The 116,908-nt window shown below is 33.8% G+C and overlaps 6 protein-coding genes, 1 long non-coding RNA gene and 3 pseudogenes across 8 annotated transcripts; 5 read left to right on the forward strand and 5 right to left on the reverse strand.

The window, feature by feature from the left end:
* The first annotated feature begins 347 nt into the window (after positions 1 to 347).
* On the forward strand, positions 348 to 3,807 carry LOC114737582 (G-type lectin S-receptor-like serine/threonine-protein kinase RKS1; annotated as a pseudogene).
* Positions 3,808 to 14,856: 11,049 nt separating this feature from the next.
* Positions 14,857 to 15,619, forward strand: LOC114737583 (putative cysteine-rich receptor-like protein kinase 20). The gene is made up of 2 exons (XM_028925529.1): positions 14,857 to 15,040; positions 15,117 to 15,619. Exons 1-2 carry the CDS (start codon positions 14,857 to 14,859, stop codon positions 15,617 to 15,619), a joined length of 687 nt encoding a protein of 228 aa, XP_028781362.1.
* Positions 15,620 to 22,925: 7,306 nt separating this feature from the next.
* On the forward strand, positions 22,926 to 46,163 carry LOC114737574 (cysteine-rich receptor-like protein kinase 10). Of its 2 annotated transcripts, XM_028925525.1 has the most exons (7): positions 41,537 to 42,413; positions 43,808 to 43,930; positions 44,013 to 44,134; positions 44,230 to 44,440; positions 44,565 to 44,802; positions 45,008 to 45,158; positions 45,661 to 46,163. In XM_028925525.1, the coding sequence occupies exons 1-7, from the start codon at positions 41,555 to 41,557 to the stop codon at positions 45,964 to 45,966; spliced, it is 2,010 nt and encodes a 669-aa protein (XP_028781358.1). In that variant the 5' UTR covers positions 41,537 to 41,554; the 3' UTR covers positions 45,967 to 46,163. The 2 variants fall into 2 exon arrangements, 1 of the variants encoding a protein (XP_028781358.1); XR_003739446.1 differs by lacking the exons at positions 41,537 to 42,413; positions 43,808 to 43,930; positions 44,013 to 44,134; ... (1 more) ...; positions 44,565 to 44,802; positions 45,008 to 45,158 and adding an exon at positions 22,926 to 23,027 and having other exon boundaries at positions 45,661 to 45,727.
* Positions 24,211 to 25,983, reverse strand: LOC114737576 (pathogenesis-related protein 1-like; annotated as a pseudogene).
* Positions 46,164 to 69,826: 23,663 nt separating the features above from the next.
* On the forward strand, positions 69,827 to 70,898 carry LOC114737584 (uncharacterized). The gene is made up of 2 exons (XM_028925530.1): positions 69,827 to 70,685; positions 70,780 to 70,898. Exons 1-2 carry the CDS (start codon positions 69,827 to 69,829, stop codon positions 70,896 to 70,898), a joined length of 978 nt encoding a protein of 325 aa, XP_028781363.1.
* A 6,141-nt stretch (positions 70,899 to 77,039) lies between these two features.
* Positions 77,040 to 77,675, reverse strand: LOC114737585 (pathogenesis-related protein 1-like). The gene has a single exon (XM_028925532.1). It carries the CDS (start codon positions 77,662 to 77,664, stop codon positions 77,185 to 77,187), a length of 480 nt encoding a protein of 159 aa, XP_028781365.1. The 5' UTR covers positions 77,665 to 77,675; the 3' UTR covers positions 77,040 to 77,184.
* Positions 77,676 to 98,220: 20,545 nt separating this feature from the next.
* LOC114737578 (sulfite exporter TauE/SafE family protein 5) lies at positions 98,221 to 102,939 on the forward strand. Its single transcript, XM_028925526.1, has 4 exons — positions 98,221 to 99,159; positions 99,510 to 99,644; positions 99,755 to 99,901; positions 100,877 to 102,939. Exons 1-4 carry the CDS (start codon positions 98,383 to 98,385, stop codon positions 101,201 to 101,203), a joined length of 1,386 nt encoding a protein of 461 aa, XP_028781359.1. The 5' UTR covers positions 98,221 to 98,382; the 3' UTR covers positions 101,204 to 102,939.
* Positions 98,835 to 99,632, reverse strand: LOC114737581 (uncharacterized). The gene is made up of 3 exons (XR_003739447.1): positions 99,571 to 99,632; positions 99,040 to 99,234; positions 98,835 to 98,921 (listed from the first exon to the last, which is right to left on the reverse strand). It is a non-coding gene; the product is annotated as an uncharacterized LOC114737581 (long non-coding RNA).
* A 453-nt stretch (positions 102,940 to 103,392) lies between the features above and the next one.
* On the reverse strand, positions 103,393 to 105,565 carry LOC114737580 (thioredoxin-like protein CXXS1). The gene is made up of 3 exons (XM_028925527.1): positions 105,280 to 105,565; positions 104,562 to 104,684; positions 103,393 to 103,823 (listed from the first exon to the last, which is right to left on the reverse strand). Exons 1-3 carry the CDS (start codon positions 105,376 to 105,378, stop codon positions 103,671 to 103,673), a joined length of 375 nt encoding a protein of 124 aa, XP_028781360.1. The 5' UTR covers positions 105,379 to 105,565; the 3' UTR covers positions 103,393 to 103,670.
* A 2,051-nt stretch (positions 105,566 to 107,616) lies between these two features.
* Positions 107,617 to 115,373, reverse strand: LOC114737577 (kinesin-like protein KIN-14C; annotated as a pseudogene).
* Positions 115,374 to 116,908: the final 1,535 nt, after the last annotated feature.

Genomic DNA, 116,908 nt, shown 5'->3' on the forward strand with positions numbered 1-116,908 from the left:
TTTTCTCTATCAACATCCATGGAAACCTGGTTTCTTAACCATACCAATCGAAACCTCCTCAACCCCATTTGGTCTACCCATGTTTTCGTCTCATCATCGCCCCTTGATAGCTTTGCTAAACTTTTAGACACTGGCAATTTGGTTCTAAGAGATAGAGGAGGAAGGCAAAAGGTTCTATGGCAGAGTTTTGATTATCCCTGCGACACTTTGCTTCCGTTCGCGAAACTTGGTTTGGGACCGAAAAGCCGGTTTGGACCGGATCTTGACGTCTTGGAAATCCCCTGATAATCCATCACTTGGAAGTGTAACCATGAGGATAGACCCGACAGGATATCCTCAAGCTTTCCATGTATAAAAACGGAGTTCCATTCTGGCGGGTGGGGTCATGGCAGGTCAAAGATGGAGCGGTTTGTCGTGATGAAACCGACCACCCCGTCTTGTATGTGGTCTTTATTAACAATGCCAATGAAGTTACTGTAATGAATGGCGTCAAAATGCTCGATGACCCTTCTATCTTCATAAGAATTGTGCTCGAGGAAACGGGTCGGATAACAAGAACCATTTGGCTAGCTCAAGAAAATAGATGGCTCGAAGTCTGGTATGATCCCACAGAAGAATGTGATAGATTTAGAAAATGTGGATCAAATAGTATTTGTGATCCTTATAATAGTAAAAAGTTTCAATGTTTGTGTCTGCCTGGATTCGACAAGAACCTAAGAAATGGATCAGCAAGCGGATGTGTGAGGAAGAAAAATGTGTCCACGTGTCGAAGTGGGGAAGGGTTTGTGAAGGTGGCAAGGTTGAAGGTGCCAGAGACGTCGAAGGCACTTGTGGATAACAATGTGAACATGAGCTTGAATGGTTGCAAAGAGAAATGCTTGAAGGATTGTTCATGTAAAGCATATACAAGTGTGAATGAAATTACGCAGAGAGGTTGTTTGACATGGCACAATGACATGGAAGATATTAGAAAATTTAATGGTGGGGGACAAGACTTATACGTGCGTGTGGATGCAGTTGAGTTAGGTATGTATTCTTATTCACAACTTTATTTCTATTTTTATTAGTTCAATATATTCTTGTTTGAGTCATTGGGGACATAAATGCAAAAACATATCGGCATGGTATTAAAATAGAACCCAAATTGGCTAAATGATTTGGTCTGGAGTTTTGGGCAAGTCGACCATGTTGGATTTTATATTTGTTTCTCACATTGTAAAATACAAAATGATGCTGTTTTGAGTTAAGAAAATAATAGTCCATCATATTTACGTTTAGTAATTCTGTTTTGTTTGATTATATCTGGTTTATACATGAATTATCCTTTTCCTTGTGCATTAATGCATTTTTTTTATTTGAATATTACTCTTTTGATGGTCGTATATGAATTTTTTTATGGGATATATATGAATATTATTGCATACTTTATTTAAATTACAATATTTTAATCATAACTGGGCTGACCAATTGGACCACTAATCTTAAAACTAGAGTCTCAGTTAGTTTAATAACCAATCTGACTTTTAGCACATTGGAGTATAGATTCTCTCCGTCAGGTCTCCTAGACATCCTAGTCCTCTCTTCACTTAGGTGGTCCAGGACAAAAATCGAATTCTCTCCCTATGTATAATTTTTTTTGTAATGCTACGCACTTACCATAATAAAGCATGCAAATTACCAGTATTATCCATGTACTGTATAATGTACTTTAAACTTTGATGGATATACACTTGCGGATTGCCCATGAAAACTTATTATTTGCAGCCAAATATGAAAGGAAGCCCTACGGTTCTCTTGGCAAGAAGGGGTTGGTGACAATCATAGTTCTCTCTACTTTGTTGTTTATACTTGTGACGACCTCTTTCTTGTACTGGTTTGCAAAGAAACGGAGGCATGGTAAGCTAATTAACTCAATTGTATACGTATTGAAGTATATTATATATATATATATAATTTCCCTCTCTTCCCTACAACATACTTATTCTCTTACTTGAGGATGATTGAATGGATCACAACTCATCTGTTATTATCTCTTGATCCAGCGGCGAAAGGAACACATACCAACTATGTGCTTGATAGAGAACACAATTCAAATTTATTATTATTCAATCTAAGTGACATAATTGAAGCAACAAACAATTTCTCTGTCGCTAACATGATTGGAAAAGGCGGTTTTGGATTTGTTTACAAGGTAAGAATTCTTCTGTAACTAGTTTCAAACTTCATTAATTTTGACCAAGGCATACATACATACATACATACATACATACATACATACATACATACATACATACATACATATTTTCCTGCTTTATAGAAAGACAAACAGGGCCCAAAAGGGACAGTTTTCACAGTTATAGTTTATTGCAATAAATTAAAGGAACATGTGTGCATACAGTTGTATACATGACTATATATGGATTTTGATTCCAGGGCATACTCCGTGATGGAATGGAGATAGCAGTAAAGAAGTTGTCAAAGTATTCTGATCAAAGCATTGAAGAATTCAAAAATGAGGTTGCTATAATGACAAAGCTCCAACATAAGAATCTTGTAAGGATCTTAGGTTGCTGCATACAAGGAGAAGATAACATGTTGATCTATGAATATTTACCAAACAAAGCTTGGACTCTTTCATTTTTGGTATGTTCTTTTCATTTTGTCATGTGAAGTTTTCATCTTTGATAAAAAAAAAAAGTAAATTGATCAATTCTCATTCATAATTATTTGAAAATTTTTATTCAGATCAAGCAAAAAAATTACAACTAGATTGGAGGATGCGATTTGATATCATTTGTGGGATTGCAAGAGGGATCTTGTACCTTCATCAAGATTCAAGATTAAAAATAATTCATAGAGACTTAAAGGCTAGCAATATCTTGTTAGACCATGCATTGAATCCAAAAATTACTGATTTTGGTATGGCTCGAATATTTGGTGAAGATCAAATTGAAGCAAGCACAAATCGCGTTGTGGGAACTTAGTAAGTATTCTATAATGCAAAACATCACTTCTTTTGTCTTGTTATGTTATGTAGGATTATACTTTTTACAATTTTAAATGAATGAAAAAATTTAATTAATTGTTGAGTTGCAAGGATCTCGGACGTTATCAATATATCTAAGTATAGCGTACATTTTGACCAATATGTTAGAAATTACAATAAAATTATTTAGTACTTGCACTTAACAATTTTAAGTATTTTAAATTGAAGTTGTTTTGATAAGTTTCAATAATTTTTTTTTAATATAGTGGCTATATGTCTCCTGAATATGCAATGGAAGGATTATTTTCAATAAAGTCTGATGTATATGGCTTTGGAGTTCTACTTCTTGAAATTATTACCAGCAGAAAGAATGGTGGCCATTATGATGATATTACTTCTACTTTGGTTAAACATGTAAGTACTATCCATAAGGATCAACCACTCTAATATTTGATGTTCCGTTCAATCTATAATAATCTACTAATGTCTTTCAACCAATTCAGATTTGGGACTTATGGAGAGAGAATAGAGCCATGGAGATCATAGATCCATCTTTAAAATATGAGACATGCCTTGAATATGATGATGAAGTTCTAAAATGCATTCAGATTGGATTGTTATGCGTGCAAGAGTATGCGTCAGATAGGCCAACTATGCTAGAAATCGTTTCGATGTTGGAGAATGACTCCACTCTTCCTCCTCCCAAACAACCAGCATTCGTTTTCAAGGAAACTACTCGTGATCGTTCAAATCAATCAATTGGCGAAGAAGCAAATAATTCTTTATGTGGAATGAGTACTTCTGTGATTGAAGCTCGCTGAAGGCCATAACTCTTGAAAGTATACAAGATATTTGAATGCTGCTGTTACATATAGTGATACTGTTTTGTGAAGGGAATGGTTCCAAGACTTCCCTAAAATTGTGAATCATAATGACTCTTATATATGTACGCACACATGTAACTATTTGAAGTCACTTTATGCGAATGATGCCTGTATTTTTTAGTATAGATTGAAATTACAAAATGAAATTGAGTGTGAAATTTGCTGGATCATAATTATGATTTGCATTAGTTATTAATTAATTGGCAAATTCATCTAGCATTCTAAGTCCATATTTTAGCAAATAGAATAGAATGGAAGAAATACGGATAGAGACCTAAGGCATCGCATTTAAAGAGAGCTAGTTAATTCGGCATGTTCTATCAGTTGTAAATTAGGCGATTTCTTAGTGGTACCGCATGATATGGCATCCTGAGCCAATATAAGCATCAAAGTTTATTTAAAATAAACGATAAGATTCTCATGTCAAATTTCATCTAACATCTATTTTTATCTATTACCTATATATCTAAAAAATTTATAATTTATAATTTATAATTACTATTTCCTCCTGAAATGCCATAATGAATATTTTTTTAATTTCTTTTTTGGTAATTTCTTAAGCTTTGACATGATTTCTGATGAACACGGCTGGATTGGGTGAATTGTTAATGATGTAGGACAGCCGAGGAGGAGCAACGCGAGACAAAGGAGAGGAAGTGAAAGGAAATTCAATACTCAATTTAAATTCGTAAAAAAAAAATTGTATTTATAAGTTTCAACCTAATATTAGAAGTATCTTGGTAAAAAAACTAATGTTAGAAATAAGGGAAGACTGAATAATCCAAATTCCTATTTGGTCACTAAATTTCTGAAAATCCTAGTCATGTCACATGACTCAAAATTTTTTTTAAATGTAATAAAAAGACAATGATGTCCCTCTAGATTTAAGTTCTATGTTGTTAACAAGTCTGAATTCTAAATTAACAGATCTCTAGTGCCATAATACCTGCAATAAGTATTGACTGAACTTGATCACATTATAACTTTGGAAATTAACAAGTTTCATTATGCTGTTAATAAGTTTGAATTTAAATTAACAAATTTTTCTGTAATACACACTTGCAATAAGCATTGACTAAACCTTAATATCACAATACAGCATTAAAAGTTAACAAGTTATGTTATGTAATTAACAAATTTGAATTCTAAATTAACAACTTTTCTATATCCATAGCACACTTGCAATAAGTATTGACTAAAAATGGATTACACCTTTAAAAATTAACAAGTTTCATTACACTATTAACAAGTTTGAATTCTAAATTAACAACTTTTCTTTTTTCATAACAAGTTTGTTATGAGTATGGACTAAAATTTAATCACAATACAATCTTAAAAATTAGTAAATTTCATTATGTTGTTAACAAGTTTAAATTCTAAATTAACAATTTTCTTTCTAACATCTTAAATTTTATTTTAGTATTATTCCCAAAAAATTATTATTTCATAATATTAAATAATTAAAATTAAAGAAATAAATAATATAAATATAATATTTCATTATTATATTATAAAAAATAAAAAGTAAAAAAAAGTAACTTTTCCACTGAAAGTTAAGTGGAAAAGAAGAAGGAAATTTATAGAGGGGAAGCTTCCCTAATAATGTGTGAGGTATTAAATATACCCCTCAATTTACTTCTTTATTTTGTCCCACAAGAGAGGAAAAGAGAAAAGACAGCGAGGAGCAGGGAATAGCATTTCAATTAGTCATTCTTGAAGGAAGGACAAGTTTTGGGAATGATTTAGGTACATAAAATTACCTCTTTTTATCAAACTTTTTTATTGAATTTATATATATTTTAAGCTTTCTAATGGCAGTAGTATTATAGTGATTAGAGAAATTTTGGGAGTTAGGTATAGAATAAGTATTGAGTTTTGACAATAGATAACCATAGAGGTAAATGATGAGTTAATTTTAATCTATTTAAATTTGTCTATTTGTTGCTTTTAATATTTAAAATTAAATTTTGGTTGAAGATATGTTATTTATGATATCTATATATATACTTGTACAGATTAAAATTAAGTTAAATAATTATTTATTTGTTGTTTTATATATTATTGAGATTTTAATTAGTTTAGAATGTGGAATAGGTTGAGGATATACTATTGAAAAATTTTGAAGCTGGAAACTTAAATTGTAAATTGAGAATTTTATACAATTAATAAAATCAATATTTATTTATAATTTGAATGAGTTATTTGGGGGAGGAAAAAATGTTAATTGAAGTTAGAATTTTTGGGTAGTAAATATACGTGTGCATAAGAAAAGCAACAACAACAACAATAAATTTAATATTTATTTGTTTGTATATTAAATACTATTTATTTGTAGATAATTTTGTACTTCAGAGTTTGTAATTTGTGCTCTTATTTCTCAAGCTTGTGAGGTTAAGTTTGAAGTAAAAATAACCCAGGTTAATTTATTTGATATGCCTGATAAGGATCGTAAGGTTTTCTTAATCTTCTCTATTTAGCTAAATTATGAAGTATGTGTTTATTATTAAAATATGTATTTTCATATATTGTATTTGGTGAAGTGGAAAGTATGTTAACTATTATATTATAGACTTGTATTGGTTTAATGTTTGTAACACGTTATATAGCAAAGTTGATGTTATGTTGTGAATTGTGAGATATATACTCTTTATTGCTAATTAAGATTGTTATATTGTTATTTTGCACTGGGGTCATAAATAAATATTAGGATTTTGTTATGTGGAGGATAACTGTTCTTGAAGCTCGCATGGCATGCCAGTACTACCAATCATAATGGTTGGCCTTATCATTAGGCTCTTGTAGTTCTTCCTTTTTCTCAGCTTGAAATTGAGAACGGGCTCTTGGGTAACAACTTTTACACTATAGTCCATTATTAAGCGATGTAGGTGTAAGAGGGGGCCCATTAACTTGATATGAGTAGGGTGACCTTTGGACAGGTTACTCAATAGAAAAGGTCTAGGTCCTTGTCATGGAGTTATAACTATAAAGAGGAGTATGATGGATAGGATGGGCATTTATATTATTATGTTATTTGTTGTATATGTAGTTGATATTTTACCACTTAAAAATTTATGTATAAGCACCCCTTCACCAACTTACGATCTTGCTTGCATATGTTATAAATTGATTGCTGGTTACTGAGACTTAATTGTCTGAACCCTTTATTAATACTTTCTAGGAGAGCTATCTAGTTTGGCTAAGTGCGAAGGGAAGGCGAGCATAGCCTATTAGTCCTCTATTGGTCTGGGCTTGTAATATTATGTACAGTGCCATCTTAAGGCCCATATTTTTGTTAACATATACTTACTTTTGTTTGATTGTTAGATGACTGTATCTGATGGAGTGTTATTAGAATGGTCGAAGGCCACAGGACATTATTCATGTGTTTCTCTTATGGATTGAATATGTGTATGCTCATTAGGCTGAGCTAAGCACCTTCTGTTTCTTGTGCCCTAAGTCTTTTGTGGGATGAATGTTTATGATAAGCTTGTGGGTGATTACTGTGTCCTGAGTTCTTATTATACTATTATACTAGTTGTTAAACTTATGGGTGTTTTGTGTATCCTAGGTCTCTTAAGATGTTTTCAAAATAATATAAAGTCTTTATAATCATGATGGCGTTTTAAAACACTCTAATCTATTTTTTTTCTATCATGTTTACTCTCTTAAAATTATTTTATATTTTTGTATTAAGAAAAGGTCTTTTCACTTTCTATCAGGCATATTCTCAAAAAATACATAAAAGAATTTAAGCACAAAATAGCCTTGAAAATTACCAATTTTCATTATGCAATTAACAACTTTCAATTTGCAATTCACCAATTTCCAATTGTTTTATTGAATGATAGAAAATCATCATCTTTTTTTCATTTCTAATAATAGGGGCATTGAAATAATGTCATCAAATTTTAAAATCCCTTTATGTGTCATGTCGCCTGATGAGGGATTCTAGAAATTCAGTGACTGATCCTCATGTCGCTTTGGGGGTCAAATTAATTTTGATTTAGAATGCAATATAGTGATGCAAATAGGACCTGAGTTAACTAAAATCAAAACTATTATTAAAAAGGTGTTTTTGTTGATTTTTCAAATTTAAAATCTATTTTATGAATAAATTGAAAACAATTCTAAATACTTCTTTTTGGATTTTCTTTTTATAAAGAGGAGTGAAAGGATTAAACTAAAACAATTTAGATGAATTCTCCTTTAGAGTTTTAAACCGTGTCTTACTTGTTTTAAAAGATTTATAGAGTTTTAATTTCCAATCAATCAATTAGCTTAAGCAACTACTTAGATTAATTAACCTGTAACAAAAACCCTTTAGCTGAAAGAGTTCAATACAGAATTAACAACCCTCACTAAATTCTACTGGAAGAGATTAATAACGGTGTACAATCAAAATTCAACAATCTTAACACTGAACAGCAATTAAGTCAAAAGATTAACGTTAAATTAACTCAATTCAATGTCAAACAACCAAGTCAAGCATTAAATAATTCAAACCAGTACACAATTATCAATATCAACATTCAAATCTCATTAAAACTGCACTGCAAACGTATGTAACAACTCCATAATCATAATTCAATCATCTAACTAAGATAATCAAAATATAAAACTGAAATTACAGATATAAAATTTAATTAAGAACTTCCTAATTGATGCTCCAAGATCTGACAGAGTCTTTGCTCAAAGAGGATTTCAGATTCAGCCACTCGTGGGGATTTGGATTGCTCCACCGACCTCCTCCAACACTTCAATCATCCTTGCAGCAGCTGAGAACTGGAAGGAGGGAGGTGGGTTGAGAGACTGAAGCAAGAGGAACAGAAGACGGAGGCCCCGATCCTGATGAAGAGGCGGAGCAGGTCGCTCGCGATGATGGAGGAAGAATGAGGTCTGCGATTCACGACGATGGAAGGTGGTCAATTGAGAAGCAGAAGACGATGTTGATGATGATGGACGTTGAATAGCTAATTTGGTTTTAAATCTTGATTATTATATTTACTTTGTTTAAGCACTTTTGGAAGGGTTTGGTTCATTCTGAGGCTTCGTGTCCGTTAGTGATTTTATTTGACTTATCTATGATATCATATATCAAGTTATCCTGTTTTTCTTTCAAAGTTGGACGCATATTTTAGCTGCTGGTGTGTGGATTTTTTGGGCTCTTTACATATTCGGCTGATAAATATACCTATTATTCTGCGTAATATGTGAAGGAAGAAAAGCAAGCGAAGCAAGTGTAATTAAGTTTCTTGCTTCTTTTTTCTTTTTTATTTAATTTCTAATGGATATATGAATTAAATGAACTAGTTTGTGATCTTGGGTATGTACGTAGTTTTCCTTCTGACTGTTTATGCTTTATTCATTTTGGATACGTGATCCCTCCTTATATTCAATCTTTGTTCATTATTGATTCCTTAGTTTGTATATATAATGAGGGATAGAATTGTTATTGTTGATGTTGAATTGTGATAAATCAACATGTTTCCTGCAATCCATTTGAAAACTTATGCGTACACTACTACAAAAAAGAGTATTCATTCACGACGCTAATTTACGGCAGTTATTAGCAAAAACGTTGTAAAAAATATGACGGTGGCATTTCTGTAATTATAGGCGGACTTTTAAAGGCGGTTATTTAAAAAACCGCCGTAAAAAATACTTTTAACGGCGGTTTTTTAAATAACCCCGTAAAAAAAATACTTTTAACGGCGGTTTTTTTTGCCGTTTTTTAAAAAACCGCCGTAAAAAGGGTATCAGAATTTTAAAATCCATCGCGCGATAGTTTTCACTTTTCAGATTCAGAGCTCATAGTCCCCCATACCACATCCTCACTCGATTTTCGCCCTCCTCCTATATTTGTCGACGTTTATCCCATTGCCTTCTATCATTTCCGCCATGTTCTTCCATCACTATCGCTATTGCCTGTTGCTGTCACCATCGCCTCATCCTCTTCATTCTTATTTGTGAGTTTTTCACCTTCATTCTTTTTGTGGATTTGCAGTTTTTGTGGTTTGATATGATTATTTTCTTTAGTTAAAAAATAAGATGCTTAATCTGAGTTTAAAGAGATCTGATTTTTAGCAGATCTGAGTTTTTGATTTTATCAGATCTGGTCTTTGATTTTACCTTTATTAAATCTTAATTGCTTCGATCTGGTAGCCGAAGGTGAAGCTAAGTGACGCTATGAAGGCAGGAAAGAATCTATATTTACTCCATCAAAATGCTTTTAACTGGCGAGAGATTTCCTTTGAGGCTTTGTTCTCCCTCCCGTTCCCTCCTGATCAGTAAGATGAAACGTAGCTTAAAGGAATAAAATTTTTTCACGGCGGTTATTTATATAACCGCCGTGAAAAGTCACATATCACGGCGGTTCTTAAACCCGCCGTGAAATCCTCTACATTTTACGTCGATGGCATAGACGTCGGTCTCAAAACCGCCGTAAAAAGCTTATTTTAACCGCCGTTAAATGTATTTTTTTGTAGTAGTGGTACTTGTGTTTAATTAAGGTTTAACCAGACTCCATTTTCATGTTTTTTTCCCTTATGTGACCTGAATTCATATATCATGAATTCTTTGTATCTTCCCAAATAAAATGTTTATTAAAAAAATTTTGACCTGTCAAAAATTATCTTCAAGATACTTGCTTATCTCTCAATATTGGAACTCTTCGTTATACACAGAAGTTCTCGATCATTTAAACGTTACTAGAAAAAAAAAATCCCAATGATATATCAAATTTAAATTCAAGCTTACATTTTTAACAACATACAAATTTTTTTTATCTAAATCAATCAAATAAAGCATCTAAAACTAACAAGAAATATTTGTTAATAACCATCGTCCTTACTTATTGAAAAATAAGTCGCTTTACTCTTCACCTTAACTCAGTTAAAATTAAATTAATAGCAGTCAATTTTGAAAGACTGATAGATCTCAACAATTAATATACTACCTCTGATTCTAACTATAAGAGCTAGTTTACTGATTTAAATAGATTAAAGAAACAAATTAAGTTAGTTATTTATAAAAAATATTTGTTGCCTTTTCTAAAATATGCTTGCTAATCAAGTTTTTGTTGTTTAGAACTATCATTATTCTACTGCTCTATTTATTATATTTGATTTGTGGCAAATTAATTCTGAAACTGGCATACCACTAAGATAATAGTTGTCTTCACAAAAGTTCACAATACAAGTATTGATGTAAACCTTAGGTTTTAGATTCCTCATGCCAGTTTGTAAAAGAAGATCATGGAAATAAACAGGAGATCGTAAGTTCTTTGGTCAGTGACAATATTCTAATTATTATCGTCAATTTTATATCATCGCTGTGTATTATACATAAAGTGCAACTTACTAGATACACACCACTAATCTGGATTTGGAAGTTTTCGAAAAGGTAGTTTTATGGTAAACCACTTTGTATTTTCCCCTCTTCTGCGCCTTCTTCTCCCAGTAATCTGAAGCTCTCTCACTTGCCTAATATCCAAAACTAACCGTCTGTGTTTATTTTTAATATATTTAAATTTTATTTCTGTACCTGTATTATATACTAATACAAGTATGTAATATAATTTTATTTAATTATTATATTATTGGTTTGACTGTTAAGCTACAAACACACTTCTCTTAAAAGTGTGTTTTTGCTTCTATATTATTTGAATCATAAAACTAAATATATAATTAGAAAAACCCGGCCCACACTCTCTCTCCAGTTGTGTGTGACGTGTCTCTATCAGGATCACATGCAAGTTTATTTTATTGAGACCGCAATGTTAATTTGTCATTGACAACGAAACGTTTCAGCTGGGTGTTTCTTCATGACCACTTGGACCTATTGACTCTATATATGTTATTCCTTGCCCTGGTTTTCTTATTTTTAGAGACATTTCTAATGCTACTTTTTGATTTTTAATATAAGAACTAATTGACTAATTTGAATAGATTAAGAAAACTATCTTTCATAAAATTTCTTGCTAACAAATATTATTGATTAGAACTACTACCTTCGGTCCTAATATAAAGACCTTGTTTGACTTTTATTTTCGTTCTAAATATAAAACTCCAATCCACTTTGTCTCTCATATTTATGTATTTTTTCCAAGACAATCTTTCTAACAATGATAGTTCTAATCAATATATTTGATTAGTAAAGATATTTTAGGAAAGACAACATCTATTTATTACAATAACTAATTTAACGTCTTTCCTTAATCTCCTCAAATTAGTCAACTAACTCTTATAACTAGGATCGGAGATAGTACCATTATTACAAGGACTATCTTGGAAATAAATAAATAAATAAATATGAGAGAAAAATGAATTGAATTCTTATATTTAGAACTAAAATAAAAGTCAAATGAACTCCTATATTAAGGACTGGAGGTAGTATGTTTTGCACATTAAAAAAAATCATAAACTATATCAATTCTTCCTTAAAATATACAATTTTTTCGAGTTTATCCATATTTCTATATAAACCTTTAAAAAAATAACTATCTACGTCATAATACATAAATGTCAAAATAGTACATTTATGTAACTACTAAGAAAAATTTTCTTTATTTGCCTATAAATAGAACCAAAGGAGTAAGTTACAACCCATGAAATCAGTTACAACTAATCAAATCAGCTACGTCAAAATGTTGGCTAATTAAAATTAGTTTAAAAACAATAAATATGCAAGAAATGAATCATTTTGTCAAAGATATACCTTATTTGTGAAAGAAGTGAGAGAGATGTGAGTGGAAAAATTGAGTCTATAGTTTATTAAATAAGAGAAAATGAGTAATAGTTAATACACGGTCGTACATTTAATAGGAATAAAAATAAAAAAAGACATAAAATTTTCAGCCAAAAAATAAATCATAGAAAGTCCTATGCCTAAGAACGTAACTTTCATACACACACAGACACACGTATATGTATATGTCTACATATATCTATAGGTAGGAGGGAGTGTATTATACTTTTATTTAGGGGTGTGCATGAAGCCCAAAGCCCGCTAAGCCCGCCCAAGCCCGAAGAAAAATTGCCCAGCCCAGCCCGAAAAAAAGGAGCCCGAAAAAAATAGGCATCTTTGGGCTGGGCATTTCATGGGCAGGGCTGGCATCGGGCAGGACATGCTGCCCTGCCCATTTGGCCCTGCCCAAATTATATTTATATATATTATAATTTATAAAATAATATTAATATATTACATTTCTTTACCCCAAAAAAAAGTTATTCCCTCCTCTTTGTAATTTAATTTATTATTGTACATGTCTGTTAGTTTTCCATCTTAGGGATCTAATTTTTCTAAAAAAAACAATAGTATCTTGCTTTTATTGTTCTTCATGAGCTTTATTGAGTACATCCTATTGTGTGTTGCTATTGTAATGTTGGCTATTTATAAGCCCGTCTTCCCTTATATGTCATTAACAACTTTCTCTGTTGAGAATAGATTTCATACATTACATATTTGTATAAAAATAACAATTTTAAATATTTATACAAGATAGAATCCAAGATTGGGGTAGGAGCAGAGAAAGAAAATTAGGGTTTAATTATCTGGATTATATGTTTTATTTTTTTATTTAATTTATATTTAGTTATTTTGTATTAATTTTTTATGAACAAATCATATGATGGAAAGAAGTCGTTTAGTTGTACGGACTACTAACTGCATTGTATTACATAATAAGTGTTTGCATATTAAAAGTGGTTATATTAAATTATTATAAGATTTGAAGTTTTTTTATTTATCTTTTTACAATTATTTCACCATATTTTTATATGGTCTATATGATTCCTTTTAACCCATTACTTCAGTTTTAATATCTTTTTATAATCCTTTAGGTAACATTTAATTTTTGCCACTTGAATGGATAATCAAGCTTCTATTACATTGCCATCTCCAACCCTCAATAGAATATCTCAATGTGCTTCAACCCCTCTTCAATTTTTTCAAATGTTTTATTATTTTCTCAACTTTATGGAGATTGACGCAAACAGTTTGAATTTCAAGGTTTTAATTACAATCTTGAGAGTTGTTTTGTTCTAAATAGATTATGAATATTATTTATTTAGATATTTGCTAAGACTTGTTTTAAATTATTTTTGGATAATTTCAATGTGCAAAAATGTAAAATTATGAAATGTAATTTTCAGTTATGGACAAAAGTTTTTTTACATGTGATATCGACAGGTCATCATTATTTGGGCAACAAAGCCCGTCCTGCCCAGCCCACCCATGCCCAGCCCAAAACAGTTAGGGCTTCTATGGGCAGGGCCAGGCAGCGGGCTGCAAAATGCAGCCCATTCATATTTCGGGCCGGGCATCGGGCAGGGGTCCTGCCCTGCCCAGCCCTGCCCATGTGCACCCCTACTTTTATTGATGTCATTATCTTCTGTGTGATAACCCCAATCCATGCAGAAGAAGGAACCAACGACTTTCAAAGAACCCACCGTAACCTTTTCATACGTTTGTTCATGTGTCTCAATCACACGTGTATGTCCACTTCCGCCATCTTTGTTAGTTGTTTGACAATTGAAGTTTTGGTAGAGAAATTAACAAACCTCTAAACACCCTCACTGGTCTTCATCGATCACCACCATGAAGCCTCTTGAAAACGGCGACGTTTTGGTCTCCGACGGAACAACCTTTGCCCTTGGTTTCTTCATGCCCGACAAAAATTCCAAAAACAGCTTCGTCGGAATCTGGTACAACCAAGTTTCAGAGCGAACCCTTGTCTGGGTTGCCAACAGAGACAACCCTCTTAATAATACTTTTGGAATTCTCTCAATCGACATCCATGGGAACATCGTTCGATCTTGTTGCCAACCATACGAATCCAAATCCCATTTGGTCTTCCAATGTTTCACTCTCGTTGTCATCATATCCCACTAAGACCTTCGCGAAGGTTCTAGACACAGGAAACTTGGTTTTGATCGAAAATAATGGCACAAGGTTCTTTGGCAGAGTTTTTACTATCCCTGCGACACCATGCTTCCGCTTATGAAATATGGATTGGATAAGAAGACCGGATTGAAAAGATTCCTTGCCTCATGGAAATCCCATGACGACCCGAGACCCGGAAGCATGAGCTATAAGATCGACCCGAGAGGCTATCCTCAGTTCCTCGTCTACAAAAACGAGGACCCAATCGATGGGGTTGGGTCTTTGATGGGTCAAAGATTTAAAATATTTGTTTATAATTTTGATTTGACTGTTATCATTTTTATTAATTTTAATTTATGTAATAGAAACTCCACAAACTACGAAAGTCTTCGCCTCATCTCATCAAACACCAATTAAGAACAAACCCTTCTTCAACCTCGCCATGATTACTCACAGATACTTCTTACTCTTCTTATTTATCGCTAGCTTCCTCTGTTCTCCTACCATTGAAGCAGTACGACCTACTTATCTTTACCACAACTGCTCCACCGCCGGAAAAAGCTTCTCTGCTAATAGTACCTTCCAATCCCACCGGACCACCCTCCTCTCCTCCTTAGCTTCAGCCAATGCCGCTTCCTACAACACCACCATTCCCGGAGGCAGTGAAGCCATCTACGGCCTCTTCATGTGCCGAGGCGACGTCTCCCTCCAAGTCTGCCGTGAATGCGTCGCTAACGCAACCCAACTGCTACCTTTTGAGTGCCGGATTTCGAAGGAGGCCGTAATTTGGTACGACGAGTGCATGCTTCGCTATTCCAACACCTCTTTCTTCTCCACCATTGATAAATGGCCAACCTCGTCATATTGAACCCGTACAATATCTCCAACTCGTACCAGGCAAGATTTAAGAGTTTCTTGCTGGATTTTATGAATCAGACGGCAAGTATGGTGGCGGTGGCGAAATCTGCGTCGGAGAAAAAGGCGTATGCGAAGAACCAAGGTAATTTTCAGTCTCAAACTGTGGAGAAGATTGCAGAAGTTGTTTGAGCGGTGTGATTGGGAACATTCCGCTGTGTAGTGAGGGGAAGATCGGAGGAAGAGCTGTGAATCCCAGCTGTAAAGAACCAGAAGAACCAGAGAGAAACTGAATAACTCGTTTATTACTCACAAAGGCCACGCGGCCAAGATGATACAACAACATACACCGAAGGACCTGTTTCACTTACTTATACGGAACAGGCCCTAGACTAACTACCTTAGGCCCAATATAGGCCCAGATACAATCACCTGAATTTAATCCTCTTAACACTCCCCCTCAAGTTTGGGGTGCATAGAGGTTTACAGCCCCTAACTTGCTCAAGATCCTGTCATGATCTTGTTTTCCTAATCCCTTGGTGAATATGTCACCCTGTTGTTCCTTACTCCTTACATGCTCAAGACTTATGACTCCCTGTTGTAATTTTTTCCTAACAAAATGACAATCTATTTCTATGTGTTTAGTCCTTTCATGATATACAGGATTATTTGCTATACAAATTGCAGATTTACTGTCACAAAACAGTTGCACAGGTTTTAACTTAGTAAACCCAAGATCCTCCAGCAACCTTTTGATCCACACGATCTCTGAAACAGCACTGCTTAATGCTCTGTACTCTGCCTCTGTGGATGATTTGGAGACCATGTTCTGCTTCTTTGACTTCTAGGATATCGGTGATCCTCCAAATTTCACTACATATCCTGGTACAGACCTTCTAGTATCTGGACATGTTCCCTAATCTGCATCTACATAACATTCCAGTTGAGCATCCTTATTTGCTGCGATCTTGATCCTAAGTCCTGGACAGCCCTTGAGGTATCTCACCACTCTCACTGCTGCCCTATAATGCGACCTCCTTGGAGCATTCATGAACTGGCTAAGTGCCTGCACAGCAAAGCTTATATCAGGCTTAGTTACAGTGAGATATGATAACTTACCTATCAACTGCCTGTATGCACTTGGGTCAGATATTAGACAGTCATCTTCCTCACTGTTTGGTCTGTTGCTAAGTCTTATATTTTGCTTAAGAGGTATACCAAGAGGTTTTGCTGCAATCAAGCCCATATCAGTCAAAATATCTAGAGTATACTTCCTCTGATTAAGTATAATTCCATGTTTTGACCTAGCCACTTCTATTCCCAGAAAATATTTAAGCTGACCCAAGTCTTTAATCTTGAATCTATTATGCAGAAAATTCTTTACCTCATTAATCTTTTCAGTCAAATTTCCTGTGATAACCAGGTCATCTACATAAACTAGAACCATAGTCATTTCAGATTCAGTTTTCCTTATAAACAGTGAATAATCATACAAACTTTGCCTAAAACCACACTGAATAAGAGCCTCACTAAGTTTAGCATTCCATTGTCTGGATGCTTGTTTCAAACCATACAAAGATTTGGTCAATTTGCAAACTTTATTGTTTCCATACCGTCCAAATCCTTGTGGAACTCTCATATACACCTCCTCCTTCAAATCACCTTGAAGAAAAGCATTGTGAACATCCATTTGAAACAAATTCCAGCCATTCATTACAGCAATACTAAGAACAATTCTAACTGTAACCATTTTAACTACAGGTGAAAAGGTCTCAAAATAGTCAATTCCTTCTTGCTGACTATACCCCTTGGCAACCAATCTTGCCTTAAATCTATCTACCTCACCTTTTGAATTATACTTCACCTTATAGACCCATTTATAGCCTATGGGTCTCTTTCCTTTGGGCAACTCCATGATTTTCCAGGTCCCATTGTCCTCCAAAGCTCTTATCTCTGCCTTCATTGCATCAACCCACCTGGGATCTTTGGCTGCTTGCTCAAAAGTGGTTGGTTCTGTAATGCTGTCAAGACTTGACAATACACATTTATAGTCTTGTGAAATATGAGAATAAGATAAATAAGACTGCATTGGATACCTTACCATTCTTTTATTTGTTGTCGGTATTTGATCATTATCCATAATGCAAGCATAGCCTACCATTGATCTAAAAGCAGTGTCAACATGACATACATAATCTTTCATCCAGGCTGGTTTCCTTGTTTCTCGGTCTGTTCTCCTAGAACATTGGGGAATCTCGGTAGGTACTTGATCTCCAGCATCCCCCATCTCTGGTTTATGACTATTATGTTCTTTAACTAAAGATGGTAGTGCTAAATCAGTTTCATAGATCCTATAGTCATTGCTAAAGGGATCAATCATTTGTTGGCTACAATCTCCCCCTTGATTGGGACCTATTGCATCTTTAAAAGGGAATCGAGATTCCTCAAAGGTGACATGTCGACTAACATGCAAGGTTTGGGACTGAATATTATACAATAGATAGCCCTTTTGATTATTGGGGTACCTAAGGAAAACACAAGGAGTAGAGCGACTGTGAAACTTATCATGAGTGTGCAAAACTGTAGCAAAGGCTAAACAACCAAAAACTCTCAAAAATGACAGGTCTGGAGGGTGATTATACAGAATTTTGTACGGAGTTTTATGACCTAAAATGGAAGAGGGTGTTCTGTTAATCAAGAAAGTGGCTGTCCGAATGGCTTCCCCCCAAAATTTCAAGGGAACATGAGACTAAAACAGAAGACTCCTAGCAACTTCTAATAAGTGGCAATGTTTGCGCTCTACAACCCCATTTTGTTGTGGTGTATAAGGACATGAGGTTTCATGAATTATACCTTTACTGGTAAAGTGAGTGTTCAATTCTGTATTAACAAATTCTAAACCGTTATCCGTTCTAACTTTCTTTACAGCAGAAGCAAACTGAGTAGAAACATAAAGCAGAAAATTTTTGAGATGATGAACTGCCTCATTCTTATTAATCATGAGAAAGGTCCAAGTACAGTGAGAGAAATCATCAACGATAGTCAAAAAATATCGGTATCCTTTATAACTGGGAACCCTATAGGGCCCCCAAACATCTACATGAATCAATTCAAAATAGCAATGGGTAACAGAATGACTAGAGGGGAAAGGTAAACGGGTTTGTTTAGCACGAGAACACACAATACATTTCTCATCAGTAAGGGCAGGAACTTCTTTCCTAATCAGTTCAAAATAGCGAAGCTTATTCACAGGAACATGCCCTAGTCTGTTATGCCAAATAGTCTGTTTAGTAGAAACATGCAACACACTATCCATGTTGTTAATTCGTTCTATGAGGTAAAGGCCCCCATAGAGTCTACCAATCCTCTTTGTTCTCCCAGTTGAGATGTCCTGCAGTGTGCAATAATCAGAGTAAAAGGAAGCCACAAACTTCTTGCTGGCGGTTAACTTAGATATTGAAATTAGATTATAACAACAACCAACAGCATAATAGACATCGGTTAAAACAATGTCATCAAGAATTTTAACAGTTCCCACATGAGTTATTAACATTTTATCACCATTGGGCACCTTAATTACTCTAATTGGTCCTGCATACTTGTCTACCGTGGCAAACATATTTAAACTATTGACAACATGGCATGTGGCACCCGAGTCAAGTATCCAGTTTGATTCATAAAATGATTTTGGGACAGTTAAAACGATACCTGAAATGGTTTCTTCCAGATAGTTAGTTGTGCCCACTGCAATATCATCTTGGTCTTTTCGCAGAAGCTTCAATATTTGATCATATTGTTCTTGAGTAATGGGCATTTGATTCGGTGCAGGGGAGGTAGAGGAGGAAACGTTGCCGACATGACTGGTATTTGTGGTCTGGACAGGCTTTCCTCGAAGGTTAGTGGGAAAGCCAACCAACTCATAACAATTCTCTCTTTTATGGCCCTTTCTATGACAATGTGAGAACTCTTCAAATGATCTACCACGTCCTCTTCCACGGCCCCTTCCTTGTCTTCCACCACGAGCAGCCATGGTGCCATTGTCATACGGTGAATTATGGGTTCGTGATGAGATGTACTGCTGTGATTCATCTTGACAAATTAGAGAACATGCCTGGCTGACAGTGGGCAATGGCGACTGAAGTAAGAGCTGTGTGCGAGCTTGATGGAAATTATCATTCAGGCCGGTCAAGAACTGAAATAGCCGCTGTTGTTGAATGGTCTTGGTATACTGCTGTGTAGTATCACATTTACACATGGGGAGCGGCATGATGGCGTCGAACTCGTCCCAGAGATCTTTTAGTTTAGTGTAATATTTGGAGACATTCATAGTGCCTTGGATGATTAAGTTAATCATCTTACGCAGAGTAAAAATACGCATGCCGTCAGCCTTATGAAATCGATCCTTTAAATCGAGCCAGACGAGTCTAGCGCTATTCGAAAACACAATACTGGTGGCTATCTGCTTGTCGACCGAGTTGATTAACCAGGATAGGATAATCGCGTTACACCTATCCCAGAGATCACGGAGGTGGGGATCTTGATCTTCTCTGGTACATGTGCCGTCGATAATCCCCATTTTGTTTTTGGCCAGCAGAGCAAGTGTGATTGACCGGCTCCAAATCTCATAGTTTTCAGCTCCTCGCAATACTTGGGATACCAATGTCACCGACTGAGTGTCGGACGGATGAAGATATAGAGGATGCGTAAAATCCACAACAGTCTGGGTGCTGGATGCCGTACCGTCTTCCTTGCCCATGTCGAATGAAGATCAGAAGCAAGAAGGGGGCAAGAAACAGGGGGTTCGCAGAAAAGAGGAAAAGAAGACAGAAAAGAATACAAAAAACGAAATTGTAAGACTAATTCTTTACCGATAACTGTTGCTGGAGATGTGGACGATGACGGGTAGGAAGCTCTCTGATGGTGAAAAGAGAGAGAAAGGGACTTTGGAAACTGAAATCAAACACAAACTAGGGCTTCAAATGAAGCCGGACAGAGTACAGGGACGACAGAATCACAACGACGCCGTTGGATGGATTGGGCTTCAACCGGTTGACTGAATGATTAGGACTTTGATTCGTGTGAGCCCAAGCGAATCGACCTGGCTCCTAGATACCATGTAAAGAACCAGAAGAACCAGAGAGAAACTGAATAACTTGTTTATTACTCACAAAGGCCACGCGGCCAAGATGATACAACAACATACACTGAAGGACCTGTTTCACTTACTTATACGGAACAGGCCCTATACTAACTACCTCAGGCCCAATATAGGCCCAGATACAATCACCTGAATTTAATCCTCTTAACACCAGCTGCAACATTCGCTATGAAATGTCGCCGCCAGAGGCACCGGCACCAGCGCCGGAAGTGTCCCTGGCTCCGACGCCTCCATTTTTCCCTGGAACCAATACTTCACGTCATCCTCAACCTCCAGGTAAAGAGTCAAACACAAATGCTTCTTCTGTTTTTTTCCCCAAACATATTAAACTATATATAAGAAAAATTGCATACTTCCGTTTGGAAAAATATAGTTGTTATGTCTAAACTTTTGTCACCTTATTGATCAAGTCTTAATTAATTAGCTCAAAACAACTCAATTCCTATAATTTCTTGACTTGGTAGTAAGTTGGTACCTTTAGCTGCTTAACCCAATAAGCTGTAAGATTGAGCTTTTTAGTCAGAGTTCAGGAATTATTAGGACTAAATCTTTTTGTGTTATTATAATTTTTATATCTATATGTTTCTATATGCAAATTGAATGATTGGTAAATGAGGTTGACTTTAGGGACATATATAGTGGCTAACTTATGGAACTAGTTTTAGTATTCGTTATAATAATGATGTTGATCACTGTGGTCGGATTTGTTTTGTCCAAACATAGTATCAGTAGTTCAAATTTAAAACTTCTAGGTGAGATTCTTAAATAAAAACATATTTTCTAAGAAGTTGACAGTTAAAAAGTTATCTTTATTTTATATTATCTACACACTAAAATATTAATTGTTAAAAATATAAAAATAAAATTACATAAATTTTGGATTGCCTAATTTTGATATGGTTAGGCGTTAAATGTAAGGCTTACGCTTGGGAAAAAAATAAAAGAAAGACGACCTCGTAGTGGCAATTATGTTATTATGTCTTGCATTTACAATGGTTATAACCACATCGAAGAAGATGGGTAGCGGTTTGGAAAGTCACTCCTAAGGGCATGACAACTAATTAACGGTTTTATAAACATTAATTGCTAACTAATTTCATAATATAATTACATATTAGTATTTAATTACTACTTCAAATATTATTTCAACTAATTATCAATTACATTAAAAATTAATTCCTGATTAATTACTTAATAAATATCAAAATTAATTACAAATGCATAACAAAATAGAAATTAGTTTAACTAAACGCAAAATAATTATCAAACAGGTATTCATCATTACCATGCTAAACATTATTACCAGACTTAAGAACTCCTCGTCTTGACTATCATTACAAGCCTGCGATAGGATTGAATCAAATGGGTCCTAATATTTCTTCCCTTTTCTTTTTAATTTTTTTTATTTCAAACCTGATGGAAAAATAAAGCGAGGTGGTGCCATGTGGGCATGCCACATGGGCATATAGTTGGGTAAACTAATTGTCAACTCTTTGTATTTATCAAAACTAGGTAACATTGCAGTGTTGTTAGAACATTGTGTGAATATTACGCCTTTAAATAACTAAAAGCATAAATTGCATTCTATTCTTCTGTATTCAAAACTCTCTGAAACTCGTTTCTCTGGCTCCTTGACAATCAGCAAGGACAATACTCATAGTTGTGGCTTCTGCTGTGTTGGAGGAATAATTTTTTATTCGGCTTACTATCTCTTAAAGATTCGAATGAAGAAGAGCCATAGGGCTTTTCTCAGACAAAAATACTGAGAGTAATTTTTCATTCTATCCATTTACTAATACAGTTTTTGGCCAGTTGGAAGATTCGTTGTTGCTTATTTATCTAGTTGGAACGCAAAGCACTACTTTAGAGCATCTGCAATTTAATGTAGCTACGATTGAGGCTGGGACAAAAAGGTTCTCTAACGAAAATAGTTTAGGGAGAGGTGGATTTGGACAAGTTTTTAAGGTAACAAATTGCCATCGATATAAATTTTTTTTAATACGTGTGTGTGGACACGCATATATTTGTTTTCCCTTTTTTTAATCAAGCTAACATTTATTCTAGGGTATTCTTTTAAAAGGCCAAGAAATAGCTGCGAAGAGACTTTCAAAGGGATCTGGCCAAGGTAAGAACGAGGTTTTATTAATAGCCAGACTCCAGCAGAGAAATTTGGTGGCGTTGTTAGGATTTTGTATTGAAGAGCAAGAGAAAATACTAGTTTATGAATATGTTCTTAATAGAAGCCTTGATTACTTTTTACTTGGTATGAATCTTCTAAACTCATTTAAACTTCTAATTGGAATTTTATAGCTCATTTATTTCATGCATTTATTATTTATTTGGTGCCTCTTGTTATGTTTTGAAGTTTGTTACTCAAACTAAAATTATTTTCATTCATTTTGTCACTTTACTTACAACAAATTTATGTAGGTTCCCAAAACAGCAGGGCATTAGATTGGATGGAGCATAGTAAAATCATCATAAGAGTTGCTTGCGGAATTCTTTTTCTACATGAATATTTTCGTCTAAAAATCATACATTGAGATCTCAAACCTAGCAATATTTTGTTGGATGATGAAATGAATCCGAAATTTCAGATTTTGGCCTAACTAAGATGGTTGCTATTAGTGAAAACGAAGGAAGGACAAATCAAATTGTTAGAATATAGTAAGTTCTGCCTTTCTTCTTTTAACCTTGATGTGTACACATGCACGCATATAAAAATAATACAATTTAATTAAAATACATAAAAATATTTATATATTACTTAAAAGAGTATGATTTAAATAAAAATACATTAATCCCCAAATAATGGAATACTCATGTATAAGCTATATATAATCCAGCCAACAAAATAAAGTCACTAAAACACATATATGACGAATTATTATTTTAACTTTTTTTAGAAAAAAAAACTCAAAAGGATGTCGATTTAAGCACAGTAAAGGGAGAAAAGTTATAAAATTAAACTCAATCAAACCATCCAAAACACTTACTAAATTAGAAGGCGTTTGATTTGCCGGTTACTATTCTTTGTGTCTTTTTCAATTCAAAATGATATCATTTTAGGAGAGAAAAAAAATTTAACCCAACCATCTTGTCCAAAACTCTTGACCGCACTAATCCCGAATTGATTTACTAGTTCTTTAGTTTGACTAACTTACTTGAACTGAATTTTAGCGTCATATTTTTTTAGTGAGTGTGAAGTAAGAACATTTGTCTCATAAAAAGGAACCAAATAAGTTTATTTATAGATTATATGTTTATCAAAATCATATACTTGTAAATCCCATTAAAATCAAACACACAGGCATCCTTACGCTATTAATTAGCTGACAGACAATAAGCTCAAATGCATATTCAAACCACAGATACAATACTTCATAACCTCGCTCATAGCTAGCAAGGTTTTATGTTGTTTCATTTATTTTTTGTCATTGTAAATTATTTCCTTTCATGGATCGATCAATAAGGTCTTTGTGCCTCGTAGTTGCCAGGAGGATCATAGTTGCAGCCAATGAAAGTGCCTCCATTGTTACACCTCACTTTAGCGCAACCAATGAAACATCCCACCTTTAACCTTTTAGAGTACACATTTGGAAACGTTATAGTTCAAGTTCTTTGTGACCTCAGGTCGCAACCTGGGAAGTTGAGCTCATGACCTGGACTGAAAGTTTGGGGAAAAACTTCAATTTGGCTGCAAATTTTTCAATCTACGGGCTTGTTTTGTGAAAAATGAAACATCCTTCCTTTAACCCCTCAAAGTATACATTTGAAAGCATTATAGTTCAAGCAATTCACGAACCAAACCTATAGATTGAACTTTGTGATTAGTTCTTGGGTTACTGTTTACTGGTTAAATTTTAGATTTTCAGTCCAACTTTAAGCAATCATAACTCTTAGCACATACATCTGTTTTAAGTGATCTACCACTTGTTTTAAAGTTTAGGATGTGTACTTTAATATCTCAAATTTCATGCCTTAAATCATTCATTTGATAGGTCAAATTGAAGCTAGAAACTGACTGTTTTAGGACCTATGTTTTATCCATCAAACAATTCTTACTCTAATTCTCCCTTCATTCGAACATGCAACAACTAGCCTTATGGATTCTCATTCATTCATATACTTTGAGTTGCATGCCATTACATTATACATCAAACATTACATCACATTTCATGCTTGACATATCCACAATCATAATGCATGAGTTCATAAAACCATATAAACACAGAACATGTCATACATGCAAACAAATACCGAGCACATAAGAGTAGGGTAAAGTTTACTACCTTGTGTCCTTAAGCTTTCTTCTTACTCCTTTTTGCTTCTAACCATTAAGGTTGCTTGCTCAACCACATCCAAACCTTCTATTGGATGCACCAAGGTCCTAATCACAGCCATAAGGGTCACATTACTCATTAGGACCAAAAATTACACAACATAAAAGATTTATGTCCTTAAATTTAATCCCTTTTCCATTTTCTGGGATTTTTGGACATAATTTCTATTTTTGCCCTTACCAGTCCAAAACTTTGCAAAATTATAATTTTACCCCTGATTTGGCTTAACCTTAAAATTCACCTCCTTGAGGCCTCTGACATAACCGTTGGCTTACATTTATCTCTATTTCTCATTCATAGGCCTCGAGACTTCTTCTAAGCCTCTAACTTTCTCTTTTCTTAATCCCAGAGTACTTTTCTTTTGTGATTTAGTCCTTGGGAATCCTGCTGTCCTTCTAGAAAATCTCTGGGATATCTGCCAAAAAGGGTTTGGTAGCCTATTCATTTCAGGCTAATTTCGGTACTTCTAGGCCCAAAATTCAGGATGTGACAACCAACACGAATCGAATTCTTTCATACCACCTGAGTATAGTGCCGGCACTCCCCACCAACGCACGAGTTGACATCGTAGAAATACTTCCCTCCCTCATCCACCCACAACTTCACGGCATCCGTGCCCCTCATGTTGCTAAAGCTCGCTGTGAGGTTCTCACCATACCGGCCACAGGAGTGGACTAGTTGGCAGTTAGCCTTGCATTGGTTAGCATAGTTTCAGGCATAAGCAGCCCCGGTGTCATCCCAAACTATGTTTGGGACTCCCACTTGTGATCTTGCTGCGTTGTGGGCATTCACATAGTCCCGTGGTGAGTCCTGAGCACAGGCCATGATGGCAAAGAGAGCAAAGAAGAAGAAGAAGAAAGGAAATGGAAGCTTTGACGATAACTCCATTGTTTGTCATTATGTGATATGTTTGATGACGGAAATGGGAGTCCTTAAGGAGGAATTTATAGGGATTTTCATGTGGAAAATTAGTAGCGTGTAGCTCATGTAATGGGGGAGAGAAAGAGACTGATACATCTGTCTCTAAATGGAGTAGACTAGATAGTTTGGAGGGATCCTAGTTGGTAAAAGATTAAAAGAATGTGTACGCTAGAGGTATTTATCTCATAGGACTCTTTCGAATGTGACGGATAGGAATTTTCCTTGAAACCCGAGTATTAATAATTTACAACAAAGTTTTGGTAATTTAACTCTTGCATTAGGGTTTTGATAATTTTGGTGTTTCATTAATTCACATTTATTTATATTTTTTCATTAAATTTTCTACTAATTATATGATGTTAAGTACTGTCAAAGTGTTCCTAGTGGAAGTGGAGTCCTCATTTGCGATCAACACCATGTGCTCATTGGTGTAATGCACCCTAGACATAAGATTTAAAATTTGTAATATGTAGTTTTTTTAATGATAAACTTATTTTTTAAAGAAGTATTAGTTATAAGATTATCTTTATTTTAAATTTTTATTTATTAAAATAAATATTAACTAAACAATATAAAAAAATTTAAATTCAATTTGGACCATCCAAAATCAATCTGGATGGTTCAAATCAAGATGAACACTCCATGCTTATTATTGTAATGAGCGTGGAATGTGCTCCCGTGAAATTGGTTTTAGCTGCTTAAACATTAGGTCTCAAGTTTGAATTTGTATGAATGGAAAAACACTTTTGGGGAGAGCTAATTTCAATTAGGCTTGACAGACTCGCATATGGCCAAGTTAAATGGCCGTATCAAAATGCCAGGGGGATGTTAGATGTTTTATTTATTTATGATATGACATTTTGAATATTTGAAATTATATACAGATATTCTAAGTATCCAGTCATCTTATTTAGCTAAAGAATTCTAAGTGCGCCCTCTCGTTAGTTTTGACAGGTAATAGACGTTACTTCTAATTGTCATCACTAGGCCTACAAGTCAGGAAAAGATTCCCTAACAAATTTCTTCTATTTGTGTTTTATGCTTCCCGTTTTCAGTGATGATCTAGCATGCAAAAGGTATTTATTTGAGCTTTTTTACAACTACTCTTAATTGTGAGATTTTTTCAAAATACTTTTTATATGCTTGTTTTGGTTTTAAGTGTATTTAGAATATGTCACACCGCTTTAGCTGATAGGCTAGCGAAAGCTTCTCATGACATGGAAGCTAATTTTTGTTTTGATCAATCTCCACTTTTTCCACTTTCATTGTGAGGGGTGGATCTTAATGAAAGTGGTTAGTTTGTGTACTGATTGGTCAATGGTGAAGGGAGTTTCTTTTTACTCAAGAATAGTTAAGGCATTTCATAAAAAAGAATTGATTTTACGGCTTTTTTTAAAAAATTCACAATATTTAAGTCTTTTTCCCCTTAGATAAAAGGTATCTTTTTGTTAAAAGTAATTTCGTTTAAAATATTATCAATTGCTAAATATGAATACATTTTTTTTAATAAAAATTCAAATATTGATTCATTATGTTTTCACTGAACCCAATTGGTAGAATTAAATCATTTGGTGGAATTAGTTTGCCACCATTAAATGGCCCGATCAATGCGAGGATTGTGTGGAAAAGTCAGAATCGAGACTTTTCTACATATTCCGAATGAACACCAACTTTAATAAGCTAAATATTTTAATATTAATTTAGTAATAGTTGCATGTCTTATACTTTTTGTCATATAATTATTTCCATATATGTGTGGGTATGATGGTTAAATAGTCCAACTTATATCGATGAAAAATTCTGCATGATAATTAATAATATGTAAATATAAAAAATCTAATACTGTGGGGAATAGTAATGAATGAGACACATTGCTGCCTGAGACTTGCTACAAATTTTTTTATTAATCATATATATTGAATATCAACTCATTTTTATTTTCCTGTGGTTATCATATTCCGCAATATGAATGAATAAAATATATTAAAATCTTATTTAATTATAAATATATGTCTGCATCAGTGAATTTTATACTCCTCAAGTCTTTAATATAAGACTTATTTAATTAATTTGATTATATTAAAAACATTAGATAAGTTAGTTAATTATAAGAAATATGACATGTTTTTCCTAAAACACCATAATCATTTTCTTGAATATCTTCCCTCCCTCTCCTACTTGATTATGGTTGAATGTATATCAATAAGGGGTAATTTAAAAAAAATTAATAAATATGAGAAATGAGTTGTATATTTAGGCTTAGAATCAACTTAATAATTATGTCATATATTAACGACTGATAGAGTATTAGATTTGATGACTCTTTAAATATGATTTTTCTAATTACATGGAAAGAATCAAACACTAAACTTCACTAAAGATGTCCATATATAACTACTCAATGCTATGAAAGGGAATTAAGCAGTGTAAGGAAAGGCACATGTGCGGACCACCATTGTGTTATCAATATCATCGCATGGTCCTTCCAATCCAACTATTCAATGCTATAAGAGTTTATACTATATCTGGTGCTAAATATAATATTTAGTTTACATTACAAATTACACTAAAAATTAGATGGGAAGTAGTATGAATAAAAGGAGTCATCATGAATCTTTTATAGTTTGATTAAATTTTGATTTTTATTCATATAATTTAAAACTGTGGTTTTATATTCCTCTAATTTATTAAGTATTTGAACATAATTTTAACCATGTTAACTTTCTTAATTCCCATAAATATAAGATGAACATCGTTAAAAATATAGACCCAAAATCAAAACTCATTGGAGACCAGAATTAAATGTCGCTAAACAAATAATAAAATACATCAACCTCCCCTCTGTTTAACTTAAATTATAGAGATCTTCCTTTTATTTTGAAAATCTATACGTACTTCCTTTAAAATTAAAATATATGGTGCAAAATATATGTTGCACAAACTTTCTTTTTAGTTTTGATATTCAACTTCCATCCAATCAATCATCAGTTGGCTGTTAAATCATAAAGTTGACCCTTTGTTTTCACCAAAATGCCCCACCTTATAATGCAAATATCACTTAATAATTATCATTTAATTACAAACGATATATCTTTATTTTTATTTTAAAAAATAATTTTAATACATATTTTAATATTTTTTTTATACTATTAAATTGATCATCATATTATAAATTTAAATAAATTTTTAAATAAATTTTTTATTTTACAATAAATTTAAGTGTTTAATCTCATTTATTTATTAAAACTTACTTGTGATATAATTTTTTAAATATATATTAGTTGAAAATGTTTTGTAGTGCATGCATGTATTTTTAATTGAATTAAAAAAATTATCTATTAATTTAGTAAATTTAGTAAAAATATTTAATAGATCATTAACAAATATTAATAGTAAAAGATAAACTAGACATTTAATATAATGAAGGGTAAACTATAACACCTCATATAATTATATTTATATACCTGATAAAATATTTCATATAAAAATCCATACGTTACTAACACTCCAAACAAGTCATAATTTCAAAATATTTTTGAAATAACAATAAAATAAACTATTAAAGTCTTATAGTCATGATAAATAAAAATATAACATAGCATGTGTTTGAGGAGCACAGAAGCCTTTATGGCTCACTCCATTAGTACCTTTTCTTGATTCTTACTAGATCCTTTGCCTAAAAATTGTTAATATAAGAGGTGAGATCAAACGTCTCAGTAACTACTGAAATTCTAACCTATACAAGCAAACCATATATAATAAACCAAAAATCTGTTTATGTGTATGTGTATATATATATTAAAAAGGGAAAATGACAGTAAAATACCATGTGAATTTCAAAAAGACAAATAAGACATCTGAATAAGCAAAATGACAAATAAGGCATTGGGTACTAATCTGGAATTTTAATTTTTGACCTAATGACCGAATTGCCCTTATTATGTTTGAAAACTGAGGAGATGGAGAAAGGGAGAAATCACCTCTCGACGAAAGCAATCCCCCCACTTGGTGAAACCGAATCCCCCCACTCAACGAAACCAATCCCTCCACTCAGCTAGTGAAACCAAATCCCCCTACTCGGAGAAACCAATCCTCCCACTTGGCGAAACTAAATCCAAGCTCCTCCAGTCACCGAAAAAGGTTCTCTGAAATCACATTACCGCCGTTGCAGGAGTAAAGTGCTGTCAGTGAAATTGGTAACCGTCACAAGAGTAGAGTGCAGTCATTTGAATATATGTAATGTATCTGCTGTCATATGGCTACTGGTTTTTGGTAAATACTGTTACGTGAATGGTACATTCCATTACACATGTAGTTAGTATGAAAGTTAATGGTTCAATGTTTACTTTGATGTACTTCAGGTGCAGTCATTTGAATATATGTAATGTATCTGTTGTTATATGGCTGTTGGTTTTTGGCAAATATTGTTTCGTGAATGGTGCATTACATTACACAAAGTACTCTCACTATGAAAGTTGTAAATACCACTATGTGTTTTGTAAAATTCAGCGTGAAATTGTATTGTTTTTTATAGAGAATTTACCCCGCCTCTCACAAAAGGTTGCAAAGCCCATTGAAGAAGTAGTAAATATCATTGTGAAAGTTGTTATTACCAATATGTATTTTGTAAAATTCAGTGTGGAATTGTTTTGTTTTTGACAGAAACGTTGCCCATCCCCTCACAAAAGGTTGCAAAACCCATTGAAAAAGTAGTAAATCTTACTGTGAAAGTTGTTATTCCCACTATGTGTTTTGTAAAATTCAGTGTGGAATTGTTTTGTTTTTGACAGAAAAGTTGCCCACCCCCTCACAAAAGGTTGCAAAACCCATTGAAGAAGTAGTAAATCTCACTATGAAAGTTGTTATTCCCATTATGTGTTTTGTAAAATTCAGCGTGGAATTGTTTTGTTTTTTACAGAAACATTGGCCAGCCCCTCACAAAAGGTTACAAATCCCATTGAAAATGTAGTAACACTCACTGTGAAAATTGTAAATCCTACTATGTGTCAAATTCAGCATGGAATTATATTTTTGTAGAGAAAAGTTACCCTGCCCCTCAAAACAGGTTGTCAAACCCCTCGAAGAAGTGGTCAAATTCACTTCGCGAGTTATAAATCTCGTTATACGTGTAGTAACATTCTGGGCAAATGATTTAACAATACTTGAAAATCAGGCAGCTTTACATTTCTTGAAAATAGTTTGCAAATCCCCTTGCATACAAATCCCCTTGCAAATCAGAGAACCTTTTTCGGTGACTGGAGGAGCTTGGATTTAGTTTCGTCGAGTGGGGGGGTTCGGTTTCGTTGAGTGGAGGGATTGGTTTCATCGAGTAGGGGGATTTGGTTTCGCTGAGGGGAGGGATTAGTTTCACCAAGTAGGTGGATTGGTTTCGCCAAGTGGGGGCAGTTTCTCTTTCACCGAGTGGGGGGATTGCTTTCTCCGGGAGGGGGTGGTTTCTACCTTTCTCTACAGTTTTCAAACATAATAAGGACAATTCGGTCTTTAGGCCAAAAATCAAAATTCCATATTGGTACCTGATGCCTTCTTTGTCATTTTGCTTATTCAGGTGCCTTATTTGTCTTTTTGAAATTCACATGGTATTTTACTGTCATTTTCCCTATTAAAAATCACGGATTCGATACATTCAATTCAATTTTATTTTTTTCAATATATCCAAAAATAATGCAATATGCTGCCTCCCTTATATCACCGTCCACCCTTATACCGCTGACTGGAGCCATAGGCTAACACATAGTCTGATAGGAACTAATTCATTTTACTAAATTATTCCAAGCTCATCGATATTAGAGATATATCTGGCCAAAGATATAGAGCTCAAGCTCGGATTATGGCTCCCCTCCTTTGTGAATAGAGAGGTGTCACATGTCCCATAGCTCTAATGAATTCCCAGCTAAAGAAAAACATGGAAGAAGGGGCCCTGACAAGTGCCATCCACTGTGCACCGAGTGATGGCATACCACGTGATCATTTTATATCCATGCAATCTCCTTCTATCCTTAGCTCAATGCATGTCAGATGCCAATAATGTTACATCATAAATACATCCTCAAATATATTAAAAATAAGATAGCAATAAAACTTATATACCATTTAATAGCAACTCATGACAATTCCATAGCCATCAATATATTTAAATATTGATCATAATTAATAGCAATAAATCTTAACAAAATAAAATAACATACCAAAACATTTATTTGAAATCATAACACTATTTTTTAGTATGATATAAAAATTAGTAAATCCACAATATAATCATACACAATTCACATGTACAAGAAAGAATTTTTAGAGTTACTTGGTACTCTAGCCTACAAGTATTCACAAAGATTACTCCAAAAATTCTTAAGAGTCTAAAAAATTACACATAAACATTTATTAATATAAACTCAGAACCACTCTAAAACTACTCTAAAATTCTAAGACTACCCTCTAAAGCAAAATTAAATAAATATATTAACTCTCCCAAATCTAGCCATTTATAATAGATATAATATTATTTTGAAAAATATAATTTACATATAAGGCTATTTAAATTTAACAACTTAAGTAAATATATTTTTATTACCCAAAATCTAAATATTTTATATTAAAATTCTGAATTATTTATTATAGTCTCCTTTAAAATTTTTTCTCAAACCAAGCAACTTCTTTTGAAATTATAAACAAACTGTAGTTTTATTTAATTTCCCAAAATTCTCAATTTACAATTTTTCAAGCCTTCAAAAATTATTTCAAAAATATATCTTTAACTTGTTCAATATTTAAACTGATTAAAACCTCAATAATATATTAAATAACTCAAATAAATTATTTAACTTGAATTTAATCGGTAAAAATATTCTATATCTTCGAATAACAAATTTTGCAACTAAAATCTTAATTTAAAATTCTCAAAATAGTCATTAAGTAAATATAAACTGATTAAAATTTCTTAATAATGTATATTTAAATTTATACAGTCATAAATTGTCAAAACTCCATATTTACTTTGTATCCAAATAGTAAAATTTTTTCTAAATATTAAATGATACTAAAAATATAAAGCTATAAATATATAGGAAATATTCATAAAGGAAATTTGACATAAAGAAATAGTTTTGTATACCTAAATTATTTCCAAAACTGTCAGGCACTCCGCAACTCGGCTCTCTCTCTCCCCTTTTTTCTTTGCTTCTCACTCTCTTTTCTCTTCTTTTGCTCTCTCTTCCTCTTCCGTCTCCTCCTTCGACTTGAAAATCATCTAAGGTGAAGGTATTTAATAACCCCATGTTTAATTTTTTTCCACCACCCCTCACCCATTTTTCTACTTCCATCTACCCCTTCCCCGTTTTTTTTCTTCGGCCATTAATACCTCCCCCATTATTTTCTTTGTTCCCTTAAATGATGCCCAGCCTTTCCACCGAATTCGGTGGAAAGCTGGGTATTTATATTTTTTTAATAATATAATAATATTATATTATTTTAATTAATTGAAATTTTTTGTCTTTTTTTAAAAAAACAGTATGTTACATAAAGTAGTAAATAAGATTTACTATAATATATTTTTAATTAAAAAATATACATAAAGAATCTTTTCAAAATATTCTTTGACAATATTAATGATTTAGACTAAAATATATGTTATCAAAATAGAAGAAAAGTCCGTATAATTAAGACAAAACAGAAAGGTAGTCAAAATATTTTACTTTAAAAAAATAGACACCGGAATATATACTTCCAATGCACTAAAGCTTTTAAATAAACCTGTATTTGGACTTTTAATTTATATGGATTTCTTATTTACACATGCATGGCAACGTCTTTGTGATGAGACTTGAATTTTTCGTCATATTCATCAGAATATTCTTTTATATAAATGTACATATTTATATCAGAGAACTGGCTCTCTTGCCTTTATTGCTCAGTGTTGCAACTGATTTTGCAATTACAATGAGGTGGGCTTGAGAGCTGGTATATCCCTTCCTGTCCTTCTTTTTTTTGTTTTTGACCAAGATCCCTTCTTTTGCTTCAAACCGTATCCTTCGATATATTTATATCAGACAATACGCGCATTTAAATTTGGTCAAAGAAGCTTGTGGCAAGTAGTTCTGATCTACATTGAAACAGCTTCTCTTTTCTTCTTTTTTAATTTAACCACATTATTCTTACCTTTATCTTTTAACAAAACGCTTTTTTTACGCGGGAAAATTACAGAGTGGGACCAGGTGGAAATAATATTTATTAGAAAGGATCTTAAAAACCTTAATTATTTCAAAAGACCAGATATTAAAATATAAACTTAAAAAAAACTGAAATTACCTCTATTGACCACAGCCCCTATATTCTCTCACCACCTCCTATGATTTTCATATCATTTAGTAGAATAATTATAACTTACTTGAATTAATTCAAACTAATTTAAATTCAAAGTCAGAAACTAATTCTAGTTAATTAAGTTAATAGCCGACACTAGTTAATTTATTTTTGCATTGTTTTTAATTAATAATTTTTTGTAGGCTTTCTGAAAAATGAGTAGGGCAAGAGAGTTCTACCATTCACAGCAAAAAAAAAAAAAGTTGTTTCATATTTTGTCTCATCCATTTCATACTATTATTTTATTTGAATAAGTTGAATCCTCTTACTTAATAAAATTAAAAATTAAAAATAAAAAGTGACATAAGAAATTCATTATATCAATAAATATTTGTCATAATAAAAGTAGTTATAATAGTTTGAGTGAGAAAATTCAAGTTTAAACCTACATGATTTTTTTATTCTTATTAATTATGGATAAGTTATATATTATTTTTTATTATATCACTTTTTTAATTTTTAATTCAACTAAAAGAGTTTTATTTTTTTCAAAAATGATGGATGAATAAATTAATTAGTATTACTTATTAATTGAATTGAATTTAATTAGTTAGAGTTATTCCGTAATTTAGTAATTTCAATCAGTTTGAATTAATTTGAATAAACTTTCATTATTTTGTTTGAAAAAAGATGAAAATTATAGGATGTAGTGAGAGATAATATAGGGGATTTAGTTAAGGGCAAATAGGTAATTTTAAATTTATATTTTAATATTTGGTCCTTCCAAATAAATATAATTTTTAAGATCTTTTGCCATAAATATTGTTGCCACTAGGTCCCTCTTCCTAATTTTCCCCTTTTTTCCCTTGCTACGTGTAAGTATCCTTCAATTCGAGTCACTGTTAGATATTAAATATAGACACCTTTCACAGCAAGAATTTGAACTTTGATTCGTCATGTTGTAAGGAACTAACCTTTTTATCTAGACTCAACCCCAATTAGTTAACAAAATGCTTTGTTGATGCAACACATGCGAATTACGTTATTGGAGCTGTATTAGAATATGAGGTCACTTGTCTTCCACACACCCACACAGAGCTCGATTACAGTGACGAAGTCAAAACTAAAAAACACAGCACATGCACACCAAGGGAGAGAAGAGAGTAGAGACACAGAACCAATGGCAAAGAGGAGGAGGAGGAGGAAGAAGAAAGAAAATGGAAGCTTGGATGATACCTCCATTGTTGAAGCTTGAGTTATTTGATACAATGATGAATAAATGTTTATAAGCCAATGATGATGGAGAGGTCAATGCATGTAATTAATTCTGTCTTTAACAGATTAATTATGTAAATAATAGCTTAGTCAGAATTCAGTTAGTGTACTGCTATAAGTAGCCAATATCATCATGTGGCTTACTGTATATAAACACTTGTACTACTCATTTTGTGAATAGGACAAATCTTTCACTCCCTCTTTCTCTTTCTTTCTTTTTTTGCATTATGGTATCAGGGTGCACACATGTTCTCTGTGCCCTTGATTTCATTTCTCTCTATCTTCTCTATCTCCTTGATCTATGGCTCCAAACAGTTCTTCTTCTTCTTCTTTAGATCAGTCTCAAGATCCAATGAGTTTCTTTTATCTGCATCCCAATGAAAATCCATCCCTCATTCTTGTTTCTCCTCCTCTCACAGGTTCGAATTATCATCACTAGGCATGAGCCATGACTATGGCTCTCATGAGCAAGAACAAATTTCAGTTTGTCAATGGTTCTTTGAAGATTCCTGAGAAAAATGATTCTCTCTTTCCGGCATGGCAACGATTCAATGCCATGGTTCTAACCTAGATCAATCGTACACTTTCTCCTTCAATTGCACAAAGTGTGATCTGGATTAATAAAGATGTTGATGTTTAGAATGGTTTGAAAGAGCGTTTTAGTCAAGGCGATATTTTCAGAGTTGTTGAGCTTCAACAGGAGCTCTATCAGTTTTGTCAAGGTAATCTTTTTGTTTCTGATTATTTTACCAAGATGAAGATCATTTGGGATGAGTTGTTGAATTTTTTCCCTTTGCCTGATTTTTTGTGTTCTACTAAGTCTTATATTCAGCAAGACTATGTAATCCAATTCCTCAAAGGTCTTAATGACCAATTCTCCAATGTTTGATCTCAAATCATTTTTATGGATCCGATTCCTTCAGTCAAGAAAGTTTTGCCTCTTATTATCCAACAAGAATGAGAATTGAAAGAATCTGTTAAATCTACCCACTGCATGCTTTACTCGCACATCCAAACCACTAAATCTGTCTTCTACTTAGTCTAATGGATTGGACAATAATAACAACAAAGTATGCATATACTGTGGAAAACCACGACACACCATGGAAACTTGCTACAAGAAGTATGGATATCCACCTGGTTTCAAATTCCGGAATAATAGAGCTTCTGTTCATAATATGGTGATATCTGACTCTTCATCTGCTGAGGTTTTGCCTTGCGCACTGCTCTCTGCCAACACTACTAGTCCTAGAACTCAAGATCAATACCAAGAATTATTAGCTCTGTTACAACCTCCTGTTGCGTCTCAATTTTCTGTATCTCCTCCTACCCCTATTTCTGCACCTAATTCTACTCATCATGTTAATCAAATGTCTTCTCTTACTCTTATGCCTGATCTTGATAAGCCAAGTAATCATACTATTCTTTCTCTTCACTTTACACATGATTCATCTTGGATAATTGATAGCGAAGCTACAGCTCATCTTTGTTTTTCTCTACCCTTATTCACATCTTATTCTGAAGTCTCACCTATTCGAGTTACTCTTCCTATACACTCCACTGTCATCACTACTATTTCTGGTACTGTTGAAATAACTCCTTCTATATGCTTAACTAATGTTCTGTATATACCTGAATTTTGTTTCAACATTATATCTCTCACTTAGATGACTATACAACTTCATTGTTGTCTTATATTTTTCTCTTCTTATTGCTTGATTCAGGATCTAAGGGCATGAAAAATGATTGGTACTGCTAATGTTTCACAAGGTTTATACATGTTGCAAAGTCACAATTCTTCATCTACTTGTGTGAATTCTGTTTCAACTTCTTTTACTCCTGATACAACTTTTCAATTTCATATATGGCATTATGGTCTTGGTCATCTTTCTTCTTCTGTTTTAGACACTTTACATTCTTAATCTTCTTTTAGTCCTTGTATACCACATAATTAAAGTTGTGATGTATGCTATGTTGCAAAGCAAAGAAAATTACTTTTTGCTACTAGTGTCACTCGGACTGCTCATTTTTTGGAACTTGTACATGCTGATAAATGGGGTCCCTATCATATTGAATTTATTCATGGCCACGAATATTTCTTAACTATTGTTGATGACTATACATGTCATACTTGGGTTTGTCTTCTTAAAGATAAATCTGAAGCCCATTCATCTCTTCAAAATCTCCTTATCTTTCTAGAAAATCAATTCAATCAGATTGTTAAAATTGGTCAAACAGATAATGGTCCTGAATTTCAAATGACTTTATTTTATTCTTCCAAAGGCATTTTACATCAGACCTCTTGTGTTGAAACTCTAGAACAAAACAGTGTGGTTGAAACAAAACACCAACGTATTCTCAATATTACTTGTGCATTAATGTTTCAATCTCATTTGCCTATGATTTATTGGTCCTATGCCATTTTACATGCTGTTTAATTACTCCACTAATTACCTTCTCCTATTTTAAAGAATAAATCTCCTTTTCAATTACTCCACCATAACTTCCCTGATTATGCGATGCTTAAAGTTTTTAGATCCCTTTGTTATGCATGCACATCTTCTCAACAGCTTACTAAGTTTGACACTAGAGCCCGCAAATATGTTTTTCTTGGTTTTAAACTAGGGACAAAAGGCTACATCCTTCTTGACTTACACACTAATCAGATTTTCATTCCACGGCATGTCATTTTCTATGAATCCATTTTTCCATTTGCCACAGTTTCTATGCATGTTTCTTTTCCTACTTCAATTTTTCCTATGCCTTAATCTTTTACTCCTATTGATGATCTTGTTCCTCAACTGTTCCTTCTCTACCTACTACAACTGTTCCTTCTGACTTTGTTACTTCTTTATCTTCCCTTTCTATTACTGACCATGTTTCTTCTTCATCTCCCTTTCTGTCACCTTCTACTCAACATTCCTCTTTATCTCCTTCTTTACCAACTCCTGTTCCTTCTCATCATTCTAGCAAAACCATCAAGTAGCCTTCATACTCAAGTAACTATCATTGCCTTCTATTAAAAATAGACCAGTTCGCTTCTATGTCTACGGCCTGCAGGTATCCTTTACAAAGTGTTCTATCCTATGATCATCTATCTTCTTCATATAAACATTTTGTTTGTTTCATAACTTTTCTTCATGAACCAAGATCTTACAATAAAGCCATTAAATATCCTGAGTGGCAACATGCCGTGGAAGCTGAAATTTCAGCTTTAATTTAGAGAAAAACCATACTTGGATATTGACTGAGTTACCTAAGGATAAATTTCCCATTGGCTATAAGTGGGTGTTCAGGACAAAATTTCGTGCCAATAGAAGTCTTGAGTATTATAAGGCTTGCCTTGTTGCAAAGGGGTATACTCAAACAGAAGGAGTTGAATACTTTGATACTTTTTCCCCAGTTGCTAAAATGACTACTATATGTCTCTTACTTGCCATTACTTGGCATTTGGAACAACTAGATGTGAACAATGCCTTCCTATATGGGGATCTGACTGAGGATGTTTATATGACTCTTCCTCTTGGGTTTTCCTCTTCTAATCCTAAACTAGTGTGCGAACTACAAAAATCACTTCATGGTTTAAAACAGGCCATTCAACAGTGGTTTGCCAAGTTATCCATAGCCCTTACTTCAAGTGGCTACAACCATTCTAAATCTGATTATTCTTCATTTGTTCATAGCCACAACACCTCCTTCACTGCATTATTGGTTTATGTTGATGATATAAGGCTTGCAAGCAATGATCTTAGTGAAATTAAGCTTATCAAGACATTTCTTGATGAATCTTTTAAGATCAAGGATCTTGGCAAACTCAAATTCTTCCTTTGTCTTGAAGTTGCTCGTTCCTCTACTGGTATAGCATTGAACTAGTGTAAATTTGCTCTTGATATTCTCTCTGATGCTAGTTACCTTGCCTGCAAACCTGTGTCAACTCCAATGGACAGATCTACATGATTGTCAAAAGATCATGGGACTCCACTCAATGACATAGCCAGCTATCAAAGATTGATTAGCCACCTCCTTTATGTTAGGATAACTCGACCAAATATTTCCTATGCTGTTCAATAGCCCTGTCAATTTACTTAGGCCCCAACTACAACTCATTATCAAGCTACACTTCGGGTTCTAAGATATCTTAAACAAAACCCAGGGAAAGGACTTTTCTTTCCTTCTTTATCCACTTTCAAACTCAAGGGTTTTAGTGATTCCAATTGGGCAGGGTGTCCTAACAGTCGCAGATATGTAACTGGCTTTTGTATTTTCCTTGGTCGAGCTCTTATCTCATGGTGATCAAAGAAACAAAATACTGTGTCCCACTCTTCATCTAAAGCTAAATAGGGGTACTAGGATCTGTTACTTATGAAGTCCAATGGTTACTAGATCTTCTTGCAGATCTACATATCAATCATCCATCTCCACTATGCTTCATTGTGATAACCAGTCTGCACAACATATAGCAGCGAATCCTACCTTCCATGAACTCACCAAAGATATAGAGTTAGATTGTCATATTGTGCGAGAGAAAATTCAAGCCGGTGTCATTCATTTACTGCCTATACGAAGTTCCTAGCAATTGGCTGATGTTCTCACCAAGCCTCTTGATCCACAGCCTTTTTCTCCTTTAATGTCTAAATTTGGCATGATTACTATATACATACTCACTAGCTTGCCCGGGGAGTAACGGATTAATTATGTAAATAATAGCTTAGCTAGAATCAGTTAGTGGACAGCTGTAAATAAATACTTGTACTACTCATTTTGTGAATAAGGCAAATCTTTCACTCCCTCTCTTTCTCTTTCTTTCTTTTTCTGCATTAGCCTTCGACGTGTTATTGAAGGTAATTGGACAATCCATACGTTGTGGAAAATAAGCTCAATCTTTGAATTGTCTTTGCAAATTTGATGTAAGCATGGAAATATTAACACAACCAAAGTTTGACTGACTTGCGTCAACCTTTCCATCATCTTCATCGATCAACCCCACCTTTGACGTCCACATTCGGTGCATCCGTTGTTGACCCCTTTAAGTCTAATTTATTTTCCAATCAATAAGTACATTTTTAAAATTGATATTCAATAAAGATTATATTTATTTTTTTATTTTATATCTGTCAAAATTAAAAAACTAAAATATAATAATATAAAAAAGTTGAATTCGGGCTTGATGAGAATTCATAATTTCTGCAATAAAAGTTGATCTCCCTTGAAATATTATTGAAGACAATCAAATAGTAGATCATTTCTAATTACTCTCCTATTCTAATTATAAGTCTCAGTTTTCTGAACACACATATTAAACAAAAACTATATATATCAAGGTAATGTGTAAAAACAATTGCTTTTATCCTTTTCATTTCTTTTTTTTTTTAATTCCTGAGCGTTAAAGTTAAAATTCTCTTAATAAGCGTGCTTCCCAAAAATTATCCTTTTCATTGCTGTCCTCCATTAAATACCACTATTTTTTATGCTTTGTTTGCCTTCAAATTAATTTAATGCCATTATTTTAATGGATATTTTAGGGAAAATGCTTTAATTAACTTAGAAATTTATACTGAAACATATATTTAAAAAAAAAACTAATACTTGTATTGGGACAGAAGGAGTAACGAAATTTCTTTCAATTATTGATAAGAACTCTTACTATTTGTTTTGGTACTCGGTGAAAATTGGAATATCCAAAATCCCAAATGAAATATATTTTAATTATTCACTTTGGTTTTGCTCACCCCTATTATTCTAGCGGAACTACAATTGATGTTCTGGTTGCATTAGTTGGACTATTCAAATTTTAAAGCAAATAATCGATAACCACTCATTTTTATTTTTGTCTTTTGATATGAATGTGGAAAGGATTTAGCTTCTTCCTCACGTAAAGAAAAATGCTTCCGCACTTTCCATGAAAATAAACAAAGTAATAAAAACTCCACAAACTATGAAAGTCTTCGCCTCGTCTCATCAAACACCAATTAAGAACAAACCCTTCTTCAACCTCGCCATGGTTACTCACAGATACTTCTTACTCTTCTTCTTTTTTATCAGTAGCTTCCTCTGTTCTGCTACCATTGAAGCATTACGACCTACTTATCTTTACCACAACTGCTCCACCGCCGGAAAAAGCTTCTCTGCTAATAGTACCTTCCAATCCCACCGGACCACCCTCCTCTCCTCCTTAGCTTCAGCCAATGCCGCCTTCTACAACACCACCGTTCCTGGAGGCAGTGAAGCCATCTACGGCCTCTTCATGTGCCGGGGCGACGTCTCCCTCCAGGTCTGCCGCGAATGCGTCGCTAACGCAACCCAACTGCTACCTTCTGAGTGCCGGTTTTCGAAGGAGGCCGTAATCTGGTACGACGAGTGCATGCTTCGCTATTCCAACACCTCTTTCTTCTCCACCATTGATAAATGGCCGACCGTCGTCATATTGAACCCGTACAATATCTCCAACTCGCACCAGGCAAGATTCAAGAATTTCTTGCTGAATTTTATGAATGAGACAGCAAGTATGGTGGCGGTGGTGAAATCTGCGTCAGAGGGAAAGGCGTACGCGAAGAACCAAGCTAATTTTCAGTCTCAAACTGTATACAGTCTAGCTCAGTGCACGCCGGATCTACGGCTTGAAGATTGCAGAAGTTGTTTGCGTGGTGTGATTGGGAACATTCCGTTGTGTAGTGAGGGGAAGATCGGAGGAAGAGCTGTGAATCCCAGCTGCAACATTCGCTATGAGATGTCGCCGGCACTGGCCAGGGCTCCGGCTCCGACGCCTAGACGGCATCATCATCCTCGACCTCCAGGTAAAGAGCTAAACATAAATGCTCCTTCTGTTTTCTTTTTTATTTTTAAAATTATTAGAGTAGGCTATATATAAGAAAAAATGTATATATCTGTTTGGAAAAATATAAGTTTTATGTCTAAATGTTTTTTACCTGCTTGATCAAGTATCAATTTATTAACCCAAAATAACTGAAGCTCTATAATTTCTTGACTTGGTTAGTACCTATAATTGCTTAACTCAATAAAATTTAAGAATTGAGCTTTTTCGTCAAAGTTCAGGAATTATTAAGACTAAATTTTTTTTTTGTGATATTATAATTTTTATATCTCTATGTTTCCATATATAGTATGCAAATTGAATGTTTAGGAAATGAGGTTGATTTCAGGGACATAGTGGCTAACTGATGAAACTAATATCGGTGCTCCTTATAGTAATGATGTTGATCGCTGTGATAAGATTTGTATTGTCTCAGCATAGTTTCAATAGTTCAAATTTAAAATTTTTATGTGAAGTTTTTAAATAAAAGCCTTTTTTTTTTTTTTTTTGAAAAATGATAGTTAAAAAGTTATTTTTCTTTTATATTTATGCACATTAAAATATTATTTGTTAAAGTATAAAAATAAATTGTATTAAATTTGGATGGTCTAATTTTGATATCAACCATCCAGATCTGATTTTCATCATCTCCCAAATAATGAGCATCCAAGCTGAATCCATTAACCTAATGATTGAGGGGATTTTATAAGGAAAGAGGAAAAATAAGGAATGAGACATTAAATGTAAGACTTACACTGGGGGGGGGGGAGATGTCGTAGTAGCAATTATGTTATTGTATCTTGCTTTTGTAATGGTTATAACTTACAACCACTACGAAGAAGGTCGGTAGCCGTTTGAAAAGTCACTAACAAGATGGGTGTGATCACTAATTCAGAGTAACGGTTTTATAAACATTTATTACTAACTGATTTCATAATTTCATATTATAACTACATACTAATATTTAATTACTGCTTCAAATATCATTTCAACTAAATTAATTATCATTCGCATTACAAATTGATTCCTTATTAATTACTTAATAAATATTAAAATTAATTACAAATTCATAACAAGATAGAAATTAATTTAACTAAAAATAAAATAATTATGAGGCGGTTAATCATCATTATCATGGTAAACATTATTACCAGACTTAAGAGCACCTAAACACCGCTCCTCGTTGTAATGAAATCTTGATTACCACTGCGCGTCTGTAATAGGATTGAACCAAAGGGGTCCTAATGTTTTACTTCCTCCCTTTTTTCAATTTTTTTCATTTCAAATCTGATGGAAACATAAAGTGAGGTGATGCCATTTTCTTTCTTACTCAAAACTTCTGAAACTCTTTCCCCTTGCTTCTTGACAATCAATCAGCAAGGACAATTGTGATAATTGTGGCTTCTCTTTTTGTTGGCGGGGCAATTTTTTATTCGGCTTACTATCTCTTAAAGATTCGAATGAAGAAGAGTCATAGGGCTATTCTCAGACAAAAGTACTGTAAGTAATTTTTACTCATACAGTTTGGCTAGTTGGTAGATTCGGCATAGTTTATTTATTTATTTGGTTTATATTTGTCTAGTTGGAAGGGAAAGCACAACTTTAGAGCATCTGCAATTTAATCTGGCTACAATTGAGGCTGCGACAAATAAGTTTTCTCATGAAAATAGTTTAGGGAGAGGTGGATTTGGACAAGTTTTCAAGGTAACGATGGCCACATCGATGTAAAAAAAATTTTATGTGTTTGTGTTTATATTGTTTTTCCTTTTTTTTTTTAATCCAACTAACTATTATTCTAGGGTGTTCTTTCAAATGGTCAAGAAATAGCTGTGAAGAGACTTTCAAAAAGTTCTGGTCAAGGTGCAGAAGAGTTTAAGAACGAGGTTTTATTAATAGCTAGACTCCAGCACAGATATTTGGTGGCGTTATTAGGATTTTGTATTGAGGAGCGAGAGAAAATCCTTGTTTATGAATATGTTCCCAACAGAAGCCTTGATTACTTTTTATTTGGTATGAATCTTATAAACTCATTTAAACTTTTAGTTGGTATTTATAGTTCATTTGTGTCATGCATTTTATAGTTTCTTATTATTTTCGTTCATTTTGTCACTTTACCTTCAACAAATTTATGTAGGTTCCCAAAACAACAGGGTATTAGATTGGATGGAGCGTAGTAAAATCATAGGAGGAGTTGCTCGAGGAATTCTTTATCTTCATGAATATTCTCGCTTGAAAATCATACATCGCGATCTCAAACCTAGCAATATTTTGTTGGATGATGAAATGAATCCAAAAATTTCAGATTTTGGCCTAGCTAAAATAGTTGCTATTAGTGAAAATGAAGGAAGTACAAATCGAGTTGTTGGAACATAGTAAGTTCTACCTTTCTTCTTTTAAACTTGACATATGCACATGCATACATATATGCATATGCCTATATCTTGTTCTAGTTGAACAAAGAAAAATAATTTATGACTTAATTTGAAATACAAAAGTTTGGCTTTCAGCCAATCATTTCAAATGCTCAAATCTTATCATGTTTTGGATTAAATTTAATTGACATTGTCTTTTTTACAGTGGTTATATGTCTCCAGAATATGCAATGTTTGGACAATATTCTGAAAAATCAGATGTTTTTAGTTTTGGAGTTATAATTTTAGAAATTATTAGTGGAAAGAAGAACACGGGTTGCCATGATTCACAATATGCCGATGGCCTCTTAAGCTATGTAAGTTTTAATAATGTATTTCTCTCTTCTATTCTTGGCGTTTAAGAAGAATACATCATGTTATGATTTGCAGTACATTGATGATCACCTCAAAAACATGTTATTTAAGGCTTTCAAAACAATTCTTACAGATCAAGATTTCTCATGTAAGCAATGATCTTGACATTTAGCCTATATGTTTAGTATGAGGGAGATAGGGGGAAGGGGAGAAGCGGAAAACTTTTAATGGGTTCGATTTGAAAAATTGGAGAAGTGGGGTTACAAAATTTTAATAAAGATAAGATGTAAGATAAACGGCTAAGAAAAACTAACTATAAGTTTTTAACCCTGTTTTTTCAATTTTTCAAATCAAACCCATTAAAATTTTTCCTCCCCTGCCCTAAGTTTTTCTCATACCAAACAGACTTATTGGAAAAAGAATGATTAATTTGATAATATTGTATGATGAGCTAATAAAGGTGTATTATTCATTGAAGTCATATGTTTTTCTTAATATTTGCAGACTTGGAAGCAATGGAGGGATGACAAGATGCTAGACATATTGGATTCAAATATAAATGAATTGGGATCATACAATGAAGTGATCAAGTGCATTCAAATTGGTTTATTATGTGTTCAAGAAAATCCGAATACAAGGCCCTCCATGGCTACAGTTGTTTCATATCTTAGCAATGATTCTATTCAATTGCCATCACCACAGGAACCTGCTTTCTTTTTGCATGGCCAACCAGAGCCTATTATCACCAGTGCGAGTGGAGAATCATGCTCTTTTTATGAAGCTTCTATAAGTGAATTCTTCCCTCGCTAAAGCAGTTCTTATACAATCAGGCTTTTGGTTGGTATTTACAAGAAATGAAGAGATAACTTTCAATGATTCCCATCAATACACAATATTTGTACATTATGTTCCTAAGGAATATTTATTCTTCCCTCAATTAGGGGATGTAATTGAGTTTGTTTTGCTTGGGTAATGGAAATGAGATTTCATTCATATAGAATATCCAAGATTATTTGGCAATATTTTTCTCAAGTTATATTATATTTTGACTATTTTGTAAGAAGTTTGTGGTTAATTATGGTTCAGTGCTTTTGAAAAAAAACCTCCCTTTTGTTATCATCTTGAACTACTTCAACTCGTTATGCATAATATCTCATGAATTTGTTAATTTTTTCATTATCAATAAAACTCTTTCAATACGCCCTCTCCCTTAGGACATTAGGGCTATTTGGGTACCACTGATAACCTCTCAAAATTCCTACTGAATTAAGCTGATTTAACACTCTTTTATTGGGTTTATAAGTCAATTTTGCAGGAAACAAAGCCTGAGGAGAGTAAAGAATGGAGAAAAGCTGAAAAGAAGTCATCCGCCGCGGCCTTTGGAAGAAAATGCCGCGGCGGATCAAACAGAAAGGGAGGAGTGCGCCTCTGTGAAATCCGTCGCGGCGCCTTGTTGAATCTGTCGCGGCGCCCAAGCTATCTCGGAGGAAACCTGTTCGGTGAAATCCGCCGCGGCCAATTATCACGTGCACCGCGGCGCCTGAGCCACAATTCATTTTGTAATAGGCGCTGCGGTGCCTGAAGGAATCCGCCACGGCGCCTAGCCCCTCGCAGCTATGTGTTTTACTTGCTAACTTAAAAAATTAGGGCATATAGAGGTGGATACTCGGTTTTCTGAGAGGGAGTTCGACTTTTGGAGCAATTTTGGAGGCTGGCTCTGCTAGGGTTTGGAGTTTTGGAGGCTTGGAACCTTTGGGCTTGAAGCTAGAAGAGATTCAAAGCTTGTAACTTGAATTTTCTGGGTTTCCTTCTTCTTCCCTTCTTGTTTTGCTATGACTACTAGATACTCTTATAGTTGTAGTTCTTTACTCGATATGTATAGCTAAATCCGTTTTCTAGGGTTATTTTGATCTATTGTATGGATTGAGACTTGGTTTTACTATCTCTTGAGTGTTAATGATAATATTCAGTCGTTTTTACTTTGAGCTTAATGCTTCCTTTTGTCTAGCCATCATTTGGATTGATTGCTCAAGTTAAACTAATTCATGAATTTAGGTAAAAACATGCTAGTCCAGAAATTTAATTGAGTGAATAGATGGTTTGTCGATGGATCAGAGATGTATCTGTTGACCTAGCATAGACTAAATGGGTTTTGGTTTTTAAAGTGCAACCTTTTCAAACAAATGCAAGAGATTGCTGTGTTTTAATTGTGTTTGCAAACATTTGGTTTTGACTTGAGAAAGCTTAATCAGTTCTATAAACCCAGGCTAACTGAACTTATTGTAAAGCACTACTTGAGAAGTAATTAACCCAGTTTCATGAAGTACTTTAGTGAAGAATAACCCTAGTCTCTTAATTGTTTCAAGGTCAATTTGATTTTATACTGCTTTAAACCATTGTTTTCTTAATTTCATTTCACAAACTCTTTTACAAAAATTATTTCACTTAACCTAATCAAATACACAATTATGATTTTTCAACTCGTCTAGCCTTAGTCTCTGAGGGAACGATACTTTTTATATTACTTGCGACCCGTCCACTTGCGGTCAAGTTATTTGGAGAACAAGTTTTTAACACCGTTGCCGGGGACTAACGGCTAGAGTGTTTGAGGTTGATTGTCCTTATTATGTAATTGGTTACGCTTAAGTTTCAATTAGCATTTATAGCGGAAATAGGTAGTAGTAGTAGTTATTTTGTTCATTTCTCTTGATAAGTTTGATACTTTTGTTGTTGATTTGAATGTGCAGGTAACCCCTGACGTATGCAAGGAAGATTAGAAGTTATTGTGGAAGAAGTTACTGAAGAAGTATCCAGGTCAGGAGAAACTGAAAACACACCGGAGATTCAACAACAACCTCAGTTACTTCCACCACCACCACCACCACCTGAATCAGAATCAGAAGAAAACATGGCGGAGGAAGACGAGAATGATGTGTACACCCTGGATGACTATTTGGATAAAGAAGGGCAGACTTTTCACTCAAGTATCCGGCTACCAGACATTCAAGCCAGGAATTTTGAAATCAAGCCCGTTATGATTCAACTACTGGGGATGATGGGTACTTTTGAAGGAAATTTTAAGGATGATCTGAATGAGCATTTGACCAAGTTTATAGAGGTTTGTGAGAACTTCAAACAAACTGGGGTTACTAAAGATGCACTGCGATTGAGATTGTTCCCCATGTCGCTATCTCACAAGGCGAAAACGTGGTTGAATTCTTTACCAGAACACTCCATTAAGACTTGGGATGAGCTTGTATCTAAGTTCAAGGCCAGATTTATTCCAAGGGGCAAACGCGCTACATTAAGGGGTGAATTGCTTTCTTTCGAGCAGCATCCGGATGAGTTATTTTACAAGGCTTGGGAAAGATTTAAGGATATGTGGAGAAATTGTCCAAATCATGAGTAGAAGAAATATGTTCTAATGGAAGCCTTCTGGAATGGGTTGAATGATCAGACAGTGACAATACTAAATACTGCTTCAAACGGAGGAATAGGGAAGATGAAGGTAAATGAGCTATATGAACTGTATGAAAAGGTGGCATCTAGCACTATGCAACAGTATAACAAGAGAAGGCAAAGTTCTGGGAGATATAAGGAGCCTAGTTCTTCATCATCAAGGGACATTGCATCGCAACTTGAAGCAATATCTAAGAGATTTGACAATCTGGAATTGCAGATTAAGAAAGGAAATGCTGCAGGAGTTCATGCACTTCAGGCTCCAGGATACACTTGTGACCATTGTAATGAGGAACATCATTCTGATCAATGCCCATACACCTTGGAGACAGTCAATTATATGAATAATGCGTAGCGAAGACCACAAGGAAGCCCTTACTCTCAAACTTACAATCCAAATTTGAGAAATCACCCAAATTTCTCTTAGCGAAATGGGCCAAGTTTGAATCCTCCACAAATATTACCATCTGGTGCTAAACAAATGGGGCCTCCTGGTTTTCATGGTCAACCATAGCAACATCAATTGCAACAACAGCATCCTCAAAAGGAAGAATCCAAAATTGAGAAGATGTTTGCTCAACTATTAGCAAATCAAGAATCTACAAGGGTTGAGAATAAGGCAACATTTTCTCTCCATGAAACTACCATCAAGAATCTCGAGGTGCAAATGGGTCAACTGGCTTCACAAATGAATGTACTCACAAGAAGCAGCTTACCAAGTGATACCATTCCCAATCCAAAAAGGGATGGTAATGAAGAGTGCAAAGCGATCAGTTTGAGAAGTGGAAAGCAATTACCTAACATTCAGAGGCCTAGTTAGACCGGCAAGGACATCACTAACAGTATGGTGACTGACCTTGATACAAATGAGCTTTCAGAAGAAGGTGGTGTAGTAGAAGAGGAAGAAACCAAGAAAAGGAAATAGACAGAAGAAAATCTCAATGATGTGGTTCGAGGAAAGAATGTAGAGGGTGAAATGGTTGATGATAAAAAGAGGAAGACAACTCCCCCTCTTGCTACACAGATGCCACCGCTTCCATTTCCTCAAAGGTTCAAGAAGAAAGATGAAGATGTCCAGTTCAAGAAATTTGTGGACATGTTTAAGCAATTACACATCAACATCCCGTTTGCTGAAGCATTAGGGCAGATGCCTAAGTATGCTAAGTTTCTTAAGGATGTTCTCTCCAAAAAGAAGAGATTTGGTGAATTTGAAATGGTGGCTCTGACTGAAGATTGTAGTGCCATCTTGCAATGAAAACTCCCACCCAAATTGAGAGATCCAGGCAGCTTTTATATTCCTTGTAACATAAGCAAACACTTCAATGGAAAAGCCCTATGTGATTTGGGAGCAAGTGTTAACTTGATGCCTCTAGCTGTATTTAATCGATTAAATTTGGGTGAAGCTAGGCCAACAACTATTACATTGCTCTTTGCTGACAGAAGTATCTCATATCCAAAAGAGATTGTAGAAGATGTCTTGGTAAAGGTAGATAAATTCATATTTCCAACTGATTTTATTGTGTTAGACTGTGAGGTAGATTAGAATATCCCCATTATTTTGGGACGGCCATTCTTAGCTACTGCAAGAACCCTCATTGACGTAGAAAAGGGTGAGATCACCATGCGAGTAAATGATGAGAAGGTGATATTCAACATGAATCAAGCCTTGAAGTTTCCAGATGATTTGCTCACTGTAATTGTATCGATGTGATTGATTCTACAGTGCAAGAGGAGTTGATTAACTCTTTGACCAAAGACCCATTAGAAGCATTGTTGATTGGAGAAACAAGTAGTATTGATGGCAAGGTTGAAGCTTATGCAGAAATGATGAGTATTGAAGCATTTTCGTATCGAAAAGCTAAGACTTTTGAGCCTCTGGATGTGACTAGTGCTTTAAGCTCTCCTCTAAAGCCTTCTGTGGATGAGCCGCCAATGTTGGAGTTGAAGACTTTACCATCACATCTCAAGTATGCCTACTTGGGTAATTCTACTTCTTTACCTGTGATCGTTTCTTCTAAGTTGTCCACGTTGCAAGAAGAGAAACTGTTAAGGGTCTTGAGACACCACAAGAAAGCTATTGGGTAGTCCATAGCTGACATCAAAGGGATCAGCCCTTCTATTTGTATTCACAAGATTTTCTTAGAGGATGGTCACAAACCTTCCATTGAGCATCAAAGGAGATTAAACCCGGTTATGGAAGAAGTAGTCAAGAAAGAGATCCTGAAATGGCTTTCTGCTGGCATAGTCTACCCTATTTCTAATAGTTCATGGGTGAGCCCAGTTCAATGCGTCCCTAAAAAAGGTGGTATAACTGTAGTGGCTAACACCCGAAATGAGCTAGTTCCAACTCGTACTGTGACTGGGTGGAGAATTTGCATGGATTATCGAAAGTTAAATACAGCAACCAGAAAAGACCATTTCCCGCTGCCATTTATTGATCAGATGTTGGATAAACTTGCTGGGCAAGAATTATTTTGTTTCTTGGATGGGTATTCAGGATATAACCAAATTGTAATAGCCCCAGAAGATCAAGAGAAAACAACCTTTACTTGTCCATATGGCACGTTTGCTTTCAAAAGAATGCCATTTGGTCTTTGCAATGCTCCAGTAACATTTCAAAGATGCATGATGGCCATCTTTGCTGACATGATTGAGAAAACAATTGAAGTGTTCATGGATGACTTCTCTGTTTTTGAAGATTCTTTTGATTGTTGCTTAGATAATTTGGCGGCTGTTTTGCAACGATGTGAAGAAACTAATTTGGTTCTGAATTGGGAAAAATGTCACTTCATGGTGCAAGAGGGCATTGTCCTTGGTCATCAAGTATCCAAACAAGGCCTAGAAGTTGACAAGGCAAAGGTATCTGTTATTGAGCAATTGCCTCCACCAACAAGTGTTAAGGGTATTAGAAGCTTCTTGGGTCACGCGGGATTCTACCGTCGTTTCATTAAAGATTTCTCTAAAATCACTAAGCCTTTGTGCAATTTGTTGGAGAAAGATAGGGAGTTCAAGTTTGAAGACGCTTGTATGAACTCTTTTGAGGAATTAAAGAAGAAGCTCACCTCAGCACCAATTTTAGTGGCACCTAATTGGGAGTTACCCTTCATCATTATGGCAGATGCTAGTGATTTTGCCGTCGGAGCAGTTCTAGGACAAAAAGTAGAAAAGGTCTTCCATCCCATCTACTATGCTAGTAAAACTTTGGATGATGCCCAACTTAACTACACTACTACAGAGAAAGAATTGCTTGTAGTGGTGTTTGCTTGTGAGAAATTCCGGTCTTATATTGTGGGCACCAAAGTGACTATCTATACAGACCACTCTGCCCTAAAGTACTGTTTACCAAGAAAGATTCCAAAGCACGCCTGATTCAATGGGTCCTTTTGCTTCAAGAATTTGACTTGGAAATTGTTGATAGGAAAGGCACTGAGAACCAAGTGGCAGATCATCTATCTCGATTAAGTAGTGAGGCTAAACATGATCATTGTCAAGAGATCAATGCATCTTTTCCTGATGAATGCTTGTTCTTTGTGGATAACTCAACTACTCCATGGTATGCAGATCTAGTTAATTATCTGGTTTGTGGAACTCTGCCACTAGACCTTAACTCCCATCAAAAGAGGAAATTTCTTCACGATGCAAAGATGTACTTCTAGGAAGAACCTTACTTGTTCAAAAGATGTGCTGATCAGATGATAAGAAGATGTGTTCCGGAAGTTGAGCAGCAAGATATTCTAGAGTGTTGCCACTCTTCAGCTTATGGTGGGCACTTTAGAGGAGAGAAAACTGCTGCCAAAGTCCTTCAAAGCGGTTTTTATTGGCCTTCACTATTTAAAGATGCATATGCCTTTGTGATCTGATGTGATCGATGTCAACGAGTGGGAAACATATCAAGAAGGAATGAAATGCCTCTGAATAATATTTTGGAAGTTGAACTCTTTGATGTATGGGGAATTGACTTCATGGGCCCGTTTCTAATGTCTCTCAATCAAGAGTACATTCTGGTTGTTGTGGACTATGTCTTGAAATGGGTTGAAGCTACTGCTTGTGTATCCAGTGATGCTAAAACGGTGATCAAATTCTTAAAGAAAAACATCTTCACTAGATTTGGAGCACCTTGGGCTATTATTAGTGATGGTGGGTCTCACTTTTGCAATCAGCAATTTCAAGCTCTGATGAAGAAATATGGTGTAAAGCACAGGGTAACTTTGGCTTATCATCCTCAGTCAAATGGCCAAGCAGAAATATCCAATCGAGAGATCAAAAGCATCCTTGAGAAGGTAGTAGGTGCAACAAGAAAGGATTGGTCATTAAAACTAGATGATGCTCTTTGGGCCTACAGGACAGCATATAAAACTCCGATTAGGATGTCTCCCTATCGGTTGGTGTTTGGAAAAGCATGTCATCTTCCTGTAGAATTGGAACGCGGAGCTTATTGGGCCATAAAAAAGCTCAACTTTGACTTTCAAGCTGTTGGTGCAAAAAGGCTTCTTCAACTAAATGAATTGGAGGAATTTCGCCTTAATGCCTATGAAAGTGCAAGGCTCTATAAGGAATGGACCAAGAAGTATCATGATCAAAAAATTATCCCTAAGGTCTTTGAAGCGGGGCAAAAGGTGTTACTTCATAATTCTAAATTGAGATTATTTCCGGGCAAACTCAAATCATGTTGGTCAGGGCCATTCACTGTGGTACAAGCTGCTAACCATGGTGCGGTGGAGCTGGAAAATGAAAAAGGTGAAAGATTTCATGCAAATGGCCATCGTTTAAAGCATTATTGGGGTGGAAAGGTGGAGATCGTCAAGTTCTATGATCTACTTTGCTGAACAATCATAAAAGAGCTGAAGAGTCAGGCTGAAGACTATAGACCAAGCCCTACTTGGGAGGCAACCCAAGCTCTAAACTTGCCTTTGATGTGTTTCTTTTATTTTAGTTTTGTTTTAGTAGATTTACGTTTGATCTTTGTTTTTTGTAGGTCTTTTAGTTTAATCCTCAAACCTTGGAGCTTAGCAGGAGTGGTTGATTTTTAATTAGCGCAACCAGGGAAGTGCACCTAACCTTAATCTCCAACAGTGGCATTGACTTTGATTGGTTTAAATTTGTGTTAAATTGAGACTTGTGGGTTTTGTTTTTATGTGGTTGTTTGTGTTGTGTTTGTTTTTATGTTTGTGCTTGTGTTTAGTCTTGTTTTATTGTGTGTAGGGTGTTTGATTATGGTAGGTCTAGTCTGTGTTCATTAATTTTTTCGTGTAGGCCCTCTCTGTGCAGCGCTTTGATCAGAAGCCGTGGTGCCTCATTTGTTTCAGAACCCTCTTTCTGTGATAGGTGCCACAGCGCCTTGGTGAATCCGCCGCGGCGCCTTTATCCTTGGTTGCTGCTCCATCTCGGTAATAACCGTCGCGGCGTTTGGACCTAGAGGCCGCGGCGCACTTTATTTAACTAGAATGTGCAATTCTATAAAAGGCACCGCGACGCCTTGGTGAATCCGCCGCGGCGCCTTATCGCAATCTCTGATCTTTTTCTTTGTGTTCCCCGTTTTAACCTTGCTCATTTGTCTCAATACCCACTTTGCCCCGGTGTATCTGACCATTTTTTAGGGTAGATTCATTGTTTTAATTTTAAAACCCTAACCCTTTGGTCTTTTCACTCTCCATCCAAATTTCAAATCCCCCCTCCCCATTTGGTTTCTCCATCTGATAAACGCCCCTCTTTCTATTAGACAATAATCCCCACCCCCTTCGGTTTCTCCTTCGATAACCCCCCAATCCCATTCGAAATCGCCGGTACTCCCCAATTCCATTCGTAACCGCCGGTCATCACCGTCCTCCCCTTCGTCGCCGATTGCCTCTCAGTCTCCAGCCGCCAGTCGCTTCTCCCTCTCTCGCCGCCGGTCATCTCCTCAGTCTCCCACCGCCAGTCATTTTCCCCTCACCGTCGGCACCATCCTCTTTCCTCTCCCTTAGTCGACCGTGTAGGTATTCTCTCTTTCTCTTTGATTTCTTTTAGTTTAGTTTAGTTTTGTTGGAAATGGGTAATGCTAGGGTTGTTGACAAACTCAATTATTTTTATATATTTTGATATATTTTATATGAGTTTTGTCAACTTAATTAGTCCCTCTTGACCTTCATTGATTGTTAATTGATTTAATACGTTTTATTTTGAATTATTATTTTATAGGGGCAAAATAGTTATATTTTGGTTTAATTGTGACTAATTGATTTTTGAGGACAATTAATGCTACCTTATCCTTGAATTTTGTTTGCAGGTTTTGGAAGATTTAAAAATAAAATGAAAATTAAAAAAAAAGAGAAAAAAGAGAAAAATATAATTAAAAAATAATTAAAATAAAAGGGAGCAAAACGTTGCGTTTTGCTCCCCACCCACTTAATAACCCCTAATATCCAATAATTCATCACCTTCATCCGGAGAGCAACGCACACGCGAGGGAGCTGGCGGCAGAAGAAAAAGAAAAGAAAACCAACAGCGTGAAGGAAGAGGATTCAGCGTGAGATTCCACAGCGAAATCATTCCTCCAGATTCCATCTTCATTGTTCTTCATGGCTGAACCGAATTGGTTTGTTGGAGCTGTGGTTGTGATGATTAAGAGTAGCTAAATCCTCCAATTCTCTAGAGCAATGGTTATGGCTTGAACTTAGAGCTTCAAAGGGGAGTTTCAACTCTTTCAATCTTTACTTCTTTCATTGTAATTGTGATTTCTAGGTCTTAGAATGAATTTTATAATGATTGAATGTGCTGTGATGATTTATATTTGTATTGAGATTGGTTGTAACTACTGGAATCTTTGATTAGCATTTAACATTATGCTGTGATTAGCTTTAATTTCTTTACATTGTATTGGGTCAGACTATGTTTTGAAATTATTGTGAATATTTAGTGGTAATTCAAGGTGGCTTGGTTATTGGACTAAAAATGTTAATTGCTTTTCCTTGATTCTTTTTGGCTAATTGTGCTAAAACAGTTTAATTGTGAGTAATTAATATGCAAGGTGGCTTGGTGTTGATTATTCTAATTAAACCGAGTCTAAGGGGTGGCCCTTAGAGTCTTTTGAATTTAGCTAACTCCCAAATTAATTGAAGTAATGATAGCCTAAATCATTGTGCTAGAGGATTGCTTTTCCATTTGTTGTCACTTGTTAATTCTCTTTGTTTATCTCATTCATATCCATTTTATAAACTAAAAATCCAAAAATTATTTACTCATTTTGCATCCTTTTCAATTTTGCCAATTAGTTAGTTAAAAAGAAAATCAATCCCTTTTCAAGTCAATTCTTTATTTTTGATACTTAGTTGCTTAGGATTTCAAATAAAGGCTCCTCAAAGTGAAACGACCCGAGTTTTGTACTATATTGCATTACTTGGATTTATTTTTGATTGGGAACCCCAAGGCGAACGACAAAGGCTCTCATCAGTTGTGCATTGTGGTTAGATGATTTTAGAACTCTAGATGGGAGCATTTTGATTCTCTGATATTACATTGTGGTTAGGTGATAATTCCTTATTGCCCAACTATCTGTGAACATGTATTGGATAAAATGTGATACTTGTGAAATTGAGTGATCATAGCTTGGACCTGATTTGAGAAAATGAGGTGCTTGTCTAAATTTTCAAATAACACCGTTCATTACCCAAGTTATGTTGTTCTTTTTCACTTGTAACTAATTTGGAAATGTTATTCTGATTTAGTGAAATTAGTTTCAATTGGCAGCTACTGATGGTTGTCTGATTTTGAAATTATTAGATAAAAGAGAACCTTTGTAAACTTGATTTGAATTGGGGGTATTTTATAACTCAGGTTTAGAAAGGGATTAAGTAATGGTGAGATTGTGGTCTAGCTCTTTGATTTAAGTTTGGGGGATAGTTTTTCTTTATTTTTTTAGGTTAGTTTTCTTCTTTTTCTTTGTCGGTTGTTTTGTGATTGTGGTATGTTATTAGCTTAGTTTGTGTGTGGTGTGCTTTGCTTTCTCTTTGCAGGTAACAATCCAATGGCCCCCAGGAAGAAAGCCCGTGCTACCTCCCCTGATCCTCCAATTAAAGAGCTCATTGAAAAAAGAGGTTTGCATCAAGAAAGAGAATTTCCGTGCACAAATAAATTCGGGTTCTATAAAAAGCAAGGAGGCTCAACCTCTTAAATCTGATTAGTCCCAAAGGTGAAGGGAATGAGAAAGCTGGTCAGAAAATTCTATGTTAGAGTGGCAACAAACTTGAGCAATGAGATGTTTTACGGTACCAGCGTTTCCTCATTACTCCGGTGCGCATCAGAGATCACTATGAGCTTCCCGAGTGGAAAAGTGCCAATATAGTGGTATCTCAACAATCAAAAGGAGATTCCCTCGATGCCATCTCAGCAACACTCACTGGTTCTGATTAATCTCTCATTAAGGGTAAGAATAAGTGGGGATATTCTCCTCAGTTAACCTCTCATTAAGGGTAAGAATAGAGTTTGTTGACTCGGCATTTCGAGGACGAAATTCTTTGAGAGGGGAGAATTGTAACATCCCAATTTTTGGACCTAGAAGTATCAGAAATAGCTTGAATGAGATAGGCTACCAAACCCCTTTAGTAGAGATCTTAAAGATGAGAAAGGAAGTTAAAACAGTTTTAGGGACTAAACTGCAAAGTGAAGGTTTTAAGGGGCTAAAGGGTAATCAAAGTTAGAGGCTCTAGTAAAGTCTCAAAGGCCCAGAAAGAGAAAAGAGGCTAGATACAAATCAAAAGTTAGTTAGAAGCCTCAAAGAGATGGTTTTATGAGGTTGAGCCTAAGCAGGGTAAAACCGTAAATTCAGAAAGTTATGACCAACAGGGATAAAAATGGAAGAGTGTACAGAAAATTCCAAGAAAATCTCAAAAATTGGAAATAATATTCTAAGGCTCTTCTGTGAAGAGAAAAGACAAAAATACCCTGAGGTAGTTTCAATGGAATTTATGAGGTTATTACTGGTAAAAAGTATACCATTTGAGGTAATTATCTAAAATAGCAAGAGACCTCAAAAAATGTATATAAAAGTGAGATTAAATGGTTAGAAGGTTGTACTAATTTATAAAATTAGTCCCGCAACCAAAGGCCAGTGGAGTGGCTTTAATAAATTAAAGAGCCGGTTTTGTCAATAAAGGTATTTTAGTAAATGAATTTTATGCAAGGCTTAAAGGAAGTGTTATGACCTAAGAAATTCATAGATACTCTCTAGAATTAAGGGAATTTATGGATCTGACAGAAAATAATTACAGAGGCCAGATCACTGTAATTATAGAAAGAAGTTAAACCGGGAGTAAAAGTGCACCGATAAAGTGTTAATCAAAGTCTTGCACTTTACTTGGCCCACAAGTTGCCACTTATCAAGCCTTTAATGGATGGTAATTAAAGCTTTCCAAGTGTCAAGCTACCAATGGAGAGGATCTTGACTTTGGAATGTAATTATATTATGAATTAAGTTAATTAGAGAGAGGTTTCAAGAAGGCTTAGGCATTTGACACTTGGACTTTCATTAAATGTGGTAGATGAGATATTTTGAGAGCACTAAGGAGCTCATCTCTCCCCTAAATCAGATGGGAATTTCATCCAAGGCAAGGAGGAGAGGAAAGAGAGGGTTTTGGAAGGAGAACCAAGGAAAGCTATCAACTTTGGTCATCAATCAAGGATTCAAGGTGAGATCTTGGTTCTAGATGTGTTCTTGCCTTGTTTTCCTTCTCTTTTAAGGTTAAAAAATCTTTCTTCTCTCCCTTTTGATGGCTGGTCAAAATGGTTGATGAGTGGGGAAGGAAGTTTGGTTGTTAGATCTTGCTAGAACACCTCAAAGTATGGTAGATCCAAGTGGATCTATGTGAAAATTGGAAGAATTACGTGCTGATTTGATACCTATTTTGAATCAGTTACTGTTCATATCTGGTTCTAAAATTTGGCATGCTTAAAGTAAACTCTGTGAGCTTTAAATTCATGGGTAGAACACTTCATTTGGATATATGTACGATTTATGGTGAGTTTTCAAAGTTAGGGTTTGAAATCTGGAAACAGTGTTGAACTTTTGGGAGAGTGTCGAGTTCCGTACAATTCCGGTACTGTTCAGCATAGAATTGGTTCCTGAAACTATTTTTAATTTAAATTTAACTTAAGGATATTTCAGTGAGACTTGGAAGCACTCAATTTGGATTTTTCTAGATTTAATTATGAATTTTCAAAGTTAAGCAAAAAATTCTGGAGATTCTGCGTGAACAGTACCCCCGCGAACCAAAATTTCCAGATTTGATCTTCTTGAATCTAAGGCCATCTAAAGTTGTCCTAATTGACAAGAAATGGATCATAAGGATGGGAAATAATAAGATTTATATTAGAAAAGTTAGAAAGAAAACCCTAAGACTAAGAGAAAGGGTTGAGGTTCGAGAAAGGGTTGAGGTTCAAGAAAGCTAGTCTTGAACTTTATGTAATCTAATGGTCCTAATGGATTGTGTGATCATTATGGTTATGTTTAGGGCCTTTGGAACATCCAAGAGGATGTTTGGTGATGTTGACCGAATGCCCACATGGTTGGAAAGTCAAGGGAGTCAAAGGAAAAGTAAGAGGAAAGCTTGAGGTGCAAGGTAGTGAACTTACCCTTTATGTGCTTGACATGGTATGCTCATGCGTTGGTTTGTATTTGTTGTTTGAATGATGTTGTGACATGATGATTGTTGCTGGAAATGCTGTTTTTAATATGTTCCCATGGCCATGTATTTTTATACCAAGCATAAAGTATGATGGCGTGTCACTAGTTAACTTAAGTTTATGAAAAACTATATACCATACACTAGCATCCATCTTGTGCATGTATGTGGTAATGTTTCCTACTAAGGTTCCCCTGAATCTCACCCCTTCGTAACCAACCATTTAGGTCAATCAATGATGGGCACTAATGGCATGAGAAGCAAGGAGAAGAAGTGGAGAATTATTGATGCTAATGATTGATACTAATACTCAATGTATAATTCTCCTATGTTATAATTATGTTGTGAATGCCATGTATTTAATTATAAAGCTTATGGCATGTATAGGAATGTATGAGCATGAATGGGAAAAAGCAAGTCCATGTTAGGTATGCGAAAGAAATAAAAAGAATTAAAGTAAAGAAATGTTAAGGGATAAAACGTAGGTCATGAAGCAGTTAGTTTCGAGCTTCAGTTTGACCTATCATATGAATGATTTAAGCTACTAAATTTGGTATACTTATAGTACACATCCCAAGCTTTAAAATGAGTGGTGAATCACCTCATTTGGATGTGTATACGAAGAGATATGAATTTTCAAAGTTAAGGCGCAGAATCTGGAAAGTCCAGATTTTACCAAACGAATAGTAATCTTAATCCAATAAACTGTACGTTTTCAATGAGGATGAGTTCAGTTGAATATTTTTCCCTTAAAGAGTATTGAAATATATTTTGTTAGAATTTTAGAACACCTCCATACGATTTTTCTAGAATTAGTTATGATTTTTCAAAGTTGGACCTATAATCTGAAAACTGGACAGTGAACAGTAATTTTCCGAAAATTAACATCAAAATTGAAATTTTTAAGTGTAAGACCATCCAACATGGTCTGGAATGGTTCTAAATGAATGCTAAGGTATTATATAAGTAAGGTGTGACACAGAGGGTGATGAGGATCAGGGGGATCAGCATTCTGAGGAGGAGGATGACTAGTTGGGGCCGTTTCTGCTACTGTTGTTGCTTGCTTTGTTGCTTTTATCTTTTTGTGTGTTTTTGCATTTTCTTGCATTTTGGTCTTTTTGGTGTGTTGTTGTTTGCTCATATGACTTTGGCAAGGCTACTGATGGCCTGTTAAACTGATTCTGACTGTTGACCATTATCTGTCATTGTTGATTGAAAATATGAATGGTTAACGGATCTTTTAATTGATTAATTTGTGGATGCCTTTAGTAACTGATGATTTCATTATGATTATCTGATGACGGTACTATTGATAGTTGTGCATACTGATATACTTGTACAGGAAGAAAAGCGAAATTTTGACCTTTCATGCAGCAAATATATTGTTTTTTTCAATTCTGCCCGCATGCCCTGATCAAATAAGTTTGGGGGTGAGGATTGAATTTTTTTGGATAATAGGATTTTTGTGGATAACATGATTAAATTTGAAAATTTTCTGGATAACAGGGTTATATTTGAAAATTTTTGAAAGGTCATTTTGTTGAGAAAATTTTGAAACAGCTGAAACAGTAGAAATTTTGTCAGCTTAAATTTTTGCTCGGTTGATTTTATGAAATATGAGCTGAAGTGGCAAGTTGTCAGTTGAGAATGTATGATTGGTCCAATGATTGAACAAAATGCTTAGTTACTATGCTTGATAGGAAGTTTTGAATTGCTCTTTGATGCTTGATTTGTGAGGTTAAAACCTCTGTTTCTTCAATTTTGGAGAAACTAATGCACTAAAAGGGTCAAAACATTTCAAGGGGTTATGTTGAGGTTAAGTGGATAATTTAGTCTCTATACTTTTGTTTCAACTAAATTGTTTCAGAACCTTCTTCTGATTTCTCAAAGTTTATAGTTTGTTCTATATGAATTTGAAAAAGGATTAGGGCAGTTCTTAAATGCGTTTGAGCCTTTCAAGATGACCTTATAGGTTTTATCCTTTGAACCCATGCTTTGAGCCAACAAAAAAAAAAAGTATATATGTTCAAGTTTTGTTTCAAACCATCACCTCTTCCTAACCCAAAACCAATTGAGAAAAACCATGAAATCCCTAGCTTTGAGATAAATGGAAGTTGAAAGGATAAGGGGTTTGATGAAATGTGGAGATTTTGAAAGGTTGGCAGGGGTAGTCAATTATTCTGAAAATTTAAAGTGTTAGGAGCTAAGCTGTAATTTTTTTGTTTTCAATGTAAAAAAAAAACAAAAACAAAAAGAGAAAAAATGTATATATACATATCTATATACAAATAATTGTGGTACAAGTTTGGGAGAATGAAAGTGGTTGAAGTAAGTTCTGATTATTGAATATCTATTTATCTCAAAGTATTTGTATGATCTACTTTCCCCTTTCTTTCCTGAGCCATTACCTCTTAGCCACGTTATAAGCCGAAAAGCCCCTTTGATTTCAAATGTATATGGGGTGAGTTGTAGACAGAGAGAGAGAAGAAGTTAGGCTTATGAAAGGATGCGGTTGAAGGTTAGTATGTTGGCTAAAGTCTCTCATTCCACTGAAACAGTATCTTAAGAGATGCTCATTGACTCTATATACACACTCACACTCCAAAATCATTGAAAGTTTGTTTTAAGTTCATGAAACTTGTTTCTTTGGGTGATTCAGTAATTTCCTATCCTGTATAGTGTCTTGAGCATTGATGAGGATACATCTGTTCCTACAATCTTCAATGTGCAATTTTGTCACTTAGTCGCTGTTTTGTTGTTTTACTCGAGGACGAGCAAAAGTGTAAGTTTGGGGGTGTGATAACCTCTCAAAATTCCTACTAAATTAAGCTAATTTAACGCTCTTTTATTGGGTTTATAAGTCAATTTTGTGGGAAACAAAGCCTGAGGAGAGTAAAGAATGGAGAAAAGCTGAAAAGAAGTCATCCGATGCAGCCTCTGGAAGAAAACGCCGCGACAGATCAAATAGAAAGGGAGGAGTGCGCCTCTGTGAAATCCGCCGCAGCGCCTTGCTAAATCTGCCGCGGCGCCCAAGCTATCTCGGAGGAAACCTATTCAGTGAAATCCACCATGGCCGATTATCACGTGCGCCGCAGTGCCTGAGCCACAATGTCATTCTGTAATAGGCACCGCGGCGCCTAAAGGAATCCACCGCGACGCCTGGCCCCTCACAGCTATGCGTTTTACTTGCTAACTTAAAAAATTAGGGCATATAGAGGTGGATACTCGGTTTTCTGAGAGGGAGTTTGACTTTTAGAGCAATTTTAGAGGCTGGCTCTGCTAGGATTTGGAGTTTTGGAGGCTTGGAACCTTTGGGCTTGAAGCTAGAAGAGATTCAAAGCTTGTAACTTGAATTTTCTGGGTTTCCTTCTTCTTCCCTTCTTGTTTCTGCTATGACTGCTAGATACTCTTATAGTTGTAGTTCTTTACTCGATATGTATAGCTAAATCCGTTTTTCTAGGGTTATTTTGATCTATTGTATGGATTGAGACTTGGTTTTACTATCTCTTGAGTGTTAATGATAATATTCAGTCGTTTTTACTTTGAGCTTAATGCTTCCTTTTGTCTGGCCATCATTTGGATTGATTGATTGCTCAAGTTAAACTAATTCGTGAACTTAGGTAAAAACATGCTAGTCCAGAAATTTAATTGAGTGAATAGATAGTTTGTCGATGGATCAGAGATGTATCTGTTGACCTAGCATAGACTAAATGGGTTTTGGTTTTTAAAGTGCAACCTTTTCAAACAAATGCAAGAGATTGCTGTGTTTTAATTGTGTTTGCAAAACATTTGGTTTTGACTTGAGAAAGCTTAATCAATTCTGTAAATCCAGGCTAACTGAACTTATTGTAAAGTATTACTTGAGAAGTAATTAACCCAGTTTCATGAAGTACTTTAGTGAAGAATAACCCTAGTCTCTTAATTGTTTCAAGGTCAATTTGATTTTATACTGCTTTAAACCATTGTTTTCTTAATTTCATTTCACAAACTCTTTTACAACAATTATTTCACTTAACCTAATCAAATACACAATTATGATTTTTCAACTCGTCTAGCCTTAGTCTCTGAGGGAACGATACTTTTTATATTACTTGCGACCCGTCCACTTGCGGTCAAGTTATTTGGTGAACAACCACCCGCGTTAGGTGGTTTTCCCTTCAGTCTCTGGTCCCAAAAAAAATACGCCCTCTCCCTATGCACTGGAACTCTAGTACACAAAGGTACATATAGTATTACCTCCAGTCCTAAATATAAGATTTAATTGAAAATTGAATTTGATTCTAAATATAAGGACTTAATCTTCTTTGTCTCTAAATTTATAATTTTTTTAAAAAAAATCTCTATTGATTACAACGGATTTACACCTATATGTAGTTTCAATGTACTACCTCCATTCCTTCATATAAAAGTTACTTGACTAATTTGAGTAGATTAAGAAAACTAGTTAAGTTAGTTATTTGTAGTAAATAGGTGTTGTTTTTCCTAAAATATCTTTGCTAATTAAGTGTATTGACTAAAACTATCATTATTAAAAAGACTATCTTAAGAAAAAATGGATAAATATTAGAGATAAATTGGATTAGAATCTTATATTTAGAACTAAAATAAAAGTCAAATGATGTCTTATATTAAGGATTGGATGTAGTACATACATTAAATAGGATAATTTATAAAAGTCAACACGCATTCGTTACAAATAACCAATTTAACTAATTTCTTTAATCTTCTCAAATTAGTTATTTAACTCTTATATTAAAGATGAGAGGCAGTATAATTGCAAGACAATATAGTTTTAAAGCCCGAAATAATGTGGTTGGCAACATTCTTATGTTAGATGCATGATCATTCAACAATTGAGGCAGAATGAATAAATGACCTATGTTTTCATTTTAAAAAAAACGCGATTAAAGCTCTCGTTACCAAATATGAAAATGGAGCAACATGAAATTTCTTAGTTAATAGCATAGGCTTCATCAGCTTTCAACTTTCTCGGTCTGGTTTGCTTATTGTGCTGTATATCATATTCATCCTACAAAACCAACAACTTAACATATGTTTTGTTATCGCAGAACTTAGGTTACTCATCAAACTATGTCACTGTTTGTTCTATAATATATACACACACACTTACGTACATATTGATTGCCAATTGTACTATGTTATACGTATATATATTATGTATACTATGTTATATGCATATATATTGCTTTTACATCATTTGTTGCAGGTAGGGTATAGAGAATGTGACTAGTAAAATTTTCATAAATAAAATGCAAGACTGTTGAAATTTTATACTTATTCCATTAGCAGCCAGTATAAGAAACCATTTTTACATTGGTTGAAATAACAACTGATATAGAAAATGAACTTTTTACAGCGGTCGTGCGTATTCACCGGTGTAAAAACCTACGCTTTCAATACTGGTTGCACATGACCACCAATGTAGAAAGTGAGGGGAACTTTTTTTTCCCTTAATCTTGCTTAAATCAGTTAAATACGACCACTTTTACATCGGCTCTAGAAGTAGGAAGTTGAACACCAGCATTATCTACGGCTATTACAAAATCGATATAGAAATTCTCTTTAATTACTATAAAAAGAGGAACCAGTTTCAGTGCTTACTGCAATAATGAGCACCATAATACTCATTAAATAGTAACCATTCAAATTTAATATGAACGGCTAAGATTAAATATTTAGTATTTTTGTTTTTTAAATAATATTTTTGTAATATCCTGAATTTCAAGGTGTTAAAGGAATCAAGGAGAATGATGAAGAAAAAAAAATTATTAAAATTAATTAATGCCTAAGAAAATTGAGGAAAAGTTATGGAATATTAATTTTGAGAGGTTAGGATATTGTAAAAGGGTTAATTTGCCCAAAAAATGGCTTACACAATTTCAAGGATAATTTTAGGAGTTAAAAGGACCTATTTTCTTGGAAAATTCAGAAAAAATAGTTAGGAGATGATTTTTTACCCGAAATTCTTGTGGAAATCATTTTAAGGGTCACAAAAGCTATTAGATAAGGAAAATCGATATAAAATGTTATGGATTAATTTCTGGATTCACTCTTTAATTTCAGGAAATTAAGTGGAGGGGGGAATGAGAAATAAGGGATAATTTAAGGCAAAATGGTCCATTGCCTCGTGGACAGCCCACACGTGTTGCTCCATCCTTATAACCATCAGAATTCATTTCCCTTCTCCATTTCATTACTGCCCGAGTCTTAAAATAGAGAGGGAGACCAGAGGAAAACGAGAGCTCGACGAAGAAGTGCCAAAGGTGTTGATCGGAGGTATTTGGGTCACATGCAAACCGATTAATCTTGCAAGTTGAGTCCCCTGATCATCATCCTACTCTTCTTCTTTCGGTTTGTTGGGTGTTTGAAGAGCTAATGATGAAAGAAAATTGGGTTTTAGTCAGAGAAACTCCCGATTTAAGCTGGAAACTTGATAATGAGGAGAGAATGATGTTGGTTGATGATGGCAGTGTAAGATTTTTATGTTGCATGTCCCTTTCTTGGTCTCTGTGTTGCTGTCTGAATCCGGGTTTGATGTAGGGGTTCTTCGTGCTGTCAAGATTTGGAGCAAATGAGAGGTAGTAGAGTATCTTGCATGATGTTAGATACCTCTGTTTGGGGTTAGCCGAACAGAGGTTGAAATTTTTGCAAGTTTGAGTTTCAAATTCTTTGCTCTGTTTCGTTACTGGCCAGGCCAAACAGGGGAATAAGTCGCTGGTTTAGGATGATTATGAGTTGATGATTCATAAACCATAGTCAAAATCCTAACTTCCTTTATTTCCTATATCCTTCGGCCAAACATTTTTAACATCCATTGACTTTTTATTCCAATTAAGCAATTACTCTTTTATAACTTCTAAACCAATAATTTAAAATCAATAACCTTATAAGCAAACTCAACCAATAAACTTCATATATAATTATAAACCATCCTTAATCTTTTCCATCTCTTATATTCTTTCAATTAACTCTAGAATTTCCAAATTCTATTACACGTCTCAACATAACTTGAGCGGCAACGTATGCATCTAATTACATATATGTCTTCAATTTCCCATTAAACTAGAATCAAACTATAAATACCCGAAAATTGCGGGGTTCACTTCCAGATTAGCTTTTAACTTCTAAGCATTAATTTTTAACCATTCAATCAGCTCTCTCTCTCTGTCTCTTCACTTCGGCCAAACTTCCAGATTCAAATAGCACTCCAAATGCACGCATCTACAAGCACTAAAATTAAATAATTCCATCAAGCTTTACCCTTTCTACTCCCATAACCCGAGAATTGATTATGAGACTGATTGAAATTTTGAAGTGATAGCTCAAAAGTATTTTGGAAATATTGAAAAGGGTATTAAAGAGGATCAAGAAAGAAGTTAAAAATGATTTAATACAATGAAAGTTGATTTCCATAAATTTAAGAGATGGAAGTATAAGGAAATAGACTAGGAGTATAGATTAAATATAATGGGAAGTTTAGAGATTAAATGATTGAACTTAAGAATTAATTTGGTGGCTGTTTTGAGCACTAAAGAATTTAAGCTAAGAGAGCTTATAGAATTATTTTGGAAAAATGAAATGATATCAATTGGTATGATTATATGTGTGTATGTGTATATATATTAGTTTTGACCAAGATAATCAGTTACTCAGTAATTATATGGGTTAAGATAAAGAAAGGAACCCTCTAAAAAGAATAGGTTGAGTAAGAAATATTATCCAGGATGACTAACTATTAAATAGAAGGAATAGAGTTCATTAATGGTCAAGAGAAGTTGTATTTTTATAATAAAAATTTAATGGAATAAATATTGACCCATTTATATGTGAAACTACATTTTATGATTTGATATTTGCCCGAGCCCGCTAAGAAAACCACAAAAGAAGTAATCTGGAAAAGGTAATCCAGAAGAAGGGACTCCAGGTAATGACTCTTTCCCTCATGCTTATTCAATAGTTCTGCATGTCTGTTTGTGCCATTGTGCCTCTATTCTTTAATCAATATATGTTGGATATGTTCTGTGATGAATGATTGTGAGCTCGTAGAGCTGTACTCAGATATGAGTAGGTGGAAGTTGCTTTGCATTGAGCTCGTAGAGCTATACTCAGGTATGAGTATATGAAAGTTGCTTTGCATTGACTCATAGAGCTGTACTCAAGTATGAGTATGTGGAATTTGCTTTGCATTGAACTCGTAGAGCTGTACTCAATAATGAGTATGTGATGTTGATTTGATTACCATGGCCATGTACATTGCAAAGCGTGGGATGCATAAGCATCATCGATTTTATTTGTTTGCAAAGCGTTGGATGTATGAGTATCGTTGATTATATCTGTTTGCAAAGCTTATGATATTTGAGCATCGCTGTTTATGTTTTGATGCAAGTGCTGTTAATATGGCTTGTTTTGCATGCGCTTATGAACTTTTATAGTTGTATGATGGACTGCTGTCATTACTAATCTCACCCCTTTCTTCCATAACATACAGCAAATGCAGGTGGCTCGAAGGGCAAGGGTGTGGTAATTCAAAGAAGTTGAAAAAGTTGTCAGTAGATGTGAATATGATATTTGGTCATCTGTGTAGTCTTTTGCTATTTATATTTAGAGTTTTTGTCATGCCATGTATGGCCATATATATATTTTGTGTGATTGTGTATGGTAATTGTGGGATGTAATTACCTCTATAAAGAGGAAAGTTTTGGCTCTCGTAACCATCAGTTAAGTGACATACACTCTAATGGCTGTACGTTAGTAGATAGATATTTTGCTAATGCGGTAAGTTTTGATAATATTGGTTTAGCTAAAGGTAGCTTTATTGATGTTAAATTTAGGGTTTAAAGAGATGTCTGAACTACTGAACATGACATTTTGTAAGTTATTTCATTAGTTTAAAATTTTTCAGAAAATCCTATCCCTTATATAGGATTGAATCCTGCATTTGGGAGAAGGTTTAATAAAGAGTTTAGTAAAGGTATTCTTATTTTTTTAGGATCAAACCTGGCTTAGTGGTTTGAAGTAAATTTAACAGCCCCTAGGTGTAATTAAAGTAGGTGTTACAATTTTCCTTTTGATAGGTGTTACAATTTTCCTTTTGATAGGTACATAATTCAAAATAAATGTAATCTCTCAACTGTAAGTTTTTTAAAAACTAACTTTTTTATTTGAAAATGTTATGAATATTGTATGAGTGGATGTCCATAACCCCTAACCCTTAGAATTCTCATAGGATTCCTCACCTTCAAGTGTCATAAACTACATAACCTCCCTAATGAATGACTTGGGAGGAGTTTCTCATTGTTAATGCCATTATAATGTTCTTTATTCCTTTGTAACCTTAGTATAGGACTTCAATGCTTGGAGGCCTATAAATAGAGGGCATGCATGAGGCATTTGTACCTTGAACCAAAGTGAATGAGAAAAGGCCATTGTCTTCTCTATCTCTTGCTTTCTTTTCTACTCTTCATTCTCCTTATTTCTTGTTTATAACACGTTATCAGCACGACCTTGCTCTGAAAATTTGAGGTATAAACCCTTCGTAAGATGATGCACTCTTCTCATCGTCTAATTATCTCCTTACTCAATCATCACAATATATATCTATGTATTGACTACATATTAACTTTATATTATCTCCTTTCTTAATTATCATGTTTTATATTATATAATGTTACTCTATTGTTCTTTTCTTTACATTTTAATTTTTTTTTCATTATGTTAACATTCTGTTTTATTTTAAGTCATTTTATTTTTGTTGTCACATTGTAAAATATTATGTTTGTTTCAAATAATTGATGTAATTTATGTATCATCTCCATTTGGTATCTATGGTGTTTTACATTATTTTATCTGTGTTGTACTAACTCTCATATACATATAATTTACAGTGTCCCATGTTGTTTTATCTATATTGTACTAACCCTCATATACATATATACATATATATATATATATAATTTACTGTTGTTTTATCTATATTGTACTAACTCTCATATACATATATATAATTTACACTGTTTATATTTTTTTCTTCTATCATTATATTTGTTTGTATTTATTTATGTTGTTTATATATGTTGTTTATATAATTTATTTATAATAAGGCCTAATAATTTATATGTTGTTTATTCATTATTTATCAATTTATATTTATTTCGTTTATCTCACTGTAGCATTATTTTTATTTTTATTTTTAGTTTAATTTGTATTATATATTAGTTAGTCTATTGTAATATTTATATATTTATTTATATTACCGCATTTACATTACCGCTTTCCCCCTTCCCCCTATATATATTTATATATACATTGTCTCTATATTATTATTATAACTAATTATTTGTGTTGTTTATTTTATTTTTTTCCCTCATATATGTTTATTTGTCATTGTTTATTTATTCATTTATTTTGTTTATAATTTTAAAGGAATAATTTATTTATGGGTGACTTTTGAATCCTAATATTTTATTTATTGTGTTTCAGTGTGCATCAATTTTATTATAATTCTAATTTTTGTTATTATCATTTTAGTTTGATCCATGGCCAATCTTACCAAACTCGAGTTTACGGCTCTTGATATCACTGGAAAAAATTATTTGTCTTGGGTCTTAGATGCTGAAATCCACCTAGATGCCAAAGGTCTAGGAAGTACTATTTTACCTGGAAATGAAGCAACTAGCCAAGACAAGGCTAAGGCCATGATTTTCCTACGCCACCATTTGCATGAAGGGTTGAAAGCTGAATACCTGATGGTGAAAGACCCGTTAGAATTGTGGAATAATTTAAAAGAAAGGTATGATCATCAAAAAAGGGTAATTTTGCCTAAAGCTCGTTATGAATGGATGCATTTGAGGCTCCAAGATTTTAAATCTGTGACTGAATATAATTCAGCAGTTTTCAAAATAAGTTCTCAATTGAAATTATGTGGTGAGAAAATAACAGATGATGACTTATTAGAAAAAATATTTTCAACTTTTCATGCTTCAAATGTGCTCCTGCAGCAGCAATATCGTGAAAAGGGTTTTAAGAAATATTCTGAATTGATCTCATGTCTTCTTGTGGCTGAACAAAATAACGAGCTATTAATGAAAAATCATGAGATTCGTCCCACTGGATCAGCTCCATTCCCTGAAGCGAATGTGACTGTACGCAATAATTATCATATGCGTGGACGTGGTCGTGGTCATGGCCGAGGCCGTGGTCGTGGTCATGGCCGAGGCCGTGGTCGTGGTAGGGGACGCGTAAATTACCGTTCTTATGGTGGTGGAAGTAACAATTATAACCCAAATACCCACCAAAAGAAGAAACTTGGTGATGGGCAGAAAAAAGATAAGAATGGCCCTTCAAGAGTTATTGAAAATCAATGTTACCGGTGTGGCATGAAAGGACATTGGTCACGTACCTGTCGTACGCCTGAGCATCTAGCAAAACTTTATCAGGCCTCTATAAAAAGAAGTTCAAATAATATGGAAGCAAATTTGACTTTTCAAAGATGATGTGGAGGCAAATTTTGCATACAAAAATGATGATATCAATGAGCTAGATGATGTTAATGGCCTTAATGCTATGGCACATTTGGATGTGGCTGATTTCTTTGAGAATCATGATTAGAAGAATTTGGATAATTTTAGTTTGCTTTATTTATGCTTTTTAATTTAGTCTATGTTTATTTATTTCTCTTTTTTTAAGAGTATTATTAATCATGATGTACTTCGAATTTATATTAATGAATGTTTTTTTTTTTCAGTGAAGAATATGGATGTTTCTCTTCCTTTTGTTGGGCACAAGAATGAAGATATATGCCTGATGTGCTACAACACACACCATACTCAAAGATAGAAAATATTTTTCTCATCTTACGATAAATAGTGCAAGCGTCAATACTATAGCGGGTAATACAAAACTAATTGAAGGCTCCGGAAGAGCAATTATAATATTACCCAGAGGAACAAAATTTGTTATTAATGATGCTTTATATTCCTCGAAGTCTCAAAGAAATTTATTAAGTTTTAAAGATATTCGCCAAAATGGATATCATGTTGAGACTATAAATGAGAAGAACATTGAATATTTGCATGTTACAATGGTAAGAAATGGAGAAAAATATGTCATGGAAGAATTACCGACATTATCTTCTGGTTTGTACTATACAAATATTAGTACAATTGAAACAAATGCTACGGTAAACCAGAAGTTTACTGATAAAGATACGTTTATTGTTTGGCATGATCGGTTAGGCCATCCCGGATCAACTATGATGCGAAGAATTATTGAAAATTCACATGGACACCCATTGAAGAGCCAGAAGATTCTTCAATTTAAAGAATTTTCATGTGCTGCTTGTTCTCAAGGCAAATTAATTATAAGGCCTTCATTGACAAAAATAGGAGTTGAATCTCCTGCATTTCTAGAGCGTATCCAAGGAGATATATGTGGACCTATCCATCCACCATGTGGACCATTCAAATATTTTATGGTTTTAATAGATGCATCTACAAGATGGTCCCATGTGTGTTTGTTATCAACACGTAATTTAGCATTTGCTAGATTACTTGCTCAAATAATTCGATTAAGAGCACAGTTTCCAGACCATGCAATTAAGACAATTCGTCTTGATAACGCTAGTGAGTTTTCATCTCAAGTTTTTAATGATTATTGCATGGCAACTGGAATAACAGTAGAAAAATCTGTTGCTTATGTCCACACTCAAAATGGCCTAGCAGAGTCATTTATTAAATGCCTCCAATTGATTGCTAGACCAATGCTCTTGAGAACAAAACTTCCTATTTCAGCTTGGGGACATGCAATTCTGCATGCAGCAGCAATTATACGCATCAGGCCAACAAGTTATCATGAATTCTCCTCGTTACAATTGACTTTTGGTCGAGAGCCAAATATTTCCCATCTTAGAATTTTTGGATGTGTGGTATTTGTCCCTATTGCTCCACCACAACGCACAAAGATGGGACCTCAAAGAAGGTTAGGGATATATGTTGGCTATGAATCTCCTTCTATAATTAAGTATTTAGAACCATTAACAGGAGATTTGTTTACAGCACGTTTTGACGATTGTCATTTTGATGAGACAATTTTTCCAATATTAGGGGGAGATAATAAGCAGCTGGATAAAGAAATCATATGGAAAGCATTATCATTATCTCATCTAGATCCTCGTACACAACAATGTGAACTTGAAGTTCAAAGAATAATTCATTTGCAAAATATTGCAAATCAACTGCCAAATGCATTCACTGATCCTAAGAGAATTACTAAATCTCACATTCCAGCTGAAAATGCTCCAATTAGAATTGATGTCCCAGCAGGACAACTAGAAAGCGCAAGTGAAACCAAACCACGCCTGAAGCGGGTAGACCAATCGGTTCCAAAGATAAAACTCCTAGAAAGAAAAAAGGAGCAAATAATCATGATGGTCATGATAGTCAAATTGAGGAGGCAAGTCCTATAGGAGAGGACCAAACATAACTAATCAAAAGACCTCAGAGGAGGCTCAGGTACCTGAAAATAATGAAGAGATCTCAATAAGTTATGTTACTACAGGAAAAAGATGGAACCGAGAGAACACAGTTGTTGACAATATTTTTTCATATAATGTTGCTGTTGAAATAATTAATCAACATGAGGATCTTGAACCTACATCAGTTGAAGAATGTAGACATAGAGATGATTGGCCAAAATGGAAAGATGCAATTCAAGCAGAGTTAAATTCACTTTCAAAGCGTGAAGTTTTTGGACCTGTAGTCCATATACCAAATGGTGTGAAACCAGTTGGATACAGATGGGTCTTCGTGCGCAAACGAAATGAGAAAAATGAGATTGTTAGATATAAAGCACGGCTTGTAGCACAAGGATTTTCACAAAGACCTGGTATTGATTATGAAGAGACATATTCCTCCTGTGGTGGATGCAATCACTTTAAGATATATAATTAGTTTGGCAGTCCATAGAAAACTTGAAATGCGTTTAATGGATGTTGTTACGGCATATTTATATGGTTCTTTAGATACTGAGATTTATATGAAAATCCCTGAAGGATTTAAATTGCCAGAGGCATGTAAGAATTCTCGAGAAAATTATGCAATTCGTTTGCATAAATCCTTATATGGATTAAAACAATCTGGAAGAATGTGGTATAACCGACTTAGTGAATATTTGTTGAGAGAAGGTTATAAAAATGATCCAATTTGCCCATGTGTTTTTATAAAAAGAAATGGATCAGAGTTTGTTATAATTGCTGTCTATGTGGATGATTTAAATATAATTGGAACTCCTGAAGAGCTTCAAAAAGCAGTTGATTGTTTAAAGAAAGAATTTGAAATGAAAGATCTTGGAAGAACAAAGTTTTGCCTTGGCTTGCAAATTGAGCACTTGACAAATGGAATTTTCCTCCATCAATCAACTTATATTGAAAAAGTATTAAAGCGATTTACATGGATAAGGCACATCCGTTATCTACTCCTATGGTTGTAAGATCACTGGATAAGGATAAAGATCCTTTTCGTCCTCAAGAAGATGAGGAAGAACTTCTTGGTCCTGAAGTACCATATCTCAGTGCCATAGGTGCATTAATGTATCTTGCTAATTCAACACGACCTGATATTGCATTTGCTGTTAGTTTATTGGCAAGATTTAGTTCTTTCCCAACAAGAAGGCATTGGAATGGAATTAAGCATATATTTCGATATCTTCGAGGGACAATTGATATGGGATTATTTTACTCTAATGAATCAGAATCACAATTAATTGGCTATGCAGATGCAGGATTTCTATCAGATCCACATAAAGGCAAGTCTCAAACAGGATATTTATTTATTTGTGGAGGTACAACGATCTCATGGCGTTCAACAAAACAAACTTTATCAGCTACCTCATCAAATCATGCGGAAATAATTGCAATTCATGAGGCAAGTCGAGAATGCGTTTGGCTGAGGTCAGTGACTCAACATATTCAAAAAATGTGTGGTTTTTCCCTTGAACAGAAGATTCCAACAGTATTATATGAAGACAATACAGCATGCATAGCTCAATTAAATGAAGGATATATCAAAGGAGACAGAACAAAACATATTTTTCCAAAGTTCTTTTTCACTCATGATCTTTTGAAAAGTGGTGATATAGATGTTCAACAAATTCGCTCATGTGACAACCTTGCTGATTTGTTTACCAAGACACTGCCGACTAGAACATTTGAGAAGTTAGTGTATGGTATTGGAATGCGCAGACTTAAAGACTTAAAATGATGTTATCATTAGGGGGAGTAAATATTGTGTACTCTTTTTCCTTCACTAGGTTTTTGTCCCAATGGGTTTTTCCTAGTAAGGTTTTAATGAGGCACAATACTCATTATGGACATCCAAGGGGGAGTGTTATGAATATTGCATGAGTGGATGTCCATAACCTCTAACCCTTAGAATTCTCATAGGATTCCTCACCTTCAAGTGTCATAAACTACATAACCTCCCTAATGAATGACTTGGGAGGAGTTTCTCATTGTTAATGCCATTATAATGTTCTTTATTCCTTTGTAACCTTAGTATAGGACTTCAATGCTTGGAGGCCTATAAATAGAGGGCATGTATGAGGCATTTGTACCTTGAACCAAAGTGAATGAGAAAAGGCCATTGTCTTCTCTATCTCTTGCTTTCTTTTCTACTCTTCATTCTCCTTATTTCTTGTTTATAACAGAAAATTACTAGTTGAAAATTTTAAATATAAACTATTAAAATTGATTTTAAATGGTTTATATTTCACTGCAATGGTGAGCAATATGGTATTTATTACTATAATGAGTACTGAAATTAGTTCCTATAAAAAGGCACCTTTTTATATTAGTGGAAAAAAAGAGAGAAAAAGAAATGCTTATGAGTCAATGTTGATGGAGAAGTCAATGGTTCAACCATTAACGTGTTACTCAAGGTAATAATAAAAAATTTTAATCTTATTAGTATCTTAACTTGCTAATCTTTTTTGGACAGTAACTGAATTAGATAATTAAGACTTATTATTAATGTCTTGTTTGATAGGAGGTGAAAGTTTGCATTGTTTATTGTGTCACTGTTTATTAATATTTAATATTACCTTATCTTAATCATTTTTTCAAAATAAGAAATTATTGTGGCAGATTAGGATATGTGGTGCAATATTTTAGGTCAGGGTCACGTACTACACGTAGTGTATGAGTGGTCAAAGACAATAAGCATTTTAATATGAGAACGCTCCCAAAATTTTCTTGCAGAAAGAATAAGAGAGTATTATCAGGCGTAAAATAAGCCCTTAAATCAGGGATTAAGGACTTTTTAACAAGGACGAAGAAAAGAAAGCTTTATACTTTACAGAATAATATATACTAAGTTGAAGTATGCTTTTAGTTTTTCAAATTTATACAAAATTTTAATTTAATCCCTGCTTAACTTTAAAAAATATATTTTCAGTCATTTACTCTTAAAACTGCCAACCGAAAAAAAAAACATTTAAAACAATCAGAACTGTTACGAAAAATCATTATTTAATAATTTTAAAATTAAAAAAATAAAAATATACTTTTTAAAGTTAAAATATCAAATTAAAATTTGTATAAAATTAAAAGAACTAATTGAACATTTTAACTATACGCTATTATAAGCATGGTTAACTGCGGAGAAGTCATTGGTTTCAGTCCGCATCGGCTATTACCGTGTAAGCGAAGGTAATTTACTAATCTGATCCAAAGAGATTTTTCTCTTTGGCCAGAATGCAATGAGATTGTTGAACGCATCAAACTATGAATATTCCATATTTCTCATTAATTTACAACGAAATTGAAAAAAATTTCCCCTCAAATTACAAATTTGAAGTGGACATGATGGTCGCTGTGTAATGAGGGTGATATATGGGCCTAATGAGAGAGGAAAGATTACGCCATCTGATATTTATTTAAAGCACTATAACCATTGCATTGCCAAAGTCATTATAAATTAAAAGGTTCAAGATGACCATTATATCGATTCACATTTTATACATGGCATGAATATTTTCAAATTTTATGTAATGTACGATGAAACATGCACAAATGATGTGTTTAGAAAGGGTAAGCGGGTTGAGAGAGGAAGTATTTATTGAATTGGTGGTTGATACAGTAGTTTACGGATTAGTGGCTGCACTAGAGCGAATTCAATCATGATTAAAATAATATAATTTAATTAAAATATGCAAAAATATTTATATACTACTCTAGAAAGAATATTATTTAAATATAAAGATATTAATCCAAAAATAAATAAAACAATTATGTACAAGTCACATGTAATCCAACCAACAAAATAGAATTACTAAAGTAAAAATATGTCATATTGCTATTTTAATTTTTAAAAAAAAAAACTCAAAAGGATGTCGTTTTGACCACAACAAAAGGTGAAAAATTATAAAACCCAACCAGATCAACTAGTCCAAAACTCTTGATTGGAGCAGCTGGGGACTAAATCATGAGTTGCTATTTTTTCCTTTTTCTTTTTCAAACTAAAAATGATGTCATTTTAGGCTCAATTAGCGGGGAAAAATATAAAATTTAACTCAATCAACCTATTCAAAACTTTTGATCGGAATAATCCGAGAATAATTAGTTGATTCATTGGTCTGACTCGCTAACCTGAGTTGAGTTTTCGTATCATATTTTTTTCAAGTATGAAGTAAGAAAAGTTGTCGTATAAAAAGGAAGCAAATGAGTATGTATGTGTATGTATAAATTTGGGGATTTACAAAATCATAGACTTGTAAATCTCATTAAGATCGAACATATTATTCATTACACACTGGCATATATGGGCCCTTAATTAGTTGACAGATTATAAGCTCAAATATATAACCCAACCACAAACACAACACTTCATAACCTAGCTATTAGCTAGTAAGGTTTTTGTCCTTCATAGTTGCCTGGAGGATCATAGTTGCAGCCAATGAAAGTGCCTCCATTGTCACACCTCACTTTAGCACAACCAACATGAATGGAATTCTTCCACACCACCTGAGTATAATGCCCACACTGCCCAGAAACGCACGAGTTGCTGTTGTAGTCATAATTTGCCTTCTCGTCCACCCACATCTTCACAGCGTCTGTGCCGGTCATGTCACCGGAGCTCCAAGCGATGTTCTCCCCGTATTGGCCACCGGAGTGGACCAGCTGGCAATCAGCCTTGCGTTGGCTAGCATAGTTCTGTGCATAAGCAGCCACAGTATCATCCCAAGCTATGTCTGGAACACCCACTTGCGATCTTGCTGCGTTGTGGGCATTCACATAGTCTTGTGGTGTGTCCTGGGCATAGGCCATGATGGCAAAGAGAAAGAAGAAGAAGAAGGAAAATGGAAGATTGGATGATAACCCCATTGTGTGTAGTTGTGTGATGTCTTAGATGAAGAAAAATGGGAGGCCTTGAGGAGGAATTTATAGGGATTTTCATGTGGAAAATTAGTAGCGTTCTGTTCATGTAATGGGAGAGAGAAAGAGACCGGTACATCTTTCTAACTTGTATAGGCTGGATAGTTTGGAAGAATCCTACTAATTCGTAAAATATGAAAAGAATATCACACAAGAGATGTTAATCTCAGAGGACTCTTTTGAATGTGAATGGCGATAGGAATTTTCCATAAAACCCGAGTATTAAATATCTGCAAGTAAGTTTTGGCAATTTATTACTCTGATCTTGCAATAGGGTTTGATAATTTAGGTGTTTCCTAGAAATTTTTTTCTCTTTAAAAGGGTCTTTTGAAATTTACAACTTCGTTATTAGATATTTAGAACAACAAGCTGGTAATTTATTAGTGTTTTGAATTAATATCTTTGGAGTTTTGCGCAAAAAGAAGGATTGAAGAACAAGAAAGTTCCTTAAAAATGACTCGAGAAATAACATTATGCATAATGAATTTGCTCCAAAAAATAAATTATACACATTATCATTCAGGGCAAATAGCAAACGCACAGTTACAATGATTTAATCTCATTGATTTTAAGGAAAAAATTGGATTTTGGAGCGAGAAAAGTATAAAAATTAGTGTGAATTAATTCACATGTATTTATATTTATTTATTAATTTTTATACTCACTATACATATGACGCTATCGGGTAGTTAACAATAGGAAAAAATAGCTTGGACCGCTTAAACATGAGATTTCGAATTCGAATCCGAATGCGAAAAATATTTTTGAGACCTACTATTTTAACCTGAGTACTAATTCGCGATGTGTGTAGTCATATCAAAAAGGAAACAAATACTGTCAAACAGTTCAAATTTAAGTATTATTATTGTAACTATAAATGCCCAGATACATGGAATCTCATCACTTCAATTGTAATTAATTAATTATCATGCCAAATTTTTTTAAAAAAAAAACTAGTTAGAATTACATGTTTTTCACGTTTATATGCCTTATACAATGCGTTTGGCTGAAGAATGAAAAAGTCTACGACGGCACCACGTGATGCTTGAAGCTTTTCAGAAGCCGCGCACTTGGGTGGCCATTGAAACCCCTTTGCTTTTGCAGGGCCAGGAAATCATTTGGTTCTCTCCAAACACGCCTTATAATTAGTATTACTTCTGATTCTTAATGTAAGAATTAGATAATTAATTTTAAAATATTATAAAAAACTAGCTAAGTCGGTTATTTTTGCAAACGTATGTTGGTCTCTTTAAACTATCATTTACAATCATGTGCATTGAGTGCTTGTAATTATTTCTTGTTGGGAATTCTTTAAAACCAATAGGAGTATTTTGAAACCAAAAAAACAATGAAGGACAACGTGAATTGACATCTTATATCACTTCCAGTCCTTAATATAAGAACTCGTTTGAGTTTTATTTTAATCCTAAATATAAGACTCCAATCCATTTTGTCTCTTATATTTATCTTTTTTTTTAGGGTGGTCTTTGTAACAATGGTATTTCTACCCAATACAATTGATTAACAAAGATATTTTAGGGAAAAAACAACATGTACTTATTACAAATAGCAAAATAAACTACTTTTTTAATCTACTTAAATTAGTTAACTAATTCTTATATTAAGGACAGGAGGTAATACTAGTCACTATTTGAAAGTTTGGAAGTCATTTCACATAATTAAAGTTATTATTTTTAAAGTGAAGTCAATGTTGATCTCCTCCAAAGTCACTACTAAAACTTTGTCTCGTATAATTAAATTTGTTATTTTTCTAAAACGAAATATTTATGAATATCCAAGTCACCACTAATACTTAAAATTTTAGAATGATAATTGTCATTGCTTAAAATTTTGTTGTCATTTCAAATAATTAAAATTGTTATTTTGATTTCTAGGTCACCCCCTTTACTCTAATTCTTTGATCTGGTCGCCGTTGGAGCCTTGATCACTAGCAATGGTTGTTCATATTTTATTTATCATGTGGTGTCTTGAATATTTGAAATTATACCTAGATATTCCAGTGTTCAGTTGTCTTAATTTAAATAAAACATACTGAGCGTGGCTCACTAGTTAGTTTTAACTGTATTGAGCCTAGATTTAGGGTTTAATTCAGTCTAATTTAAGTTATTTATTTAGCTAAAATAACATTGACGAAAGGTTATTAAATCCCAACAGACTGAGTTAGGGTGGGTACCTCTAAAATTTTATCTCTCGTATGTTCATTGAGAGTCCCCTAACTAAAGACAAGCGTTATTTCTAGTTGGCATCGTTATTTGAGTTCCACAAATATTCTGAATTGTGAGATTTTCTTTTTTTTTATATGCTTGTTTTGGCTTTAAGTTAGAATATATCCCACGGTGGCTTCCAATGGATAGTGAAAGCTCTTTCTTTTTACATAAGAGCAGTTAGTTAAGGTTACTCCACAAAAGGAATTAATTTTACAAAGAAAAATCTGAAAGATTTTATAGGAATTAAGCCAATTCGTGGTATTATTATTTAACCGTTTGTGTTTTTTTCCCCCTTAGTGGTTATTATACGTTTTTTTTCATAGTTTTGTTAGGCGCATGTTCAAATTGTATGGTCTGATTGGTGGCGACGATTGTGCTGAAAAGCAAGAGTCGAGACTTTTCTTTTTGTTTTTTTGTTTTTAATATCAAGAATCGAGACTTTTCTATATATTCAGAATGATCATCTTTGAAAAACTAATGATGAGTCAGTAGTAAATATCCAATGAACATTGCAATATGTAGGGTTTACAGATTACTTTTTTGGATGAAAGTAACAGTTAAAGAAAACCTAAATACTTTAATATTAATTTACTAATAGTTCCATGTCTTATACTTTATTATGTCATATAATAATTATTTCCATAAGGGAAGGTCTATGAAAGAAATAAATAAATAAAAAATAACAAAACATGTCTATATATATATATATATAGATCCTTATATATGATGGTTAAATGGTTCAATTTTATATTGGTGAAAAATTCTGAATGAATGGGACACATTGTTCCTTAGGACTTGCTATAAATTTTATCCTATCTCCAATTCTTAATATAAGACCTTATTTCACTTTATTTTGATCTTAAATATAAGACCATAATCCACTTTATCTTTAATATTTATGTATTTTTTTTCAAGGTAGTACTTCTAATCACAGTTGTCAAACTCATGAGTTCAAGCAAACTCATGATAAGGATGTAAACTCGAATCATAAACTTGGATCGTAAACTCATAAAAGTTCACCTATTAAAAATATATTATTAAATAATTAAAATACAAAAAATTGATTTAAATATATTAAGAACATAAATTTTTTTTTATAAATTTCATATATAAAGTCAAGTCACTAAATATAATCAAATTAAAAAAATAATTATAAATTTAACAAAGATAATTAAATATGAAATTATCATCATTCCTGTTGTATTCAAATTATTCACCATTACGATCTCTACTGTTTTTATGAGGATGACAAAAAATATGAAGTGTGATTATTGCGAAAAAAAATTTTAGTGGACGGATTTAAAAATTAAAACATTATCTAGTATTCGCTAAAATTGATGTCAAAGTTTGTATCAATGTTTATGAAGAAGTAATGACCATACTATCACCATATGTTTTTATTATAAAATATGTATATTTTTTGTATTAAAAATGGTTTATAATCTAACAACAAATGTTTATATATTATTGATAACAAAAAAATAAAAACAATTATGCTTTTGCAGTATTTTGAAAAGTCAAAGAATGATTTGAAAAAATTGAGGTTTTTGGAGTTCTGGTGCAGTGACAGTAACGTATTCAATTGTTGTAGTCTGGACACAAACTCAGAGACTCAGATTAAAACTCGTGATTTTATCAAAAAATTACGTTTCTTCGGTGTAAAATATTCATCCTTATAGTTTCATAACGATTTGAATCTAGGTTTAATGGTGTTCAATTTGTTAATGCTATTAAATATAAGAACTAAAATCAAAACTTGTTTATTGGGATCGAAACCTACTCCCCTCATAGGGCAAAATTGGGGAAAAGTCCTCATTTAGAAATTTTCTTTTATCAAAAGGCCTGGTGCAATTATCCAGTGATCTCAACTTTGTGTATGCAAAAGTCTTGGTCAATACGGAACGAGTTTTGGTCTTCGTCTATATATTTTTAATAAGTGTTCATTTTGGTCCTATATTTAACAGAGTTAATGAAGTTAAAGCCATCATTAAACTTGAATCTTAGTCATTATAAAACTATAGAAAGTAACATTTTAGATGGAATAAGCTATAAGGACAAAAACCGTGATTTGAAGTGATAAGAATCAAAATTAAAATTTGATCAAACTATAAGAATCAGTAATGATATTATCCCTTGATAAAATGACTATCAGTTAGCTGTACCATCCTCATGCAAGGCAGATAGCTATAAATTTTATATTACGTTTTTGCCAACTTATATTTTTATATACTGCAAAAAAGACAACCAATTTTGCAAGAGAGTTGTGATGGAAATTGACAGGAAAAAAAATTGACAGATTTATGACCAATTTACAATGAAAAAGGTGAAATTCTGTCATAGAAAAATTTGCAACACGGAATTTTTGATGGATCAATTCATACTGACTTCATCTTAAGGCCTAAATCCGTCACAATACCCATGACCAATTACCTAGCAAATCAATCCACCCCAAAAATTTCCCCTTTTTTTCAATTTTATGTTTAAGTATTTTTTTTAATAGCAACAAGCACCCTAAATTTAGAATACTAAGTGTTATATGCTGAAAAAATATTTTAAGATGCTAAATGCACAAAAAAAATATTGTAAGATACTGATTACTACTGAAAAAATAATTTAGGATGCTCCATAGTCCATGCAACTTAACTTGTATTGTATATAAATTAATATTATGTGAAAATGCAAAGAAATAGTGCTTCTTTCATATGCTAGCTTATGCACAACGACTGGGATTTAATTCCAAGGAAATCACTTTGAGTAGCATTAAATATATTACCATTTTTGCATTGGAATTTTTCATTTACTAGTTACAGGACTTTTTGACGATAATTATACATACTTTTTTGTGACCACGCCGTAACTTTCCCTTGATTATGGCCTTCAATCATGGTGCTTCACAAATGCTTCCATGAGAGAAATTTGAGGAGCCGCTCTATCTGAATTGGTCTGGACTTGTTTCGCAGGCAAAGAATTGGATAGTCAGTCAATCCTATGTTTCTTGGACAACACATGTGGCCATTATCTTCATGTGAATATATATATATATATATATATATATATATATATATATGGCCGTTCTTCCAGAAATAACCGAAAACCAAAAGGCTTCAATTTTCCTTTTGGTTGAAATAATAAACACTGAGTATAAAGATACTTTAATTTGTTTTGTCCAACTACAAGAAGTCTAAAAGTTTTCAACATGTTCACACACAAAAGATATTTGGGGGTGTCACATCTCTTTTTATAACTCATTGTATGTCAATTGGAACCATTATAATGTATTTCACAGTGTTTTCGGATGAAAATTTTCAACTTAAAAAATTTTACCTTTAATTTTATCTGTACACTATTCATCCGAAAATGGGTCAACTTTGAAAATTCATAACTAATTGTAGAAAAATTAAAACAAGATGGTTTCAATTTTCACAAGCAGCTTGCTAATAGTTCTATAGAAAAAAAAAATTCATTGGACTGAATTCCATCCAGAACAGCACTAGAAAAATAAACAATATGCATTGTTCATATGGTCAATTTTCTAATTTACAGTATTTTTGCCTAACTTTGAAAGGGCATAACTCTTAGCACAAAACTTCAATTTCTATGGGTTACCACTTGTTTTCAAGCTAAAAATAAGATCTATTTGACTGTAAAGTTTCATGCCCAAATTCCAACAATTGCTTATTATTTCATGTGCCACAATTTTGGTATTATTTAGGGAGATTTTATCCCCTAATGTCACTTTCTTTAATTCATCTCCCATTTTTCTTTTTCCTACACTCTTTTAACATTGCACCATTCATAATTTTAGCATGAGGGCATGTCATACAAACATAATTTATATTACATATCATTCATAATTCATTACATTCTCCACAAAAAGTTCATTATTACATTTCATAGCATAACATAATAGCATCAATTTCATGATGCTCCTCTACCCCAAAATCATTTCCTTGCCCTTGCCATCAGATGACTCATTCCCTATCAAAACATAATTTAACATAGGAGGAATGAGATTTCAAAGAGATCATAGTAGCATATGAATTATAATTGTCATGTAAATCAAGCAAGTTCACATGTGACATCTTATCAACCTCAAGATATAATCAAACTGCATAAAATCATTTGTAATGCCATGCTAGAAGAGGAACATCAACACTTTTGCATTAACACAATTCAATGCATTTGGCCAAACCATAAACCAAGGTTATCCAACTAATCAATATCACTATACAAGTTCTTCAATCCAAGCAAACAACAAATCACATTAAACAAGCAAGATAAACAATCAAATTATAATTCAAAGCTACCTTTTTAACACTTGTCCACTAGGTTACTTCAAGAATAAAGCTTCCTCTTGGTTCCTCCTCACGATCCTATTAAACCGAGCATAAGCATAGTCACATTAACCAATAAACAACTTAGTTACAATATTTTAACTTCAACTTAATAATTTCCCCCATTTTTCCTTAATTTTTAACAAAATGATTTCTTCTTTAAAATCAATCATCTCATGACTCAATTCTATACAATTTTTCATGAGGAATCCAATGGTACAATTAGATTTTTGAAATTCTCATTCCTTCCCCATGAACTCACTTTGCCGAATAGGGGGTTATAAGTTCCAAAAATTCCATTTTTGATTCCAATGATTTTAAACACTTCCCAACATCATACCGTTACACAAAAACATATTTTAAAGCTATTGGAATAATCAAATCAAGCCAAAACAATCAGCTCCTGCATGAACAGTGCTGACCGAAATTCCTCCCCTTTAACCTTAACTTTGATTTCATCCAAAAATCAATCCATACACCACTTAATCTTACTTATTCCACTTGATTATCAAGGTTTCTATTCTTCCCTAAGCATCACAAGGTCCAGCAAAATTTTGACAGTATTTTCCTTAATTTTTCAAGCTAAAAACCTCAACCAAAATAGTGTAGAACTTCGGGATAAGGAGGCTCAGACATGCCTTAATGTTCCCTTAATAAAAACTGAGTGATTCCTTGTGCAAAACGCTTTGAAATTTCGGTTGGTGGGTGCTGGAAGCAAAATGGCATAACCTCCCCTTATTTTTCTATTTTTCCAACATTTTTTTATTTTCCAAGGGGGTATTTATAGAAAAATTCCATCTGCCCTTACCCCTCCATGTTTGGATGAAATTGGACACCTCAAGGGGTGTATGTGGCAGTCATCAAGTGCTAAAATAATCAGATCATCACAAGTGGCCTTAATCTAGATTATTCCACACAAATATCCCTTAATTTCACTTTGATTTGAATAAAAATAGAGGGACCTGAAAAATGCACGAAATTGGGGCCTTATTGGGCTCAATTTGGGCTCCACAAATGTCTTGGGCTGGTCTAAAAATTTGGCCCACAAACCAAATCACTATCTCAAACCATTTGAAACTTTATAGGTTACTATTCACTAGTAACCTTCCATAATCTTTTCAGACCTTCAAAAATTTATTTCTCTCCATGATAATTCACCTTTTAATATGAGAACATGATATGAAAATTTTCAGAATTTTTCACAACTTCTAGGTATTTATTTTGAATTTTCTCTTATTAGGCCTTTATCGGTTATTATGAGGGAAAATAAATTTCCTAAAATTAATTCTTGAGCTTCTAAGGCCTAAAAATAATTTAATAAATTCAAATAAATATTTATATGAATTATCCATCTTTCTCCCAAATTTATTAAGGCCTCCAACTATTTAAAATAATTATTTTTCTTTAATTTCCCAATAATTTCCTGAAAAATCTCTATTTTCGGGAAATTCCGTAATAATTTGCTTTTACCAAAATTTCACCTTTCAGGTCTCAACCGAGTTTTGAAAACTCTTAATTTACATTTTTCCTATTTTTCAGAAATTTTCTAAAATTTTTCTCAAATTTTCCCGTTTTGCCCTTCTTAGACCAATGATTATGAAAATGCCGGTCTGGACCTTTTTGGGGTTTCTTATCAACAGTTGTTTCATCTCCCCGTTTAGTTCCTACATTAACACTCATCCCAATTTTTAATTCCTTATAGTCAGGTAAAGATTTTTGGGATGTGACAGGCGGAATGTCACTTTGGAATGTCTTTGTGATAAGACTTGAATTTTTTGTTATATTCATCAAAATATTCGTATATATCAGACAACCCTATTTGGACACAGCTTGTGGGAAGCAGTTCTACTTTACATTGAAACAACTTTACTTTACTTTTAATTACATAGTTCTTGCCGTTCTTTTATAGTGAATAGAAAGTTTAGGTGAGTTGGTTCCAGAGGCTCTCTAGAGTCAGGGCATGTTTTCAGGTTCAGAAAATGTCTAGAGAGGTATTTATAGGTCGTCCACCAACAAGATCTTTACATTGGTAACAGGATTCAAACTCAAAATCTTGTGAGTTATGAACCGGTTGGACTAACTTTTGTTGGCCACATAGTTCTTGCCTCTCTCCTCTAACAAAATGCTTTGTTGGTACAAATATATGTGAGTTATCGGACGCACTTGAGGTATACGTAATTGCTTGTTCTCAAACGAAGTCTTCTTTCATTGTAACTTTCAAACCCGGAGGTTTTCGTGCCTTTAGAAACAGATTAGCATTCGGCACCTCGAATGTTATGGGCTTGGCCCTATCCACCAAGGGTGGACTAGGCATGGTCCAACAATATGCGTGCGTGTTGTATAAATTGTACCATATATACATATATATATTTAAACCTTTGGTTTGGCAAGTAAAATGTGTAATGCTTACTTTTATGCATATTCAATACTATACAGGAGAACACTTTTTCGGGTGCATTTAGTTAGAACCGCAAGAGATTAAAATTCCTTATCTGAACCTTTTCGCAAATCATAACTTAATCTGCAAAAATTGTACAGACTGTGTTCTGAGCCATTTTAAAACTTAAATCAGCTCTGTACGAATAAGATACCAAACCGGAAATTTATCCAGCCATTATTTGATACAGTTTAATCATGGAACAAAACAACTAACTATTTCAGAGTCCATATATCGGTGCACTTTAGGCCTGACTCTAACTGTAATCAATATCTCATATATGCCATACATGCAACTAACAATCATTTGTAGAGTGAAAAGGCTAATTAAAGTACTACATTATTCACTTGTATGCACTGCTTTAATATTCAATTTATAGCCCAACAGTATACACAAAATGTCTCAAAATTAGCTTTAACATCGAAGTGACAGCCTTCATCCTATCATGGTTAATTAGAAGTCATTAGTGGGGTGAGATTATTTGGAGAAATCTCAGTAATTTTTAATTAATTACTCGGTGGAAGCATAATCGCAGCTTTCCATGAAATACTCATAGGGCCATGACAACAAACACAAAGTCATCACTTTATCTATTATTCGAACCTACAACTTTTTTTGGGTAAAAAGGCAGCTTCATTCAAGAAAACTGTACAAATACAAAATCATAGCGAAGGAGAATTTATAAAATCAATCTGAAAACAGAAAAATTCTTTGAAGTGTGATCATCTATAATACGAACATGTGCCAAAATGCTAAAATATAAATGAAGCCAAGGGGCAATCCCTAAAGATATGGTTAATATCTTCTATACGCCCCCATGCCAAAGAGCACATCACTGATCCAACAGTCATGCCCCTTCAGTATCTTTTTCTGAATCTCTATGGGCAGCTACAAGTTTCCAAACACGAGTCCATTTTGTTTCAGCATTGTTCCAAATAAGAGATCGAGAGGTACGATAGGCAGTTTTGGTGGTGAATTTGACAGTGGCTAAGTTGCCAAGTCCATTTCCAATGCCCAGTATCATCAATGTAAGCGGAGATATAGGCTTAGCTCATGTTTAGGGAATATCAACATAAGATAGATGCTTCCATGGATCATAGTCCCAAAAGTCTGACCGGAATCTAATTTTATGACCATGCCTAGGCTTCCATTTGATGTGAAAATGAGTATCTTGCCAAATCTTGGCAATATTCTTCCAAAAGTAAGAAGAACGAGACCAAAAAATGTTATCTAAAACACCACCCTTAAGGCCATACTTACCTTTGAGCACACGTACCCAAAGAAGATTAGGGTGTGCAAAAAATTTGTAAATCTTTATTTCGATCCTATTCATTTTTTCTCGAGGACTTCGATGATAGAACTTATCATATCACTTACCAGAATAAGTTGGTAAGTTTTGGAAGCTAATGGAAATGTTTTCCAAAATGACGTTTGAAATGAGTATACTACTCTTGTAGTGATTTTAACAACTCCTGCAATGGTTTTTGTAACACCTACTTTAATTACACCTAGGGACTAATAAATTTACTTCAAACCACGAAGCCAAGTTTGATCTTGAAAAGTAAAAATACCTTACTAAACTCTTTATTAAAGCTTCTCCCAAAACACAAGGTTCGATATCTTGTATAAAGGATAAGATTTTCTGAAAAATTTTAAACTTTTGAAATAACTTGTAAAATGTCCTGTTCAGTGGTTCAGACATCCCTTTAAACTCTAACTTTAACATCAATTAAACTACCTTTAGCTAAATCAATATTATCAAATCTTACTGCATTAGTGAAATATCTATCTACTAACATATAGCCATCAAAACATATGGCACTTGGCTGACAGTTACGGGAGCCAATACTTTCCTCTTTACAAAAGTAATTACATCCCATAATTACCTTTCATAATAACATAGAAACACACACACAAAAACACATATGGCCATACATGGCTTAACAAAATCTCTAAATATAAGCAGCAAAAGACTACACAGATGACCAACTATCTTATTCACATCTACTCCCGACTCTTTCAACTTCCTTCAATCACCACACCTTTGCCCTTCGAGCCACCTGCCTTCACGGTATGTCATGGAAGAAAGGGGTGAGATTCTAGGAATCTCAATAGTGATAACAGTCCATCATACGATTATACAAAGCTCATAAACGCATGTAAAACAAGTCATATTAACAGCACTTGCATCCGAGCATAAACAGCAATGCTCAAACATCATAAGCTTTGCAAACAAATATAGTTAACGATACTCATGCATCCCATGTTTTGCAAACAAATAAAATCAATGATGCTCATGCATCCCACGCTTTGCAACGCACATGGCCATGGCAATTAAATTAACATCACATACTCATGATTGAGTACAGCTCTATGAGCTCAATACAAAGCAAATTCCACATACTCATACTTGAGTATAGCTCTAGGAGCTCAATGCAAAGTAACTTCCACATACTCATACCTGAGTACAACTCTACAAACTCAATATAGAGCAACTTCCACATATTCATACCTGAGTATAGCTCTATGATCTCAATTCAAGGCAACCTCAACATATTCACACCTGAGTATTGCTCTACGAGCTCACAATCATTCATCACAGAACATATCCGCAATATATTTATTAAAGAATATAGGCACTATGCCACAAACAAACATGCAAAACTATTGCATTAGTATGTGAGGGAAAGAGTCACTACCTGGAGGTCCCTCTTCCAGTTACCTTGTCCAAATTTCTTCTTTACTTGCTTTCTTGGTGGGCTCAAACATATATTGAATCCTATAATATGGTTCATATATAAAGGGGTCAATGCTTAGTCCATTTAACTTTTATTATCAAAGCATAACTTCTCTTGACCTATTAATGAACTCTATTCCTTTTATTTAATAGTTGGTCATCCTAAACAATTTTTTTTTTTACACAAACTATTCTCTTTGGAATGTTTCCTTCCTTACTTCAACTCATCTTTATTTCCCTCTTAAAAACTTTGAGAATATATATATATATATATGTCCACATATTTCCCCCTTACATCTTCGTTAAGTCTGGAAATTCCAAGTTTATTCACTTTTATGAAAGCATACATTTATTTAACATAATTCTACACAAGTACAAAATCATTAATAGCTGAATCTTCTAACTCTATAAACAGGACCTCTCAAATAACTTCCAGATTTAAGATACACCTTCCAATTCATTCCACCACAATTCCTTATTTTATCCTTTAGAATTCTATCATAAAAACTTTCAAAAATTTGCTGGAACCTCAAATAAATTCCTTAATGATTACAACAGCCTATAAGACCTATTCATATTTAATCCTCCAAATCTTCATTTTCGGTCTCTAACTTGATCCAAATAACTTGAACAATCACTTGATCTGAGAGAGCATCAATCAACAATTTTAACGAAGTTTTAGATTTCCTAATCTTGCACACACATATATAGATATATATAGTTTCCCTTACTTCAAATTCAATGCCAAGCATATACCCATATATATATATATATATATATATATATATAGTTTAAGTTTCAGATTTCAAAACTCTGTCACCAGATTCATATCCCCCAATTCGATCAGCAATTATAGTTATATATGTATACACACACACATATGTATATATGTAACTTCCTCTACCACACATAACTTTTACTCCAAACCTGGAAATTTTCCAGATTTTTAACTATATGTTTAAACTCAAGTTTAGCATTCAAATTATCACACTCATTAATCCCTCTAACAATATAACCTCCACACACTTCTAGCTACAACATTTTTTCCAGTTTTTATTCCAACCTTAGTTCAATGCATTTATTTCGGTACTCATTTCCCAGCCACATACACCAACTGGTTCCCACATATATACACTCTCATGTCAGGTTTTTGAATAACTCCTCTAGACAGCATAGTGCAGAAACGAAAATCATCATTTGAGCAGCAAAAACCTATAAGCAATCACATCTAAACACATGCAATGTCATTTAGATTTGCACATGTATCTTCTCTTTCAAACTCACACAGTTTGACACCATATAGCAGAAGAGGGGTAGGAAAGTCGAGTGTTGGAATCATTAAAAACGTCTACCACCAACACATGCAACACTACAATTCACTTATTCAAGCTTCTAACTACATCTTCCATCCTATATTTCATTCGATTCCTATCTTTCTTTGACAACCCAGATTTTAATCTCTCATCATCTCCTCCAACACGCAGAAAACAAAAGAAATAAGGATAGCAGAGTTTTAATCAGTCTTACTCCAGTTAGAAAACACACTTGCATGTAAACTTCTCCCCTCCGATCACTACCTCGCCGGTGACGCAGTTCTCCCTGACTCCAAGGTTTTCTCTTAGTCTCTAGATGAAAAATGAGAAGGGAGAAGGCATGTTGGGAGATTATAAGGGCGTGTAAAATGACCGCAATGCCCTTCACTTCATTCCTGACTTCCAATTTCATCCCTTTCTCTACAAGATAAGCCCAGAAATTAATCTATAATATTTTATATGGATTTATATTATCCTTTAGCTTCTTTGAACCATAAAATAATTATCCTAAAATTTTTAGCTCAAATATAGACCTCTAACTATTTTTCTTGAATTTCCAAGAAAATAGGTCCTTTCTAACTCCCAAAATTATCCTTCAAATTGTATAAGCCACTTTTTGGAAAATTAACCCTTTTATAATATCCTAAACTCTCAAAATTAATATTCCATAACTTTTCTTCAATTTTCTTAGGCATTACTTAATTTTAATAATTTTCTTTCCATCATTCTCCCTCCTTCCTTTAACATCTTGAAATTCAAGATATTACAGTTTTAACCAATTAAAATCAATCAAAATCACCTATTTGTTATTTTAAAATTCAATATGTATTTTTCTGTTATTATTTCTCTCTAAAATCCTGCTCAACGTATTTGAATAAAAGCACAAGTTTTTACCTGAAACATAATTGTCTCTTGTTCATGTGATTCAATCTGGAAAGCGGTTTTTTTTTTTTTTTTCATGATAGGCAAAGTATCTTTCCTGAAAAAACGGCTTGGATTTGTAGAATTTTTTAAGCTTATGTTGCACATTGCTCCTGTGAAGGAAATTTTTAGAAAAAGAATTGACCGTTTAATTTTTCGGAATAAAATATATACATGTCCTTAAAACACAGCCTCAGGTTCATTCGTTTTTCATCAAAATGCTTTCCTCTTCTTCAGAAAATTTGGTTGTGACACTGACCTTGTTGTTCTTCAAGATTCTTGGTTTTTCCAAATAGTGTTTTTGCTTACTGAAAAATTTCTGGAAAATCAAGAACTCAATTTTTTCAGAAGAGTATAATAGATGTAAATTTAAGATTGTTATCATCTGTTATCGTCCTATTTTGGTTATGTGTTAGCTTTATATATATTAGAAAAAATAAAGGCTCTAATATATATTTCTTAAGCAATTTATCTGAATTATTCCATAAAATTCAATATTAGTTTTAACTGCCAACCTATGTCATCCTTATATGGTTATTTGGAAAGCAAAATATATCTAACAACTCAACAACCAAAATTACTATCGAGTTTTAGAAAGATTAGTATCAAAATTTACATAATTAAAAGATCAAAAAGTACGCTTTTACCTATAAAAATTTGACTAAGTTGAATTTTTTTTAATTTAACAGAATGTCTTCTAAAATATAATAGTAAATATCCCAATTTCATAATCTAAGTCCTTAATTATGACCGTCTTTATCCAAAAAGTTGTGCAAGGAAATCCGCGTATGCTTAAACAAAACCATTAACTATTTAATATTTTCTATATATTACTGAATAATTTACATTAAACTTTACCGCGTTCAAACAAATGAAGGCCTCTTAAAAAGAATTTTTTTTAATCTACAAAATGAGAATATTCAATTGTATTTAAGTGGTATATTAAGAGTTATTTTTAATTGACTAAATAACCACTATTATTGAACCTAATTTCTGACTCGTTTTATAGTACACATACCTACCCTCATTTTCATCACATGCAACAACGAAACTACTAGTGCTGCATCATTTTCACGCATAACAAAATACAACCAAACAACGTTTACCTAACAAAACATAGACTTATACCAATAATATATAATTGTTTGCAACTACAATTATTTAAAATGGTACTGTCTTTTAGGTTTCTTTTTAGCATTTTTGGCCACTCACTATTTTGTTCACTTCATGTGGAAATGAACAATTCCATCTGAAATATCAAACTTGTTTCCTCCATCACATTGATGACAAAGACGATGCCTTTAGAAACACTTTCTCGCTCTCACATTTATTCTTCAGGGTCTTGTTGCATGGCAAAGAGGAATGATAGAACTAACGGTATTTGGTAAGAAAGGCAATGTAACTCTTATCCGAAAAGGGAAAGATATTGTCTTGGTTAAATATATATAAAAGGCTTAGAGGCTAAGAAAATGACATGACAAAGAGAGAAAATAAAGTTAACAAACGTTTATGAAAATTAATAAAAAAAAATTTTCCATTTTAGAAAGTTCATGAATATTTTTACACACAAGTAAACTCTTAGTGTTAACTTCATTGTTAAAAATAGACATTACAATTGACTTTGCAGGCCCCACTAACTGACAAGTAACAGACATTAACAACGTCGTTATTTTTGCCTGTTTTGATAACTTCATGTATATTTTTAAAAAAATTTTATGATGCCCAGTGTCCCTAGGTATAAACTTAATTGTTAAAATTGCACCTTAACCCTAAAATATGAGTTATTTTTAAATGTTTTAAGTGATTTATCATTTGTTGAGATTTGATGGAAAAGCAAAAAATTGTATTGTGTTTGGTTTCAATCATAAAAGGGATTATTATTTAATATTTTTTAAATTGTATGAAACCTCATGTATTGCCATGTTTTTTAGAATAGTTTCTCTCTTCTACCTTATCATTACTTTTAGAGGAAATCATTATGAAATCTTTACAAAAAATATAATTATAAAAAGGAAAATTAATATTTTGTTCTTGTACTTTTAATTCAATTGTGATTCAGTTCCTGAATTTTAACTTGCTATGACTCAATCCTTACACTTTTAGCTTGATATGACTAAGTCTTTGAAAATTGTTAAAGCTAAGTCAATCCTTGAAGAGTCATCCATGTGGCAAAAAAGAGAACTGATTCTAGTGATAAAAGTTGAGATGGCATCTTAAAGAAGCTCCGCATCAGGTTCTTATTTAAAAATGGGAAAAGGCAGAGAGAAAAGAAGGAAGACAACTAAAACACGATGGTGGATTTATGAAAGCGAATGTGCTGCAAAGAGGATGGCGACCAAAACAGAATTTATTCGTATCCTAAGCTCCACATTAGATTCTTATTTGAAAATGGGGAAATGAAGAGAGAAAAGAGGGAAGACAACTGAGACGCAATGGCAGATTTATGACAGCGAATGTGCTGCGCAGAGGATGAAGACCAAAAGAGGATATATTCCTATCCTCATCCTTGCAGGTTTCCATCCTCTTCGCAGCACATTCGCTGTCATAAATCTGCCATCGCGTCTCAATTGTCTTCCTTCTTTTGTCTCTTCCTTTCCCCATTTTCAAATAACAATCTAATGTGGAGCTTCTTCAATATCACTAGAATCAGTTCTCTTTTTTTGCCACATGGATGAGTTTTCAAGGACTGATTCATCTTTAACAATTTCTAAGGACTGAGTCATAACAAGTATAAGAACTGAGTCATAACAAGTTAAATCTGAAAAATTGAGTTATAATTGAGTCAAAAGTACAAAGACCAAATTAAAAGATTGATTTTCTTATTATAAAAAAAATCCTAATAATAAGTGAAATCTTGTTATCATTTTTTGCTCAAAAACTTGTCATTCACTTGTTGTGGGACTTTTTTTTTTTGTGATTACATTTTTTTGAAGAAACAGTGATTTTTTCTTTCTCTTTTTAATGATAATCTCTCTCTTCTACCTTACCACTATTTATTTAGAAATATTTTTTCTGTATATTTTTATCATCTTTACTTAAAATATCAAACAAACATCATAAAATTTCTTTAAAATATGACTTTTAAAATAAGGTAAATTTTTAAGGTAAAAAAATGTATAAACAAGCAAGTCTTTAGTTCGTGACAATAATGGTAATTGGATTAGGGGTTTCATCAAGAAACTTAAATTTTATCCCTAATTTGTGGAGCTTCTGGAATTATAGGCAGATTTAGGGCTGCCGAAAAGTTACAGTCTCTTGTGACTCCGCTGAAAGTACACAGAATTATTCATTGCAAATACTCTTATTGAACCTCAGATAACCCTTTCATCACTACAAAAGTTACTTCTTCCATTAAAAACTTTCGCACTAAGTTTTATGTCCACTTTTATTAATTTTTTTATATTTGATTTGGATCCTTTTGAATTTTTATTTATATAATAATTTTTTACCTGCTGTTGATATTAAAAAATTATTACTATTTCGGATCATTTTTCGTCTTGGAAGCAAAATCTTGAACATTAAGTTAACAAATAATAAGATTCAAACAATATATTATACATAAAAATCAGGTTGAGGAGAACCGGCTTGACTTTGGAATCATCTAAAAGTATTCCCTTTCATATTATACCTACTCAAAGCATGCTTCATTTTACATTCAAAATTAATTACTAAAAACGTAGTTTTACGCGAAAGGTATTAGTCCTTTCACTTCATCTAACCATCATATTTGATGTTCTTCCTCGCTCTATAGTTATTTATGTTCTTAAACATCTGTGTTAAATTTATTGGTTTAAACTTATTCATTTATTTGAATATGGACACCTTAAATTTTATATTAATAGAAAACTGCCCTTGTTGTGGTTTGAACAGAGGTGATGGCTAGTTAAAGAAAGCCATTACCAAGGCATGTATACTTTCCCTTAATTTTTAATTTGGTACTTATATAGTTTTTTTAATTAAATTTTTAAACTTTGGTCTATTAGTACCGTTAGCCCTAATAGAGTAAAATTACCGAAGTTAACAGTGTTAAATATAACAAAATTAAAGAATTTAATTGAGAAAGAAAAAACACAGATACCAAATTAAAAATTAAAAATATAGGTATTTGCAAAATAATTTTCTCGTTAGTTCATAAAACAACATAGAGAGAGAGAGAGGGACGGAGGGAGGCCTTGATCTTCATCCGCATGCAGACAAGGCAGGATCCTTTCACCAAAGAGATATATGATCCAAATTCTGCTGGCAGCAAAGTCAAGTTGGTCCGTCCGGACATTAAACTCTATATTGTCTCCATTTTCACTGCTCCTTCAGCTCTTGCCTAAAAGTTAAAAAAGTTCCATACTTTTCTATATCAACTTTGATTGTAACAGGAAAAATTTTTACTCCCTTCCCCACGCACCTTTGATATAAGAGCTAGATAGAAATTTTATTTCGTCTTAAATATATGATCTAAATCTATTTTATTTATCATATTTATCATTTTTTTAAACTAATTTACCTAACTTATAAACTAGTATATACTCGTTAAGTCTAAATATAAGACTTATTTTGTAGTGTAATTTATACTATAAAATAGGTCTTACATTTCAGATTGAAGTAATATAATCTAATATTTTATATAGAGATATTTTAGAAAAATTATATCATCTTTGTTATTAAATGTAGGAGTTAGTTAAGCAAGCCACTGCTTACAGCCTTCTGTAGTATGGGGACGTCGCCCCTACTCTCTAAAGGACAAGAAGGCTATTCGACTGACAAAACATACGAACTAGTGCATGCTGAAAAATAGACTTTTCTTTCTAAGTGAAGGGTACGCGGTTGGTTTTGATATTTAAATATGAGACATCCATTTATGTTATCATTTCTTTTAAACAATTTATAATTTATCTAACTTATAAATAGATATATAATTTAATGTTAGCTAGAAGTATTTTAGGAAGACTAAGTCACGTGTTAGAATTAACTAATTTATTTAGTTTTCTTTTTTGTTCAAAGTATTTGGCCTAAATTATATATCTATTTATTAAATAGCTCTTAAATTAAATACATAAAGAGTAATTAACTAATTTATTTGACTCTATTAATAACAAAATTATACGACTCAAAAGGTTAGTTAAAATTGATTAAAAGACAATAAATATGTAAAAAAATATAACTTATGTTTTGTTATGAAATATCCTTATTTTTGGGGAGGGTCAATGGAAAAGAGAATGAATGGAAAAAGAAATGAAAGAGAATGAGTGAAAAAAATAGTTGAAAAAGACATATAATTAATTAAAGGTAAAAATGAAAAAAAAATACATTAAATGATCAGAAAAATCTAAATTATAATTTACAGAAAAAAAAACCTTTTGATGCTTATATTTTGAGCTAAAGGAGTATTACTTATATTAAATACCTAAAGGAGTAATAAATAACCAATGAGGTGAATTATATAAAAATAACTATAAAATCTCTCCTCTAAATGCTATCTAAATAGGGCCTTGTGGAGTGTATGTTTGTAAGCTACCAAAACGAAACTTAGTCAGGTCACAAAAAAAAGAAAAACAAAACAAAACAAAACTTAGTCTGTAAACAAATGAAAGTTGCTGGTTTTTTTTTTTTAAAAAAAATGTACGGATGACATAACCGTAATTAAAGCAATTGGGAGTGTTCTCTGTTCACGTGATGAGACGGGCCAACCTACACCCCACGGCAGCACATAATGCCCGGTTGGCTCAACAATTCAAGACATAACGGAATTTGGACCGATGTGAAAATTCTTAATAAAATAATTTAAAATAAAAAAATCATGAACAAAAATTTAATTATACTCATTCAAAATATATATATATTTGAATTCATCAAATATATAAATTGAACAAATAATTCTATCATGAATAATTATATTTGTCTGAATTATGACTGCTTAATAACTACCCCTTATTTATACATATTAAAAAATCAATTTAGAATTAAAAATAAAATAAAATATTAAAAAACGAAAATCACAAAATTAATCCATCGCATAAGATGTATAAAAAAGCCCATAAAATTAATTAACATCAATATTAAAAATATTTAATCAAAAAAATACACGTATATGTATACGTTAGGCTAGACTAGAAAGAAGGCACGCTGCTCATAGGTCGAGGTACGCCGGTATACCAAGTCGAATCTGGCTATTGAGCTCAATGAACTCCCCTGTATACAGCTTTCAGCATCAGGCTCCGTGATTCTTTCTATCAAAATAACATACGAAATAAAGTTAAACAAACGGGACTGTACAAGTTTGTCATCATTATAATCCCTTCCTACCCACCATGGGATTCCAAGCGGCACATCGATTTTCTCCTCCACAATAAATTATTCCCCCGGTCTTTAATATAGAATCTAATTCTTGAGTTGGTTTTGATCCTAAAGATAAGACCAACTTCTCATATTTATTAATTTTTTCTAAATTATCCCTATAGATATTTCCTTAACTATAATCAAATAGAAAGATGATTATGATATTTTAGGAAAAATGTGTCACTTTTCTTATAATTAACTAACTTACCTAACTTCCTTAATCTAATCAAATTAATTAAATGGATCTTATATTAAGGATCGGAGGAGTAGTAATTTCCCATCACTGTCTTTATAAAAAACCACAAAGCCACTTAGCAAACTAAAAGCATGTAATCTTTCCAGTTACTTGAAATTCTCTAACTCAACCATGATCACTCGAGGCTTAGCATGTTGTTTGGTTCTGGTCTTCACAACATCTTTTAGTGTTACTCCTTCTCATGCAAAGCAGACCCCACCAACTTCAGATATCTTCAGAATCCACCATGTTTGGCACCAAGTTCTGCAATGGGAAAACAAAACACATGAATTCCCCAAACCCCATGATGGTTCACTCACATCTCTCCCAATCGTGCTAGCAGCAATCTTCTGCTTCATAGCTTCCTCTATTTCCAGTGCTGGTGGAATAGGTGGTGGTGCACTTTTCATACCCATTTTAACTATTGTGGCTAAAGAAGACCCCAAAACAGCTTCAAGACTCTCATCCTTCATCGTCGCAGGAGGATCAATCGCAAATGTGCTGTGCAATTTTTGCAAAACAAGTTCCGAGTTCGGAGGCAAGTCATTGATTGATTATGACATTGCACTTTCTTTACAACCATGCTTGCTTCTTGGAGTGAGTGTTGGAGTTATCTGCAACACTGTGTTCCCAAAGTGGTTAGTCACTCTTCTGTTTGCTATTTTTCTTGCCTGGTCAATCAGAAAGACATGTAAAAGAGGGTTGACGTTATGGAAGACTGAATCAGAAAAGATAAGGAGAAATGCTGAAATTGAAGGAAACGGAGATGGGAATTTTGAGGAACCTCACCATCTGGGTAATAAAGAAAATAGCAGATTGAAGCTTCCGTGGCTGAAATTAGGGGTTTTGCTTTTGATTTGGCTTTCTTTCTTCTCTCTCTATTTTCTTCGAGACAACAAAAATGGACAGGTAAGGAATCTTTTCCTCTTCATCTTCTGTGTTTGATTTGATTTGCAGACTAGGATTAGATTCAGAATTATAACCCTGAATATTAACACACAGATATCACTCAACACAATACAATTATCGTACTACAATAAAATTCTAGTGTTTAGGCGCATATTCAAGTGTCACGACATATTTGACATAAAAATTACGTTTTTCACAGTCCCAGAGCTCAAGAATAATTCTAGGCGCAACGCCTGCGCTTCTGCTATTTAATCATGATTCCTATAGACTGCTTCTGTTTCATAATATTATTCACATAGACACATGTGTTTAGTGAAAGGTCAGTAATGCCAAAGATCAAATGAGTGCAGAGTATCATTCGCATGAAGCCTTGTGGTGTGGGATACTGGATTCTCTCATCAGTTCAAGTACCTCTTGCTGTGATTTTGACAGCTTGTGTTGTGTTTAGGGAAAGAAGCCTGCAAGACCAAACTCAATCACAACAGGTCCTTTAAACAGCACCGATTGAAAAGCATTTTTTTCCTAGCAATTAAATGTTTCTCACAACCTCTAATTCAATCAAAACAGAGCTGACTTCAATGGAAATGTTATGCAGGGTCAAGAACAGTGCAGAGATGCACCATTAAAGAAGCTTCTCTTTCCATTGATGGCACTACTAGCAGGGATCTTTGGAGGTGTTTTTGGAATAGGAGGTGGAATGCTAATAAGCCCGCTTCTTCTTCATGTTGGAGTAGCACCTGAGGTTAGTTTATACAAATTTCTCTTAGACTTTGTTAAAATTACATGAAGTTTCCTCCTACTCTCAAAACTTGTGCATACTTGCTAGAAACAAGAAATATACATGGACCTCTACTGGAATATACCAAATCTGCACAAAACTCTCTTCTAATTTTCAAAATCAACACAAACTCTCTAAAAGAAAATTACACAGATCTCCGTTGAGATTTGCTAAAATTACACACGTTCATTCAATTTTCAGAGTAGGTTTACATATATTTTAAAATACAAAGAAAATCAGCGTAAGTTACTCCATTTCAAAGGAGATTTATGTGGTGATTAAAAATACAAAAGAAATTGGAATTGCTTGGGGAAATTTAAAAACAAAAAAGTTTAAATTAATTTTGAAAACAAAGTCTGATTAATTTCAATGGAAAGCAAGCATATTTAATTTAACTAAAATACTACATTTAGTCTTTAAATACAAGAACTAATTAAATATTTAATTTGATCCTAAATATAAGATCTCAATTCATTTTATCTCTCATATTTATCCATTTTTTCCAATTAATTTCTATAGTGATTGTACATATTAATTGGTTCTATCAAAAGGCAATTCCAAAATGTGCTTTAAAAAAGAAAACATTGAATTATTACAAACAAATAACTTAACTAATTTCCTTAATATAGTAAGTTTGAGTAAAACACAAAGAATGAGTCCTCTAAAGATGCCTTTTTTCCCAGTTTTTGGGGGAAAACACAGAAATGAAAAAGAATAGGCATGTTCAGCGATGAAGGCATGTATGGATCTTATCTTAAAGGTTCTCCATCCGCAGAGTTCATTCACGTCCCATGAATTGAGCATACTCAAAATATATTTGCACAGTAAATAAATAAATAAATCTACCTAGCTAATGTTAAATTCAAGGAAGCCAAAGTATTTTACTTTAAAATATGTTTATATCTGAATTAACAAAATCACTTCTGTTTATATCAATAGATAACAGCAGCAACAAGTTCTTTCATGGTTCTATTCTCATCAACAATGTCGGCATTACAGTATGCATTGATAGGCATGGAAGATATAAAGACAGCCTTGATATTAAGCACAGTAAGTTTTGTGGCGTCCCTTGTGGGGGTATTAGCAGTGCAGAAAGCCGTTAGAAAGTACAAAAGGGCATCTTTAATTGTCTTCTCATTAAGTGCAGCCATGGCTCTAGGTATTGTCCTAATGACAAGCTTTGGTGTCATTGACGTTTGGAGGGATTATAAATCTGGAAAATACATGGGGTTCAAACCCCCCTGTAAAAAGAAACAATCTTCTTAATCAGCTCCCATGGTATGCTAGTTGCTATGATTCATGTAAAATAGTAGACAAGAACTATGGTCTGGTCCTAAGAAAAAGCATATTCCTAGGATTGCATACCTGATATGCATCTATAGATAACAGCAGCAAATGTTCGTTCAAGGGTTTGTGCTCATCAACGTCATACCTGATATTTACTTTGAAGCAGCAGCATTTGTCGCCCCTGATAAATGGAGCCGAAGAGGACAGATGGTGTCAAGAACTAAATGACCAAAAAAAAAAAAAAAAGCTCCAAATTATCTAGTTATACAAACCTGATACCATATCAAAAGTAGTTCAATTCAGTAGTTAGTAAAAACTTGTGATGATTATATTAAATCATCTAAAATACTTTTCTTCATCTCTGGTGTTACATAGGCAAAAGCAAGTCTCACGGAGTTGGCATAATGGTTAAACATGTACTTGATTGCCAATGTCGATAAGGAGCTTGCAAAAGAATCTAGTCTGAGTTGACAGAAAAACTGATCCAAGAATATCCTTATCATAAATAAAAAACAAGGCCCACATGTACCAGTTCTCTGCAAACTTAATATGATAGATACCCCATACAGACATAGGAACCAAAGCAATCAAATCTTAAAACTCGAATACCATATCATAAAGTCTATTATCTTTTCCATCCCTAAATTATAACCATTGCCATATTCTTATCCCTTCAGTTTTAACTTTCCTGATAAAATCTCTCTGCCTTTCAAAAATCATCAGATATGTTCTTCAGCCTCATTCTATGAAGGATTAAATGATTTTAATAAAGTGTAGGGACCAATGAATTAAATGGCTTAAACTCAATAAAATGAGTTGGACAAGTTAAACTTAAGCAATTGAATTATAACTACGTCAAAACTACAAGGACTAAATAATTATTTTTCCTAACCACAAAAGCTTTTAAAAATTTCCTCATAGTCTTTCTCTCTCTAATGAAGTAAAGATACTGATAAGCAAGCTTTTACACAAACCACAGCAATATAAAACAATTAAACAATATTCTGCAAATAAAACAACTAAAAAAAATGTGGTTTCCTGTTGAACTTAAGAGGATAACGATATCCATATAAAAATGAAAAATAAAAACAGACTCGAAGAAATGACAATCCAAAAATACATAAATAAATCAAAGAAGGAACATTAGATAACTAACTTCCCTTCAGGTTTGTTGACTCTTCCCAAATGTTTCAGGTCGTTGTAGTTCTAAACTTACGGTCTGTAATCTGTACACATAAGCAAAGTTGTAAGCTTTTCACATCAAGGGAATCTTCTACCTTGTTTTTGAGTTTAAATTACCCCAGAAATAGCCTAGAGTCACACATATTCTCAGCTGAAAGTTTCTTGGAAAAAAAGAACATTCAGGCTTATATTTTAAAAATATATATATACACACATATCTACATTCCACCAGGCAAGGTGCCGCTCATGGTGCTGACCACAACAAATTGGTTCTCTCAGTGGCACCATGTAAATTGACAGGTGGCATCATAGTTTTCTTCAAAGTCAGCCATACAAAGCAGCATGTCAACCCTGGTGGCCACCATTGATAAAACTACTCTGTTATCCCCTGCTTCCAACAATGTTTTCTTCCCCATCATATAAAAGTCAGAGATAAAGCCGCGGTGAGAGCATATGAGAGAAAAACATGACGAATGAGATGAGTCAGCAAAAAATAACATTTAAGATGCCATGTAATATAACAGAGCGTGATGTTGGAGAATATGTTAATTTAGGAAAGTTGAGGGATTCTATGGAAAAAAATTTTCAGGGACCAACAATTATATTTTGGCCTCATTATAATCTTTTAATGGCGCAGTTGTTTACAGGTTGGAAAATGACATTCTTTTCATTCTCTCTATACAAATCTGTTATATCATTGGAATAAACATTTTTCCCTTTTTTTTTACTTCTTAAGTAAGGATATGAGCTTTCATTATTTAAATCCTTTTTCTTTCTATTTTCTATTTTATTTTATTTTTTCATTCCGCATGCCAAACAAACAGTTACATTCTCCTTCAAACAGAAGGGTGTAACTCTCAAACTCAACATCTTATTCTTGAAAGTTGAAACTTCATTTTAATCTAGAGAATAAAGAGCAGCTCAAACTCTTGTATTCTTGATTATAGAGGCATTTATACCATTAAAAGAACCACTTCAATAAAGGCTTGTCTTAGTCTGTGTTTTGATTGATTTCATTATAATTTTAAACAATCACGTTTAGCTGCAGTATGTTTTACAAATTCTATGAAAGTTTGATCTGACAGATAAACAAGAGACACTAACTAAAGAAGTGAAATATTAAGCTGAGACTATAACATTTGAACTTGCATCATTCAACACAAACAGTATCATCACAAAAGCCTTCCACCTGAAATTCCCGTAAGGACTAGTCCAAAAGGACAGCAAGCATATATCTTATAGATTACAAAAGTAACAAACCTAACTACGCAACTGAAACACGAATGGACTGGACAAACCCATCTATCCTTTTCTTGATCTCTTCTGGGTTGGCACCAATGATCTTATCCACCACAGTCCCATCTTTCAAAAGCACAAATGTTGGCATGGCTTTTATCTCCAATTTAGTGGCTACATCCTGACCAAAAGAATTTCAATATGTTTGATTATGTTAAACAAAATGATCTCAAAACCTTTAGATGAGAACATTACCCAAGCATGAGTTATAACATGCCAAGCTAGGTCAACAATTCAATCAGTAAACAAATTTGAGAAGGAAACATTTAAGATGATCAACAAAATATCTATATTTCTTTCTTGGTGACTTTTGGACCCACATTGAAAGGGCTGAGCCGGCAACAAACTATTAGGCTGAGGCATGATGTGTGTGAGTGCAAGAGAGCAACATCGCAGTTAGTTGTATATATTTGGGGAGTGATGGTTAAGGGAGGCTAGGAAATTAGTGAGCGTTATTTGAGAGAGGCCTGCTCTCTCAAATACCAGGAGGAGCGTGTCCTGCGTGTTTATTTTAAGAATTGTTGCTTTTCTTGCTTAGACTCACACTCTGGCAAGGTTATTGTGAATTTTAATACTTGAACCTGGGTTCCATCAGACACACACCACTAATTCAATTATTTAAACATACGTGAGAGTGAAAAATATGCTGATTAGCAGAAAGAACATCTATAACACACAGTATCCATAACACTATCATACATACACAGAGAAAGAGAGTCGGCGCATTATAAACATGGATCCTGATATATGTTTAGCTTCAGGCATGTAATCAGCAGGTATGCATCCACATACTCTATTTGTATCCAGAAGCATCGAGAAATGGCTCAAAAGCGTTATTACTAAAAACTGAATGGATTACCTTGACTTCATCAACATCAACAGTCAGAAAAAGAGCATCTTGATAGCCTGAAGACATTTCTTCAAAAAAAGGATTCATAGCCACCGACGGCATGCACCATGAAGCAGTGAAGTGCACAATAACCTACAATCGATACCAAAGAAATACAATATTAAATGAATCATCTACCAAGGAGTGCCACTAAAAAGCACCATGACATCCAAGTTAACGGAAACGCGTGTTTCAAAAAAGATACGAAAAGGCATGAAACAGCCATAAGACCATCTCCAGAATCATTTTATAACAGGGTTGTGAATCATCTAAAAGAACAAACATTTAAAATACACAATTTATAGACGAAAATCAACCGCAGAACCGAGCACTATAGAAGCAAAATTTTAAAACGCATGACAAACCCAGGATCCAAATTCACGCATACAAGTGTAGGCGTCAAGAAGTAATTCAGACAGTATTTGAAAACCAAATAAAATTTTAATTCCTGTTTATAAAGCCATTCCGTAACCCAATAAAATTTTGATCGCTTATAAATGAATATAGTAATTAGCTAATCTCAGCGGATAAACACGTTTTCTGAACAGGAATTCTTCACTTTGAAATTGAGAAAAGGAAAAGATGTATAGTGTTGACTCGAATCGAATGCTGAGCACACTTAATAACTCAGCTTAAAGAACAAGAACATTATAAAGGCCCAATTGACAGTCTGAAATGGTTCACTTACAGGGCAATTCTGATTAGTGGCCTGAGCGACATAGAACTCCCAAGATTGCGGAGAATCAATCACCACAACCCTTGATTTCTGTGGCTCTTGTACTTCCATTTCTTGTTCCTGCTTCAACTTCAAGTCCTCCCTGAGGATTTCCCTCGATCTCCAAGGCTTGTTGTTGTTTCCCCGAATAAAGTATTTGGCTTGATTAAATAAACCTGATTTAGACGCCGTGGACCCATTATTGATTAATAATTTAATCTTCTTCCCCTGATAAGACGACCCACTAACTCAGCAGGAGACCTGACGAAGAAGATAAGAATATCGTGCTCATTCTATATTCAAAGCATAATTAAAAACTACCGCATCTTCTACGGTTAAAAATGACAAATTATCTAAAGAGTAAACATGACATGATGATGAATTCCAGAATGGACGAATCACCGAAAGAATCCAAGAGATAACAAAGAAATGCTCAATAATTTCGTGGTTTGATGGGCGCCCACAGCTCAGTCTGGAAGATTCTCAAGCCCAAGTTGGATAAGACCAATAAAAACAGATATTTTATTCATCAAGAAAGATTCTTAATAATAAAAATGGAAGTTGGATAAGAATAATATCCGTTGGTAAATTTACCTGGCGCCAACTCAAATACATACGACCCATGTAAGATCGGCTTTCACGGTCAATAGTCTGAGGATTCGTTTTAATCAAAAATTTGAGTGCTTAAGCAGGCATCGTTATATTAAATTTAAATCAAGGGAAAATTTCACTGTAGGACCGCAGAAGACAATTAATCTCAAAAAGCCCCCAAAACTTTCTGAAACCTCACTGCAGGACCAATGGGCCAATCTGATATTAATTCCACAAACGAAATGACGCCACTACCCTTAGCATCAGGTGAACCAGTCCACATGTGAACGGACTGATTCCATGTGTGAATATAGTATTTCTTCTGCAAATTGGCTAGTTCCCCTTGCAAATGCGATCTCCCGCACTTGTTCCCTCACGGACACATGCTTCAGGTGAATCAGTCCACATGTGAACGGACTGATTCCACGTGTGAATATATGTATTTATTCTACAAATTGGCTAGTTCCCCTTGCAAATACGCTCTCCCGCACTTGTTCCCTCACGGACGCATGCATCAGGTGAACCAGTCCACATGTGAACGGACTGATTCCATGTGTGAATATATGTATTTCTTCTGCAAATTGGCTAGTTCCCCTTGCAAATGCGATCTCCCGCACTTGTTCCCTCACGGACACATGCTTCAGGTGAATCAGTCCACATGTGAACGGACTGATTCCACGTGTGAATATATGTATTTATTCTACAAATTGGCTAGTTCCCCTTGCAAATACGCTCTCCCGCACTTGTTCCCTCACGGACGCATGCATCAGGTAAACCAGTCCACATGTGAACGGACTGATTCCATGTGTGAATATATGTATTCTTCTGCAAATTGGCTAGTTCCCCTTACAAATGCGATCTCCCGCACTTTTTCCCTCACGGACATATGCTTCAGGTAAACCAGTCCACATGTGAACACTGATTCCACGTGTGAATATATATATTTATTCTGCAAATTGGCTAGTTCACTTTGCAAATGCGCTCTCCCGCACTTGTTCCCTCACGGACTCATGCATCAGGTGAACCAGTCCACATGTGAATGGACTGATTCCACGTGTGAATATATGTATTTATTCTGTAAATTGGCTAGTTCGTCTTGTAAATGCGCTCTCCCGCACTTGTTCCCTCAAGGAAATAAGTTTCTACTAGGGCAGTGGCGTCATTTCGTTTGTGGAATTAATATCAGATTGGTCCCTTGGTCTTGCAGTGAGGTTTCAGAAAGTTTTGGGGGCTCTTTAAGATTAATTGTCTTCTGCGGTCCTACAGTGAAATTTTCCCTTAAATCAATGTAAAATACAAAATTTGTTATAAAATTATATTATCAACAGCTCAAAAGGGGCAAATTATTTCGAGTTCCATGCAATTCTTTATTAGAAAAATTAGTAAAAAATCCCTATTTAAAATTTTAATTGACCATAAACACAGCGGATGATATATTATATTTACGAATCATACATATACTTGTACAATTTTAGGTCCTTCTACTTAATTAAAATTTCAAACAGGGATTTTTTTTTATTAATTTTCTCTTCTTTATTTTTATTTACACATTTCATTAGGCTGTATATAGCTTTTATTTCTTTCGATATTTCATTTCGACGTTCGAAAGTTACAATTTAAAAAAAGTGGTCACTTTAGCTTATGCCATCAAAAAAAAAATTCTAAGTTATCTAAGCACCCACCAACAGTTTACTCAGCCAAAAGGAGGTGTATGTGGCTTAAATTAAATTCATACTTTAATTATTTAACACAGCCCAAATAACCTCATTAATTATGTCAATGCTAAATGATAGTAGTACAGATCACAACCGGAGGCTAAAGCCAAGCCTCCACAAATCAAATACACACTGCTAGAGATTTCCTACCCTAGAATTTTATGACCTTCATTCACAACACAAGGAACAAATATATTGCTCTTCTTTCTCCCTTTTTTTTTTTTTTTTTGGTTTTTGCCCTCTACAATAGTAAAGTGTACAAATCTCCCTATCAAATTAAGTATAACAAGTCAAATTTCCCCCAAAGAACTTTTTTTTTTTTTTTTGGGTCTGCTATGTTGGTGGGACCCATCACAACGTTGCTCTCTTCTTCGATCATCAATCTTCACCCATAGCTTAGCCGAGAATCAAAAGACTTGGCTGATGTTTGACGCCTTGGAATACCAATTTCACAGGCATTGACTCTGGCAGCAAAGCGAAGAGAGCAAAGGGACTCTCCAGAAGAAGAAGCATCAGGTGAGACATTTACAAACATCAATGTTTTTGAATCTCCCCCAAGACATGGCTGCACAATTCATATAACAGAACAGAGTTCAATATAATGTATGAGAGCATCATCACAGGAAGGAACAAAGAAATGCAAACATAGGGCTCAGGGGATAAACAGTAATTTCCATTAAAAACCCTCAAGACAATTTCGTGTTTGGGATCGCATTAGGTAGCCTCCAAAGTCAATTAGGACCCAAAAAAAACCGGTTACATGTAAAAATAATATTTGGCATGGCTTCAAGAACAACTGATTTTTTGCTCAAAAGTCACCTTAAAGTTGAAGCAATTTTTTCTAACTTTTAGCTTTTGGTTTTTCCTCATATTTGAACCTTCTAAAACTAACTTTTTAATATATCATTCAAAAAAGTTATTGTGAAACTAATTATTTTATCAAAGTTCATTCAAACATAAATTTAGATCATGAATATCATCATCAGTTTGTCTATAAATATTGTAGGAAGCGCACTATTTAAATCATGAATACTTATGTTTCCTTTTCTTTTTTTTTTTCCCCTTCTTCCTTTTTATTTTTTTGGTTGCCTCAATGTTTACTTCAAATTTATCATTAGATTAAAAACAAAATCCTTCCTGTCCTCCCTGCTATGCTTTTTTCCAAAAGAAAATATAAATTTAAGCTTAGCAATATACATATGCTGGTGGTAGTTAATTGCCTGTCTCATTTAGGCGTTGAGTAACCTTATTAATTCTGTTTAAACCAACAAAATCAACCATTCAAACACAAGTCACTACTAAATCAATATGTGAATGTCTTGATTAAACTAGATTAATCAACAAGAGATCAAACAACCCATTGGAAAACTAATTAAATATCAAACATCGAATAAAACGGTGTAATTATAATTAATGCAATGCAAGAAGATAAATTGGAATTTCATATTTTAACGTACCTGGAGAAGGTATGTCAATTTTGAATTCCTGAAAGGAACATGCTCTTCTTTCTTGGCCAAAGCAAATATGACATCGCTCAAAGATGATAAACTTTTGTTGATAGCCTGAACAAAATGGCAAACTCATTTAAGAAGATAGTGTTATTCAGCATAAGCCAGCTCAAGTTCAGGGTATGCAAGCAAAACAAACCTGGGTTTCCTTAAGTCGGTCCCCAGTGGCCCCACTCCTGGACAGTCTTTCACTTCCAGCCAAATCAATCAAATTTAAGACACCTTGCACTTGTTGTTCAGTATTCTACAAAGGGAGGACATCAAAGCATCCAGTTAGACACACACACAGAGAGAGAGAGAGAGAGCAATAGCATTTAAATCGAAATGCAATACATTATGAAAGTTCGTGCATACCTCATTAAATCCACATATCCGCAGAGTAAAGACAAAATGGCTTCTTGATGACTGTTCATTCATTTGGGTTCTTCCTACCGACCTAAAACAGCACAGGCGAATCTCATGCCATTAATGCAGAGAACAATAGTTAAATATTAAGGGATAAAGTCTATCTTAATCAATAAAAACTATGTTACTGAAAAAGAAACTTCCAAGTAAAAAAAAACCTTGATTGTTCAATATTAGCTCAATAATTCAAAAATATATATATACTCCTCTCCTCCATCCTTAATATAGGACCCAATTGTTGAGTTGGTTTTGGCCCTAAATATAAGACCCATTTCTCATATTTATCAATTTTCTCTAAATTACCCCTATAGATACTCCCTCAACCATAATTAAGTAGAAGAGGAAGATGAGGTATTAAGAAAGATAATTATGGTATTTTAAGAAAAACATGTCACATTTTTTATAATTAACTAACTTACCTAACTTTTTTAATCTAATCAAATTAGTTAAATGGGTCTTATATTAAGGACCGGAGGAGTATATATATATAAAATAAAACCTTCATCTGAAGTCCAAATGGAAAAGAACGTGCATTTCAATAGTTCATTGATCCATAAAGTTTATACAACCTTAACTTCAACATGCAAAAAAAGATAAAAAGGAATAGGAGGACCTGGAAATTCTAGTATTCTGCAATATAAGCCAAATGGTTTAATATAATCTTTAGTCCCTCAAGTTTGCTCTCATTTTGATTTTGGTCCCTCAAGTTTCACACCATAGGTTTTGGTTTCTAAAAAGGCAAAATAGTCTAGGTTTTTACTGTATTATAGGGATTAGGGACCAATATTTTAAATAAAAAGAATTTAAAAGACCAAAACAAAACTTATAATTTGAAACCTAAGGGATCAAAACCAAAGTAAGAACAAACTCAAGGATTAAAAAGTATATTAACGCCAAATTATACCTGCACTGCGCAGCCTGTTGAAGAAGAGATGAAATCTCATTTACACTACGAACGTCCACAATAGTGAGGTCAGAAACATGCGTGTTTCCGTTGGCATCATGTTTAATAGTGTATTGTTGCTTCCCAGGAACACCATTCTCAGTTCGTGTCTGATCAATGCCACTGGACCGATTTGATGCCAACAAATCCCGAATAGTCTCATTATATATTTCCAGTATTGAAGCCTAAATATTTAACAAAATCACGTCTCAATTTCAGTTTGTAGATGTAGCCACATGATAATCAAAATTAAAATATGCTGACCTGCATTTTGTAGCTCCACCCCTGATCTTTGAGGCTTGACTAGTCTGGAAAATCTGTTCTAGAGAACGTGGTATCAATCCTTTCAAATCTGGGGTATCAGGCCTGCCCATCATTGTATAGGTCTTGCCAGAACCTGTCTGACCATATGCAAATATGCATACCTAACATAACAAGCCCAAGTCTCTATGTCAAATCACATCTAGTCTAGTTCACAGAAACACATCGAATGCAAGAGAAAGAAGATAATGAAAAGCATACTAAAGGAATCAATAATTTCTAATTATGTATATAGATCCACAGATCCAACTTGAATGCATTGCTCAAGGCCACATAAACATCAAGAATAGATATCTTTCAAAAGTACTCAACTATAGCTATAATGCCTCTGAAAAATCCGAGTGAGCTGAACATCAAGCAAAAGTCCGTCTTAAGTCATAAAATTTAACTTAGAAAATTGATGTTAGAACTACAGCTTTTAATTCTGAACTAATGAGGCCAAATAGTACGCAAAAGTAAGATGAAGTAGTCAGCTGAAAGACGAAGTAGTCAGCTGAAAGACGGGCAGCCAAATAAATAAACATACTATTCTAAAGCGCTAAATTTAAAATCACTTTCCCATTAAAATACAAATTCATAAATTAAATGAAACTTTATAGATCCATTTGTCTTTAGAGCCAATGGAAAGAAACCTTGATTCATCAATCTTACAATTGAGTATTTCCAAATTGTTATAAACTTTCTAATTTATACAATCCCATAGCAAAAGAAGTTAAAATCACCTTGTAGCCATCAAGCGCACTTTGTACCAATTGCGATATTTCGATGAAACATCCTGCTGAGAAGCCTCGTGATTGAAGACCTTATCAAATGTAAAAGGATATTTTTGCCCTGTTGATCATCAAAGAATGAATTTTCTTTTTCTTTTTTTTTTTTAAATTCTAACGTTATAGTTCAAGAAAGCTTATGCACTACATAAAACTCAAAGACTAACAGTATCATATAAGGAGTTAAAAAGTAAGCACTTATACCGCTTTGTACCAATTCAATTCCTCGGCCAAGAGCTTCTGTTGATGTAGGATAAGAAACAACCATGTCTGTCCCAACACCATCATCTGGTAGCAAAGGTCGCACTCGGCAAAACACGCGAATGTTCCCTTTAAGCTCCTAATATTGGGTGCAACTAAATTATTATTTACTAATAAGAAAAAAAAACTTTTTCCTATATATCAGAGAAAAAGAGTATTACAAGGATAGTGTTGTGTAATTTTTTCCTTAATTTCTCTCCCTCAATCACTTGGAATTCTTTATCAGCTAGACGATCTTGTAGTTCATGTATAAGTCTTTTCTGCTCCTCAAAACTTGTTCTTGTTTCTGAAACAGATAAGTCGGCCATCTGACAGAAGAGTAATAAATACAATGAGCACTACATGCATAAATAGCCTAAAACCATTCATTACTTGGGGAGACATCAGACATAACAATGTCAAGCAACTGTTTCAGGGGAAAAAAAAAAAAAAACTAATTTCCTTGCCTTTAATTTCTCCATTTTAGCAGCAAGCTGTTGTTGCAGTATATTTATTTGCTCTCTTTGAGAAGAACATGTCTCCTGTAAAAGAAATCCCACAATCTTGAAATCTAACGAGGATGGGACTGCACATTAAATATACAGAGCAAAAGGTCATAATGTCAAAAGCATTTAAGCGTAGAGGCAAAGCAAACAAACCTCGAGAGCATTTATTTTAATTGTCAGGTTATCCAATTGTGCGCATGAATTCCCTGTAAATTCTTTGTAGTATGCTACTTCATCAGTTAAAGCCTTTACTTGTCCCAATTGCCGGTCACGATCATCTCTAATTTGTTTCAATTCTTCACGAAGACAATTCAGCTCCTGTACTAGCACATCTTTTTGCTTTGTAGCCTCTTCCATTGAAGCCTAAGAAACAAAGATAGAGAAAGGAGAAAAACAACAGAAGAGAATATTAAGACATTTACAGTGAGGAGTAAGATAAGGAATTTATAATAATAGCATAATAGCATCTAGCTTATGTCCCCAAAGCTCCACTCTCCTGAACCGCCTATAATAGCATGTAAACTTGTTAATAAATAAGGTGGAAATCAAGTGCCTTGCACAAAGGATGTTGCCAATAATCAACAAAAGGACTGCAAGGCTAGCTAACAATGCAAAGCTCTAGTGGTACTGCACTCTATCACACCCAAGACTAAAAATTCCAATGTCTCCACAGCGCATATCACTGTTACCTTATTTTCCACATAAAATGGAAAAATCTGTGAAATTAAAACTCTTAGTTGACAAAGCATTACAAAGAAAACACTCAGCATCCTAAGAGAAAACATATCTAGTAAAAAGACTTACTTTAACAGATGCCAACTGATCCTGCAATGCCTTGTTGTGACCTCTTACATTGCTTAGGTTTTCAACAATGGTCGCTTCTCCATTTCCAGTCTTTTATGTGATTCATTGGTTGATTCAAGATCTGACTGGAGGCGACTGTTATAATGTTGTAGACTCATATTACTCTTGAGAACGCTTGTACAAGTCCTCGTTTGAATTTGCCTGCAAAACTCAGCAATTTCAGAAACAGAAACAAGGAAGCAATATAGCTGTAACGTGATCATGCTAGAGTCGATGATAGAATATACCAGGGCAGGAATATTTTTTGGGTATAAAATCATGGTAACATCTAATGTTCAACAGGTAAATGTTTCTTGCTGAGATAATTATTTATGATTTTGCAGTACCTTCCGCTCAAGAACTAATTTCTCTTGCCGAACTTTCTCAAGCTCAGTTGAAAGGGAATCTTGCACCTTTTCAGCCGCACTTCTGGCTTCCTTTTCTCTTCTATGACATTCAATTGCTTCCTGATCATCATACAACAACGGATCATCAGGAAAAAGGAAACTTTAAGGATCATTCAGTCACGGTGTTGTATGGCTAGCAATCTTACCATCTTACACGACTCTTCCTTTGCAATTTTCTCTCCAAAGAAGAATTTGTCTGTCGCAAATCTGATATTGTCTCATTCAACTCCTCAATCTTATTTTTCATTTGAGTCTCTGAGAAAGTATGGATGTATGATAATTACTTCAGTGTTCCATCAAGAGAAATGTTAAATTATGAGTTGCAATAAAAAACTTAAGCAGGAAATTCTTTGAAAATTTTCTTTTGTGAAAACATAGTGCATTGTCTAGGTAGCAAATAAATTTTCAGGACTTAAACAATGTCGACATACAACTCAATTCCCAACAAACAAGGCAAAAGTGCGTATTTTTCTAATACTCTTCACTTCAGGTTATTGAAAAGAATGTGTGACAAAAATTGCAGCAACAATATATATATACTGGGCAGTTTACTTGTCACAAAGCTTGATATCCAAAAGAAAATGAAAAATGAATCCTTCCATCGTAGCAAAGTAAGCAAGCATATGAGCAAAGGTTTCAACACTAGAAACAACCTCAATTCTAGCCAACACAGTTAAATTACGAGTTGGAGAGAAACTTACCAGTATCAGTGCACTTCTTCTCTCAGCAGATTCAATTGCAGACTGAAGATCTTCCTTTTCTTTTTGTAAGTACTTTGCACACTGCTTAAACCTCTTAATAAGATCTGCCATATGCTCCATTTTTTTCTGCAAAATAAGTGGGAAACTATGAAATAAACACAAAGGAAGACCCAAACGCTAACAAAATTGAAATCATCGATTAGATGGGGAACGATCTGGATAAAGATTCCATGAGATAAAGAAACCTTATTATCATATGGTTTTCCCTTTATCGGCTTCTCGTTCAATAAGGCCTCCACGTTTTCTTTGGTGTACTCGACAGTGCTACACTCTGAACCATCGGCACCGCCAACATCATTTGCTGTATTAGTTTCAGGCCCTTTGTTCACTACTGAGGTAAATGGCCTCCTTCCCCTGCCGGTGGTTCCCAGTCTTTCCATCCTTTCTGCTCCAATCCTCCGACGTTTGTCAAGGGGGTTTTCTTCAGCAGCTGCCTTTTTCTAATCCAACGCAAAATAAATAAAAGAAATACTTATGCCCCATTTCCTACTCTTGTTCTAATTCTAATTCTAATGCAGAAAACATAAAGTGCAAAAAGTTCTCTAGTAACATTAGAAACAAACAAGATTTGGAAGATATTTGCTGCAGTCGAAACACATACAGAGGGGGAATCATCCGGTAGCATAATTTCGATTTTCAAAGGAAATACTCCATTTTTATGTAAAACTAAGATGGAAGAAAACGCACAATCTATTTATCGTAACCCCTCCGTCAATTTAAAAATCAGACAGCATAACCAAACTTTATTGCAAGAAAAACGAGACAAAAAGTTTTTTCATTTCACATGTTTCTTCCCACAAAATCTTTCACGCCCCAGCAAACCCATTAATTCATAATGATAAGGAAAGGCTCACATTTAAGGGGCTCTGCGGCGGCCTGTTCTGGTTCCTAGAAGCCATATCTGGCTTCGCAAAATGGCGATTTCCGCAGAATCTCTTCGAATCGTGCCTGATTTGGAGGGATTCTAGGGTTCTTCACAGTTCACGCAGACAAAGAGAGAGCAAGAGAAAGAAGCTAAGGAGCAGCCGTGAGGAATGGAGAGCGTGAAATTTGAATTTGGATGCGCCTCTGATATGAGACTGAAAGTGGAGCCGGAATATTTTAAAAATAAATAATAAATAAAAGCGGTTCAGTATAGCGCCCCGGTTCAAATTTGAAAGCAACGGGTCATCTCTATTATTTGAGTTACATATTAAGTTAAATTAAAGTAAGTTCCATTTACAGTACAGTGCCACAAAATTCAAAATCATAATGGGGTGCTTATTGACAAAATAAAATCTCTGTGCATTATTAGCTTGGTTTAACGTTGGAGTTGGTCAAATTAGTTCTCAGATGTCGTGAATATATAATGAATTATTTTTATCGGGTAAATTTAAATTGGTTTAACAAGTAAGTAATTTAGTAATCTGAGCTTGCTGCATTTTTTTTTGGGTCAATGCATAAGAAAATTTTTTTCTGCATATATGTCGATCCGTTTAAAAGTAAATACATGTATTTGATTTAAAATACGCTGGGAGCTTTATGGTCTATGTTAGTTATAATTACATTGGCGGAAAAAAAAAGTCAGTTATAATTACATACATCATCACCATAATTTCAATTTAATTTTTTTCTTAGTTTAATAAAATATTGGGATTGGATGGCAAAAAAAAAAATCATTGGGATTGAATTTTTATATTTCAATTTTTTCTTATTTAGGTCATTGTAGTTAAATTTTCGTTTGGAAGTAAAAACTGTTAGGATTATGTAGTCTCTACTTTATTTCAAGATGATAATATTATTTAATGTACTGTTCAACGTTAAATATAGGTATTTCTTCTAACATGATTTTAAACATTGATTCACCACATTATAAAATATTAATCCATTCTACTAAACCTTGTTGGTCAAAAAATCTTTTAAGTCGTAGGGTCTCTTGTAAAAAAAAGAAAAAATTCTTAGAGATGAGTTTTTTTTGTGAAAATTAGTTTATTTTTGTTAGTTTTAAAGAAAGAAAGTTAACACACGTTGGTAATATAAAAGTTATAAAGCAATCAAAAATATTGCCCAATCTAGATTCTTACTTAATGCGTTGGTAACTTGTTGAAAACATTGCCACTCTTTTCCTTTTTTAACGTGGTATCCATGCATGTTTCAAAATCCATTACTCTTGAAAAGTCCTAATGCATTAACTATGTCATTTAACATGCTCACCGTTTCTTTGCAACTTCTTTCTTTCAGTTGAGCCTCCATCCAATGTACCAAGTCTTCTGCATGGCTAGTTTCTTTTTTTTTCTTTTTTTTTTTTTTGCTGACAAATAAGTTTAGTTGAGTTGGATCTCAAGGATTTATTAGAGACAAGGCATGCAGTTTAAAAAGTGTTTAACTTGGATGCCATTGAGTTAGGAAGCGCAATGGCTCTCGTGCTCTCTAGTAAGACAACTTCTCGAGCTGGCTCCTCAAGCAAAGTAAGAAGATTTATTAGCGAGAAGCTCCAAAAAGATTAAAAAGGGTGAGACTAGCAGTGCTACGGAGAACTTGCTAGAAGGCTATTGGCTAAAGTTAGGGTCTAAACCTGCTGCGGCAAGTAATGTAAACAAGGAACTTCCTTTGCTA

The sequence above is a fragment of the Neltuma alba genome, unplaced genomic scaffold (assembly GCF_004799145.2).
Source record: "Neltuma alba isolate B1F8T4 unplaced genomic scaffold, ASM479914v2 tig00013466_pilon, whole genome shotgun sequence".
NCBI lineage: Eukaryota > Viridiplantae > Streptophyta > Magnoliopsida > Fabales > Fabaceae > Neltuma > Neltuma alba.

Excerpts from the sequence above, each read along its gene's own strand:
- LOC114737574 (XM_028925525.1), top strand. The coding sequence starts at position 41,555 with ATGAAAGTCTTCGCCTCGTCTCATCAAACACCAATTAAGAACAAACCC. Across the intron at positions 43,931-44,012 it reads TATTCTCAGACAAAAGTACT|TTGGAAGGGAAAGCACAACT; the intron begins GTAAGTAATTTT and ends ATATTTGTCTAG. Across the intron at positions 44,135-44,229 it reads GATTTGGACAAGTTTTCAAG|GGTGTTCTTTCAAATGGTCA; the intron begins GTAACGATGGCC and ends CTATTATTCTAG.
- LOC114737583 (XM_028925529.1), top strand. The coding sequence starts at position 14,857 with ATGCTTCCGCTTATGAAATATGGATTGGATAAGAAGACCGGATTGAAA. Across the intron at positions 15,041-15,116 it reads TGGGGTTGGGTCTTTGATGG|AAACTCCACAAACTACGAAA; the intron begins GTCAAAGATTTA and ends TTTATGTAATAG.
- LOC114737584 (XM_028925530.1), top strand. The coding sequence starts at position 69,827 with ATGGCCAATCTTACCAAACTCGAGTTTACGGCTCTTGATATCACTGGA. Across the intron at positions 70,686-70,779 it reads CATGAAAGGACATTGGTCAC|ATGATGTGGAGGCAAATTTT; the intron begins GTACCTGTCGTA and ends GACTTTTCAAAG.
- LOC114737578 (XM_028925526.1), top strand. The coding sequence starts at position 98,383 with ATGATCACTCGAGGCTTAGCATGTTGTTTGGTTCTGGTCTTCACAACA. Across the intron at positions 99,160-99,509 it reads GAGACAACAAAAATGGACAG|AGTATCATTCGCATGAAGCC; the intron begins GTAAGGAATCTT and ends AAATGAGTGCAG. Across the intron at positions 99,902-100,876 it reads ATGTTGGAGTAGCACCTGAG|ATAACAGCAGCAACAAGTTC; the intron begins GTTAGTTTATAC and ends TTATATCAATAG.
- LOC114737580 (XM_028925527.1), bottom strand. The coding sequence starts at position 105,378 with ATGGAAGTACAAGAGCCACAGAAATCAAGGGTTGTGGTGATTGATTCT. Across the intron at positions 104,685-105,279 it reads CCACTAATCAGAATTGCCCT|GTTATTGTGCACTTCACTGC; the intron begins GTAAGTGAACCA and ends TATCGATTGTAG. Across the intron at positions 103,824-104,561 it reads TTGATGTTGATGAAGTCAAG|GATGTAGCCACTAAATTGGA; the intron begins GTAATCCATTCA and ends TCTTTTGGTCAG.
- LOC114737585 (XM_028925532.1), bottom strand. The coding sequence starts at position 77,664 with ATGGGGTTATCATCCAATCTTCCATTTTCCTTCTTCTTCTTCTTTCTC.